At 41.4% G+C, this 144,179-nt stretch overlaps 1 non-coding gene across 1 annotated transcript; it reads left to right on the top strand.

The window, feature by feature from the left end:
• The first annotated feature begins 14,309 nt into the window (after window positions 1-14,309).
• On the top strand, window positions 14,310-14,384 carry Trnas-cga (transfer RNA serine (anticodon CGA)). The gene has a single exon. It is a non-coding gene; the product is annotated as a tRNA-Ser (tRNA).
• The last annotated feature ends 129,795 nt before the right edge of the window (window positions 14,385-144,179 follow it).

The raw sequence follows: 144,179 nt of genomic DNA on the forward strand, positions 1-144,179 counted from the left end.
CTTGATAAAAATTCCAGTATTCTTTACCGACGTATACCGCATGATAATTGCGTTCAAGTTGAAACTCTGAGTACTATGAAGAGTAAAGGATTGCACCATATTTCACATGTAAAACCGTTTATTGAGAGATAATCTGCTTTTTAACTTAGTCTTTGCTATAAAATTTTTCACTTTACATTACTAGTATGCTTTGTCAGACTTAGAATCTGTTAACATGAAACTATGTTTTAAAGTTAACTATTCAGTCAATAACCTAGGGAACTTATTTAGACAAGTAATTACGAATGCATTGTTATAGTGAACAGACAACACAGTGTTATTGTGTGTGTACATTCTTGCTTGTTAGTTGTACGAGTACGTAACGACTATAAGGCTCACATAAAAATGGCTCTGAGCACTATGGGACTCAACTGCTGAGGTCATTAGTCCCCTAGAACTTAGAACTACTTAAACCTAACTAACCTAAGGACATCACACACATCCATGCCCGAGGCAGGATTCGAAACTGCGACCGTAGCGGTCTCGCGGTTCCAGACTGTAGTAAGGCTCACATACTTAGAACATGTACCGGTACTGCTAATGAGATTTTAATGCAACATTTTGGTTTATTTGAAAATACATTCTGGATTTAAAGTACTTTCTGAGAGATATCAGATGACACAGTGGTTAGTTTATTTGACAGCTACACGATTATATCACGACGCTACTAATGAGTGACACAATTTATATTATTGCTTTTGCGCTGTATGTGTTTTATATCTGCACAGTTTTTCTGTATTCTTCTGGAAAGTAAAACATGTTTTAGTAGTAACTTTTGTGGTATAGCTACAATGAGACAGCCTTTTTCGTAGCACAACAATACGTTACATTATAGTACTTTCTTGATCACGGTAAGGTACGTAATAACTACGATATCTATACGCAAAGCATTTCACTTTCGTTTATGATGAGGTAAGTACATTGACTTCTGCAGAACATTGCTTACAGAGGTCGATAACTACGACAGTTCCACAGAATTATCTTACAACAAGACGCACATTTAGCGCTACAGGACACGCATTTGAGTGATTAATTTTGTACTTAAACCATTTATTTTTCAAGATTTTTGAATTACAAAGAAAGTTTTCCGTGATACATTTCATTCCATTGCTGTAATCTTTAACACCTGAGGGTATAATTACATTCTCAGTGGGGTACACGCTTACTTTGTGTACAATGTGTGTGGCAAGCACAAGGAGCCCTAGGTACTATGGTATTTGCTTGTACAACTTTAAACATTGGTACCATATTTCTCCAACACAGAATTACACAGCTATCTGATTATTTAACAGAGAAACAATTTTTTTATGTCAGTGACACATGTTTACGCAATTACACAGTTGGATAATTTCACGCTTATGAAATTGTATTTTGTCTGTACTTTGTGAACTGTTCATATTTTTTCGGAACCATTGTGATAATATGAGAGCTTAGAATGATGTATTTGGTAAGGGATCATGATTTTTGAAGTACGTTTGAGGTAGATGACTTTATTGAAGGTCTTGAAATTATTGAAAGAAGCTGCGACGATTCTGAGATGTGATTGATCTGTTTGATGTCATTATTGCGATGACGATGTGTATTATGATGTTGAGGTACGTTTATGATCAATAAGCTGAGAATCGTACTTTAAAGAGTTATGAAATGTGTGTACCTGCGTGAATGTAACACAATGCCACCGAAAATTTTTTGGACTCTGTTATATTGATAGTATTTTGTTTCTACACATTTGTAACGCAAATTCTCGACCTGTGAAATTTTTATATGAGACTGTTACTGCTGTCGTAAATATTTCGGTAAGAAAGTTAAGTGACCACCTTCACGTAATGCATCGTGGGCACCCAGCTGCACGACAATCGCCTGGAAAAAAGCCATTAGTGTGTGCCTTTCAGAGGCACAGGTGGAGAAAAAAACAAAAAAAAAAGAGGCCATTATTCTCGCTATTGACATTTCTTTGTAGAAAGCATCGCCAATATGACACGCTCGAACTTGAAAACATATGATTACACTGTGGAGCTCTTAATTTATGATATTTACTAAAATGCCTAATGAAACGATGAGAAACATTTCACAGCTATTATCTTGCTAGTTGAGAGATTTTTTACTGCCTTATGAAATGCTATATGGCTAGTGAATGACGTTTCACCCCTTGCTTTATGTATTTATTTGCTCATTTTGTTAATATCTAGTTTCTAGTTGCACTGCAGCATTGCTTAAAATAAAATTAATAGATGTACTAATATCACTATTTTCTGTCTACAGACCCAGTAAAGAAAAATTTTATGATGTACTTTCTTAGAAAAGAGAGCACAAATAGACATTTCCCTTCACAGGAATTGCAAAAATAATTTTTTAACAGGTTGGTAACTTATCTGCTAGAGTAAGTCAAGGTGATGCATCACTCTAGTGTTAAGATGTGACATAGTTATTAAACATGGCCATTTTTACTATAATATTTTTTCTGCTTGAGCTTTGTCATGTTTAGATATAAGTTATTGCATTTGCTGCTGCTGTTTGCCAGGCATAGTGCTACTAAATTTCACTTTGTATTACTCTGTTAAGCTAGTTTTACTACTGATTTATTTTTCTTGTTGCTGCACATTGGCTCATATTAGTTGTATTGTTGCATTTGCTTGGTAATTTAGATTTACTGTAGCTTGCTTTGCCAATTTCCATTTTTTTGTCATTGCTGTTTGTGTTAATTGTTTTGTGCTGCTGCATTGCCTCGTCCCTTAGTTTAGCATCTGAGCTCAGTAGATTTAAGTTAGCTTAAGATGGGGTAGGCTATGTGTGAGAACGAGTTGTGATGAATTGGAAGAAATGCATTGGGAAGCTATAAGAAAATGGTTTGGCCAAAAAAGGATTTTGAAAGAGGAAATGAACAAAAATTTGTGTTTAGGGACAACAGGTTTAGGTAGGATTTTCTTGGAAATAAATGAGGTAAGATAATGGGTAATAAATAATGAGGTAAGAAATATGTGAACATATAAATACAGAAAGCATGCTTGGATTGGATTTTTTGGTGGAAACAAATGTTGAAATAAGACGAAAGATCTATGGAATGAAGTTTTGGGTTGGACTGCAGTACCAAATGTTACACTGAAAACAAACCCTGTCCTTTCCTCCTGTGTTGTTCTGCTATGTGTTTGTGTACTCTTGTATATTTGTGTTTTTCTTGTTTTATGTGTTTAGCTGATATGAGTTATGTTGTGGAATTTTTCTAATAATATGTTATTTTCTTTGTAAAGGCGCTTAGACATTATTTATTCTGTTTTGTTTTAATGCTCATGTGTGAAGTTGATGTTTCAAAAGTTATTCTGATCTCTTATGTATTTACTTATGTCATAATTCCAGTAACACTGATGTATATGTTTATTTCTATTGTTTTGTAAAGCCTGTATTACTACAAATGTTATCTGTATTGTTATGTTCTTTAATGATGTATTTTGTACCTTTGTTATTTCAGGGCCTTTCTTTTGTAGGGATTTTTGAAAGTCAGATTGTGTTGCGCTAAAAATATAGTGTGTCAGTTTAAGCACAGTCAAGTATAATTGTTCAAAGGGGACGTTTCAGTTGTATACTGATTAGTAGGCCAGCTGAGGTCCTGATACCAACCTGTCTGCGTGCTACATACACTGGACCTAGATCTCAAGTTATGGTCTAGGGTAGGATTTCGTATGACAGCAGGAGCGTTCTCGTGTTTATACCACGCACGCTGACTGCAAAATTGTACGTCAGTCTGGTGATTCGACCTGCTGTGCTGTCTTTCATAAAGAGCATTCCTGGGGACGTTTTCCAACAAGATAACGCTTGCCGACGTAAGCAACGCAATATGCTCTACAGGGTGTCGACATGTTGCCTTGGCCTGATCGATCACCAGATCTGTCTCCAATCGATCACATATGGTACATCATCGGACGATAATTCGAGTGCCATCCACAAACAACATTAACCGTCCCTGTAATGACCGACCAAGTGTAACAGGCACTCAGTCCCACAGGCCGGCATCCGACACTTGTACAACACAATGCATGCGCGTTTGGATGCTTGCATTCAAAATTGTGGCAGATACGTCGGTTATTAACGTACGAGCATTTCACATCTGCAGTGGCTTATCTCCCGCTTTCATTAAAATGTAACCTTAAATACGTTACCTAGACAAATGTCTTCCCGAAATTTCATTATTCTACATTAATTTTTTTTCCGTCATACAGGTGGCCCACTTAAACGTCCAGTGCCAATATCTTAGGAACAACACTAGATACCGAAAAACGTCTTTTGCTTGTATGAATGTAACGCAGGGGCTTATGAAAGTAAATACTATAAGACATTATAAAACGTAAGAACATATTAGCTTCAACACAAACTTTTTTTAATGCACATCCTGTATTATTTCTTATGCAGTCAATAACATGAAAAATCAGAAAAATAATGGTGTTGGTTACATCGAAATAAGTCAATTAAATGTCGAGAAATTGGAAAGTGAAGCTGAAGTTTGAAACAACCGAATTTCCCATCCCAAGATGCAAGCGTCATCCCCACATTGCTCGTAATCGCAATGTGATTGGCGTATATAATCTTACTTTCACTGTTATCGCGAGGGTCAAAAGTAATAACAGGATTTCCTGCCACAAACACTGATATGTAAGTAACGGTTTCCGTATTGCGTGTGTTATTTACTACGTAAATACTACGGAACAGTACCGGTCAGTGTACTAAACCAACAATTCCTAAATCGCTCGATAAATCGGGGTACGCCGTTTCAGAGATTTCCAGCGAGGTCGTCGGACCTCATCCCCATGAACTTTTTGTCTGGGGACAGGTGAAAAATGTGGCTCATCAGAAGTTTTATACGACAGAGTACTATATGAAAGCCCCTATTACCGCTGCATGTGCCGCAGTAACGCCAGAAACACTGACAGCAGTTAGTCGACCAGTGTTGGGGGGCGTACGGCGGTGCCGTTGCGTTTCTGTAGTGAGAAATGTAGTGAGAAAACCGGCGCAAATTTTATGTATTTCTGAGAAGACGAATGTTTGCTTTGTAGGTGCTGTTGTACATTTGTGTAATCCTTTTACCACGTGTGAAAGTTCAGTTTTATTGTAACCATGAAAAGCGTTCAGTGACATGTCCTGTATGTGTCATGTATCATCATATAATTGATAGCAACTACGTACAACTAGCATTTACCACTCAATTAGATCCTTGGTCAGCCGTTAATTATGTTTACTCTGGACTGTGATATTTCGTTGCCTTGATGTCCATTCCAGTATTCTAGTAAAGGTCAATAAATTACGAACGAGTAAACGCTTTCCTTATTTTTCATTGTGTGCGACTGGATATTTGTATTGGTTCCAATAAACAGCAATACGTACAGCGTCTGCTGCATCATAGTACGTCAATCACATCACGATTACGGACAACGTGGACTTCGCGCTTGCATTTCGGGATGTGCAATAGAGGCACGTTTCGTTTATTTCAAGTGTCAAATTTGCTTTTGCCATTTCTTGGGATGTATTTGATGTATTGCGACGCAAACAACGCCATTCTTTTTCTGATTTTTCACGTTATTGATTGCGTAAGAAATAATACAGTGTGTCCAAAAAACTAAAATTTGTGTTGAAAATAATATTGCTTACGTTTTAGGAAGACTCAGAGTATTTGCATTCGTGAGTTCCTGCCTTACATTCATACCCACGTAAGTTGTTTCCCAGTATCTCTTGTTGTTCCACTGGTGTTTGAGCTGAAACGTTTATGTGTGCCCCCTGTATAAGTTGACGAAGTTGCACGGCAATGGAGAATGAAATTACTGAATTACATATGTGATTTAACCAAGATTATATAACGACGATGCTATTTGCTGATGATCAAGTTTTAATCCAGAACAGCTAAGATGGATGACAGAGAATGAGAATGAGAATTTCACTCTGCAGCGGAGTGTGCGCTAACATGAAACTTCCTGGCAGATTAAAACTGTGTGCCAGATCGAGACTCGAACTGAGGACCTTTGCCTTTCGCGGGCAAGTGCTCTACCATCTGAGCTACCCAAGCACGACTCACGACCCGCCCTCACAGCTTCAATTCTGCCCGTACCTCGTCTCCTACCGCCCAAACTTCAAATTACAGAGAGCTGCCTAAGAGATACATAAAATATGTTAAATACGTGACATGTCAATATCAGCAGAACAGAACATAAGCTATGGTTTTCACTGGGAAAAACACAATGATGACGAACTATTAGTGGAAAACAAGATCATGAAGCAAGGAGATAGATTTGAATTTTTAGGAAATATACTAATGTACAGAGGAGACCTACATCAATAAGACAAAATTGTGAAGTTCAAGCATCAAACGGTATCATTAGCAGATCTTTCCAATATAAAGTAAGAGCAGAAACTTTACTTAAATTTTATAATGAGATTACAGGCCAATAAATTGAAATTCCTCAGAATCATAGCAGGATCCACAAGTTACATTATAAGAGAAATACAGGTATCAGAAAGGACTTGAAGATACTTGAGAAATGGAAATGTTGAAGAAAAGGGGCAAAAATGGATGATCCATCTGTTGTGACTGGAGAAGTGTAGATTACCGCTGCATTTTTACTAATATATTCTGCAAAATCAAAGATGCATTAAAAGACCAGCAAAAAGATGAAAGGATCAAATACAGCTGCTACAGCCTGAGTAAGACCTAAAGCATTTCAAGAAGAAGAAGAAGAAAACCCGAGCAGCATCAAAATCATTGACTACAAAAGTAAAGAAGCGGATTGTTAAAACTTCCTGCAATACTAAAACTGTGCCCTGGAACCCAACCTTTAGTCAACTAGTGCACAGCTCTCGGCCTGTCCTCGAAGTTTCACTTCTGCTGGTATCTCTCTCTAAGTGCAAGGACGGGTACTGAGATGCTTAGCTGGTAACAACAGCTTCTGCGAAAGGAAACTTTCCTGGTTCGACACGCCTCTGCCAGACACTTAATGTGAATTGCAGAGTATCCATGTAGATGTAGATATCGAAGTAAATGCAGTTTCATTCTACCATGAAGTTCCAAAATTGTCCGTTGGAGAGTGAAAGATTAATGCTAGTTTATAAAACCCTTTGTTATTAGTGTAGCAAACTACTGCTGAGAGGCATGGACCATGAGAAAGAAAGTTAAAAAAATACTGAAAGGTTTTGAAATATGATACAGATGGCGAGTATTGTGAACACCGACGGAGTCATAAATAAAAGCCGGCCGTGGTGGCCGAGCGGTTCTAGGCGCTACAGTCTGGAAACGCGCGACCGCTACGGTCGCAGGTTCGAATCCTGCCTCGGGCATGGATGTGTGTGATGTCCTTAGGTTAGTTAGTTTTAAGTAGTTCTAAGTTCTAGGGGACTGATGACCTCAGAAGTTAAGTCCCATAGTGCTCAGAGCCATTTGAACCATTTTTTTGATAAATAAAGATGTATTGGAAAGAATGAAGAAAATTTAAATCTAGTGGAAAGAATAAAGAGAAGTGAACAGTTACATTGGTCCTCTTCTGTGATAATCCAATTGGTGCAACATCAATACTGAAGCGAAGGTTGAAACAAAAAGATCAGGAAAAAGATGCCATTTATAAATGTCATAGGAGAAGCATAACAGCACCACCAAATGATGGTCGCATTGCAGAGGAAGCATCTGAGGGGCTATCTTATTGCATACCAAGCTTACAGCTGAAGAGATGAAGAAGTGACGAAGATGGTTGAGCTGAGCCGAGACTGGGTAATGCAACTAACAGCCCATTCTCAAACCGCAACGCGACATTTGATAGAATCACCGACGTAAAACGTTCTCAAAATCTATTTTGCTGCTTGCTTGCTTATTGTCTACCGCAAAATAGTCGATTGTACGAATACAAGGCAGCGTTTTAGCTCATAGTTGTATGGAAAATTCGACAACTAAATACCCACCTTACACCGAGCCCACTGCGTCACTGTAAATGCAATTACCACAGTAGCGCAGTGGGTAGGCAGCGGTGGTAACAGGTGCCTCACCTGTTGCGACCACCAGATACGGAAGCTCATCTATTATACAGTCGGAATTTAACTTGCGGCTCATTATCGGGGGTCATTGAAGCAAGTGTCCGAGTGTTTCCCGTCTGTTTCCAATTACCTCCTTCATAGCTTTTAGAAACAGGTAGGCAAAGTAAATTTAGTTTGTCCAAGAAATTCTTCACTGCTTTATGAAGCCGATCTCCATTCGTTACAGTATGTCTCACCCGGCTATTCCCTGTTGACCCCCAGTCACTTACGCTGGCGAATGGCAGTACGTTTCCAGATCTAATTGTTGTTCATTATTTATTTTACAAAAACGCGAACTGCGTCAGTAGTTTCTCAAATCCACAACATCCATGGATACAAGGTGAAGGGAGGTATATTCGTGACAGATTTACATTTGCAGGTTTATTTTCACACTCTAACGCAAAAACATTTCATCCAGTTATACAGAATGAATCTGGGGGAAAGGTACATGCTTTGAGGGATGACAGTATTTGTGATTCTGTACAAAAGAAAGCTTCAAGTGAACACACGGCCTTTTCTTAACAGTATCAGTCATTCACCTGTTTGAAAAACACAGTTGTCAGACGCCTGCCCTGTTTCACCAGCTGTCACATACGATTACAACCAAAGCGACATTAGGCTATGTAGTGTTGTCTTTACTGGCCACATCAGTGATAACCATTTCAAAGATAATACAGAAAACTGGGCACAGACACAAACACCTTATCTTGGTTCCATTCAAAATACGTGCCAGAATACTTGGAGCATATTCTTCTGACAATACGACGGTGCATGTACTTTTCATCACGACAGACCTCATCCACATTCCGTATAGCAAGTGCACAGTACCTTACTGTATCCTGGGCGTTGGATCTATCGCCGTGGAGTCGTTTCTTGGTCACCGACGTGACGCGACCTTACTCCATTAGATTACTGTTTGTCGGGTCGGGTTAAGAGCGAAGGCTACAAGTGCAGTGTGGACACAAATGGGAAACTTCTCGCTTGTATTTTACGTGCATGTGCTCAAGTAGAAGACCGTACGGATGAGCTTAAATCTCCGTCACAGCAGCTGTCTACAAGAGTTGCAAAATGCACCGCAGTTGGTGGCGGACTTTCTGAACATCTTCTGTGAGTAAATGTACACAATTAAACAAAACATTAGATCACAGTTACGTTTGAATACATTGCATGAGTGGGCAGTGATCAATGTGCTACAAATATTTACTATCAAAAACAGTCTTGATCACAATTTATTTATTACGGTGACCGGTTTCGACCACCACTGTGGTCATCTTCACACCTACAAGTCCGTATACAAGGCTTTAATTAGAGGGCTATGAAACGATGAATTACCAATGAGTAAGACAATATTTCATAAATATGCACAACTACTGTGCCCTTTCCATTTTTTTTCTTAGTGTTGATCTGTAAGAATTATTATGTAATCTATGTAAATGGAAGTCTCTTATTACACCAGTAAATCGTATCTGTGCAGCATGTACTATATTTGTCAATTAACGAGTATTGCAGCCTACTCGTTGAAAATCGTTTCAATAAAGACATGTTGCTGCTCAATAGTAAATCGTCTGACGTGACAGTCTTTGCCATTTCACTTCCGCAACAACTTCGTTAGAAAGAAGCCTGCTGCTACATCTTTGGACTGGCGTTTATCCTCACCATGGCAACCACTATTTTGCATATCGACTTTACATCAACTTCAGTGGAAAGAAGCATGCTGCCACTTCTTTGGAACGGCGTCCAACTTCACCATGGCAACCAGTGGTTCCAAATGGTTCACTAACAGGCCTTGAGAGGGCAACACATGTACTGTCAAAACGAAGTTCATTTATCCTACATGTTTAAATATTTTTAACGCTTCTTAATTGACAATAGCTGTTAAACAATCTATATTTAGTGTGTGTTTCTTTTCCTTTCTTGACAATGTTCTTTTAACTAAGAAATTTTACATCGTTATTTGACCTATAACCCATTGGTTAGTAATGACATCATTCCGTCAGAAGTGGGCGGAGCCTCCATTATGTATAGTAAGACGTGCACTGGTTTCTCGAGTAGTGATTTACCACCAGAAGGAGGTTCTTATTCATTGGTAATTCATCGTTTTATAGCTTTATAACTTTATGTATTTTCTTTAATGTATGTAGCCCTCTAATTAAAGCCTTGTATACGACTTGTAGCTCTGCAGATGACCACAGTAGTGGTCGAAACCGGTCACCGTAATAAATAAATTGTGGTCAAGACTGTTTTTGATAGTAAAAAATTAGATCACAGTGTTTCATTTACATCACCTGCATTTGTCCTGTTCCCCACCGTTTTCATTAGTTCCCCGGGAAACCGTTAAGAACAGGGCGTAAGTTTTTGTTCAGAATCACTAATACTATCATTTCTCGAAGCATGTTCCCTTTCTCCTGACACCATGTGTGTATCATTATTATTAACAAGACCAACTGCAAGTAGAAATGGAACCATTTTATGTTACAAGGGCAATTTTAAATGATGATCATGTACCACAGACATTGTTAGATAATTTCGTGACAGATGAAAGGTATTTTCTTCGTAGTTGTAAAAAATCGCCGCGCGGGATTAGCCGAGTGGCCTAGGGCGCTGCAGTCATGGACTGTGCGGCTGGTCCCGGCGGAGGTTCGTGTCCTCCCTCGGGCATGTATGTGTGTGTTTGTCCTTAGGATAATTTAGGTTAAGTAGTGTGTAAGCTTAGGGACTGATGACCTTAGCAGTTAAGTCCCATAAGATTTCAAACACATTTGAACACTTTTGTAAAAGATCATCACAAGTATCAGGCTAGGTCAACAGTGCCAACAATGATGCCCCAAAAGCCGAAGTGGTGCGTTGTCCCTCAGTCGAAAAAAAATTCACATGCACACTAGTCACCACTGGTATATTCGACATTTTGTCCTTTCCTTTGGCATATACTGATCTGAAATAGGAAGAAAATATTTAAAGTTAAGTAATTTCGCGATATGCTGAAACCAAAAATTATTTACGTTATCGTGAAGCTAATTATAGAGCCAATAAATTTTGCTTGGTTCACTACGTTCATAAAGTACAAAGAAAACTTGCTACAGCGTGAAACAGTGGACTGCGTGTGAACTTCAGTTTTACAGGCGCTGAAGAGCTAAGAATTTCCTTCCAAAATTAAAGGTGTAGTTTCTGTCACGTACATAACAAAACTAAGTGCGGTACACAACAAATTAGCAACATTCTCGGCAAAACAAATGATAAGTACTATTTGCTCGTACCTCGACAGGTTATCTCAAATTTTCTTAGCTAGTGCACACACTAATACAACTATTGAATCTTATTGCGAACAATAACAATAGTACAATTTATTTACTTTCTCAACATAGCGCTCGTAGTTAGGTCGACAGTATCCTGTGCTGCGAACACTGACGTCCCAAGGAACTACCAACAGAAGTTGCGTGCCCCCTCCCCACCCGCAAAAAGTTATCAAACAAAAAAAAAACGAAATTACCCTGCATCACCAGAACTCCTGCTCTTACTTTATTTATCTTGCGGTCGTTGTTTGTCCAGAGTTTCACGTCCAAGGGTCCATTTCATGTGATCAGGGGTTTTATAAATAACAAAAACTTCGCTGTAATTTTTTGTTTATTATTGTTCAGTACAAAAACAATAGCAGAGTACGATGGAAGTAAATATCTCGCTGCATCAGTGCTCGACTTCACCTTAGGCAAGAATAATACACCGCCATCTTGAAAACGTACGCACATCTGTAACTGTCAAAGCGTATGCTCGCTACACCCGTTGATAACGTTCGAGGCAGAGTCGCAGCACAGCTCCTTCGACGGTCCAAGAGCCCAACCTCATCTGAAGCTGTTGCTTTTCTTCTACTGGCTTCTGACGTCATTCCCACGGCTTCATATACACCTACGTCCAAATTGCGAAGTGTCTTATGAATCAAATTAAGTTTTGTTGATGGCCAATTGAACTCATGTTCTGGAAAAGAAAAAGAGCATCTTGAATGACTGGAGACAAAACGTTCAAATTCACAGGACGCGTACATTAGTATGTTCTGCAGAAATGTTTAGCATTTCAGTCACCACGGTTCAGCATGTGTCCTGTTGCCTAGTAGGCTCAGGGTCCACCATGGTCCCTGATAACTTGTTCCATGCGTGATGACATCGACCCGGATAAGTCGCGAATGGCATCCTGTGGTGTAGACATCCATGTTGCATTCACCTGGTTCCAAAGATCATCTGTGGTGGCCACAGCGCTGCACCCGTCTTTTCACCATATCCCACGCATTTTTGATTAGTGATAAGTCTGGTGATCTGTTGGGCATAGGCAAAAGGCTGACATGCAGTGACACCATGAAGGAAAGTCTTCGTGCAACAAGGTGTGGTCGTGAGTTGTCTTGCTGAAAGATGGCGTCTGGGGCATTGTGCAGAAATGATACGGCTGCGGGCCACATGATATCATACACGTGTTTCACACTGGCCACAGTGCGCTTTACACTCACCAAATATGATTTGTAGTTGTACCTAACAGCACCCCACACCGTAAGGCCTGAAGTTGGCGCTGTATGTCTTGTGACGATTGAGTCATTGTCATGCCGCTTGCCCTGTCTGCCGCGAACCGAAATGCGGCCACCATTTACCAAAAAACAGAACCAAGATTCGTCCGAAAATACTATCTGATCCCATTCCGGTCCCCAGTGACGTCGTTCCAAACACCTCCCCGTCTAAATTGTCTCTGCACATTCGTCAAAGGTAGGCGGAGAAGAGGAAGACGCGCACATAAATGTTCAAATGTGTGTGAAATCTTATGGGACTTAACTGCTAAGGTTATCAGTCCCTAAGCTTACACACTACTTAACCTAAATTATCCTAAGGACAAACACACATACCCATGCCCGAGGGAGGACTCGAACCTCCGCCGGGACCAGCCGCACAGTCCATGACAGCAGCGCCTTAGACCGCTCAGCTAATCCCGCGAGACGCGCACATAACCCATGCTGTAATAAACAGTGACGGACTGCTACTCCTGGTAGTGTACGATGTGTTACACTATTCCACTGATGCGCCAGAGACAAGCAGGACGCAGGTGTCCTGCAGTGTCATTCGTATGAGCTGTCGATCTTCTTGGGTGTGGTCTGGGTGGTGCGATCCCCAGTTCAGTACCTCCTCATTAGTTACTTGATCTATCCATATGATCTTCAGCTTTTTGTCTAAGCTGTTTATCATCCATGTTTCACTTCCACACATAGCTATACTCCATATATACACTTTCAAAAAAGGCTTCCTGACTCTTAAATCTCTATTCGATGTTAACAAGTTTTCCTTCTTCAGAAGCGCTCTTCTTGTCACTGCCAATCAACATTTTACCTCCTCTCTACTTCGGCCATCATTAGTTACTTCACTCTCCAGATAGCAAAACTCATATACTATTTTAAGTATCGCGTTTCCTAATCTCATTCCCTTAGCATCACCTAATTTAATTCGACTGCATTTCATTATCCTTGTTTTGCTTTTGTTGGTGTTTACCTAATGTCCTCCTTTCAACACACTGTCCATTGCGCTCAACTGCCGTCCAAGTCCTTCGCTGTCTCTGACAGAATTGCAACGTCATCGGCAAACCTCAAATTTTTTATTTCTTCTCCCTGGACTTTAATACAAACAACAAATGTTTCTTTTGTTTACTGCTTGCTCAGTGCACAGGTTGAATAACATCAGGTATGAGCTACAACCCCGTCTCACTCGCCTCTCGACCACTGCTTCCCTTTCATGCCCCTCGATTCCGGTAACTGCCATCTGGTTTCTATCCAAGTTGTAAATAGTCTTTCGTTCCCTGTATTTTCCCCTCTTACCTTCAGAACGTCAAAGAGAGCAGTCCAGTCAACATTGTCAAAAGCTTTCTGTAAGTCTATAGACACTATAAACGTGGTTCAAATAACTTACGGACTTGCTGCCGTGTGACTTCGTCGATCACCGCCGATATTTCGACAGGAGCACACCCTGCCATTCTCAAGGCACAGCTGCCTTAAGGTCTCACTATAAACGTAGGTTCACCTTGAAACTTCCTGGCAGATTAAAACTGTGTGCCGGGCCGAGACTCGAACTCGGGACCTTTGCCTTTCGCGGGCAAGTGCTCTACCAACTGAGCAACCCAAGCACGACACACGCCCCGTCCTCACAGCTTTACTTCTGCCAGTACCTTGTATCCTACCTTCCAAAGCTGTGAGGGCGGGGCGTGAGTCGTGCTTGGGTAGCTCAGTTGGTAGAGCACTTGCCCGCGAAAGGCAAAGGTCCCGAGTTCGAGTCTCGGCCCGGCACACAGTTTTAATCTGCCAGGAAGTTTCATATCAGCGCACACTCCGCTGCAGAGTGAAACTCTCATTCTGGTAGGTTTACCTTTCTTTAACCTAGCTTCTAAGAGAAGTTGTAGGGTCAGTACTTCCTCTCGTGTTCCTAAATTTCTCCGGAATCGAAATGATCTTCCCCGAGGTCGGTTTCTACCAGTTTTTCCATTCTTCTATGAAGAACTGGTACTAATATTTTGCAACCATGACTTATTAAGCTGATAATGGGGTAAAATTCACACTTGTTAGCACCTGCTTTCTTTAGAACTGGAATTATTTTATTATTCTTGAAATCTTGGGTATTTCGCCTGTCCCATACATCTTGCCCACCTGATAGGAGAGTTTTGTAATGGCTGGTGCTCCGAAGGGTATGAGTAGTTCTGACGGAATGTCATTTACTACTGGGATCTTGTAGGAACTTAGGTCTTTCAGTACTCTATAAAATTCTTCTCACAGTACCACATCTCCCATCTCCCCTTCATCTACGTCATCTTCTGTTCCTATAATATTACATGCAAAGTCATTTCCTTTGTATAGATCATCTACGTACTCCAACTTTCATCTTTCCCTTCTTCACTTAGCACTGGTATTCCACCTCAGCTCTTGATGTTCATATAGCTGCTTCTCTTTTTTTCTAAAGGCCTCTTCAATTTCCCTGTAGGTGGCTTCTATCTTCGTCCTAATGATATATGCTTCTAAATCCTTATATTTGTCCTCTAGTCATTCCTGCTTACTCTTTTTGCACTTCCTATCAAACTCATTTTTTTAGACGGTTGTATTCCCTTTCTCCTGCTTCATTTACCGCATTGTCTACTTTTATCAATAAAATTAAAAAACGGTAGTTATTCGTCTTCTATCGTATACGTTCCCTTTTTGTCAATCGTTCCCTAATGCTTCTTCTGAGACTCTCAACAACCTCTGGTTCTTTCGTCATATCCAGGTCCCGTCTCCTTACTTTCCTACCTTTATGCAATTTCTTCAGTTTTTATCTATAGTTCATAAACAAGTAGTTGTGGTCATAGTTCACATTTGCCCTAGAAATGTTTACAATTTTAAATCTGGTTCCAAATTAAAGAGAAAATTTTCCTCTTTTCAGTAAATTGTTCGTATTAACCCAAACTTAATTCGTTTAAAAGATACTGTTAATTAAAGATTTTTACCCAGTCCGAACTTTCAGTGCCAGTTATACACAAATTACTGTAAATTTCCGATATCTGTTGATATACTCTTTGGTCGCCTGATTTTTCTCTGAATCTATTGATCCGTATTAATGAACAAGGGCCTACTAATGAGCTAGGGTCCTTAATTAAAAATTACTAAATTTGAAATAGTTGAATTTTTAACTTATAAGGTGGACCCCATGGTCATAAACACGGTATTCCCATAGCGTAGGCATAGGTTAGCACTGCATTGTTTAATGGATAGTGCTCGTAATAAACAGTATACATGCAAAATATAATGACAGAATCAGTAGCCAATAACAGATGAACTTTATGATCTACAGAACCTGAAAACTATTATAGATTAAAGAAGCTGAAAAATATTCCAGTGCGAGTCTTTATAATGCCGAATCTCGCGCCATTTCAGTCTACGCTTAGGTTTCGATCACTGTGTTCATTTTTTTCCTGGAATTCGGTTGGTACAACTAGTCTTTTCTTTAACCTATCCTCGAGAACCTTCAGAATTGCATCTCCATGTGTGTAAACTGGGCGGAGAGAACATGTTTTATAGTAATGAGTAAAAGATAGTCATAGAGTGTGTGTTTTGGGTAATTTGAACAATATTTGTGACTGACAACATTTCGGTGACTTTTTCCACTTACTTACGTATGTAGCAACTTTTGAGCACTTCATCTGTATTACCTGATCTCTTACTTTTTTAAGAAATAATAAGTATTTTGTCCCTAGTAGCTACCTGTGTGTAAAAATTATTAGAGACTGCAAGAGACCTGTTCATCACGGGAAGGATGTAAGAAATGTGATTAAATGTTGGTAAAATTTTAATATTGAGCTTAAAAAGAAGTCTCTGCCTATTCATTTTAAGGATACGTCCTAGGACAGTACTTTCAGGTGGTGATCCAGCGAAACCGCGCAGATGTCAGGGCTTATTCCACAACAGGTAAAATTAGTCTACATGACGATCTATCTCAATAAATATTCGTGTCACTTGTTACAATATTTTGTCTGAAACACCCTGCAAGTCCACATTCCACTTCAGGTCGCTCATTATGGTCAGTCATAGGTATTTTACGGTTATTACTGTTTCCTCTGATTTTTTGCCAATATCGCATTCGAAGAGTAATGCATATTTCACTATTGGTGCGACTGTATTACATTTAAATACTCTGAGTGTCAACTGCAAATCGTTGCACCAAGCACGACCCTCTCCACGTCTTCCTTCGTTTCGCTGCAGTCTTCTGACGTTCCATCCTTCCTAAAGAAGACAGCACCGTCTACGGACAGCCTCCTGGAGCTTCCGACGCAATCGGCTAAAAATTAACCTGGGCCACTGGCAGAATGAGAAACGGGTAAGATAGCGAGGAGATCGGAAACGGCGGCGTGTCGGTTAGGCCACAGCCGTCCAGCGATGTCGGTCGGTGTAATGAGCAGCGTCAAGCGCTCGGCAGCTGTCACCGTGTTTGCAGGCCGTCTGTTTGCGCAACTTCTTCCGCGCCGGTGCATCGCAGAATAACGGCGAGTTACGGCAAACAGCGGGCGCGCACGTTGCACAAACTGGGCGCGCGTCAACACAGCCCGTGCGCCTGCTAGCCGCTACCCGCTACACCAAACCAGCCAGCAGCCACACATCACACTGCAGCACGCAAAAGCGCAGCGGCGCCGTCCGGCTGCCACCACGGGACAAACAAAGAAGCACGCACATCATACAAGGAGTAGGCTTGATATTTTAACCATCACCTCGAAAAAATGAAGCACCGACCATGAAAACTGCTGATGGCACAGAAGGAACAAACGCACAATATTGGAGAAGCGCCTTCCGGACTGAAGATATCTAGCTATGGCGAATGAAGGGTTACCAGGTATCAAGCTTTAGCCGTACATGTCCCTTTTTCTATAGTCGTGTCCGGCCATATATATAAAAGCCCGACCTCTCAGGCTTCTGTTAGGTATTTTAGATAAAGTAGAGAACCCACAACTAAGGCTTATTTTGAGCTAATGACGTAAACGCCCAATCAAAGTTTTCGGAATTTTAAGGAGATTATCAAAGACACATCAAAATCAGGTGGAAGAATTTAGAAAAAAACATGTTTAATATGTATATAATTGCCAAAGGTTACTTAAAATACTGGATATGTGAATTTAGCAACCAATTAAAGTACCTTCAGCGGATGGCACTAGCTGATGTTCCAAGTCGGAAACAAGCAACAGATACTACAGATATTTTGCCTACAAAAAATATAAGCTTGAATGACAGTAATTCTTTGTCATGATAGTAATTCTTTGAGCAGTGGTAAAATTTCACGAACTTCATGCACGAGAAGTTAGACGACTCTGCCTTTCAAAAGCTTTTGGAACGTGAAAACTGGACAGCATCTTTCAAATCACATCATAATGAAGAATTTTATTCGCAATTATTGAAACTGGTATTATATTATTATGCAATTGCAGGCCATAACACTAACATCGAAAGGGTGTTCTCTTTCATAAAAGCCCAATAGACAAAGGAGCGCAATAACAAAGATGTTGTTGTTGTTGTGTAGTTTAAAATTATCCTGTCATGAGCTCCACGAAATAATTTCCAAGAAAAATAATGTTCTTATAAAATAGGTTCAATAAGAAATGTTGACTCTTAACAACTGTTCATCCCTCTTCCTTTATATCTCAAATCGAAATGACAAAAGTTGTAGAATATGTTTTCGTTTTCCGTCCCATCTAATCGTAAAGAACTTTAGCTTTACTGTGACATAAAATTATGTTATTAAGGAGACTTACCATTTAAATAGATGGACCTGTCAAGCCCAGAAGCACGGCGTGCCACGCCACCGCCAGATAAATGCGGGATGCTCCTTTTTTGCCACGTCCTATGTCTGTACTTGTGACACTACGCATGTCCCTGCTTTGGTTATGCGACTGTATCTGTACCCCTAATTATGTATTTACGATCGTGGTAGTGCTGCATACAGCGGTAGAAATGCTCAAGATAAAGCTTGGGAAAAAAATTTCAAGCAAAATATTGAATCTTAAGTAATTGAAATTCATTTAACTTACCTGAGGGGGAGGAAGAAGATACAGGAGTAAGTAGAGTTACGAGGGCGTGACCAGAAGTGCTAACAGAAGAGCCTCTGGCCATACATAAAAGACAAGAGGCCAGCAAGTAAGCTCGATGTACGTGGCAGTACTGAAAAGTAATGCCTCCGAATTTTTTACGTGAAAAAACTTACAGCTCGTAAATGAAACAAACGTCACCCACATTCTACATCTTTATTCTTCAAGCCTACATATTTACTTCTCAACATAGTCACCCAGGAGACAAAGATATTCCCCCCAAAGAGAGACCAGTTTGTACACCGTCACTGTAGGATGTTTCACTTTGTTGACGGAGCCGCAAACTCACCTCTGTTTGCACTGTTTCATCATTACCAAAGTAAAGGTGTCGAAGGTCTCCATTAAGTTTTGCAAACAGATGAAAAACGGATGGAGCCAAGTCGGAAATCTATGGAGGATGATCGATGACAGCAAATCCAAGGCGTCGGAAAGTTGCAGATGTTGCACATGTGTGGACGAAGTATTCGAATTCGAAACTGTCTTACAGGACTCTGTTTCTCAGTCACCAACGTAGTTATCGCTACACACCGCCATGCTACACGATACAATTCGGAGCCCTCTAGCGGCAGAGTGCTGCAATTAGAAACTATCTTACAGTACTCTATTTCTCAATCACCAACATAGGTAACGCTACACACCGCCATGCTACACGATACAATTCGGAGCCCTCTAGCGGCAGAGTGCTGCAATTAGAAACTATCTTACAGTACTCTGTTTCTCAAGCACCAACATAGTTAACGCTACACACCGCCATGCTACACGATACAATTCGGAGCCCTCTAGCGGCAGAGTGCTGCAATTAGAAACTATCTTACAGTATTCTGTTTCTCAATCACCAACGTAGTTATCGCTACACACCGCCATGCTACACGATACAATTCGGAGCCCTCTAGCGGCAGAGTGCTGCAATTAGAAACTATCTTACAGTACTCTGTTTCTCAAGCACCAACATAGTTAACGCTACACACCGCCATGCTACACGATACAATTCGGAGCCCTCTAGCGGCAGAGTGCTGCAATTAGAAACTATCTTACAGTATTCTGTTTCTCAATCACCAACGTAGTTATCGCTACACACCGCCATGCTACACGATACAATTCGGAGCCCTCTAGCGGCAGAGTGCTGCAATTAGAAACTATCTTACAGTACTCTGTTTCTCAAGCACCAACATAGGTAACGCTACACACCGCCATGCTACACGATACAATTCGGAGCCCTCTAGCGGCAGAGTGCTGCAATTAGAAACTATCTTACAGTATTCTGTTTCTCAATCACCAACGTAGTTATCGCTACACACCGCCATGCTACACGATACAATTCGGAGCCCTCTAGCGGCAGAGTGCTGCAATTAGAAACTATCTTACAGTACTCTGTTTCTCAAGCACCAACATAGGTAACGCTACACACCGCCATGCTACACGATACAATTCGGAGCCCTCTAGCGGCAGAGTGCTGCAATTAGAAACTATCTTACAGTATTCTGTTTCTCAATCACCAACGTAGTTATCGCTACACACCGCCATGCTACACGATACAATTCGGAGCCCTCTAGCGGCAGAGTGCTGCAATTAGAAACTATCTTACAGTACTCTGTTTCTCAAGCACCAACATAGTTAACGCTACACACCGCCATGCTACACGATACAATTCGGAGCCCTCTAGCGGCAGAGTGCTGCAATTAGAAACTATCTTACAGTATTCTGTTTCTCAATCACCAACGTAGTTATCGCTACACACCGCCATGCTACACGATACAATTCGGAGCCCTCTAGCGGCAGAGTGCTGCAATTAGAAACTATCTTACAGTACTCTGTTTCTCAAGCACCAACATAGTTAACGCTACACACCGCCATGCTACACGATACAATTCGGAGCCCTCTAGCGGCAGAGTGCTGCAATTAGAAACTATCTTACAGTATTCTGTTTCTCAATCACCAACGTAGTTATCGCTACACACCGCCATGCTACACGATACAATTCGGAGCCCTCTAGCGGCAGAGTGCTGCAATTAGAAACTATCTTACAGTACTCTGTTTCTCAAGCACCAACATAGGTAACGCTACACACCGCCATGCTACACGATACAATTCGGAGCCCTCTAGCGGCAGAGTGCTGCAATTAGAAACTATCTTACAGTACTCTGTTTCTCAAGCACCAACATAGTTAACGCTACACACCGCCATGCTACACGATACAATTCGGAGCCCTCTAGCGGCAGAGTGCTGCAATTAGAAACTATCTTACAGTATTCTGTTTCTCAATCACCAACGTAGTTATCGCTACACACCGCCATGCTACACGATACAATTCGGAGCCCTCTAGCGGCAGAGTGCTGCAATTAGAACCTATCTTACAGTACTCTGTTTCTCAAGCACCAACATAGGTAACGCTACACACCGCCATGCTACACGATACAATTCGGAGCCCTCTAGCGGCAGAGTGCTGCAATTAGAAACTATCTTACAGTACTCTGTTTCTCAAGCACCAACATAGTTAACGCTACACACCGCCATGCTACACGATACAATTCGGAGCCCTCTAGCGGCAGAGTGCTGCAATTAGAAACTATCTCACAGTATTCTGTTTCTCAATCACCAACGTAGTTATCGCTACACACCGCCATGCTACACGATACAATTCGGAGCCCTCTAGCGGCAGAGTGCTGCAATTAGAAACTATCTTACAGTACTCTGTTTCTCAAGCACCAACATAGTTAACGCTACACACCGCCATGCTACACGATACAATTCGGAGCCCTCTAGCGGCAGAGTGCTGCAATTAGAAACTATCTTACAGTATTCTGTTTCTCAATCACCAACGTAGTTATCGCTACACACCGCCATGCTACACGATACAATTCGGAGCCCTCTAGCGGCAGAGTGCTGCAATTAGAAACTATCTTACAGTACTCTGTTTCTCAAGCACCAACATAGTTAACGCTACACACCGCCATGCTACACGATACAATTCGGAGCCCTCTAGCGGCAGAGTGCTGCAATTAGAAACTATCTTACAGTATTCTGTTTCTCAATCACCAAAGTAGTTATCGCTACACACCGCCATGCTACACGATACAATTCGGAGCCCTCTAGCGGCAGAGTGCTGCAATTAGAAACTATCTTACAGTACTCTGTTTCTCAAGCACCAACATAGGTAACGCTACACACCGCCATGCTACACGATACAATTCGGAGCCCTCTAGCGGCAGAGTGCTGCAATTAGAAACTATCTTACAGTACTCTGTTTCTCAAGCACCAACATAGTTAACGCTACACACCGCCATGCTACACGATACAATTCGGAGCCCTCTAGCGGCAGAGTGCTGCAATTAGAAACTATCTTACAGTATTCTGTTTCTCAATCACCAACGTAGTTATCGCTACACACCGCCATGCTACACGATACAATTCGGAGCCCTCTAGCGGCAGAGTGCTGCAATTAGAAACTATCTTACAGTACTCTGTTTCTCAAGCACCAACATAGTTAACGCTACACACCGCCATGCTACACGATACAATTCGGAGCCCTCTAGCGGCAGAGTGCTGCAATTAGAAACTATCTTACAGTATTCTGTTTCTCAATCACCAACGTAGTTATCGCTACACACCGCCATGCTACACGATACAATTCGGAGCCCTCTAGCGGCAGAGTGCTGCAATTAGAAACTATCTTACAGTACTCTGTTTCTCAAGCACCAACATAGGTAACGCTACACACCGCCATGCTACACGATACAATTCGGAGCCCTCTAGCGGCAGAGTGCTGCAATTAGAAACTATCTTACAGTACTCTGTTTCTCAAGCACCAACATAGTTAACGCTACACACCGCCATGCTACACGATACAATTCGGAGCCCTCTAGCGGCAGAGTGCTGCAATTAGAAACTATCTTACAGTATTCTGTTTCTCAATCACCAACGTAGTTATCGCTACACACCGCCATGCTACACGATACAATTCGGAGCCCTCTAGCGGCAGAGTGCTGCAATTAGAACCTATCTTACAGTACTCTGTTTCTCAAGCACCATCATAGGTAACGCTACACACCGCCATGCTACACGATACAATTCGGAGCCCTCTAGCGGCAGAGTGCTGCAATTAGAAACTATCTTACAGTACTCTGTTTCTCAAGCACCAACATAGTTAACGCTACACACCGCCATGCTACACGATACAATTCGGAGCCCTCTAGCGGCAGAGTGCTGCAATTAGAAACTATCTTACAGTATTCTGTTTCTCAATCACCAACGTAGTTATCGCTACACACCGCCATGCTACACGATACAATTCGGAGCCCTCTAGCGGCAGAGTGCTGCAATTAGAAACTATCTTACAGTACTCTGTTTCTCAAGCACCAACATAGTTAACGCTACACACCGCCATGCTACACGATACAATTCGGAGCCCTCTAGCGGCAGAGTGCTGCAATTAGAAACTATCTTACAGTATTCTGTTTCTCAATCACCAACGTAGTTATCGCTACACACCGCCATGCTACACGATACAATTCGGAGCCCTCTAGCGGCAGAGTGCTGCAATTAGAAACTATCTTACAGTACTCTGTTTCTCAAGCACCAACATAGTTAACGCTACACACCGCCATGCTACACGATACAATTCGGAGCCCTCTAGCGGCAGAGTGCTGCAATTAGAAACTATCTTACAGTATTCTGTTTCTCAATCACCAACGTAGTTATCGCTACACACCGCCATGCTACACGATACAATTCGGAGCCCTCTAGCGGCAGAGTGCTGCAATTAGAAACTATCTTACAGTACTCTGTTTCTCAAGCACCAACATAGGTAACGCTACACACCGCCATGCTACACGATACAATTCGGAGCCCTCTAGCGGCAGAGTGCTGCAATTAGAAACTATCTTACAGTACTCTGTTTCTCAAGCACCAACATAGTTAACGCTACACACCGCCATGCTACACGATACAATTCGGAGCCCTCTAGCGGCAGAGTGCTGCAATTAGAAACTATCTTACAGTATTCTGTTTCTCAATCACCAACGTAGTTATCGCTACACACCGCCATGCTACACGATACAATTCGGAGCCCTCTAGCGGCAGAGTGCTGCAATTAGAAACTATCTTACAGTACTCTGTTTCTCAATCACCAACATAGGTAACGCTACACACCGCCATGCTACACGATACAATTCGGAGCCCTCTAGCGGCAGAGTGCTGCAATTAGAAACTATCTTACAGTACTCTGTTTCTCAATCACCAACATAGGTAACGCTACACACCGCCATGCTACACGATACAATTCGGAGCCCTCTAGCGGCAGAGTGCTGCAATTAGAAACTATCTTACAGTACTCTGTTTCTCAAGCACCAACATAGTTAACGCTACACACCGCCATGCTACACGATACAATTCGGAGCCCTCTAGTGGCAGAGTGCTGCAATTAGAAACTATCTTACAGTACTCTGTTTCTCAAGCACCAACATAGGTAACGCTACACACCGCCATGCTACACGATACAATTCGGAGCCCTCTAGCGGCAGAGTGCTGCAATTAGAAACTATCTTACAGTACTCTGTTTCTCAAGCACCAACATAGTTAACGCTACACACCGCCATGCTACACGATACAATTCGGAGCCCTCTAGCGGCAGAGTGCTGCAATTAGAAACTATCTTACAGTACTCTGTTTCTCAAGCACCAACATAGGTAACGCTACACACCGCCATGCTACACGATACAATTCGGAGCCCTCTAGCGGCAGAGTGCTGCAATTAGAAACTATCTTACAGTACTCTGTTTCTCAAGCACCAACATAGTTAACGCTACACACCGCCATGCTACACGATACAATTCGGAGCCCTCTAGCGGCAGAGTGCTGCAATTAGAAACTATCTTACAGTATTCTGTTTCTCAATCACCAAAGTAGTTATCGCTACACACCGCCATGCTACACGATACAATTCGGAGCCCTCTAGCGGCAGAGTGCTGCAATTAGAAACTATCTTACAGTACTCTGTTTCTCAATCACCAACATAGGTAACGCTACACACCGCCATGCTACACGATACAATTCGGAGCCCTCTAGCGGCAGAGTGCTGCAATTAGAAACTATCTTACAGTATTCTGTTTCTCAATCACCAACGTAGTTATCGCTACACACCGCCATGCTACACTATACAATTCGGAGCCCTCTAGCGGCAGAGTGCTGCAATTAGAAACTATCTTACAGTACTCTGTTTCTCAAGCACCAACATAGTTAACGCTACACACCGCCATGCTACACGATACAATTCGGAGCCCTCTAGCGGCAGAGTGCTGCAATTAGAAACTATCTTACAGTACTCTGTTTCTCAAGCACCAACATAGGTAACGCTACACACCGCCATGCTACACGATACAATTCGGAGCCCTCTAGCGGCAGAGTGCTGCAATTAGAAACTATCTTACAGTACTCTGTTTCTCAAGCACCAACATAGTTAACGCTACACACCGCCATGCTACACGATACAATTCGGAGCCCTCTAGCGGCAGAGTGCTGCAATTAGAAACTATCTTACAGTATTCTGTTTCTCAATCACCAACGTAGTTATCGCTACACACCGCCATGCTACACGATACAATTCGGAGCCCTCTAGCGGCAGAGTGCTGCAATTAGAAACTATCTTACAGTACTCTGTTTCTCAATCACCAACATAGGTAACGCTACACACCGCCATGCTACACGATACAATTCGGAGCCCTCTAGCGGCAGAGTGCTGCAATTAGAAACTATCTTACAGTATTCTGTTTCTCAATCACCAACGTAGTTATCGCTACACACCGCCATGCTACACGATACAATTCGGAGCCCTCTAGCGGCAGAGTGCTGCAATTAGAAACTATCTTACAGTACTCTGTTTCTCAAGCACCAACATAGTTAACGCTACACACCGCCATGCTACACGATACAATTCGGAGCCCTCTAGCGGCAGAGTGCTGCAATTAGAAACTATCTTACAGTACTCTGTTTCTCAAGCACCAACATAGGTAACGCTACACACCGCCATGCTACACGATACAATTCGGAGCCCTCTAGCGGCAGAGTGCTGCAATTAGAAACTATCTTACAGTATTCTGTTTCTCAATCACCAACGTAGTTATCGCTACACACCGCCATGCTACACGATACAATTCGGAGCCCTCTAGCGGCAGAGTGCTGCAATTAGAAACTATCTTACAGTACTCTGTTTCTCAAGCACCAACATAGTTAACGCTACACACCGCCATGCTACACGATACAATTCGGAGCCCTCTAGCGGCAGAGTGCTGCAATTAGAAACTATCTTACAGTACTCTGTTTCTCAAGCACCAACATAGGTAACGCTACACACCGCCATGCTACACGATACAATTCGGAGCCCTCTAGTGGCAGAGTGCTACAAATTTTACACACGAAGAATAAAGATAAAGAATTTTAATAACGTTTGTTTTATTTTTTAAAAAACTTTAAGTGTTCTCACATAAAACATTCTGAAGCGTTACATTTCGGCACACAGTCGTAATATCAGAGCTTTTGGGTATGTGGGTGGATACACACTTCCTTCCTAATGGAAAAGCTACACCTTGGCTAAGAGAGATCCTCCAGACCCGCTTTTTCAAGTCCATAGCATTGTTTATAAGTCATTATCGGTTTTCTGGCTTATGGTGTAAGTTCTCAATAGAGAGGTTTACATTCCGCCGCACAAATGATTTAGGATATACACGATCACGAGTTGGCATAACATTAGCAGACAAAAAAAAGCCTGAACTATGACAACGATGTTATTTACGTCTCAGTTTATGAAACTAACATAGCAAAAGGACATTCACCTGGCCGTCTTCCCCTGGGTAATCTGTAATTCACTGTACGCCTTTCATTGGTTAATTGCCTGCGAGGATTTAGCCTCATGATATCTTTTGTGAGATGGAAAGCTCCATCCACAGTGAAAACATAATGAAATTTGCAGTCTCCTTCTGGTAAAGATGTAGATTACGAAAGCGAATGAGCTTTATTTTAATATTCTTCCAACACTGTTACAGCCATACTCCACAACGTTAGTTGACAAAAATTACCAATCTCGATGTGAAACGGTTAACAAGACTTTGGACTGCAATCATTTAATGTTGATGCAAATTTTGCCGGGGCTTTAAATTCCGTTGTGTGCGCAGCTCTTGGTCTAGTTGCTGCCTCTGGATCACAGGGTCCCTGATTCGATTCCCGGCCGGGTTGGGGATTTTCTCTGCCTGGAGATTCGGTGTTTGTGTTTGTCCTCATCATTTCATCCTCATCATTATCATTCGTGACAGTGGCTAGATTGCACAGTGTACAAATTGGACTGTGTAATTATTGGAACTTTGTACAGGTGCTGATAACCATGCAGACGAGCGCCCCATAAACCAAATATGATCATCACCATCATCATCATCATTTAAATTCTGTTGCACTTTCCTTCGAAGCGTTCAGTGCACTTTGGTAAATTACGTGGTTCTCAGTAACGAGCAGCTGTTTCCTTCCAGATTTTATGAGTTGTGTGAGCGTGTGGGTGCTATTCTGTCATTCTGCGCAATGGATTAATCTGTGATGTACTCTTTACCCTGTGGCTCCTGCAAGATGCAATTTCCACCCCCACGCTACTACAGAAGTCAGACAGACGCTCGTAACATTCTAAAGTGAAATGCCTGAAAATTTTTTAGCAATAAATATCTTCTGCAGTTGTCCGCTGTAAGGAAATGACACAAAAATTCACAAAAATTCTTATGTAACTAGTGGTATCCTTGGGTACGGGAGTAGTGCTAGTTAGTGTAAAAAAAAACATGAAATGAACGAAAATTATTCTTAATTTTGCAAAAGTTCTGAGAAATCACAATGGTACTGAAACGTCCCCTTTTGAACAATTATACATGACTGTGCTTAAACTGACACACAATATTTTTAGCGCAACGCAATCTGACTTTCAATAATCCCTACAAAAGAATGGCCCTGACTAACATTAACCTATACCTTTCACAAATCACTTACCTCACAGAAATCTTCGTTACTCGAACTACTGCAATACAGCGAGCGCCACTACTGCCAGCTAAATAAAAGATTCAAACTACTGAAGGCACTAACTACTGATAGGCATAGTTAGCAAATTAAAGATTTTGATAGAGAACAAACGTATTTACCTTAATAGTCATAATTGACATCCAGTCTTACAAATTTCAAAACTCCGCCATCTCTCTCCCCACATCCACCACTGCTGGCGGCTCACCTCCAACTGCGCAACGCTACGCGCTGTTCACATCCAGCTGCCCAACACTACAATGGCAGACAACAATGCAAACTAGCCACAGACTGCACACAGCACAGCCAGTGATTTTCATACAGAGCGCTACGTAACATTGCCAATAAGAAAACATAAACAGCCTACTTACAGTACTTTTAGTTATGAACCGAACAAGTTATTTCCAGGTTCTTTTCGGAATGTGAAGTTAGCTCTTAAGGATAGGATTCGCTAATGAAATTTCTATACAAAGTTTAAGATTGTTATTGACTTGGCAGAATGGCTGAGAGCCGCACCTACTCAACTTGAATAATTATGCATTAGAATGTTGCTAGGTACGGTTGAGGCTGTCGCGTATGAAATGCAGTGAAGTGTACCGTTGTGGAGGAAATATGGGGCTCGCAAAAGCTGTAGTGCACAATACCATAAGCTGCGATGACTGCAGTCTGCGTCGCTCACTGCTGACAAATCAGATAACTTTCGTTCTATCTGGATCAACCTTCGCCAATCAAACTCTCCCTATGCCTTGATAAAGTCAGGGACTCCTATTCGCGCCTAGTCTAACTATTGGCGTGGTACACCGGTCAGATAACCAGTCCACTGAGATGCCACTCAAAAATTCGCTCGCAGGCATTTAACTATAACTCTGTCCATTCATACCGCACAATAAGTGTGGCGGCCAACACAGTGAACAACGCTTAATCGCAAGAACTCAATATAGAGTCGCACTGCGATTCGCTCTCGACAGAGGTGCTCTCCCAGTGAAGTACTGAGGAGAGACTTGTTCCTCGCTCTTTGAGTACACGTATGAGTGCACACGCTGTTGTTATGTGTTCTTGCACCAAGAGCGACAACAGAATGGCCCCTCTCCACGCCAGACGTGAAGAGGTATATCTTTCAGTCTCTTCCATTACTCCTTCAGCTCAAGACATCAGGAATATCGTCTGCCAATCAGCATTACTCTTCTAAAACGGGAGAATGACGTTTCGTTTAAGGCGACCAGTCTGGAAATTTGTAGCATCGGCGTTTGGCGTTTGCTGTCTCCCTGTGAAAACCTCTGAAATTGCGTGCTATGTTTGTAAAGAATGCGTAGGTTGGACGCTCCCACAAAATGTAGCGGAATTTGCTTTTAAGCTGAACATGGGGTTGTTCTCCCTTTCACTCAGGCAAACACTGTCGCTCTACGGGTGGTCGCCAGGCGACGTTGATAGGTTGACTCTTCCTCTGAAGGGACCGGCCTCCTGGCGTGCAGTTTGCCTCTCCCGAACTAAAAGCTTTCATGACCGTCGTGTTTTGAATGTGTGTGTGTACGCCAGTCACGAGAATTTAAATCTCTGTGCACATTTGCGATTTACTTGTTATTTGCATATCGTTTACATGAATTCATACAACATTTACTTTATCTTATCGAGTTTGGGTTCGAATGAAGCGTCTTGATGTGCGGAATGTGATTGTGAGGGCGGAATATGTAAGTAATGAAGGTCAGGAGACCACAACGTCTTACAGTTGATGATGATAAACTTTCAAGCTGAACATGTTGCCTATGATTCAATAAGTAATGCAAAACTTTTTTCTCAGTCAGTTTAGGCGAAAACATGCGGAATTTGTTGTGGGACACCGTGGAATATTGTAAGGGGTGTGTCAGAACTCTCCATTACATTGATTAAATATTACATTGAGTATCGAAAACAGTATAGCCCACTTAAGGCTATTGTTTGCATTGTGTAAGATACTGTGATTCTCTATGGAAATAAATACACACTCAGATATCAATAGTAACAATTTGAGGTCGAAACATGGATGTATGATTCTAAGCATTTTTGTGAGACAAGGTTTGTCTGCGAGAGTAAAATTTCAGTAGTGTTCTAACATTCTGCATGATGTCTGTTGTTCTATATCATGTCTCCCAACCACTTTCGCGCAACGACGCTCTGAGCGTGTTTTTTAGGGAATTGACTAGTTTGAACCTGGGACCTGTTGCTGGTAAGGAGACGCCAGACAACACATTACATGTAGAATTCAGAAGAGTTCAGTGAGACTAGAGATGATATAACCAAATACTTAATGATTTCAGTGTCAGCTCCACTGCACACCCTGTAAAAGAATCTTAATACTAACTAAATTTAGTGGAAGGGGTTCACAGCTTTCCTATTTTTAGTTAGCTGGTAAAATAACGTCGAAAAAGCAGTTAAGTTTACCATTGGAAATTTTATTCTACTCACAAAACATTGTTTATAAATTGCACTATTGATAAAAGGAAATATTTTAATACAGGATGGTAAAAACCAACTGCGTTCAACAAAAAAATGTGAACGAATATTCCCTGAATGGGTTTCCAAGTTCTACAATGGATCGAAGGATGACCTATGCCATATCACATCCATAATCTAGGTTTAAATTAAGTTTCACAAGAGAGAAAACTATTGAAATGGTCTACAGTGACCCTCAATTATCTTTAATTACTTATCTAACTTGTCGTAAATTACAGTGGCTGATGTGGCTTCTCAATAACTATATAACAGAAAAATCATCGCGTTTTAGATTTTTATTTCAAGTTGCAAATTTTAACACCATGAGCTTTAATTGACGATCGACACTAGTATTACGCAAAAAGGGGGTGTAAGAGATGAGACTTCTGCAGTTCTGAGTGAAGCTTTATGCGCTGTTATGCGGCATTGCGTGTGTTCATTACCTTGTCGGTGTTCGTCAGGGGGCGGCCGGTAGCACAGCTCCGCTCACCTCGCCGTCTCGGAAGCAACTCTCACCTAAATTCTCCTTACCACAATTTACCGAAGTTGGTTTAAAAAAACTATCTGGCTGTGTTTTCATCTGACCAATCAGGGTCTCAATGTTAACCTTAAGCTCCGCCTACAAAAATTCTATCTATCCAACGAGAAACGTTATACTTTTCGTGGTGGGGCAATGTTTTTAAATTTTGCAATGTAACAGAGACGCGACAAAGTCTCATGCTAAAACTTGCAGCTGGTGTGGTTGTTTTTAGTGTTATCGTGAGATCTATTCTGTTCTTCTGGACGGATCTAGCTTTTAACATGGGCTGGAGGGTGGTCCCGACGTAACAGAGACGCGAAAAAGTCTCACGCTGAAACTCGCAGCTGGGGTGGTCCTAGTGGTTAGCTGGCGACGTGGGTGTCCAGTCCGTCCCTTATCGTAGGGCCTTCTAGCTTAACATGGTTCTGCTCTCGGCTTCTGTTCTCGTTTCTCCCCTCAGAACTGCATCTGTCTCACGGTGGGAAGGTATGACATGCATTTAGGCATTCTTGTGTTAGTCTGTGGTATTCCATACTCGTTACTTGTATTACTTTGGTTACTTTAATCTCACGATTTATTCGGAGCTATGTGACATACTACTGGATTTGCTTCTCATGTCAGGGTTTTCATGGAAGGTGTTGGATTTGCCTGACACCTTACATATCACCACCCTTAGAACTTAATTTTTGCACTGAAATTAGGCAATGCTTGAATCGTTGTCTAAGTCAGTCAAAAATTATTCCGTTATCTAAATTTTGTTGCCTACTGTTCAGCCACGTTACTCTGTTCTATGCTAGTTTGTATTACTAATTCATATTTTTATATTCTTCCACATTATTATCAAAATATGTTTATATTGACAAAGGAAGAATATTTTTATTCTATTATTAATTTTTAATTATTTTCTTTCTTTATTTAAGTGTGATGTTTGTTTTTTAAGAAGTTTGTTATCGAAAGTGAGGAGTCTTTCACATCGATTTTCTTAGAAATATATTTTTTTTATTAATGTAGTAATTAAGTAAAATCTATTCCTAACACATTTTCTAAATATCATGTACAAGTAAAATGTTTTTGTTTCTAGACACTCATTTCAACATTGTTACACTAACAAATAAGAATTATTTCCAAGAATTGCTTTGACAAAGAAATATACATACACAAGTATTGAGATATTATCCTACCAAATGGTACAAATGTTTAAAAAAAGGGAAAACATCGAACAAGATAATTTTTTATTCTTTGTTTTTATAAGGAGAAAATAAGTAAGATATAGTTATTCTTTTATTTTTATGAGAAAATAAGTGGCATATAGTTTTTGTGTGTATTATGCCTTACTTTTGTTCTTTATATACTGTCCATTTCAGAACTAATGACTTATTTTTATCGATAGTCTATTTTTTACTTAAGTCCATAGTCAATGACTGTTATTTTGTAGTTTATTAGCTGTCTCGTGTGCTTGACTTATTTAGTTTTTCACAAATTTCTTTTTCACAATTCCTACATCACATTATTTGATTTCACACATTCACACAATCCTATGAATGTTTAAGCATGAGGTTGGTGAATGTTTTTTGCACGAAGGTGATGGACTTGAGCGAGATGGATGTGGGCAAGTATTTCATGTACAGCTTCATTCGTCGCTCCTTGTTGGCTTTGCAAGTGTGTGTTGCTGTTGTGGAGGTCCCATAATGGAATGGAGCTGTGAGTGCAGAATCTCGTGGTTTACTGGCTTTGTATGAGTGAAAGTCATCGTTATGTGTCGCTGAAAGCGATCGTTTTTCGTTGTAATACTTCGCAGACGACTAGTTTACAATAGGATAGGGATTTGGGAAGGTATGTCGTCTATTCTCCACCCATCTTCTTTCTTGGTCTCAATCTTGCGAATCTTCAACTTCTGTTTTTCCTGCTTTTTCTCTGCTTCTTACTTGCTTCTTGGTTCTTCTTTGGGCAGGATATGGAAATATTTATTGATAACTAGTCGCTTTGAAGTTCTCCTCCTAGTAACAGTTTGATAAATTGTTTGGGCGTGTCATTTTTACTTTGTGGAAGTTTTCTTCAGTTTCGTGCATCAGCATGCTGTTTAATAGCAGTAATGTGACTTTTACACATTTTTCTTGTTTTGCCAGTGGTGGCTTGCCCAAGCGGTCTTCTCGTCGGGCCATTTTTTGCTCGCTCTGCCGAGTCGGGGGTGGTTCGGAGACCCTTCCGGCGTTCGGCGTTCGGCGTCCTGTCGCGTCTCTGCAGGGCTCCGCCGCTGTGCGGCTCCGTGTTGCGTCCCAGCAGAGTTCCGCCTAGCGGGCAGATTTATAGCCCACTTTCGATACAAGGGCCTTCTGTTGGTCTCGCTGTCCTTTCCTTTCTCTCGACGCTTCTGCCTTGTAAGAATCGTGTCTTGCTAATTACATCCTTTTCTTTCTTGATACTTCTCTCGTTGCAACTAGTGGGTCATTGCATCTCGTCCTTGCTGGAGTTTTTACAATGGTTCTTACACAAAGCTTTACTTATAATCATCTAACGTATGTCCAGTACCTTCATTGTTTTACGCCTTCTTAAAAAGCTTTACAAAATTCGGCACCCTTTCCATGTTACAATTCTAAGATATTTTGAGTCTTAACTTCTAAAAGAATCCTCTCTCTTCATTCTTATTTCTCCTGTCGATCTTTTCTGCAACATAATCTTGAAATATTGTGCTGATTATTTACCAGTAATAAAATTAATCTTCAAACTTGAGAACTGAAAGTGTTTAATACTGCCAGTCTTAGGTAAAAATACCTCTGCTTTATCTCGTAAAATACCCTCTAATTCTCTTTTACTGTGTTCCGAAATACATTGAACTTCTTGCAATTTTTCGTCGATTACTTTATGGACTTCTAACATGAGTTGAGGCGATTCCCCTTTTGTGCATACCATTCTAATTCTTCATCCTCTTTATCTTGCATCATTCTTAATTGTTTGTTTATATAACTGGTATTTCTTCTAATTTTAACTTTTGCTCAAAGAGAAGTGTGACATTCCCGAATGTTACGCTACCTTTCCCCATATCTATTATCGCTCGTCTCTCATTTAAAAAATCTGCACCTATAATCAAATCTACAGTTAGTTTAGGTATAATCACGATGTTGGCTTCGATCTTTTGACCTTGGCACGAAAGAGTTAAACTTGTTTGTCTCGTAACTTCCGCAGCATTGTTTCTAATAGGACCTCTTACTTTAATCTTATGTGTTTCCAGAACTGGCAATTCCTCATTGGCATTGCTCTGCATGAATAAATTTTCTGAGATCGCAGTCAGTTCACTTCCGCTATCAATTACAATATTGACTGGGATATGCTTTAGCATGGCCTTCACAATTGGTTGAATTTGAAAGGGTTGGTTCTGTTCTTCTTCTTCTTGCAACAACGAATCCTCCACTGAATCATACATGAGTCTTTTTAGGAATTTCCGTTTTGAATTCAAACTTTCTGTAGGATAAGCTTCGACTGCTACTTCTCACTCTTTTATTTCCTCTTCTCTATTTCTTCCTTCATTTACGCTTTCTTCAACATCCTCTACTTTTTCCTCATCTTTGTCTATCTTCTCCTTCTTCGTTGCTACTTCCACATAATCGCATCTAAATGCTCTAATTATCGCTTCATAGCTTCCTTCATTATATACATTGGGTTGTGTGCCCACTCGTAACTTATTTTCAACTTTTGTCGACTGCGCATTATCCTCATTGAATTCGCTTTCCCTCGTTTCCATATCAAATAGCTCTGCAATACTCATTACTTCGTCCTTTCCTCCTACATTCTTTGTGCATGACTCTGGTAATTCATCTTCCTCGTCAGTATTCTCCCAATTAATTTCGTCCCAACACGATATTGTTATTTTCTTGTCTTCGTTTTCATCTGGTCCCTGCGGATTTGTTTCTTCCTTCTTCTCTTCTCGTGATAAGATTTTTACTTCTCTGTTCAAGGTGCTGCAATTGTCCTGGGTCAGTGCGTCATTCTCTTTGGCATGGGCGCTTAGCTGTCAATTCGAACGTTTATCGTGGTTTGGTGGTCTTACCTCCACCTCTTCTATCTGTATTCCCTTTTCTTGTTCAGCTTGTTGATAGTGGTTTCTTTGTTGATAATTTGTCGGTCTATTGGTTCTCCAGTACCCGTTCCGGTTGTCGTTATTACCTCTGTAATAGTTGTTGCCGTTCCTGGGTGACTTATAGTTATTGCCATATTCTCTTCTAAATTCATAACCGGTTCTTTGTTAAAATCTATTGTTGTTTCTTGGTGCGAAGTTATCACATGGTTCGTAATTATTGTTTCTTCGTACTGTGTCTTGCGGATTCCACTGCTTTTTGCTTTCGTTTTCACGTGCGCTTCGTCTTTTTCTTGCGTCATCTTCCGAAAATATGAACTCTAGTTCCCTTAGAATACCTTTAAATGCTTCGACGTCATTGCCTCCGCGACCTACTAATGATTGCTGGTATTTCAATGGTAGCTTCATCGCGCATAATTTAATCAACTCTCCGTCACTGTATGGTTCATCTAAGCATTGATTTTTCTTTGCCATTAATTCGAAAAATTTCACGGGACTCTTCTCTCCTGAATTTTCAAAATATGGGTTCTGTAATAATTCGTACTTCACTCTGTTCTGTGCTTCGCTGGACCAATATCGTGAGAGAAACTTCTCTCTGAAATCTTCGTACGATCGGCATGTCGCTGCAACATTCTGCATGGTTTCTGCGACTGTTCCTGACATGTGTGCACATATAAAGTCTAATTTGTGTGCTAGCGTCCAGTGGTCTGGTAATCCTACTCGGAACTGATCAATAAAAGTTCGTGTATGTAATGAGTTTCCTTCTCGAAAGTGTTGAAATTTTCTGACTGTGAGGAAATGATCGTTGTCGTACTTCGTCATAGTTCCATATGAAATTCGCGATTCTTCGCCACTTTTGTTTCTGATCATTTCTCCCGTCGTTCTTTCCGGTTGTGGTAGATCCATTGGATATTGTCCACTGTAACTTTCGCCTACCCTTGCGTAGTATCGTTGGAGTGGTACGCAATAATTTTCTTCCATCGGTTGTGAACGTGTAGCTGAATGCATTGCACTGTATTCTTCGCGATCTGGCTTTCCATTGTCAGTATTGGTTCGGTATCTTGTCTGGCTAACCTTGCTGCTTCATTGCACGATCCAAACTGTCTTGAAACATACATTTGTGGTTCCGCATGTGTTTGTGATGACGTGTTTGTTGCTGTGCAGGCTGTCTGATTTCACGTATGTTACTTTCCGCCTGTGATTGGCATCGCAAATGCGTAACATCTTCGTTAATTGCTTGTTTTTCCGGTGCTGTTACAGATACGGATGTGGTTGCAGACTCTGTGCTTGTTCGATCCTGTTCACTACGCTCTTCAATGGTTTGCAACAACTCTGTTCGCAATTTCTGAAATTGTCGCCTCGATTGCGCTTCTATTTTGACTATGCGGTTATCATATCTTTTCAGCGCTGATTTTCTGATACGTTTGTGTAACACACTGTTTTCAATAATTTCACGCGCTGTACCTGCTGCTTGTCTAGTAATTACGTTTATCTGTTTCTCTAGTTTCTTGACTTCTCCCTGGGTGTTGTTACGTAATGTTTTGATCTCGTCCTGAATGTCATTACGCAATGTTTCTACGTCCGCTTGTACCTTGTCAATGTCTGTTCTCAATTGATTGTGACCTGTTATTAAGTTTCCTGTCACTTCTCGAGATTCTTTTGCCTCGTCTTCAGTATGACTCAGGTGTAACTGAATTTTTTTTGTTTTGTTCTTTAATAGCACGCATTTGTCTCGTGGTTTCTGCATTTTGTTTCGTCATTTCTGCATTCTGAATTTTAATTTGGTTCGCAATTTCTTTATTTTGTCTTGTTATGGTTTCCGTCATTAATTGTAATAATTCTGCGAGATTGGTGGGTCCTATTGCGTTTACTTCCGACGTCCTACGATCTGTGTTTTCGACCAATTGTTGGTTTGTAACCGATTGCATTGAACTGTGCTGTTACACGTTTCTGCTCGCATTCCTTGTACTCTGTGGTGAGGGAGCTCTGATTACTTGTACTATGGGTTCTACGTATTCAAGATGCAAGTTAGAATACTCATCGACTGTCTCTCTACTTTCCTGCTCCTCTGTCGTATACTGACTTACGTTTTCTATGCCTTGACGTACATTATCCTCGTTATTGTGCGTTATATGTCCCATTTCTCGCGATACTGCATCGTCTGTTGTACTGTTCTCTATTCTGTGTCCATTTTCATGCTGGGTCTCTACCTCAATTCGGTCAAGGTCTCGATCTGCTATTGCTAATCTTTCCGAATCCCTTATTTTCTGTTTTAAAAGCAATTCACGCGCCCTACTTCGAGTCAACATGTGCTCATACGATCTCACGCGTTTCATAAACTTTTTGTTCACACGACTTGACAAACCATTCACTTACTTGTTGGGTCAGAACCAACTTGTCAACGATGTATCCGCCACCTGTGCGCTTGCATTGAGGAGAAAACTTAATTCTAACAATATTAAAATTCATAACTTAATTATGCTATTGTCTCTGCCAGAATGTCTCACTTTTATTGAATACTTTCTTACTATCTATCGCTGCAGCTACTGTTTTCGACTATTTATAACGTTCAAAAAAAATTTTTTATTAGGAAATTTTTTCATCAGGATATTTTTCTCACCTAGTTAGGCATGTGGTCGACCTTCATTCATGGTATTTTACCATCCTGGCAGGGTCGACATTTTCTAACATTCTGCGTGGTGTCTGTTGTTCTATATTGTGTCTCCCTACCACTTTCACGCAACAATGCTCTGAGTGTGTTTTTTAGGGAATTGACTAGTTTGAACCTGGGATCTGTTGCTGGTAAGGAGACTCCAGACCACACATGGCATGTAGAATTCAGAAGAGTTCAGTGAGACTAGCGATGATATAACCAAATACTTAATGATTTCAGCGTCAGCTCCACTGCACTCCCTGTAAAAGAATCTTAATACTAACTAAGTTTAGTTAGCTGGTAAAATAACGTCGAAAAAGCAGTTAAGTTTACCATTGGAAATTTTATTCTACTCACAAAACATTGTTTATAAATTGCACTATTGATAAAAGGAAATATTTTAATACAGGATGGTAAAAACCAACTGCGTTCAACAAAAAAATGTGAACGAATATTCCCTGAATGGGTTTCCAAGTTCTACAATGGATCGAAGGATGACCTATGCCATATCACATCTATAATCTAGGTTTAAATTAAGTTTCACAAGTGAGAAAACTATCAAAATTGTCTACAGTGACCCTCAATTATCTCTAATTACTTATCTAACTTGTCGTAATTTACAGTGGCTGATGTGGCTTCTCAATAACTATATAACAGAAAAATCATCGCGTTTTAGATTTTTACTTCAAGTGGCAAATGTGAACACCATGAGTTTTAATTGACGATCGACACTAGTATTACGCAAAAAGAGGATATAACAGATGAGACTTCTGCAGTTCTGAGTGAAGCCTTATGCGCTCAACAACGCAGCATCACATGCGTTGATTACCTTGTCGGCGTTCGTCAGGGGGCGGCGGCCGGCGCAGCTCCGCTCACCTCGCCGTCTCCGAAGCAACTCTTTCCGAACTTCTCCTTACTACAATTTACTGAAGTTGGTTTAAAAAAACTATGTGGCTGTTTTTTTATCTGACCAATCAGGGTCTCAATGTTAACCTTAAGTTCTGCCTACAAAAATTCTGTCTATCCAATGAGAAACGTTATAGATTTCGTGGTGGAGCAATGTTTTTAAAGTTTGCAACGTAACAGAGACGCGAAAAAGTCTCACGCTAAAGCTTGCAGCTGGTGTGGTCCTTTAGTGTTATCGTAACATCTATACTGTTCTTTTGGAGGGCTCTATCTTTTAACATGGGCTGGGGGGTGGTCCTAACGTAACAGAGACGCGAAAAAGTCTAACGCTAAAACTTGCGGGTGGTGTAGCCCTTTTTGTGTTATCGTAAGATCCATACTGTTCTTCTGAAGGGCTCTAGCTTTTAACATTGGCTGGGGGGTGGTCTTGACGTAACAGAGACGCGAAAAAGTCTCACCTTAAAACTTGCAGGTGGTGTCGTCCTAGCGGTTAGCTGGCGACGTGGGTGTCTGTCCGTCCATTATTGTAGGGCCTTCCAGCTTAACACAGTTCTGCTCTCGGCTTCCGTTCTCGCTTCTCCCCTCGGAACTGCGTCTGTCTCACAGTGGGAAGGTATGACATGCATTTAGGCATTCTTGTGTTAGTCTGTGGTATTCCATACTCGTTACTCGTATTACTGTCGTTAATTTAATGTCACGATTTATTCGGAGCTATGTGACATACTACTGGATTTGCTTATCATGTCAGGGTTTTGATGGAAGGTGTTGGAATTGCCTGACACCTTACAGTGTTTGCCACGAACTTAGAGACAGAAGACGTGTTACACTGCCCTCACGTTGGTGAGACCAGATCATACCACACTCAAGCCCTGATTTCATTTATTTGGCCAGGAGGGATTTAAATGGCGTAACTATGCTTTAAGATGGAATTCAAGGTAAAATTCGCAAGCATAGTGTAAAGCGCAATTGCAGGTTAGGCTCGTGAAAGTTAGTCCAAATTTGCAATAATCCCATGTTTTACTTATCAGTTAAAGAAGCCTCCTTATCCTCCAAATAATAATAATTATTCTTCACATCGAATTCTTAAATATGCTGTGGTTATTACATATTAATGTAACTTTCAGATTGAAATAATCCGTTAATCTGGCACTCAGCCATTACTGATGAGTATAAGGTCATTGTCAGGCATTTCGCCATTACCAATACTTGTCAAACTATTATTGATCATGACGATTTCTGAAGTTTTTAAATAAACTTAATAGTGGATACATTCAGGGGGTTCAGGCTCACATGGCTGAGTTACGGCCCACCATGCTGGCTCGTTAAAACTGATCCATATTATCCAAGAAAACCCGAATGTATCTACTATAATCCAATATTTCACATCGAACCCACTTATTTTTCACATATTTTATTATAGAAAAGAGATTAGTGAATGAAATTGAATGATAGTAAATGACTCATTTCCCTAGATGAATATAAGAATATAAATTTAATATATTTCTTGAAAAAGGTGAACATAAGAAAATAAATAAATTTCATCTTGTTAATGAAAATTATTGACATTCTACTTTAGTAACCATAAGCTTCTTGTCAGCTGATGTTTCTATATGTTTTCTTGAGATAATTCTTCAACACACTTCTGCTTCTTTCACAAATAACTTTAATTTTCTGATATCGTCTACCACATTCTATACACATTCTACAATATCTTCCAATTATATATTTGCTTTTATAAAAATCATTAATATTCTTTTTCTCTAGACACCCACAACATTGCTTTAGCTGGTTGCTACTGTCCATTTAAAGAATATAAAATTTAATAAGACAAATAATTTTTTTTAGAAATTTTACATATTGAATTTCAGATCATGCAATTCGTTATTTTTCTTTTTGAAGTTTCATCATTCCTCTATATCTCAATTTCATCTGTGCATCTTCAAAAAATTGAAGATCCTATTCAGTTCTTAATTTATAATATCTATCTGGTACAAAATTTTTAAAATCATTATTAACCTCTACACAAGTTTTCCTCCTTATCTAGTATTTAAATATTCACATCCAGTGACATTATGTAATACATTTACCACCAGCTCACTTATTTTTTAATCTCTTTTTAGGTACTTACATGGTTGAGCTTCCTGGTTTGTGTCCATTTACATGGAAAAAATTATATTAGATTTTTATAATTAGTGATGTCCATATGGTAATGTACCTATTTTATCTTCCAGGGCATATCTTTTGTCATCATGAGTGCTCAGTGCTTTCTTGTTTATTTCAATTGGGAAAATTTCATGTCTTCCACTTCCCATCAACTGCTTTTTCTGTAACTTTCTCTTTTGTTAAACAAACAATTCTATTTTTAACAACACATTTCTTAACTCCTTTAGATTTTTCCTCTATTTTATCACCAACTTTATAGGTGTACATTTTTGCTCTTAAACCATAGAATTCTTCCATTATTGTTCCATTGCATTCATCTTCCATTTTCCTAAAACTTTCTTGTTTACATGAGGAATGCCACAAAATATTATTTTTTGTATCAAAGTAATCAATCATCGATTTTATATCTTCATAGATACCATCAGTTTTTATATTACAGATGTAACTGTCCATATCTTGTTAACATATCTCAGTACTTTGGTTTCAATATTCTATAGTGTAAATCATGCATCAATTCCTTAGATAAATCAAGTATACTCATTCCAACGAAAATGAGTTTATTAAATGTGATTCTTGTCTTATTCGTATGAATGTCACCAAGATTGTCATTAAATATAGTTCTCCCTTTAATGTTTGGCTTTGCTATTAAATTACCACACTCTTCCATCTGATAGTAATTTTAGATCCTCTCAGTTTCTTACATTTTCCATTGCCTTGCCAAACAGAGTTTTCCATCAGTTTGTAGAAATCCTGTTCAAAATCATTCTTCGATTGCATCCTCATTTGTGTATTCAAGTCTATGTATTTCATCAACCACATTGTTTAAATTTTAAAACTCTCTGAATTTTTATATCTTCATTCCTAGAGGTTGGTACTGTTTGAAATTTCAGTAGTGAATTACATAATTATTTTTGTTTTTAAAGTAGTTAACGATTAGCTTCTTCAGTGCCTGGCACAATTTTATTTTCAGGAGTGAGTGGGACAGCTATATGTAAATAATGCAGTTTCTTTGGATATTCTAGATCTACTATCCAATTTTAGCAGTATCTGAAATTTCACTTTGTTTTGTAGAACCACGATTACTTGGTTCATCCCATTCAAATCCAGAATGTGGTAAATACTGCCTCACAGCATAACCACATAAATTGTTTGCATTTAAATACGCCAAATAATTTGAAATATGTTGTGGACCATAATTTTTCACATATTTATTATTTCATTTTATATATATTTTACAGCATTGTGATATACCACCTCTTATTCCTTTTTCTACCACAAGAATCATATCATAATCATGTAGTAATTGTAGTGGTTGTCCAGTCATCTCCAAAATTTCGCCCCAAGATAAACTAGGTGCAGTAAAATAAACAGATGGATCTAAATCATAAGCTTTTATACAAATGTTTCTAAAATTTTCAGAAATATCAGCGAACAATAGTACATCTGTTTTAAGATACACATCATGATATTTAACAAGAATTTTCGTATTAAATTTTTTCCAAACCAATATTGCATGTTTAAAGCCTTCATCACTTACTTCACATTCATTCAATTTATTGTAAATTTCTTCTTTTGCTGGTAATTGTGTCTCTTCAAATTTCTTCCAAGGATCCATGTAATCATGTGGATATACATCTTTGACCAATTGTGCTTTGGAAACTTCTTAATATTTTTCATTTCATCTCTCTTGAAATTTGATGAAAGTTTGTCTAGTGAAGAGGCCATGAATTTAAAAGTGTCAATAAGCCTCAATTAGAAACTGTCTGTCTTCTTACCAAAACTAATATATCTGCTTACTTATTTGGTATTAAATCTATCTCTTTATTACCATAACCAAGTTCTTTCAAAAAGCAGATGAGAATCATATCCATTCCATTTATGTAAATAAATTGGTTCAAAACTCCAATGTTTTAGCTGTAAATTACTTTTATTATGTAAAGGGATTTATATATTTTCCAGTCAAGTGATCATAATGTGGAACCTTTTTATTTTTCTGTGGGTAATGACATTTACACAGTGTACAAATTTTAAATCTATTTTGTCTTGATTGTTCTTCAGTAGTTAATGGACACATTTCTTCAATTTCAGAATAAATTCTTCTAATTTCTCCAACTTCTTTTTAATGTATTCAATAAATTTCTTATGACAATTTGGTCCTCTATAAACAAGAGGATCTTTATAGTGTCCATTAACATACTTGACATAAGAAAGAAGCCATTTCTTTCATGTTTCTGATATTTCATTATACATGAATTTCCTGTGTTTGGTTGACAGTTGTCCATCTTCAATAATAAACTTTCAAAAACAGCATAAATAACAAATGGACCTTGTAGAGCATATTGATAATTTTTAAATTTAAGATATGAACTTTTCTCTGCAATTTCTACTTTTAAATGTTTGTTAATTAAACAGATTGATGTGTGATTATATAATTTTTCTTTACTAGGAAACGGAGCAAACATAAATTACAAATAAATTTCGCATATTTATGTTTTGTTGAATGAGCATAAACAGGATGAGATAAGTCTTTTATCCAAGAATAATGTGAATTATTTTCATTCTTGACATAAAGGAGATTTACATGTTTCTCTTTCCAACTTTTCATAGTTTTTAATGGATATATTTGATATTTATCATCAAACTATTAGACATTGATAGATAAATTAATTCTACTCTCAATTTTTGGAATATGATGAACCACTACAGGAAATTCAAAATTTTCAAGTTTCTGATCAAGATCAAGACCAACAGTTTTATATTTTGTTACTCTTTTGTGAATTTTTATCTACAGGATACAATAAAGATTTCATAGCCCACAGGAAACATTTTTGATCATTATTTTTCACATTAATACATGCTTTTTATTTTATCTGGTAATTCATTGTAACTTGATCCCCTCAGTGGAATATATCCATTAATTCCTAGCAGTAAACCAATAATTCTGTTTAAATTCCAACCAGATACACATGATTGAAAATCACCCATCCTTGAAAAAATATTTACTTTACCATTCTTAAATTTTTTAGCTAACACTTTCATTAGTGATCCTATAGTTTTCTATCTAGAACTGAAATTCCATAATATTTCTATTCGTCTTGATTTGGCACTCACAAAAAAAGTTTTAAAGTTATTTTCAATCCATGACGTATTTTTAGACTGTCTTTTACAATGTCCGTAATTTTCGGTTTTACTGCATTAGATGATTAGGTTCTATTGAGTTTATATTATTTTCAAAATTTGTGGTTTGTATTCTGTTTTCAAATGCTGTATCAACTACATGATCTTTAAGTGTATTTCTCTCCCTTGGTTTCTCAAATAAATTAGTATAAAAAGGAAATAATATTTCTTTATTAGTTCTAGTTTTTTGTTTTGCAAACACATCAGTAGAAAATGGAAATATTCCTTTCAGTGGTTTCTCTTCTTTAGTTATGTCTAAAGATGTCTTGTCTAAACATATTTTTAAAAAATTTTAATTATCTCTGTTTAACTGTTTAGGTATCATGAGCACATTTGAGCCAAATAAAAACAATCAATCTCTTTATGTCTTACTCAAATAAAATATTCTCTATCTTGATTTTCTATATGAAATTGGCAAATACTATAACTGAATTTTCTTGTCATTGATCTAATGGAAAAATTTCATCATTATTTTCAGTAAAAGTGGCAATCTTCACATTATGCTTATCTCCCACCGTTTCACACATTTTTATAAATTCTGAGTGTTTTGGTTGATCTAGGCTTTTAAAATACATGTACAAATGATTAATTTCTTCCAGTTCAACCATCCTGAAGCTTAAATATAATTATCAATCATTAATTTAGTTTTTCCACAACCACATGGTCCAATGATTGCACATTGCATAGAATTTGATATAAGTTTACAATGTATATTTCTTTGTTAACTCTCTGGAATTCTTTTGTTCTCAATCAGTTTTCACTTATTTAATGATGTATTTATTAATAAATGTGCAGATTATTACAACTGAGTGGTAAGTCATGTGTCCTCAAGAAAAAAGATTGACTGTATCTATATGAGGCAGTTTTACTAATGTTGCATTGGTCAGTTTTTGTTCATCTTCCTTAACTCCAAATATTATGCAGAAAAGTAATAAATTATATTGCAATGGAGGAATGATAGAAATCCCTGTTGGTCAGTATAGTTTTAAAAATTTAGAAAAATTTATTCATTTGAGAAACTCAAATATCTACATTAAAGCAGAGAAATTTTAAATAGAGTTGTTATTGAAAGTGATGTAAAATTATATATGAATGAAGAAGATTGTAAGTGTGCATGGGTTTGATAACCAAGTTGTTGAATCTAATGAAAAGATTTTTGCCAACAATTTTCCGAAAATAATTGCATTCGAATTAATTAACATAAATTTTAATCTAGCTGCTGGAACTTTTGTAATGCATACTGCTCATTTTCAGCAAGAAACTAATATTATTGCTTCATTCAAGTCTGATGCAGAATTTGGTAGACCAATAATTTATGAACCACATTATCATGTAATTATTCCTATTTTTGATCCAGTTTAAGTTTAGGAATAACTTGATGAAAATGACGATTGGTTGAATTCAATGGTGCTCATTGTTTTAGGAATGTCTTAATAAATATTTTCCTTAATAAATGATGAATGAAATCGAGAGAAATCAGTTCTACTCATTCCCCGTGCATGAGAAAACTAAAAACAATGGAAATGTACCCAACAAGGACACAGATATTAATATAAATATTGGTGATGTATGGTTACATCCTAACCACTCACAATTGTATGTGAGTTTCAGTATTACTGGAACCGATGGATCAGATTATCTAACATATGATGGAAGATCCAGTAAAACATTAATCGATAATTATGTGGCAAAACTGTTTGATTTTATAACCATTAATAAGGGAAATAATATTTTATCTAGAATCGAACAGCCTTTTATTTCTTTATCAGTTCTAATTAATTTGACCTCATCTATTACTGATAAGTATAGAAGATCATATACTTAATAATCGAAAAATAAAGAGTAAGAAAAATGAAGTACTTTATCTGCGCAATATACTTGGCGGTTTTTTCACAGATTATAGGGAAACATTGTGGGAAGGTAATTTTTACTTGTGTTCCAGAGCAAATAATTGCATTTTTCGTTGGGCAGACTACACTCAAGCTGGAGTTGAAGGTGTAACCATATTTCTTATGGAAGGTAAAATTGTTGTAGAATGTATGTAAATTCGTGTACCAATTGTTAAATACGAACCAGATTACGAGTCAGAACAATGAGAAATTATTTTGAAAAATCCAAAACTTCCAATACCTTTTTGCGAACTATAAACTGTGGAAGTTGCTCGATTGAGTGGAAAGAATAATTTTGAACTAGGTATCACAAATTACTAAAACTTTGTAGAATTTGATATGCCATATTTCATATTTCTTACATTTCAGACAAATCGTAAAAATAATCAATTTCTTGATGCTTCATTATTCCATCACGTTAACCTACAGAATATATACTTGAAAAATGGAATAAACGAAATTTTGCACGGGTGATGTGGAATATTAATCCTTCAAATAATAATTTTCTCAAAGTATACAATGCATTTCTCGATTTTAAACGTGTGACACAACTGAAAGGAGATGTAGATGTTAGGCCATATAATTGAATAACGAATTATCCGCTTTATGTATTTAATATGACTCAAAGAAAGAATATTATAACACCACTGAAAACGACTATGAAACTGTGAAACTTTTAATGATAAAAATCCTGCAGACACTGTAGCGTATGTAGTTACGTATGGAAAGAAGAATCTTACGAACAACGCTCGACAGAGAAAACTTCAGAAAATTTTTAATTCTTTTACTTTTACTTAAATGAATGAAAAATTTAAAAAACTTATAGAAGTGTTAACTTCATGCTCTTATACATTTTTGAAACTTGTAAAAAAGATAGAAAAAGTAAAAAGTGAAAATTTTAGTATCTTACTTATTAAACACATTTTTTATTTTTCATCATATTTTTCTGAATAGGTGTTTCTAAATTTTTAAATCAGTTCATATTTGGCTCAGAAACTTAAAAAAATCGATCTGTTTTAATACTGAAGGTCACTAGGCGCAGCTGCTGCTATAAGTCATGCCCTGAGTACAGGACTAAATGCACCAACAGCTGGAGGAAATATAAGCATGATAAAACTGGCTACGGCGCAGCTAGCCACGCCCTCCTGTTTATTCCACCTCATTATCTCTGTCACCATTGCTCCCAGCTGCACTTGTCTTGCAGCAGTTGAAGCTGTCAACAGACATCCTCGAATGCAGAAAATTATTTTACATATATATTAGATATTTCTTATCTGATTTACGTCATTTAAACTGTGTAAGGAAGCTAATTAGATGGTTTCCTATAGTTTCTACACGAATAAAATGACTAAGGTTTATATTAATGATTGTAAAGTGTTTTTCAACAGCTTCCGTTTAAATTTGTCTGGGTTATTGACTGTAAATTCGAATAACGTTTTTTCTAATGATAATTTGAGTATTATTTACAATTCACCTCTTCAAATAAATACAATAATATCAAGGAAACAATTTATTTTTACCCTCAAATAAGTTGATGGAGAAAGTAATTTTAGAATGTACTTTGTCTATCAGATTCTAGCTGTATATATAGTCTCATGGGCGTTTTAGTATGTCAGACTCTAAACTTACTTGCATCTGCATTAAAAGATGACATAGAGTGGATGGAGTGTTCGGTTGAGAGGGAGTTGTAATGAGGTATGATCTAATGGTAGACTGATGATGTGTTCTATAGAGATGAAGTTGTTCCAAGACATTTAGCCATTTTTTCCTGATGTTCTGCCAGGATGAATCAGTCATGTGACATAGCCTGCATTCGACTCATATAGAACCACGTGTTCTGTGTGGGATTTAGAGCAGTGTCTACTTGCAATCATTAACAGTAAACCCTCTCGGCCATCAGAGGACTTCCATGTCATGTGTGATGAAACGTGACACATTCCTCTAAGCAAACAGAGATTTATGTGATGTACTCCACTCCCCTGCCGCATCTTGCGTGTAAAATCGGTTCTTCAGTTTCATAACTAAGTTAGCGGTAGATGTTCGTGAGACACTGCAATCCCCTTGTATACATCTGCTTGACTGATGTGCTGTTTACTGAGTTAGTGGCGCCATGACTTGTAATTTCACATGTCAGATGCTGCTGCTATGCGTTTATCTGTTTCCTTGTAAGAGGTTTTGTCCATTACTCTCAGTCATTTTATATAGAACAGATGTGGGCAAAGTATAATTTCTGAACCTTGATCGGATGTTGTACATATCCAGATGTTGTACATCTCTGGAAAACTATATTGTGCATGTGTTACACAGAGCCACTGTTTTAAGGAATTAGTTTTTTCGTTTCAGTCTGTTACCACAGTTTATTGTAGAGAAACCTGCAAGAAGGATGTATGTCATGCATTGGAAATATATTTCTTACCTTGGCATATTAACAGTACTGCATTCCTCACGACTGATAGGTTGGAAGCTCAAGCGACCTAACATTATAACCTATTTTCAGGACAGAACCTTGTTGCCTTAGGAGTGCATATGTTTATGTTCTTTCTTCCCAATACCCTCCACGTACTGATCCCAGGCACTAGAACAATACTTTAAAATTGATAGAGTAGTTGTTTATGTAAAATGTTTCATACTCCATTGATCTGGAGCTCCATCATGCATAAAAATAACCAATTTCTTGTTATTCTTAACCATCTGCTTTTACATCACAACACTTTCAAATCTGTTACTATCCATCGATAAGGAGTGCTAACCTCCTCAACATGGGCGCATCTGCAGCTCGTGGTCGTGCGGTAGCATTCTCGCTTCCCGCGCCTGGGTTCCCGGGTTCGAATCCCGGCGGGGCCAGGAATTTTCTCTGCCTCGTGATGACTGGGTGTTGTGTGATGTCCTTAGGTTAGTTAGGTTTCAGTAGTTCTAAGTTCTAGCGGACTGATGACCATAGATGTTAAGTCCCATAGTGCTCAGAGCCATTTGAACCATGGGCACATCTGGAGAAATCTTGTGCACTTGGATGCGCAAGGACTCAGCAAGCTCCATTCATTCACGAGACATTTAATGTAGTGGCCAACTTCCGGTCGGCTGCAGATTAAATCGGTAATGGTGCTGCAGAGTGGGCTGGTCAAAGACAGTGTGAGGGGGTCTTTCAGTCTCTAATTTTATCCTAAGACTGCAAGAATGCTCTGTGACACCCATCCGCATAGAGATAGATCGTAAATTATGCACTATGCTTGAGTTGTTAGAAATATGTAGAGTGCTGTCTGGTATACTTTGGTGATGTATGTGTTCGGGAATTAACAATGAATGGATGTACTGCACAGTCATCTATCTACATTCGCAGTTCAAATGGTTCAAATGGCTCTGAGCACTATGGGACTCAACTTCTGAGGTCATTAGTCCCCTAGAACATAGAACTAGTTAAACCTAACTAACCTAAGGACATCACAAACATCCATGCCCGAGGCAGGATTCGAACCTGCGACCGTAGCGGTCCTGCGGTTCCAGACTGCAGTGCCTTTAACCGCACGGCCACTTCGGCCAGCGACATTCGCAGTGATGCTTACAAAGTAGAGAAGGGGTGGTTTAGCTACGATAATGAAATTGAGGAAACATGCTATTGCATCATTGGTCGGTATGGAAATTACTGTAAAACTGGTAAAATTGTTCACACTATAAACTGTGATGCTTATTATTACAGTAGATCGACGGTGTCTTTTCCATCCTATCTGTCCATTGGTACGCTGTTGGTTACCATATAATGACTGACAGACATTGCTTGCTTGAGTTGGAGAAACAGCTTCGGTTGATGTGCAACACCATCTGGAGATGGTTAGCACCGAAACAGTGATCACATACATGACTGCAATATGAGGAATCAGTCGAAATAGAACGCAGAGCCATCAGCTACTCCGTCACTGTGGTAGATCAGTTTAAATGTAGAGGTCATCAATCGCCTTCAGACTGCAGTTTGGAAACTCTCCACAAGACCACCAAACCCTTCCAGTTTCCTTAAGTTGTATCTGTCTCTTATGTAAAGTCATCCAGAATGTGTGTGTGTGTGTGTGTGGTGTGTTATGGTAGCAGCAATAACAACGTGATTTATATACAGTGCGACATCTAGTTTTCTGTGAGAAGCAATGGATCAGAACTTGTTAATGTCATTTTCGAACCTGACACAGACCTCGAAGTCATAGCAGAAAAAACAAAATGTATGGCAATGCACAAAGAGCATTACAGCAGAAAAAACGATGTTTCAAACAACGATACAGTGTCACAGGGAGGGTCTCTTCGACTTATAGTATACTTTGTGGGCTACGGTCATCCTCCTACAGTACTGGTGATGAAACTTTAAACTGGTCTGTGCAGTGGATCAATACCTCTATCTTTAATAGGATCGTCACATGTGCTCAATGCCAGCACGCAGGTGGTATTTGTTTTTAATACATGGGAGGGGAGAGATGTGGTAAAAATGTTATCGAGTTCTATATCAGATGAAGTTAGTCGAGCTTTCATATTTAGTAATTTGACTCTGTTGGCTGGTACAAATAACGAGTATAGCACTTTGGGTTGGTAGGCGTGAATGGGCCCTGAGGGATGCGGATCTGTAGTACCTGTTTGTAGTTTGGGGTCACACCACATTGCTGTAGCAAAATCCTTGTCCTTCTCCCATTTCCCGTAATGTCCTTTATACTACCTCGTGATGGAGGAGCAGCTTTAGTTTCCATCTAATGGTCAAAACACAGTTCTGTCACAGTAACTCAGCTTAGCCTCTTTGTCCACGGGTTGCAGAAGGTGGTACATATAGCTTTCTCTGACTTCTACTCAATACTAACCTACATTGGAACATTACATGTGCAAAGCTGCAGAAATCACAGCAGTTGTAAGATGCGTAGGGACTACCTAAAACCACATTGCAATTTTACAGTAGCAGATAGGGTCGAGAAAGGTGACTCGTTTTGAGATATGAGAGCGCCAGAAGTATGATTCACTAATGGCTGTAATCATTAAAGGACTTCTCTAAAGGCTCCAGTGCAGGTATGTTGTGAATGGAAAGACTTGATTCCAAATCATAGACGTCACTTTCTAGGAAAAGCGTAGCACTAGAGATCTGAAAAGCTAGTGAACATTTCTTACGACCTCAATTAGCACACCATCTACTACTGTTTGTGATCCTCCTCAATCAATCAGCGCCTATAACTCAGTCGATATATTGCAGAAACTCTCACATGGCATCGAGACAGAATGCAATACTGGAGAAATATCTAGTGGCGGTGGAGTTGCAAATACTGGTTTCATATCACACTCCTTAGACGAGTCGCTTTCAAGATTCAGTAATTTTATTACGAATTTTATTATGAGGGTGCACCGTCGTCGACGTGTAACCGCACTGCTGGTCTGATAATATACACTCCTATGATCACTGTCTACATTCAATGTCATGGTAATTGTTTGGAAAATATCACTTCATTCAGAGGTAATGCCAAACCTCGATTTATAAAGCCAGTATAGCTTTTAACTTGGCTACTTGTATGCACCTGTAGAATCAAGACTGCTTCTGACAGTAACATACAGTAGTTGTTGTGATCGAATTTTTTAACGTCTGGTGGTTTGTAAGACGATTAGCCTCTCTTTCTAAAACACAGTGGTACCACTCGCAATAAAAATTTATGAGTCATGTCCACCCACCATTGATTCTCGGTCAGTGTTATTTCGTATCGCCAGCAATCATTTATTGGCGAAGTATTATACTTAGTAGTATGGGATGCATGATAGGTTCACCTTGAGCATCAGGCTTGTAACGTTTGTGTATGTGTGTGTCCCGACATGTGCAAAGGAAAGGACTATGTCCTGTCGTAAGGAAGGTATAGATTTGACATAGAATACTGTGACAGCAAACGGAAGAGTATGTAAGAATGGTACAGATATTTCTGTTTCCAGAGCCAAGACCATCAGCAAGGTGTGTTTCCGATACTTCGCTCATTGTCGAATGTGATCCAATTGAGACTGCGATCATAATATGTAATTGTAAGGACAGTGATAAAACATATATGTGATTGGGTTTCTAGGATGATTCTCAGTATGCGTGCTTGGCGTGCAGCGCCAGTGACCCCTAATGGGAATGATTCACGTTTCCGGCTAACAGTAGGAGGTGTCTGATTGAGAGGCCTGTTGGGGTGCAGGAATGTAGCTAACTTAACCATGTCGTCTGCTAGACAGCCGAAAAGCGAGCTAATACTTTGTATGTGGTGGACAGCTTTTGTGATTGCGTGGAAATTTGAGAAGATTCAATATGGACGTGTGTTTGCATGGGACCATTGCTCCCTCCCATGTAAATTGTTTGGTCGACTGCTTCTGCACATTTCGCACGTTTATTTAGTTGAGAGAACATCTATTGTGGTGTGTGCATCTTGCAGGTGAAAGAAGGGCGAAAGACACGTTTGCTGGTTCTGTATACATGAGAAACACATTAGATGACTTTCTAAATTATACTGATGATTTGGAATCTGTTATATCACCATCATTGGTATTCACAAATGGAAATATCAGTTTGTTCCACTGTTTTCTTTTTTTTTTTTTCTTTTGAGTTTCCACGTAAAGGTCTTTGTAGATGGGATACGTTTCTAGTTACTCGATGGTTTACGGCACGCTCCACCTGATTAAAGTTTTGAGTTTGTACAGAAATGATTTCCAGTCTGCACGCTTGGAATTATGTTGTGCAAATATCATTGTATGTGCTTGATATCGAGAAGTGTCGTGTAAATGGTATCATATTCTGGCAAACCACATGAAAAAATAGATATGTCCTTGTAATTCCAGATTCTGGGGATGAGTGTAGAAAAGCAAGCGAGCAAGCAGGTTGGGACTGGAAGCAGTGCCGAGTGGATCCGACACCAAATTTGTAGAACAGTTCTCAGAGTGACTTCAGTCCACTGAGGGCACTCTGGTCATGTGTCAGTAGTGGCTGACTGCCTGACCTGGTAGGAAATATCTACTGCAGCAAGGAGTATACCTACAGTGCATGTGCTTATTCTGTCTTTCTTTGCGGTAAATACTGTATATGAGTGTCTGGCAGCTGACAGTTATGCAAATGATGTAAAAGAGGCGATTTTCTATGGTGCAGGATACGAATTGTATGTTTACTACATCGATATGGTACGCAATTATATATTGCTGGGTTGGAGATTGGTTTCACGATCTAATTTTCAAGCTCCCATCCTCAGTGGAAGAGCAGTGTAATTTAGTAAGAGTCTTTCTGTATTTGACGATCTGTAGGCCACTTTGTAGGGTTTAACTGTTGGTGCAAAGTGTTTATCTGTACAAATTAGTTTTTTGCCGCTGAAAGTCTCGTCTGCAAACGAAAAAAACGGCGGAAAGTGCTTCCACACCGGAAGTATCAGTAATTCAGTGGGCAAATTCAATAAGCGCCAACATAATGCTCTATTCATTCACAAGACATCCTTTGTGCCAGGATGTAGGAGCATCTACAAACTGATTTGAACAAGATGGAGGCAAGGTATCTATGGGAAGTTCTGGGAAAGCAAGTGTTTAAAGACAAGTTGAAGCAGACCATCCATTACTGGCAGGGATGCCATCACTCATTCGCCACTGTGGCATTAGGACATCTCCTGACCAGTAGCTGTAGGATACCGAAAATTCCCGCCATGTTTCTCTTCTGTAAAATAGTGTTTCGAATTCTGTTTGCGTAGCTGTCTGATTTTCCCCAATCTGTGCTTAGATACTGCTCTCTTTCCAAACAACAAGAATGTTTTTATAATTAACAGTTTTTTCTCGAGCATGCACAGACATGATGAAGGCTTTTAGCAGTGAGAACGCTGAACATTTCTGAGACGTATGTTGACTGCAGGACGACAATGCGTCAGCCACGCTGCGCAGAAAAGCACCCATGCATGGCTAGATGCAGCTCGCATGTCCCATTAGGATTGCTAAGAACAATGTAACCTGTGCTATTCTGGAACAAATTTCTATAGCGCAACCTGTGACGTCAGTATCCACAGGCAGAGAGGTACAGCGCCAGCAACGGTAAACACATATGCGTGGCCCAGAGGCATAGACATGTGACGTCAGTATAACACTGGAAGAACTCAAACTGCATACCCGAAAATAGAGCCGACTTTCACCTGCTTGCTGTAGGCAGCTGCAGTGTAAGCGCGATGGCTCACACTGGTTTGCGTCCAGCGGTGGCTCATGGCGGCATTGACATGCGCACCCTTGGAGCCTCTGATACAGTGACGTTTGTTCAAAAGCATTTTTACATGCAATAAGTGTTTGTGCACTACATTATTTCTGGCTGTTTAAACTTTGTGAGCGTGTTGGCAGAGCATTATATACGCATTATTTTGGTGATTTATGAGTAGTTTGCATGTCTGTATGCTGTGTACTGCATTAGCTGCATAATTTACGAGTTGTTTTTGTGTCTGCACATCAGTGTACTGTATTTTTTCAGTGACTTACGAGTAGATTGCAGTTCTGTATGCTGTGTACTGCATTATTTCGGTAATTTACGAGTTGTTTGCATGCTGTACATCAGTGTGCTGCTTTATTTCGGTGATTCGCAAGTAGTCTGCAGCTGTGTGTGCTGTGTAGTGGGGCCCCAAGCATGTCAGAGCATTGTTTTGCATCAATGTAATAAATATAGAATGTCAAATCCACCCCTAAATAAATTGTTTCAAACTAAATAAAGTACACTCCTTCATCTCTCCAGCAGCCTAGCACAGGCTGAGTCCTTTTCCCGCCATTTCACTTCCAGGCCGCCATCTTGGATTATGTCATGGAAGGGACGACAGTGCCCTCTGGTGGCAGTACTGTGTACTAGGTCAGTTGGACACCAGACCTCATGGTAAACACAATGGATGGAGGTACTGCCTCTAACTGTTTAAATAAATACTGCATGCAAAATAGAGACATATGTCCATCTTATACCACACAGTATGAGTCCTTTTCCCGCCATTTTCCCCTCCAGACCGTCATCTTGGATTACATCATGGGAGAGGCAAGGGTGCCCTCTGGTGGCAGTACTGTACACTAGGTCAGTTGGACTCCAGACCCCATGGTGAACACACCAGTTGGAGGCACTGCCTCAAATTGTTTAAATAAAGACTGTTTAAATGAAGACATATGTCCATCCTATCCCACACAGGCTGAGTCCTTTTCCCGCCGATTCCTATGAAGAGGTGGCAGTCGGACGACTTAGGTTAGTGGAGGTACGCCAAGTGATCTATTTTCCCACCATTTTCTTAGGTTATTGGTGGCAGCCATAGTGTGTTGCACTGTCCTGATGGAATTTGAACTTCCCGCCGTTTCCTGGGCGAGGGGAGGGGAGGGGCTTAGGTTAGTGGAGCTAGCCCAACTGACCTATCTTCCCACCAAAATTTGAATTTTCTGCCATGACGTCATTGCGACATTGCGATATCTATCGTCACCATCTTGAACCCACCATCTTGAATAAATTTGGCAACAGTGGAGAGTGAGGCATAACAAAGTTTCCTTCACAACTTAGGTGGATAATGGGGAGGTCATTGATGCAGAAAGACTTTGGCTCGACGAGTAGAGTGGTACGATGCAAGCACAGAGGTCCCCATAGTAAGGTAGTGTGAGACCGTTGCACTGAACGGATATTATGTTGAAAAATAGGGTATTATAGTCAAAAGATTGGGGAATAATATGCTTTATATGGTTTACTGGAATCCTGAAAGGAAACCAACGTGCTTTCAGAAAAAAAACGTGTTGCACTACTTATTGAATGCCCCTTGTGCGAAACTTAACTTTAGTGACGTTATATGATATCATAAAGATACAAGTTTAACAAAGGGCTTCAGAAACTTGCTGTCCGCTGACATGGATATAGAATACTGAACAACAGATGTTGTTAATTTAAAGGAAAGTCTGGAAGAGCAATGCAACAGTATTAATGATAAACAGTGCGTTGCAGCACAAATACCCATATAGCTACATGTTTAACGAACTGTAATTTAAGAAATAAAACGAAAAGAATAAGAACAGTAGAGGTACAAATTTTCAGTGCTTAGTTTGAAATAACTGTACATGTAAACATGTATGTTATCATGAAACTACTGATGTACATAGTTTGCAATTCTGCGTTAGTACTACAGATATCTCGGTGTCATGTAAAAAATGTAAGAAGTTCTTCATAATATGCGGGATAACTCAGAGAAAGTAGAATGTCGCCACTCGTAGAGAAGTTTGCTCAAATGCTCGCTTGTTCGTTACGCAACGTTCGTCGAATACAGATGTCGATAATACAGCGAGAAAAGGTATTTTGTGTTCTCCGTTTCAACAGGTGCAGTTCAGTTACAACCGTGCCGCGTCACTTTCTCTGCTGTCGATCTTCTACAGTGTATGGGACACACGGATCTCACCCACTGGCTTCCGAGGTCGTTCATCTTCTGAAGCGATTCTCTCACACTTTTTTTTTTTTTTTTAGATTTGTGAAAGACTCCGTCTCCGTGCCTTCCATTTCAACAAGTCTGCGTGAACTCCGACGCCCGATAGCAACAGCAACAGTAGCTCCGTACAAGCCAGAAAAGGGTAGCTCGAGTTCTCCTATAGTCTTGACTGCCGTGCGTCCACTGTCGAGTTCATTCAACATTTGTGAAAGGTAAATGAAAAGTTAATTCTAAATAGTATCCCAGATTCGTAATGCACGCATGGGAAGGATATAACAGGTAAAAGCGGATAGTTCTTTTAAAATAAATAAACGCATATTGAAATTTACCTCACGTTTTTATCCTCATTCATACAGAAGATACAGTCTTGTCAAATGGGGTAATCTTTTCGACACATCTCGCAGAGTCAACATATAACCAATTCTGCATCATAACCAAGCAGTCTGTGCAGTTATTCATGTATCCAAATTCCGTGTTTGGTCTGACAAATTCGGCATACTGACGTTCTACATTGTTTATCATTTAAAGCAAGCTGCCAATCTCCACTGTGAAATCTTATCAAGATCTGACTGTATTGTATTTCGCATAGCATGAATACTTGCACAGACTGAGACACCATGGTTCTAATGCGTAATTGTTTAGATGCAGAAATTGTTTGAGCCTGATCGTAATCTCGGCATAACTGGCTAATAAGCTATTTGACATAGACTGTTTGGGTATACATATGGCGTTCGATAAAGATGTAAAACCTTTGAGACGTCATATAGCAAACACTCACATTAGAATATTTTTTATTTGTTTCTTTTTTGTAATCTTTGATTTTTAATATTTTAACGTACCCTTGTAATACGAAATACCTATGAAGTGCGCAGTACAAAAAGTTTACTCTGAACCATTTCACTTACTATTCGTCAAAATAAACCTAAGCATATCATCTCTTGTGTATAACATGATTCTGTGGTCCGTGATGTTAAGATTCATCATGGCATGGTAGTACGAGACACGTGGGTTAAAGTCCCCGCTATGATATGTGTGCGGTTTGTGAATGCGCAATAACTGCGTGTGCATTGTGCAATCTTTTCCAAACCTTTACGCTTAAAATTATGCACACAGTAGAAACTTGTAAACGTTGGAGATAAGTAATCAATGGCCGAAAGTTAATATTTCGTTGCTTACTGGCGTAAACAACTTACATCTTGGAGCAACATCTCGAGCACGTTGATGCAACAGTTACATCAGAACTAAATTCAACCAGCAGTCGACACTCACTATTCTTCGAGGAGGCCATTCCGTGGGCAGATTGGTGGCTACATAATCCATGAATCACCTCCATCACATGATCCATCACCATCTTCTCAAATTTTGCTGTGCAAAAATTCCCTGTCGAGAACCATGCCCACCTCTAATCAAGTTGAACTACCCGCTTTCTCATGAGTTACTGTCTACGACCACTACTGTCTTCAATATAGGATGACGCCTCTAAGACGTCTTTAAGTGCGTTCGTTCGACTTTCCGGGAAGAGCACTACATCCTGATACTTATATGAAAATGGGTATGTGTAACTTGCTAAGGGTGAATAACCAAACTCACACATGTATCAAAGAGCTAACTGTGTTACAGTTTTGTGTTCTTTTTTCAACTAGATTATGAACGAGACAGAACTCTGAAAAAAAAGAAAATGAATGAGCTGACATCATTATTACTTCAGCCTTACACTAAAAATGTCACCGAACTCTTACGCAAGGAAACTGGGAAGAGGATACGCTAAGTAGGCCAGCTTAGCTTGTGCTGGATGTAGCGTTTAGCTGCCTGCCGCAGTAAACTGAAAACTCCTACAGCACGAAGGAAACAAGAAGCTGTAATATTTTTCTGTTGTAAACGTCCTCTGACCACCATAAAAAGAGCAGGAGGCTATTCTCAGAAACTAATTGTAGCGTTGATATTAGCATTTGAAGCAAGAGGTCACAAGCAGAACTATGCACAGGAATAACTGACAGTCGAATTTAGAAGACAAACTAAAATGTACAAAATTAGTACCATCCCTCGCGGAGCGTGGGCAGCAATACGAAATAAATGTGACCACACCGATAATTTCGTTAAACCTAAAAGCTGGAGCCATTAACTGCGATGGACAGTCGGCAGTCGGAGCACGATGTGACGTGGGTGTGGTCGACTGCTGTAGAAGTTATAAGCCTGCTTATCATTTCAGCTGTGGCGAAAAACAAGGGCTCTATTATTGGAGTGCTATACCTGGACTCTCACCACATTATGTGGTTCCTGAAATCTCGTCGGACAGCATAAAAATATAAACAATTTTGTCAGCGCGTTCACAGTACATGCAAAACACTTTGTAGTTTTCTACAAATCTAAGAGATCACATGACGTTTGAATTTACATGCTCTGGTTTCTGTCAATTCCAAATATTCGCACTTTGCAGTGATACTTCAGTGTTGTTTCAGACTGCAATAAATGATGTAAATAAATACTCCTAGACTTTTCCGTTGAAAGTCCGGGACAAAAACCATAGGTGAAAAATGGTGAGTGTGTCAGGAGATTTTTAACAACCAGGGTGTGATGACAGATGTGGAACTGAGGGTCGATTGGTAGTCTCACACGTAACAGAGAAAGTATCTACGAAATTACTTTAAAATTTTCTACTAACAGCGATCATTCACTTTAATTAGTAGTTGACTGCCGACTAATTACAAGTTACAGGGTAACATCTTTTCATACTTCTACATCTACATAGACGTACCCCGTGCCACTACTTGTCATTTCCCCACCTGTTCCACTCGCAAATAAAGCGAAGAAAAACGACTGTCTGTACGCCTCGGTATATGCCCTAATTTCTCGTATCTTATCTTCGTGGTCCTCACGCGCGATGTCTGATAGCGGGAGCAGAATCGTTCGGCAGTCAGCTTTAAATACCGAGTTTCTAAATGTTTTCAGTAGAGTTTCCCCAAAAGAACGCAGCCTTCCCTCCTGGGATTCCCATTTGAGGTCCCAAAGCATCTCCGTAACATTTACGTTTTGTTCGAAGCTGTTGTTTTCATGGTCTTCAGTTCAGAGACTGGTCTGATCCAGCTCTCCATGCTACTCTATCCTGTGCAAGCTTCTTCATCTCCGAATAACTACTGCAACCTACACCCTTCTGAATCTGCTTAGTGTATTCAGCTCTTGGTCTGCCTTTACGATTTTTACCCTCCACGATCCCTTTCAGACCTAAACTGGTGATTCCTTGATGCTTCAGAACATGTCCTACTGAGTGGTCCCTTCTTTTAGTAAGGTTGTGCCACAATTCCCTCTTCTCCCCAATGCTGTTCAGTACTTCCCCATTAGTTACGTGATCTACCCATCTAATCTTCAGCATTCTTCTGTAGCACCACATTTCGAAAGCTTCTCTTCTCTTCTTGGCTAAACTATTTATCGTCCATGTTTCACTTCCGTACATGGGTACACTCCAACAAATACTTTCAGAAAAGACTTCCTGAAACTTAAATCTACACTCTATATTAACAAATTTCTCTTCTTCAGAAGCGCTTTCCTAGCCATTGACAGTCTAAATTTTATATCTCCTCTACTGCGACCATCATCAGTTATTTTATTCCCCAAATAGCAAAACTCACCAACTACTTTAAGTGTCTCATTTCCCAATCGAATTCCCACAGCATCACCTGATTTAATTTGACTACATTCCATTATCCTCGTTTTGGTTTTGTTGATGTTCGTCTTATATCATCCTTTCAAGACACTGTCCATTCCGTTCAGCAGCTCTTCCCGGTCCTTTGCTGTCTCTGACAGAATTGCAATGTCGGCGGCTAACCTCAAAGCTTTTATTTCTTCTCCATGGATTTTAATTCCTACTCCAAATTTTTCTTTTGCTTCCTTTACTGCTTGCTCAGTATACAGATTGAATAACATCGTCTCAATCCATTCTCAACCACTGCTTCACTTTCACGCCGCTCGAATCTTACAACTGCCATCTGGTGATAACGGCGCGGAATTTCGATTTGCTATTACAAATTCATGGTTTTCATTTGACTCACCCTCGTATCACTCACCTTACCAGTGCTCCATTTCATCCTTGGTTGAATAGTCAAGTTGAACGATCTGTGCGTGCGTTCAAGCAACAGGTGAAGAAACTACGTGCCTCCCACACTGGACCATGTGCTGCTTCTCTTCCTTGCTTTCTCTAAGTCTACAAATGCTAGAAATGTGGGTTTGCCTTTCCTTAATCTATCTTCTAAGATAAGTCGTAGGGTCAGTATTGCCTCATGTGTTCCCACATTTCTACGAAATCCAAAGTGATTTTCCCCGTAGGTCGGCTTCTACCAGTTTTTACATTCGTCTGTAAAGAATTCGCGTTAGTATTTTGCAGCCGTGACTTATTAAACTCATAGTTTGGAAATTTTCACATCTGTCAACACCTGCTTTCTTTGGGACTTGAATTATTATATTCTTCTTGAATTCTGGGGAGTTTCGACTGTCTCATACATCTTGCTCACCAGATGGGATATTTTTGTCAAGGCTGGTTCTCCTAAGGCTATCAGTAGTTCTAATGAAATGTTGTCTACTCCCGGGGACTTCGTTTCGACTTCGGTCTTTCAGTGCTCTGTCAAACTCCTCAAGTAGTATCATATCGCCAATTTCGTCTTCATCTACATCATTTCCATAATGTTGTCCTCAAGTACATCGCCCTTGTATAGACTCTAGATACTCCTTCCACCTTTCTGCTTTCCCTTCTTTGCTCAGAACTGCGTTTCCATCTGAGCTCTTGATATTCATACAAGTGGGTCTCTTTTCTTCAAAGTTCTCTTTAATTTTCCTGTAGGCAGTATCTATCTTACCCCTAGTGAGATATGCCTCTACATCCTTACATTTGTCCTCTAGCCATCCCTGCTTAGCCATTTTGCACTTCCTGACGATCTCATTTTTGAGACGTTTCTATTCCTTTTTGCCCAATGAACTACTATCAGAAAGAAACTGCACAAATATTTAGTCAAATCTTTATAAGATTTCAATGTGGTGCAAAGATTGGCAGCTTGTTTTAAATAATCAAAAATGTAGAATTGTGCACCTTCAAAAACGAAGAAACGCTGTTTCCTATGACTATGGGATCAACGAGACGCAGTTGGAATAGGCCAACTTGTAATAATACCTAGGTGTAACAGTTTGTAGGGATCTGAAATGGGGCGATCACATAGGTTTAATCGCTGGTAAAGCAACTGGCAGATTTCGATTTATTGGCAGAATAGTGGGGAAGTGCCATCAGTCTACAAAGGAGACTGCTTACAAACCGCTAGTGCGACCCATTCTAGAATGTCGTTCATGTGTGTGAAACCCGTACCTTATAGGTCTTACAGGGGATATTGAACGCAGCACGAATCGTCACAAGTTTGTTTGACCGGTGGGAGAGTGTCACAGAGATGCTGATGAAACAGAACTGGCAGACTCTTGAAAATAGATTCTGAGAAAACCCGTTTACAAAGAACCGGCTTTAAGAGAATACTCTAGTAATTCACTACAGCCTGCTGCGTATCGCTTTCATAGGGGTCGTGAGGACGAGATTAGGTTAATTACGGCGCACGAAGAGAAGCTTTTAAACAGTCATTCTCTTACGCGTGAATGGAACGGTAAGAAGCCCTAATAACTTTGCATCTGACGGCTGTCTGCAGATTATGGATGCAGTGTAGATGTGGTTGCACCTAATGAATGAGAAAAGGGTAACGAAGTAAATATTCAGCATTCATGGAAAATATAGTCAACAATAGTATGGTAATGATGACAGTAAGAAAATAACTAGATATGGCTCTGAGCGCTATGGGACTCAACGATCTGAGGTCATCAGTCCCCAAGAACTTAGAACTACTTAAACCTAACTAACCTAAGGACATCACACACATCCATAATCGAGGTAGGATTCGAACCTGCGACCGTAGCGGTCACGCGGTTCCAAACTGAAGCGCCTAGAACCGCACGGTCAGACCGGCCGGCAAAATAACTAGATGCTGTCGTCAGTTACGGAACTACTTTCTTAAAAATGAAACACTAAATCCAGGAGACTTTCAAGGCACAATAAATAAGAAATCAGGAACAAAATGGACAGAAAAAAGGACAGGCCAACATGGTGCGGAATTGAAGGAGTAGTGGAAAAGGAAACACGAAGAATGAAGAAGGACTGAAGATGTTAGGAGACTCTAGTTTGTCAGAACGAACATAATAAAAAAAATAATACTATGGTACGTGAACAACGGGCCAAACAACAGGAGTAAATTGCGTTTTACAGTTTTATACTTCCTTCTTTCGAACTACACAACCGGGTCTGACAAATCTGCCGAACCAACCTGCTGTGGCGTCTCCACAGACCCTTGGTATGTGGCCACTCGGGAAGCTCGGATATTCCTGCAAAAGATTCCTTCGTCACTGTAAAGAGATGCAGTTTCACAGATGATACTGAAAGGCGGCTGTATAATTTTCATTTTTCTATTCTGATAGTGCTTAATTATCCTGTGTATGCCGCACAGATGATTTTTCTTTGAATTGTATTCCCTTGGTAAGAGAATACACAGTGTGTGACTATATTTGTGTCGTGTGTCAACGAGAATCCTCTCCACGTCTCCTCCGTTTTCGTGTATGATCTCTGCAAAATATGAGTCTGTACAAGTGTATGCCCGCAGCTCGTGGTCGTGCGGTAGCGTTCTCGCTTCCCACGCCCGGGTTCCCGGGTTCGATTCCCGGCGGGGTCAGGGATTTTCTCTGCCTCGTGATGGCTGGGTGTTGTGTGATGTCCTTAGGTTAGTTAGGTTTAAGTAGTTCTAAGTTCTAGGGGACTGATGACCATAGATGTTAAGTCCCATAGTGCTCAGAGCCATTTGAACCATTTTTTGTACAAGTGTATGAACCTTTCAGTGAGAGAAACAGTCTCACTTGGGTTGTATAGTAGTGTAGTACCAGCCTTGCTAAACTTCTCCAGGGGTCTAGAGGAGTACTTACTTTTTGAATCAAAATGTTACGCTGTTTTCTATCCTCGAGACTGGCAAAGAGAACCACCCCACTCCCTGAGCAAACACACTGAAATTGCCTGGCTCTTTTTGAGAAGTTGGTAGGTTTTATTATGTGCGAATCAAAGCCAAACGACGCCCGTCCCATATCAGCTTAAAAAGACAGTCCGCTGAAGCAACCACTTTGGCTCCCATTTTTTTAAGCGACACTCTGGATTCTGCTGCCCGTCCCTAAGACTTAATGTTCCTTGGAACACGTCTTAGCATTTGATCCGTTTGTTTCGTCAGTTATGATGCGATGCGGTCATTTCATTTATTTCACGACGTTTTTGGGAGTACTTATTCTTTCGTCTAGTTCAGTTTTTTCGTTAATTTTCATGCGTAATGCTTGAAACTCTATGTTCACATCGGAAATGACTGTGTGCAGTCGTTCTGGGTCTCTCTTTGTGTGACTATCTAAGGTTTTTAGCGTAATAGTAGCACATATTTTAAATTCGCGAGAAATACGATACTGACCCACACTGTGGTCATGAAAGTCACGGGATAGTGATACGCGCTAATACAGATGGCGGTACTATCGCATACACGAGGTACAAGAGGGCACTATATTGGCGAAGCTGTGATTTGCACTAAGCTGTTTCATGTGAAAAATTTCCGACAACGTTATGGCTGCCAACGGGAACTGACAGATTCTGAATGCGGAATGGTAGCTGGAGCTAGGTGCGTGGAACACTCGTCAAGGAATGCAATATTTCGAGATCGACAGTGTCAAGAGTGTGGCGAGAATACCAAATATCAGGCATTATCTGACACCATGGACAACGCTGTGGCCGACGGCCTTCACTTAACGACCGAGAGCAGCGGCGTTTGCGTAGAGTTGTCAGCGCTAACAGACTACCAACACTGCGTGGAATAACGGCATAAATTAATGTGGGACGTACGACGAATGTGTTAATTAGGCCAGTACGGCGAAATCTAGCTTTAATGGGCTATGGCAGCAGCCGACCGACGCGAGTGCCTTTGCTGACAGCAGGACATCGCCTGCAGCGCCTCTCCTGACCTCGTGACCATGCCCGTTGGACACTAGGCTACTGGAAAACAGTGGCCTGGTCAGACGAGCCAGATTTCAGTTGACAAGAGGTGATGGTAGGGTTCGAGTGTGGCTAATACCCCACGAAACCATTGACCCAGGTTGTGAACAAGGCACTGTACAAGCTAGTGGTGGCTCCATAATGGTGTGGGCAGTGTTTACATGGAATCGACTGGGTCCTCTGGTCCTACCTAAACGATTAGTGACTGGAAATGGTTACTTTCGGGTACTTGGAGACCATTTGCAGCCATTCATAGAATGCTCACAAAGAACGATGGAGTTTTTGTGGATGACAATGCGCCATCTCACCAGGTCACGATTGTACGCGATTTGTTTGAATAACATTCCGCACTAACCGAGTGAATGAGTTGGCGATCCAGATCGCTCAACATGGATTCCATCGATCATTTGCGGGACATAATCGAAAGGTCAGTTCGTGCACAAAATCCTGCAACGGCAATAATTTCACTATCATGGATGGCTGTAGAGGCAGTATGGCTCAGTATTTCTGCAGGAGACTTCCAACGACTTGTTGAGTCCACGCTACGTCGAGCTGCTTCACTACGCCCGAAAAAGGAGGTACGACACGATATTAGGAGGTCTCCCATGACTTTCGTTGTCTCAGTTTAATTCACTTTCGTGCTCTAATCAGATGAAAATTTGCACTTGACAAACCACGTCTGAAGATCAGTATTTAGGTTGCACCTGTTTACTCGAGTTATTACCTTCAGCAGTCACTTGTATTGTTGCTGTGTAATGACACAAATAACATAATGGAATCTGGGATTTGTGTTTCCGTTTTACTGCAGGTGTAGGCTATCCCATTGTGTGTAGAGTATCTAATTGTACGCCGTTCGATCCCTTGTTTGAAGAATATTTCTCGAATATAATGATGGTTATGGACTTTATCACTTTTAGTGGAACGGCTTTGACTCTGATACCTCTCCGGTCCCCTCTATGGCTTCTACCATGGTGTGATAAATTATTTCCTGCACCTGTTAAATTACCAGTTTTTTTCCTTGTCCCATTCTTTGAATTCATTATGCTGCTTTCCCTTGCAGTATTTAGTCCTAACACAATCATTGTATAAGTTCAAATATTCAAATGTGTGTGAAACCTTATGGGACTGCTAAGGTCATTAGTCCCTAAGCTTACACACCACTTAACCTAAATTATCCTAAGGACAAACACACACACCCATGCGCGAGGGAGGACTCGAACCTCCGCCGGGACCAGCCATTGTATAAGTAAAGGACTATAACTTCACTTGCAATTCGATGTTAGTTCATGTATTTCATGTGGGATGTGAAACGCGATAGTTCATTCCTAGTATCAATATTAAGTGCTTTATAAACTTTCCATCCCATTTCATACTCCCCTTTATTATAATTGTTCCCCTCAAAAGATGAAGTGAATGCACGTCATATTCAGTGTGATAAATACTCGTCTCCATTTAGTCAGACCACATCACAAGGAGAGTACTGTTGCACCGTTGAAAATCTGGGTTCCTTACAAACTGTCCTGATCAGCCGGCACACGATAGACGAGAGTGAGCCAAAATTTACGTAAAATTAGTTGTTTCCTCCTTTCAGTGAAATGGTGAAGGCAATAAAGTCCATGTTGTGTGGAGGCTTCATTGTCTACTTCACATAGAATCCTCTCACCGATTTCTAGCCACATTCTCTCGATAAAAAAGGAAAAAAAAACAGGTAACTTAAGATTTTGGAATACTAGTGACCAAAGTTAACATATCCGTAACGTGAAGTGAGTGACGTGAAACTCAAAAGTTAGAAATAGTTACTATCAAAAACAGTCTTGCCGGCCGGAGTGGCCGAGCGGTTAAAGGCGCTACAGTCTGGAACCTCACGACCGCTACGGTCGCAGGTTCGAATCCTGCCTCGGGCATGGATGTGTGTGATGTCCTTCGGTTAGTTAGGTTTAAGTAGTTCTAAGTTCTAGGGGACTTATGACCACAGCAGTTGAGTCCCATAGTGCTCAGAGCCATTTGAACCATTTTTGAAAACAGTCTTGATCACAATTTATTTATTACAGTGACCGGTTTCGACCACTACTGTGGTCATCTTCAGACCAATGAGTAAGAACCTCCTTCTGGTGGTGATTTACCACCAGAAGGAGGTTCTTACTCATTGGTCTGAAGATGACTACAGTAGTGGTCGAAACCGGTCACCATAATAAATAAATTGTAATCAGGACTGTTTTTGATAGTAAATACTTGTAACACATTGATCACTGTTCTCTCCCACAATGTATTCAAAGGTAATCAAAGGTTAGAACTCGTAGTAAAATCATGATTTATTTCAAACATATTTCAATAGGCGGCACCAACAGTTCATCATCACACCTCGTGTGTTTACACCCATGGATCTATGTACCTAGCCTGTGAAATTCTGATGTTTAACTAGCACCGATCCCACGCCAATCTTTTGCTTAAACATCGATACGACTACAAACCTTCCTGTGCTACTCCGTAGAGTCCTGTCATTTCCATTGCGTTCTCCTACTTCAGACGACAGAAAGCGCCGAAGGCCACAGCAAGTTGGAACCCGTCTGAGAGCTGAGTTTCGCACGTTCACTGTCGATGGCGGTACCCATGTTATCGGTAGCGTGGTTGGTCTCACCGTTACAGTCGAGACGAACTGGGGTAATGTCGACAGTGCGTCAATCAATACTGCTATATGGGAAACGTCATTCGAGTAATTCATCAGCATTACTCTGTACACCATAAACAAACACACTTACACATACGCTGTGCTTTCGTATGTCTGGTAAATACTGTCCCACAATTAAACGAAGTTCCAATCGCACAGTTCTGGTCAATGTTTAAGGGGGATTCCCTTGGTTGTAAGGCAAGTGCTGGTACATCTAACACTTTTCCTAGACTGTTTATTTACTGGTGTCAAAATAACCGCATCTAGCATTATTTCTCCTCATGATCCGTGGGACTTGGAGAGAGGTGGCTCGCCTGTCTGAAAGACACTGATAGCGGTACGGTACGTGTATCCACAACGGAGGATTACTTGCGGAGACGCGAGACAAACATATTATGGTTCCTGAAGAGGGGCAGCAGCCTCTTCAGTAGTAGCAAGCACAGCAGTGTGGAAGACAAACTGATCTGGCCTTGTAACAAAGCGAGCATAGCCTTGATAACGTAACCAGCGCGAATGGCTAAAAGCAATCGGAAATTACAGCCGTCATTTTTCCCAAGGGCATGCAGATGTCCTGCAGAATTAAATGATAATGGCGCCGTCCTAGATGAAATATTCCGTAGGTAACTCGGATCACGGCATGGGAACTACTCAGGTGAATGTCGCCACCAGCAAGAACAAAATTGACATTCTAAAGGTCGGAAAATGGAATGTTCGCTCCCTTAATTGAGTAGAACGGTCAGAAAATTTAAAAAGGGAAATGAATAGATCGAAGTAAGGCGAAGGGAAGATTTGTGTTTAACGTCCCATGGATGATGCGGCCATTATAGAGATTAAACTTAGATATAGTCGATAGTAGTGAACTGCAGTGGCAGCAAGAAAAGGACTTCTGGTCAGGTCAGTACGGAGTTATAAACGCTAAATCAGACAGGGAAAATAGGAACGCGGGTAAGTACTATGAACAGCATAGAGAATGCAGTCAATATAGACATGAAACCAATATCCACCACAATATTATAAGTTTGTATACTATCTCTGTAGATGTTGAAGAGCAGGCCGCTGTGGCCGAGCAGTTCTTGGCGCTTGATTCCAGAGCCGCGCTGCTGCTACGGTCGCAGGTTCGAATCCTGCCTCGGGCTTGGATGTGTGTGATGTCCTTAGATTAGTCAGGTTTAAGTAATTCTAAGTGTAGGGGACTGATGACTTCAGATGATAAATCCCATAGTGCTTAGAGCCATTTGAACCATTTTCCATGCTGGAAATTGAAACAATGTGTGATGATACAAAATATATTATTCACTTAGTTAAGGGAGACAAAAATGTAATTGTAATGGCGACCTGGGATTCGATAGTAGGAAAAGTAAGAGAAGGAAAAATAGTTCAAAAATGGTTCAAATGGCTCTGAGATCTATGGAACAACATCTGAGGTCATCAGTCCCCCAGAACTTAGAACTACTTAAACCGAACTAACCTAAGGACATCACACGCATCCATGCCCGCGGCAGGATTCGAACCTGCGCCCGTACCGGTCGCGCGGTTCCAGAATGAAGCGCCTAGAACCGCTCGGTCACAGCGGCCGGCGAAAACTAGTTGGAGAACAAAATGGCAGCGGGGAGGGGGGGGGGGGGGGGAAGGGGGGTTACAAAAATGTAACAGGAAACCGCACGGTACAATAATTTTGCACGGGCATAATTTAATCGTGGCAAATGATACTTGATTTAAAAATCATGATAGAAAGTTATAGATATGGAAGAGAGCTGTAGACGTAGGAAGGTTTCAATTAGTTCAGCTCCTGAATTACGGAGGAATATCTATTTCACTGCGTTACAGCAGGCCGTAATGAGAACACAAGCGTATTGTAATTTCCGCTTGTCCTATCGATTTAACAGGCTGACGGCGCCATTCAAACTGGCAGATCGTTCACATGTGGTGACCTGCGGTATTCTCATGAACTTAACAGCTTCCACAAAGCGGCCTCGGGTATTCTCCCAGGCTAAGTGCTACGCTGGTAAACCAGTAAACGGCGAGGGATAAATATTTTAGCGGCCCGTAAAAGCGCGCGACGTTTGCAACACCGCAGAACTTTTAATTATGGAGTGACATGGCGCATCAGCCCTTCCTATTTACGCTGAGCACGTCTGCATTTGAATGCAACTGTGCTGACGCCAAAGAGATCTGCAACAAACGGTGTTGGTGGATTGCATTTCTTACTACTACGAAGTATCACAACCGACAAAAGTATACATAACTGTGGTACATTACTCACATTCGCCGCTGAAAGTCGAAGAAAAAATGGTTCAAATGGCTCTGAGCACTATGGGACTCAACTGCTGTGGTTATCAGTCCCCTAGAACTTAGAACTACTTAAACCTAACTAACCTAAAGACATCACACACATCCATGCCCGAGGCAGGATTCGAACCTGCGACCGTAGCAGTCGCACGGTTCCGGACTGCGCGCCTAGAACCGCGAGACCACCGCGGCCGGCAAAGTCGAAGAGAAACCTAGTGACAAGCTCAAACTTTTACGATTACTGTAGTTAGTTATCTATTTTGATGCAATGGACGTGAAATCTTGACAGATATGTAGAAGTTCAAGAGTGCTTAAAAGTGAAATTAGTAGCAATGAAAGCAAGATATTTGGATTAGATGCACTTTTTGTGCTCTTTACGCTGTTGAAATTTGAGGAAACACCAGTCACGACAATTTTTAACCATTTTGAAACTGCAATAATTTTTGTAAGACCAAAGTATACCCAGTGTCCGTAAGGAAATGCACAATGAAGTTCTTCGTTATCGATTCTGCCGAGCCTCAGCAGTTATTTGCATTTTTGAACTTCTTAATATGTAAACATGCCATCAACCTAGGGTACACTTTGACATGTTATTGCCAGAGCCGTACCGATGACGTGGCGAGATAGGCCCTTGCCAACGGCGCAAGTGCAAAAGGAACGCAAAAACTGACCCAACAAAAGAATTTGAGAAATAATGAGGAGAAGTACGCGACTTCTCCTATCCCTTCTTTCTAAATGAAGACGTCTTTCCCTCGCACGCTACAGCCCTAGTGTCATTTCGACCAAGTAGTATCACTAAGAAACAAATACTGCCGGACAGTCATCTCTCGCTGCAAGATTTACATGGCAGGAGTGCAGTAGTGCTCTTGATGCATACAGTTCACTCGTGTTTAACACCTGCCGCTACTTCGCAACAGTATTACATTGAAGCGCCAAAGAAACTGGATAGGCATGCGCAAAAAAATGGTTCAAATGGCACTGAGCGCTATGGGACTCAACTGCTGAGGTCATTAGTCCCCTAGAACTTAGAACTAGTTAAACCTAAGGACATCACAAACGTCCATGCCCGAGGCAGGATTCGAACCTGCGACCGTAGCGGTCTTGCGGTTCCAGACTGCAGCGCCTTTAACCGCACGGCCACTTCGGCCGGCAGGCATGCGCATTCAAATACAGAGATATGTAAACAGGTAGCATAAGGCACTGCGGTCGGTGGCGCCTGTACAGGTATAAGACAACAAGTGTCTGGCGCAATTGTTAGATCGTTCACTGCTTCTACAATGGCAGGTTATCATGATTTTAGTGAGTTTGAACGTGCTGTTGTAGTTGGCGCACGAGCGATGGGACGCTGCATCTCCGAGGTAGCGATACGACCATTTCACGAGTGTGACGTGAATTTCAGGAATCCGGTAAAACATCAAATCTCCGACATTGTTGCGGCCGGGAAAAGATCCTGCAAGAACAACCACTGAAGAGCATCGTTCAAAGTGACTCAAGTGCAACCCTTTCGCAAACTGCTTCAGATTTCGACACTGGACCATCAGCAAATGTCAGCGTGCGAACCATTCAACGAAACATGGTCGATTTGGGCTTCCAGAGCTGAAGGCCCACTCGTGCACCCTTGGTCACTGCACGACACGAAGCTTTACGCCTCGCCTGGGCCCGTCAACACCGACATTGGGCTGTTGATGCCTCGTCGGACGAGTCTCGTCTCAAATTGCATCGAGCGGATAGACGTGTACGGGTATGGAGACAACCTCATGAATCCATGAACCATGCATGTCAGCAGGGCACTGTTCAAGCTGGTGGAGGCTCTGTAATGGTGCGGGTCGTGTGCTGTTGGAGCCTTATGGGACCCCTGATATATCTAGATACGACTCTGACATGTGACACGTACGTAAGCACCCTGTCTGATCACCTGCATCCGTTCATGTCCATTATGCATTGCGACGGACTTGGGCAATTCCAGCGGGACAATGCGACACGCCACAGGTCCAGAATTGCTACAGATGGGCTTCAGGAACACTCCTCTGAGTTCAAACACTTCTGCTGGCCACCAAACTCCTCATACATAAACATTATCGAACATATCTGTGATGCCTTGCAACGTGCTGTTCAGAAGAGATCTCCATCCCCTCGTAGTCTTACGGATTTATGGATAGCCCTGCAGGTCTCACGGTGTCAGTTCCCTCCAGCACTACTTCAGACATTAGTCGAGTCCATGCCACCTCGTGCTGTGGCACTTCTGCGTGCTAGCGCGGGCGCTACACGAAATTATAGTTGTACCAGTTTCTTTGGCTCTTCAGTGTATATATCCTCGCAGTGTGACGGACAGGTGTTGGGGAAGTATTTGGACAAGGCTTGGACGATGTAGACTTGGATGCCAGCCCTTCCACACATGTCAAACGTTTTTTACCAAGCTGGATTAAAACCAATGTAGGGGATGCGAACATGTTTTCTGTGTTGCACTGAAAATGATGAGTTCCCTGTCCAACTGGTGTGCAGCGAGAGTAAAGTACCCCAGTGAAGAGGGTTACTCTGCCAGGACTTTCAGCATTAATGCAGATGAGGCTTCTACGTTACTACTGCAAGCCTACCAAAGCAGACTTGAGAAGAGCAACTCTTCGGACTGACTCCTTCGTGACACTTGTTTGGCTAACGTGTAATGCCAATACCCTGAAAACTTGTGTATGCAACAGTGTTTGTGGGAGCGAATCAACAGTCTCGGCATCTGAATCGCTGGCTACAACACTGTGTGTCTGGAAACTGTCAAATTATACGATACATTGGTCAAAACTTGTGGATGATTTTGATCAAAGAAAGTTACGGGTAAACAACATCTACTTTAATCTAATGAAAAGTCTGGCTCTGAGCACTATAGGACTTAACATCTGAGGTCATTAGTCCCCTAGAACTTAGAACTACTTAAACCTAACTAACCTAAGGACATCACACACATCCATGCCCGAGGCAGGATTCGAACCTGCGACCGTAGCGGTCGCGCAGTTCCAGACTGAACCGCTAGAACCGCTCGGCCACACCGGCCGGCAATGAAAAGTCTCAGGAGAGGCTATGCAATGAGGAATTTACCAGTAAATGTCACGAGATGTGTGACCCCCAATATGACGGCAGTACCGTGTTGTCAGGAGAGAAGCAACAACAGCAGTATGGGCCGGTTAGCAGGTCTCAGTGACTTCGACTTTGTACTAGTCATTGGATGCCACCCGAATGACAAACCTGTCGCACACATTTGAGTCCTTCTAAAGCTGCCTACGCCGACTGTTGGTGATGCGAATGTGAAATGGGAACGTGAGCAAACAACCACAGCTAAAGCAAGACCAAGGAAGACACGTGAAATTCTGGTCTCACAGGACAGAGCGGATCAGGTTGTGGAAAGCAGCCAAGGTCAATTAGTGTTAGTTATACAAGGACACACACAACTTTACTCCTTAATCCAATGCACGGTTTTCTCTTTAAAACAACAACGATCAATTCACGGCTGAGGGCCCAAGTAACTTCTCCAGAAAAAGTTTAAATGATTGCTTTTAAAACACCAGGGCTTAGAGTAAGGGCTGAAGGCCTTACTTAAGTAAAATTACAATATCTTCTCGGCTAAAGGCCGAAATAATATTTCAGATCAGCCAAGGAAATTCTTTAAAAGCCAAGCATTTACAAATTCCGGTTAAAGGCCATATTAAGGGAAATTCAAGTTAATTCTTCCGCTGAAAGCCCAATAAATTGTTTTTTTTTACATACTAAAAGAGAGGCTTTAAAATAAGCTTTTACGCAGTACAACAGAAAACTTGAAGTATCTTGTCGGCTGAAGGCCCAAACAATTATTCAAACATAATTAAAGAAAACCTTAAGATAAACATTATAGAACATGGCTGATAATTAAAGAGACAAGGATTTACATATCAAAGCCACAGATTTTGAAACAAACGTGGCTCAAGGCATAAATACAGAGCAACAAGAATTTTAAATGAAACAGAGCTGAAGGTCTAATCTTAAAATAGTTGTCACGAACTTCAGCTGAAGGCCATATACTAAACATAAAACAGACAATATTAATACACTGCTGAAGGCCGGGCACAGTACCTAGGATCAAATAAAATGACAATCATAAACAACAAACGGTGGTGCTGTCCAACTTCCTGAGGAAGAACGGGCTGCCATGCAGTGGTAACACCGGTTCCCGTCAGATCACCGAAGTTAAGCGCTGTCGGGCTGGGCTAGCATTTAGACGAGTGACCATCCGGTCTGCCGAGCGCTGTTGGCAATCGGGGTACACTCAGCCCTTGCGAGGCAAACTGAGGAGTTACTTGATCGAGAAGTAGCGGTTACAGTCTCCAAAACTGACAACGGCCGGGAGAGTGGTGTGCTGACCATATGCCCCTCCATATCCGCATTTCGTGACGCCTAAGGGCTGCGGATGACACGGCGGCCGGTCAGTAACATCGCTTCCGGTGGGCCTTCATGGTCTTTCTGGTGGAGTTGTTTATTCCTCCACATACATTCAGACGTCTCGCTGAATGTCTCTCCCGCAGAATTTAAGACGTCATAAAGACGAAGAGTGCACAAACCCCATATTAAAGTCTACTAACAAGTGTGCGGGTACTTTTGATCAAATAGTCTACTAGAGTGGAGCTTCCCAAAGCACTACATCTACATCTACATCTACATCCATACTCCGCAAGCCACCTGACAGTGTGTGGCGGAGGGTACCCTGAGTACCTCTATCGGCTCTCCCTTCTATTCCAGTCTCGTATTGTTCGTGGAAAGAAGGATTGTCGGTATGCTTCTGTGTGGGCTCTAATCTCTCTGATTTTATCCTCATGGTCTCTTCGCGAGATATACGTAGGAGGGAGCAATATACTGCTTGACTCTTCGGTGAAGTTATGTTCTCGAAACTTTATCAAAAGCCCGTACCGAGCTACTGAGCGTCTCTCCTGCAGAGTCTTCCACTGGAGTTTATCTATCATCTCCGTAACGCTTTCGCGATTACTAAATGATCCTGTAACGAAGCGCGCTCCTCTCCGTTGGATCTTCTCTATCTCTTCTATCAACCCTATCTGGTGCGGATCCCACACTGCTGAGCAGTATTCAAGCAGTGGGCGAACAAGCGTACTGTAGCTTACTTCCTTTGTTTTCGGATTGCACTTCCTTAGGATTCTTCCAATGAATCTCAGTCTGGCATCTGCTTTACCGACGATCAACTTTATATGATCATTCCATTTTAAACCACTCCTAATGCGTACTCACAGATAATTTGTGGAATTAACTGCTTCCAGTTGCTGACCTGCTATTTTGTAGCTAAATGATAAGGGATCTATCTTTCTATGTATTCCGTTGATTTTAAACAAGCTTCGGGTTGATACCAGGTTACGTTTTTGTCATAGTAAGTTACCATGAATGTACTTCTCAAGTAAATGCTACCCCTACAATGTGAAAGGGAAAGCATGTAACGGTGGAAAGTATGACAACAAAGGCAGTTTCCAAGTTCTTCGAAGGAGAGGAAACGCTACTCTATCGGACTGCTAAGTTCTCTGTGTTAGGTTGGAGTCAACCCGACACCACCCGCGCGCAGCCTCCTCCGGGCCTCTGTGCCAACTTCGTCCCGAAGATTCCCGAGAGCCGGCGAGGGCTGCCGAGGAGATTTAATTCCTTATCCCCGGAGGCGGCTCCAGGGCGGCTCTAACGGGATAAAGAAGTGCTCCAAACAGGATTAGACGGGCGGCCGACGTTCGCACCCCCTGGCGCCGACCGACTCGCGGCTGCGGATGCTTCGGGGCGCAGATTGTTGTCCCACAGCAACGTGGCGTAAAACAAAACAAAAACGCTTGTGAAACCTGGCCTTCCTTTCAGGCGATTCACCAACAGCGGCTAGGAAATACGTCAGTTGAGAAACTAACCACCATATGTATTCCAGTCGCCAGTACAAAGACATTAAGCGAACTCATATTATCGACAGTAACTTTTTAATGGTCATCTACTAATGAATTTTTCACAAGGCGAAAGGGACGGATTATTGAAAAAGTATTTGCTCGGCCTAGATTTCTGTCCATCTGATAAGATTCAACGCTTTTTCACACCTACTGACAACGGTTTGAATATAATGGACCCAAGTCATTCTAGAAGAGAACACCAAGACATATAGCCTGAGATTTTAGTGGTGGTTTGAGACCAGACAGTCTTACACTGTTCAAGCATCTTGGTATAGTTGGGTTCACGAAAGGGACAAGTACCGATTTTTCTGGCGAAATCTGTAACCCACAGCTGTGTAATGTTTCATCCAATGCGCCTATCGCCTTTGATAGCTCACACACTGCCTGATCCACCCCAGTGGTCGACACATGCAAACAAATATCATCTGTATACTTGGAAGGAGAGACAGCATTGGTCGTATATTTTTGTTTATTATCGCAAAATCGATTTTTACGGCGATCACATAGTCTATGTGATCGCCGTAATGCTTATTGACACCAGTGCTTACTAATTTAAGTTATATATTACAGCACTGAAGATGGTCACGAAGTGACCGAAAATCGATTTTGCGATAATAAACAAAAATATACGACCAATGCTGTCTCTCCTTCCAAGTATACCAATTATCTGGTCGTAGTGCACAGGACACTATGGAGTCGCCAATCAATAAATATCATCTGTGCACTGTAAGATTTTATCTGGATAAAGGATAATTCTCTCCACCTAGTTAGTTTATAGAGCAAAGAGTATGGGGCTGAGGATAGCTCGTTGTTCAAGACCTGTTGTAATATATCTCGGAATCGAAGCCATATGTGGCTTTCGGCGAGGAAGATGCTGATTCCATAAATCATTTTAGAGGAATTGCAATGTTTTCCAACTTCCTTAGCAAACTCCTATATGGACATTACCATATGCTCCAACAATATCCAAAAAGATAGCTGTTACATTCTCTTTTCTTGTTGTTGTGTGATAAATATCTGTAACTGAGATTTTTAAATTACACTATGTGATCAAAAGTATCCGGACACCCCCAAAAACATACGTTTTTCATATTACCTGCATTGTGTTGCTACCTGCTGCTAGGTACTCCATATCAGCGACCTCAGTAGTCATTAGACATCGTGAGAGAGCAGAATGGTGTGCTCCGCGGAACTCACGGACTTCGAACATGGTCAGGTAATTGGGTGTCACTTATTTCACACGTCTGTACACAAGATTTCCACACTCCTAAACATCCCTAGGTCCTCTTTTTCCGATGTGATAGTGAAGTGGAAACGTTAAGGGACACGTATAGTATAAAAGCGTACCGGCCGACCTCGTCTGTTGAGTGATAGAGACCGCCGACAGTTGAAGAGGGTCGCAATGTGTAATAGCCAGACATCTATCCCGAACATCACACAGGAATTCCAGACTGCATCAGGATCCACTGCAAATACTGTGACAGTTAGGCGGGAGGTGAGAAAACTTGGCATTCATGGTGGAGCAGCTGCTCGTAAGCCACACATGACGCCGGTAAATGCCAAACGACGCCTCGCTTGTTGTAAGGAGCGTAAACGTTGGACGATTGAACAGCGGAAAAACGTTGTGTGGAGTGACGAATCACGGTAAACAATATGGCGATACGATGGCAGGGTGTGGTATGGCAAATGCCCGGTGAATGTCACCTGCCAGCGTGTGTAGTGCCAACAGAAAATTCGGAGGCAGTGGTGTCATGTTGTGATCTTGTTTTTCATGGAGGTGGCTTGCACCCCTTGTTGTTTTGCATGGCACAATCACAGCACAAGCCTACATTGATGTTTTAAAGACCTTCTTGCTTCCCACTGTTGAAGAGAAATTCGTGGATGTCAAGTGCATCTTTCAACACGATCGAGCACCTGTTCATTATGCACGGCCTGTGGAGGAGTGGTTACACGACAATAACGTTCATGTAATGGACTGGCCTGCACAGAGTCCTGACCTGAATCCGATAGAACACCTTTGGGATGTTTTGGAACGCCGACTTCGTGCTAGACGTCACCGACCGACATCGATAGCTCTCCTCAGTGCAGCACTCCGTGAAGAATGGGCTGCCATTCCGCACGAAACCTTCCAGCATCTGATTGAACGTATGCCTGTGAGAGTGGGAACTGTCAGCAAGACTAAGGGTGGGCCAACACCATAGTAAATTCTAGCATTAGCGATGGAGTGCGCCACGGACTCTTAAGTCATTTTCAGCCAGGTGTCTGGACACTTTTGATCACATAGTGTGTCTGTTGTTACGTTGTACTTTCTAAACCCATACTGTCTCGGCAAAAGTATCTGATTTTATTCCAAAAACCATGCCAGGTACGCTATTGTTTTGCCGATACAGAAAGAGAGAGAGCAATAGGTGTATATGACTTAGCCTGCTCTTCATCTTTTTGTGGTTTCAGTATAGGAACCACTACTTGAGTTGTGCAGTCTCCTATTAGTGTGTCGTTCAACCATATTTGGTTGAACATCTGTAATAGTTTTCTGAGTGCTACGTCTGGGAGATTTTCTATCATCGGGTAGTGTATACCGTACATACCGGGTATAGAAGTCACCCCCTTTGCAACGCCCTTCATCGGTTCTTCGTACGAAAATGGTAGCACAAGTGGATGACTGTAATCCCGTTGCTCCGGGCGGCAAAATGGCTGCTTGGCTCCAGAAGCTGCCGAGATTAAAATCACAAAGTCTTCAAGCCATGCGTCACTTAATGGCTGTCGCGTAGTAGAGTTCTTGTTTTTGAAAAACCTTCATTTCCTCCAAGCGTCAGCGACACCAACGTTGTTATTTAAAGACAAAATGGTTCAAATGGCTCGGAGCACTATGGGACTTAACATCTATGGTCATCAGTCCCCTAGAACTTAGAATTACTTAAACCTAACTAACCTAAGGACATCACACAACACCCAGCCATCACGAGGCAGGGAAAAATCCCTGACCCCGCCGGGAATCGAACCCGGAAACCCGGGCGTGGGATATTTAAAGATACACAGACATTTTGCAGCTATTCTTTTTAAAGTCTTTTAACCGCAATCGAACTTTCGCTTCTATTTTCCTATATGCAATGAAGTTTTCTGCATTTTCTTTTTTTACAAAATTTAGTGTACGTAAGCTTACGCTGTGCCGCGGCTCTAGAGCACTCTGATGTGCACCAAATTGGGCGCCGTTGCTTGAGGACGATGACTCCTCTTGTCCTGCAATGGAAGTTGCTGTAGTGTCTTCAATAATGGAAACTAACTATTGGTAGGCATATTTTGGAGCTAACAAATTACTGATACACAGAAACTTCGTCTGGGCTGTAACAACGTACTTCGGCCTGTCAACGTCCTTGATTTTCCACCTAATGTTTGTGTAGATAATTTCTGCTGTATTTTGTACGTAAGTCTACCGTGATTTCCAGAGGGAGATGATCAGAGACAAGAGGGTCTCGTTTGACTGCTCACTTCGTTACATGGTTGAAGTCAACAGAGCACAGTATCAAATCGGCGGCCGACGGTCGTCTGTTTGAGTTAGGTATCATAGTAGGAGTCCGCCCCTGGTAGATGAGTGGTCAGCGCGACGGAATGTCATACCTAACGGCCCGGGTTCGATTCCCGGCTGAATCGGAGATTTTCTCCGGTCAGGGACTGGGTGTTTTGTTGTCCTTATCACCGTCATTTCATCCCCATCGACACGCAAGTCGCCGAAGTGGCGTCCACTCGAAAGACTTGCACCAGGCGAACGGTGTACTCGACAGGAGGCCCTCGCCACAAGGCATTTCCATTATCATAGTAGGAGAACCGTCATTTAGAAAAACTAAATGGAGATTTTCGAGAAGTCTGACCAATTCTCTGCCATTTGCGTCGTCTATTTCACAACCCCATAGTGAGTTTTGAATTCTGCACAAAACAGAAATGGCGTCTGAAGCTGAGCAATAACGTGTGCCAGTGAAAGATTTCATATTTTACACTTAGGTGGTTTGTAAATGGTGACAAGGGTGAATGCACGGTTAGGAGAATAAATTATAGTAGCCACTGCCTGGCAGTCTGTTGTCCTAATATTTAGTCCAATTTTTTAAACTTAACCGCGTCTCTAATTAAAATGACTACTCCACCTCCTTTTCCATCTTCTCCGTCGTTTCTAAGCACTGTATAAGCTTTAAATTGTATTCGTTTGGTTGGTTGAAACCAAGTTTCGTAAATACAAGCTACCGATATGTGATTGAAGCCAAGCTCCGAATAAACACTTCCTCTGTTGGAGATTTCTTATGGTGCATTCCACTGGAGTGCTCTAAAAGCCAGTCAGATTTGCAGTAGTCTTCAACGGCACTACTTATGAGAGTCTGTGATGTCTGTCCCGTTTTTAAGAGAAAGAAACATCTGCATTATTGAAGCACAAAAGCTGTTAACAGCAGTTTTTCGATCTGTATGAGATGTTGCTAGAGAAAGATGAGGATCATATGGGTTCCTTTCTACTGAATTCTGTGGACCTGCTTGTGTGGACTGCGGGTAATTGGTTTATTTTTGTAAGATCTGGCAGCTGGAACCGACATAACTACATTCGTAGGTCGCTGCTGTAGTCTTCTGCCCACCATGATCAAACTCACTAGTTTCTCATTTTAGTTTAGGCTGATCACTAGGATAGAGCTCTCGTAGTGTAAAAACACCAGCAGTACTGCGCAAATGGTAATCGAAGTGATGAGCCGGCGGTTGCGTGTGAAACGCTGAAGGCTTCATTGCGCTTCGCTTACATGTGCTGCTGATAAACTGGGCAACAGAGATCAGTGGTGAAGTGGTTTCCGTTGCAGTGGAAACACTTGGCATCTCCGTGATGTAAGCACTGCAATGTTTCGTGGGCTTCCGCGCATCTGGCACAGAGAGCGTTACTACGACATTGTGAACTGAAATGGAAATATCTAATGCAATTGTGACATTGTAAAACTGACCGAACGTACGCTTCAACAGAGCATCTCTTACCGCACGAATATACAGACTTAGGAAGTTGTCGAGATTTAAATGTTACAACAGATTGCGGTGTGGGCAGTACTTTCATCTCTCCATTTTCTATTACTTTTTGTGTACACCTTCCTACGTCAGTTACTAAAAATTTCGACTTTATTTCAGCAGGAATGTCTTGGTGGGATTACGCAATATCAACATCACAGATAGCCCCCGTCTCTTTGTTGAATGCCTCCTGGTGGTGTTGCAGGCACGTGACGCAGTAAGGAAAGAATCTAAGCGGAAGAGAGACGAATGGGTAGTGTGAATCCCAGCTCGCGCTATTCGTTCACGAGACTCAGAGGGCCATAGACTCGGGTTCCCAGGTAGATGCCGTGTTTCTTCACTTCCGCAAGGCGTTCGACACAGTTCCCCACAGTCGTTTAATGAACAAAGTAAGAGCATATGGACTATCAGACCAATTGTGTGACTGGATTGAAGAGCTCCTAGATAACAGAACGCAGCATGTCATTCTCAATGCAGAGAAGTCTTCCGAAGTAAGAGTGATTTCAGGTGTTCCGCAGGGGAGTATAGTGGGACCGTTGCTATTCACAATATACATAAATGACCTTGTGGATGACATCGGAAGTTCACACAGGCTTTTTGCGGATGATGCTGTGGTGTATCGAGAGGTTGTAACAATGGAAAATGGTACTGAAACGCAGGAGGATCTGCAGCGAATTGACGCATGGTGCAGGGAATGGCAATTGAATCTCAATGTAGACAAGTGTAATGTGCTGCGAATACATAGAAAGAAAGATCCCTTATCATTTAGCTACAATACAGCAGGTCAGCAACTGGAAGCAGGTAATTCCATAAATTATCTGGGAGTACGCATTAGGAGTGGTTTAAAATGGAATGATCATATAAAGTTGATCGTCGGTAAAGCAGACGCCAGACTGAGATTCATTGGAAGAATCCTAAGGAAATGCAATCCGAAAAAAAAGGAAGTAGGTTACAGTACGCTTGTTCGCCCACTGCTTGAATACTGCTCAGCAGTGTGGGATCCGTACCAGATAGGGTTGATGGAGAAGATCCAACGGAGAGGAGCGCGCTTCGTTACAGGATCATTTAGTAATCGCGAAAGCGTTACGGAGATGATAGGAAAACTCCAGTGGAAGACTCTGCAGGAGAGACGCTCAGTAGCTCAGTACGGGCTTTTGTTGAAGTTTCGAGAACATACCTTCACCGAAGAGTCAAGCAGTATATTGCTCCCTCCTACGTATATCTCGCGAAGAGACCATGAGCATAAAATCAGAGAGATCAGAGCCCACACAGAAGCACACCGACAATCCTTCTTTCCATGAACAATATGAGACTGGAATAGAAGGGAGAACCGATAGAGGTACTCAAGGTACCCTCCGCCACACACCGTCAGATGGCCTGCGGAGTATTGATGTAGATGTAGATTATAGCGAAGATACGGGACGCACATGCGGAAATCCACTAATATAGGTCGTTTTGACAAAGAGTTCATTGTTATGGCCCTGCGGGTGGAAACGGGAATCTCTGAAACGGCGGAGCTGGTCGCCTATTGGCGTACTACTGTCGTGAGCACCTATGGAAAATGGTTGGAGGATGGTGAAATGACGAGTAGGCTGTATGGTATTGGACGACCACGCCTCATCACAAAACGTAGAGGCTGGAGGATCCCCGCTGTGTAACGTAGGATAGGCAGCGCTATGACGACAGAGTACAATGCTGGTGCAGGCGCAAGAGTTTCGGAGCACACCGTTCAAAGCCTGTTGTTGAACAAGACCCCTACGTGTTCCGGTGTTGACCATCGACATCGTCAGTTACGACTGCAGAGGGCTCTACATCACTAAGCTTTCAACGTGCATCAATACAAACGTGTCGCCTGTCGAATGCATCGCATTTCTTGTTACACCAGGGCAAGGACTTGTAGAAGCCATGCCAAGCAGAATTTCTGTTGTACTATTTTTCAAAAGTAGAACAAGACGCTATTAAACAGGTGGTCATAATGTTTTGGTTCATCAGTGTACATCCCTTTCGACGTTACTACCGCGATTTTCACTTGCCTTTGACTTCCTCGGTGCATTTTTGTCCTGAGCTGTTGCCTGTTGGGGTGATGGTTGGGGTGATGGTATTGTCACACCAATATTTAAGAATGGAAATAGGAGTAACCCATTGAATTACAGACTCATATCACTGACCTCAATTTGCAGTAGGATTTTGGAGCATACTGTACTCGAACATTATGAATCACCTTGAGGAAATGACTTATTGATACGTAACCAACACGGATTCAGAAAATATCGTTCTTGTGCAACCCAGCTAGCTCTTTACTCCCATGAAGTAATGAGTGCTGTAGACAAGGGATCTCAGATCGATTCCATATTCCTAGATTTACAGAAGGGTTTTGGTACCGTTCCTCACAAGCGACTATTAATGAAATTGCGTGCGTATGGAGTATCGTCTCAGTTGTGTGACTGGATTCGTGATTTCCTCCCACAGAGGTCGCAGTTCGTAGTGATGGACGGTAAATCATCGAGTAGAACAGAAGCGATATCTGGCGTTCCGCAAGGTAGTGTCATAGGCCCTCTGCTGTTCCTGATTTACATAAATGATCTAGGTGATAATCTGAGCAGCCCCCTTAAATTGTTTGCAATGACGCTGTAATTTACCGTCTAGTAATATCATCAGACGATCAATTCCAATTACAAACTGATCTAGAGAGAATGTCTGTATGGTGCGAAAAGTGGCAATTGGCACTAAACAAAGAAAAGTGTGAGGTCATCCACATGGGTACTAAAAGAAATCCTGTAACTTTTGGGTATACGATAAATCGCACAAATCTAAGGGCTGTCAATTCGACTAAATACCTAGGAATTACAATTACGAGCAACTTAAGTTGGAAAGACCACATAGATAATATTGTGGGAAAGGCGAAACAAAGACTGCGCTTTGTTGGCAGAACACGTAGAAGATGTGACAAACCTACTAAAGAGACAGCCTACATTACTCTTGTCCGTCCTCTGCTGGAATATTGCTGCGCGGTATGGGATCCTTACCAGGCAGGATTGACGGAGCACATCGAAAAAGTGCAAAGAAGGACAGCTCGTTTCGTGCTATCGCGCAATAAGGGTGAGAGTGTCACTGATATGATAGGCGAGCTGGGGTGGCAGTCACTGAAACAAAGGCGGCTTTCTTTGCGGCGAGATCTACGAGATTTCAATCACCAACTTTCTCTTCCGAATGCGTAAATATTTTGTTGACACCTACCTACGTAGGGATAGATGATCATCATAATAAAACAAGAGAAATCAGAGCTCGAACGCAAAGTTCTACATCTACATCTACATACATACTCCACAATCCACCATACGGTGCGTGGTGAAGGGTACCTCGTACCACAGCTATCATCTTCTCTCCCTATTCCACTCCCAAACAGAACGAGGGAAAAATGATTGCCTATATGCCTCTGTACGAACCCTAATCTTACTTATCTTATCTTTGTGGTCTTTCCGCGAAATGTAAGTTGGCGGCAATAAAATTGTACTGCATTCAGCCTCAAATGCTGGTTCTCAAAATTTCCTCAGTAGTGATTCACGAAAAGAACGCCTCCTTTCCTCTAGAGACTCCCACCCGAGTTCCTGAAGCATTTCCGTAACACTCGCGTGATGATCAAACCTACCAGTAACAAATCTAGCAGCCCGCCTCTGAATTGCTTCTATGTCCTCCCTCAATACGACCTGATTGGGATCCCAAACGCTCGAGCAGTACTCAAGAATAGGTCGTATCAGTGTTTTATAAGCAGTCTCCTTTACAGATGAACCACATCTTCCCAAAATTCTACCAATGAACCGAAGACGACTATCCGCCTATGCCCACAACTGCCATTACATGCTTGTGCCACTTCATATCGCTCTGCAATGTTACGCCCAAATATTTAATCTACGTGACTGTGTCAAGCGCTACACTACTAATGGAGTATTCAAACATTACGCGATTCTTTTGCCTATTCATCTGCATTAATTTACATTTATCTATATTTAGAGTTAGCTGCCATTCTTTACACCAGTAACAAATCCTGTCCAAGTCATCTTGTATCCTCCTACAGTCACTCAACGACGACACCTTCCCGTACACCACAGCATCATCAGCAAACAGCCGCACATTGCTATCCACCCTATCCAAAAAAAAAAGATCATTTATGTAGATAGAAAAAAACAGCGGACCTACCACACTTCCCTGGGACACTCCAGATGATACCCTCACCTCCGATGAACACTCACCATCGAGGACAACGTACTGGATTCTATTACTCAAGAAGTCTTCGAGCCACTTACATACTTGGGAACCAATCCCATATGATCCTTTTTCCCACGCGCCATTCGAGAGTGGAATGGTAGAAAAGTAGTATGAAAATGGTTCGATGCACCCTCTGCCAGGAACTTAAGTGTGAATTGCAGAGTAACCCTGTAGATGTAGATCGGTGTCTCGCCTTTTGTCAATGGGTGTTGTTTTATCAGACGTTGCGACGAGACGTATGAACAAGATAAATGCTGATACAACTCCATCTGATCGTTCTGAAGACAGTGAACTTGAGAGCACATTTCGATGGCGCCCAGCTGATACTGTTCTGTAGTTACTACTGTTGAAAGAGTGTGCATCAAGACTGTTTCGATGTAGTGACGCACATGCCAAGACATAGCCGACCCTTCGCCTATGTCGACTGGGATCTCGCCTTTATTTTCTGTGGTGACGGTACTCACGACTGCAGAAAATACCGCAACCCAATCAGTAAGCTGCGCTCGAAACAATCGTAGCGCAGCAGCTGTGTGGCTTGGTAGTACGAACTATACCGAGGTCCGCCAGCGGCCGCAGCTGCCAACATATACGCATCACTTGTTTGGAAAGCGATGAGTAGATGTCTCGTTAAAAACCGGAGCACTGAGCTACGGCGGACAGTTCTCTTCAGCGCGCCGCGTCGTGTACAGTCTCCAGTACCGCAAAGTCTACAAGCTTCAGTGTTCGTCCGTTGTCTCCGAGACTTATGCTCCGTAGGCATCGTAGGCCAGCTCTCAGTGACAGAAATTTAATATTTTATAGGACCTGTAAGAACTTCAGAGAAGCAACCTTTAAGTTGAGTATCTCTTCATATTTAATAAATATCGTTTTATTACTAATTCTTGGGAATCTTTCTGATTGAAGATAACCTACGCCGTCCTACATTTCCGACATTTTCCACTTTAAAAAACAGTCGCTGAGAGAAATCTCCCATCGACGATGTTTTAACACTTGTTGCTAACGATTTCTCAGTCAAATGCCCAGCTGATTCACTAAGAGCACCAGATAACAGTTCCACGAAAGTGCCATCCTCCGTGCGAAGGACAAGCAACTGCTCAACACGGCTGCTTCAACTGCAAGCGACTAATCTCTCGGTACCTGCTTCGTCGAGAAGGTTTTTTCACTGTAGGCACAGAGTTCAAAGTGGAACTCTTAATATTTAATCAATCTTTCTCAATATTCTTGAGATTATTTGGAGAAACAGTGTTGTTTTAGCTGCTACCTACCTGGCAAGATTGCTTGCGATTGCTTTGGTGCCTGAGCTTCTTTGTCTTGTTCATCGCAAAGAGTACCGCGATGCCGAATTCCATAGATCATATGGAGCGACTCCAGGATCTAACGGTACTGCGACGTCTGCTCCGAAGAGTAACACTGTCAAAACACAGTAAAAATAAAATCAATTTACAATGTTCCATCGTAAAACGTGACAAGACTCTACTGATCACAGATCGTAGAAAACCCCTTGGGCAGCTGTCTTAACACACTTTTTACTATACAGTCCTCCCATTTATTTGTGCTACTCAAAATCAAATAGTGTTTGACGGTCAGCCCTTGGATACAATACCAACCACGACTGCATCTAACTATGCAATACAGTTTTCTACACCAACAACAATAGTTCACCGCTCTTGTCTCGGCAGGGAAACACAGCCCCAGAATCTCTTTTCGAATGTAAATAGCACTCATATATCTGGTTCTGTATACAAGGAGATGATTTGTAGCACAGCTGAGTTATTCCAGTTAACCACCAGCTGTCTCTGACACATTCTGGGGCTCTAGTATGTTCAAATATATTGCGTCGCCTTCTACGAAGAATCTTTCCCAATTTCTTCTCTCTACTGCTTCTTCCCTTCTTGCGATTTTCTCCCCTCGTCAAATCGCCTTCGTCACTAAATTATTTGTTATTACAAACCACATGCGACGGAACTATCTCTGAGTTTCGCTGTCACTGAAGCAAGCTGCAAATTGATATTCGCCTACCTCAGATCGACGTCTGCTCACTGTCCCTTCTCTCGCGTAAATCTCGTTATGATTGTTCCTGTAAATATTCCTAATAATTTTCGGGTGGAAAACGGAGTCCCGATCTTCATTGAAAGTTAGTAAATCTAGTAGAAGTAGGTTTTATTTTCTTTGCTTAAACATGTGTCATTAGCCCACATTTAGTATGCAAAACTGCTAGTATAAGTTCCCAGTTTATGTCACACATAAAGCAGCCAGAATTCTCCTAAGTACATTCCGACAACAATCACGCGAATATACAGTCACATTCTACCCATAACGTTGATTTCTTACATAAGTCATTCAGTGAATTTCTTTCACAAAGATTGCTCGCCAAATATATTCTGTAGTAGAGCACAGAACATCGGCACGCGAAATTTTCTAAGTCCAAGTCACACGCGTAGATCTCCCGAACAAAATATCCCACGACTCTCAAACTTCTACAAAATGTTCGTAACAACAAAAGCTGCAATTACAAATCCATCTGAACGCGAAGGACCGAACATCTCCTCATCTTACACATTTTACAGACGGACACATTTAACATGACCTTCTCGTCTCAAAAGCTAGTCCACGACTCTCTCAATGCCGTTGCTCACAGCGCATATGCTATTTGATAGAGCGCGGGAAAGACTTCACTCTGATTAGTTGATCAAATGAACAGCCAATCAGATCAATCTTTCAAGATGATATTCACGCCTAAACTCTTCTGAATCAATCACTACATCAGATTTATTGGCGTCACTTCGACAAGCAAAATATTACTATAATGTTTATTAATTGAAACTGAACGAAAATTAACCTTGAGAAAACTTTAGGAAAACATTACCCTACAAATAACTATTCTGGCTGCCTTCTTACAAAAACAAGTACGCTTGGACATACTTCATCAGCAATGTGTGTACAAACATCTTTCCCACGCTATGATTGCGTAATGAATTACATAAAATTAATCTTGAATTTAACGTATGTCCCACATACACAGTCTAACTCACTCTCATTTATCTCATAAGACACAAATAATAATTTTGTCTGAATATTATATTACGAAAATGAAAATTAAAATTTTAATATGAAAATCTCAATTAATTAATTCTGCACACTGAGAGTTGTTTGTGTTTTCAAATAATACCGAAAGATAAACTATTATAATTCCTAACTGAATTTAATTCCCTAAGTGTCGGTGTTTGGTATTTTAGGTAATTTTCTCTAATTCTGAAAATACCCCAGCCAGAAAGCTGAGATTTTGCAGCCATCTTCTTTTTAACAACAAAAGGCTACATATTAAGTTTTATCAAAATTGATTAATATTCAGTATCGTTTATTTAGATTCTTAGGGGCTTGAATATTCTGTCGCTGAAACTGACACAAGTAGCACTTTCCACGGCCGTGCTAGCGACAAGTGCGACTGAATCACGACCAGATACAAGCTGCTGTCTACCACCACCGGCTCCAAAGCTACTAGCCCGTGCTGCATTAAAACACTATATCGGATTGATTCGCGACGTTACACACAGAATAAATATATCTGGAATAAAAACACCACTTTACCTCTCAGTATGACTGTCCTCATCTTATATCTTCAACAAAACCACACTGTTCAAAATTCTTCCTTCTTCTCTGTAAGATGGCTATTTTTTGATGCTGTTATTGGATGTATTGATATCTGTAAAGGAAAATGATGTATTTGAAGAATTGTGGTCAGAGACACAGTTGTTGGACAACGGTCTCTGTGTCTGCAATGTCAGTACTGTGGAGTCGTGTAATCTTTGACAGCCAGTAGAATCTTTGACAGACAGTTAAATCCTTGACAGCTGCGGTGTGCAACAGGCAAATCTTTTTTCGTCGAGTGTACAGTGTGACTCATGGACACACTTATGGTACTATATGAGTTGCATATTTATTACGAGGAGGAATGATAGAACAATGGTTGGATAGCATACGGCATAAAAAAAGGTTTTGAAATGAAGGACAAGATGTTATTTGATGCAGTAAAAAGTTTGTTTTTATTTTTGTAGACTTGTACTGTTGGTTCATTTCACCCTCGTCACAGTCAAGTTTTTGATAATTATTCTATTGACTGATCTTCTGAGTTAATTTGCTGTATCATAGAATTTTTAGATTAAATTAATTTTCATCTTACAATCTATAATTGTTTTATGAGAAAATTCAGAACTTAAGGTTGAGTCATGTGTTTCATTGGCATTCTGTGTCAAGATTATACCTAATTTCTCTCGACCAATTGCAGCTAGTTTTTACCAATATTTTTTTAGTTGTTACGGAGTCTTGCTGTGTTGCTGTTTCCGTTTCGCAAGTGAGATTCGTAATACGTGACTGTTTCATTTCCTTTGCGCAATGTAGGTTCTCTCAGTTTCTTTATTTTAGCAGGGCCATATGTCAGTGCAGGAATTTTCGTGTGTTTCAGATTACGTTCTTGTACAGGTCGACATTACAGTTTGGTTTGTTTTCTTACAGAGTTACGTTCATTTTTTCCTTTTTTTTCAAATAGTTCGTACTGACCAGGTCTACTGAGCGTGAAATTATTGGTTTGCTTATTTATTTGCTTGTGGATGAGATCGATTTTCACACACACAAGATTCTTTTCAGTTTCATTTAAGTGTTGTGGCTTTGAGCTCAGTAGCACTTTTAGGCTGTCAGTTGAAATTCCTAGGTTTGTATTTACATATAAAGGCTACACACTTGCATCTCTGCCGCACGGGATTAGCCGAGCGGTCTACGGCGCTGCAGTCATGGACTGTGCGGCTGATCCCGGCAGAGGTTCGAGTCCTCCCTCGGGCATGGGTGTGTGTGTTTGTCCTTAGGATAATTTAGGTTAAGTATCATGTAAGCTTAGGGACTGATGACCTTAGCAGTTAAGTCCCGTAAGATTTCACACACATCTGAACATTTTGAACTTGCATCTCTTAAACAGTTCTCGATAAAATATTCGAGTTTTTTCCACAACATAATTTCATCTTAGTCCTCCGATGAACCACATACACCGCTCTTCAACTGTCTCTCTCCGCGTTATTAACACTGATGTTAATCCTCGTATCTAGAATTACAACGGAATTTTATTTGTGCTTGTAAAATACACAGATGTACATTGCACAAAATTATAACAACGCAGAAATTATGTAACGTAAAGAAGAAAAATACATAAATAATGAAAGTTTAAAAAAATATATAGAGGCATACACAAAGCTTGGGTCAAAGTGACCCGTCACAGAACTCTTTGGTCCTGTTCTTCAGAACACGTTCCACAAATTTTCGAAAAGAATTCAGTTTTGGACTGTGTTGATTACAAAAAGGCAAGGTATACAACCATTGAAAATGTTCTAAAAGGGATAACCTTTTTGATTGAATGTTAGCAGACTTCTCGAGGAAAGGCGATGTAGCCGACACCGACAGACTTCACGTAATATCAATATATTCAGTAGTTCAGGAGCAACTTTTGATAGAATAATTTCACAAATTGTTCATGAGACCAAATGTACACAGTACAGATATCGTATCGATACGAAGACGTGTAGAGAGACATGAGGTCCTATTCTCCCCACAAACTGGCGAACCCACAAAAACTGCTTAACGATCGATTTACTATCTGCTTGCTTATAAAAAGTGTCAGTTCTTCTTAACATTTCCTATGCAAATATGCAAGCCTACGAGGCAAAGGCTAAATGGAATGCTGCTTGTCCTCCTCTCTAAAACATTTAGAAGACGTATTGGAAACATAACGTGAAAACACCACTAGTACGAATATGTAACACAGTACCCATGGATTCAAGAGAATGACCACGTGAATATGCGCAAGGAAACTCGTTAAGAACTTGAATGTTAGAGGTGGCACAATTTTACACTGCATTAACTACTATCGGATAAAACAAACATTGATTTTACAATGCATAAAATTGAAATAATGCGAAACGTAACTACTTACTCGGCTGAAGGCCACTTGGAAAATCACGTTTAGAATTGATGGAATAATGTATTCAGAGGATAGTATTGATATGATGAATCCTACGCCATGCACAGTACAGAGGTTGGCAATGTATATATATCGTAATCGTATCACAGACATAACGTTTGAAAGGAAAGCACAGCTAGCAACACAGTGCTACATATTCGCCCACATACAGACCTTTAGTAAACCCATCTCTGTTTCGCAGTACCTTTTTTTTCTAAATAGTATTAGTCCAGTTGCATGCACCTGCGGTCGGTGAAACCAGATATTCATGCCACACAACGCGCGCTAATCTGTTTACAGCGCAGACGCGGCCGCAGTCGAACCGTGCGTTCGCCTGGCATTTGAACGCATTCGTTTGCTAACGGCTCGTCGCTGTTCACGACTACGTTTAGGAATAATATTCAAAACGTTTTACCAAATGGCATTCGTTTACTTTTTTAACTGTGCGGCGACGGAACGTACGCGCGAGTTCCTGCTATTCGACATCTGATATGCTTGAAACAAAGACGAGGCGAAACACTGCACACAGTATCTCGCTCGGAACTGACGTGTTCGTCGACAGACAAATTTGAAAGTACGTAGAACTGAAAATAAGTTGTCGTGATCCATTCCTTAGCACGAGAGAAAAAAGGAACTGAGTTGTGACTCATAATGAAAATTGTTAACTGTCTAGAAACAAAAAGAAAACCACGCATGTCCCTAGTTTTAAGCAGCGAATGAGGCATTGCATTGCTTCATCGCATGAACCTTACTCGGAGCCGGCCGCTGCGGCCGTGCGGTTCTAGGCGCTTCAGTCCGGAACCGCGCTGCTGCTACGGTCGCAGGTTCGAATCCTGCCTCGGGCATGGATGTGTGTGATGTCCTTAGGTTAGTTGGGTTTAAGTAGTTCTAAGTCTAGGGGACTGATCACCTCAGATGTTGAGTCCCATAATGTTTAAAGCCATTTGAACCTTACTAGGGAGTAGGAGTTTCACCAGTAAAAGACATGTTATGCCTGGAAGGTCTGTGCGTAACCTTTAGGCGTTGCGAGCGGCCAACACTTACTTGCTGTAAGGTTAACGCTAAACATTTTTTTAGCTGCGTGTACTAAGGTAGGGACAACAGTATTGAACTCGGATGGTCGACGAAAAATTCGGTAAAAGAGAAATCCTAAGGAACCAACATTGAGGTTCTGAAGTTACCTATTTTCTATCTTTGAACATAAGCAAGTATATAAAAGGTGCGTAGGGGGTGCAGAGGGACTTAAAAAAATGCAAGTCCTACGAGAGTTATAGTGCTACCGCTACTGCAATGTTCTTGTGTTATCGGCCCTATGCTGAGACCCGCTGTAATGTTAAGCAATAGGAGATAAATTCAATTTGGCGACACATATTCCGTTGTCATTATGCTCAGGGTGGGTGGTCGGTCTAGGGATGGGAAAAACCGACCGGTTAAAATCGATATCGGTATTTTACTTCTGAATAACCGGTGAATTTCGGTACTTGTCCCGTCTCGATTATAACAGTTTTTTTTTTTAATTTGCTACCAATAACTGGGTAAAAAAAGAGCATATCAGTTTGCCAAAGCAGCAGTGCTAAATCTTTTGGTTTTTAGGTAACACTTTCTTTAAAGCAAGTAATGTATATTCCCAAAATTTCCACTGCTTTGAAACAGAATGTGAGAAAAGCGATCAGCGTTATTTTAATTACAATGCTGACAGAAACTAGCAAGAAACACATGAAAGAAAAATCGGTAGAGCACTACTGAGACAAGAGTTTCGCTTGGTGCCATGTGCCTGATCTATCAGACAGTACGTGTGTACGTCAAGTGTACAAAACTTACGCCCGCCTGACAGCATTTTGCTGTCATCTTGGGACACCGGTTCTGTAACACATGAGACCTCCCAAGTTCGGAAGTATTTTGCGAAGTGCGACACCAGTGAAGTTGAAACGCGTACGTTTCATATGTATTCATTACCAGCGATGGCGAGGCATTACAGAATCTCTGACCAGAGAGTTATTTATCGTTGCTAGTCTGCGCTTGACCGCGCGAGAGTTTAGTTGCGTGTAGCGAGTCGGCAGGAACAGTTGCGAGTTGCACTCTGTCTGTAGTAGAAGTCGGATATAGTTGTGTGTGGCGAGTCGGCATGCGTCCGCGGTGTGCTCTGCCCACGAGTCTGGCCAGGATTGTGGTGGACGATGTGTATTAATGTAGAAGGTAATGAAGCAGCATTGCGCTCAGCTAATAATGTATGGTAATTGTAATTAATTTGTTCAAAAAATTCCCCAATAATAATTTTTCTATAAAGTAAATTTTTTAAAGAAGAATAATCATTTCAATTTAAAGAATTTTTCCACTCTTTTGAAGAGAAAGCATTCATTTCAATTTAAAGAATATTTCCTATGCATTTCCTCCAAGAATCAAAATTAAATATACGCCAGCATTGCACAGAGCTGTGCCGAAAAATAAGAGCAGATATAGATGCAGTGTTACTGAGGTAAGAATTTATCAGATTTAATTATTTCGCAGGGCCGTAGGTCAGCGCTGCTGCCCTTATAAGATTTATCAGGTTTAATTATTTGTGTTGAGATGTTACATTCAATTCACGGTTCATTATTTAACTAATATTATTGTGTGGGTTTGTGATCAATCTTCATCCCTTAACGATATTTTGTGGGGAGTTTACATTTGGGCCATTATTATTCTTTAATTTTGCAACGAGGTTACGCTTGGCTCATTTTATTATTCCGTTAATATTGACATTTAAAATTTATTGCGGGGAGGTTACAAAGTACAGTCCTTCATTTGCTCTTCAAGATTAAAATTAAGAGGAGGCACAACAAACTTGCGACGTCATGTAATGAGAAAACATCCACACCGTTCCTTGAAAAAGAAAGTAAATTTGGCTGATATACCTTCAATTTTATGGACATGCTATATAATTGGGAAAATAAGTGAACCGTTAATTTTGTGGTTGCTTTAGCATAAGAAATCGATACCATCCAACACTGACGATGTAGGGAAGTCATCAACTTGTGACATTCCGCTCACGCCGTTGCCATGCCCATGTCCTCCACATTCGCCATCTTTATTGGAGACAATGAGACCGGTTTCTGCTGCAGTCTCAATCCGATAACGACAGTGATCTCCTACTCCTTCACTTTGATTAGAATTTTTCAATCTTTGTTCGAAGACTATGTTTATTAGTAGAAGTAATAGCAATAAGAAACCAAAAATCGGTTATTCCAGAAACAGGTTATTTTGAGCGGTTTTAACAGTCACATTAAATTGCAGACGTAAACAACCGATATAACCGGAAACCGGAGGTTTTAGTGGTAACCGCTGTCCTTAGGTCGATCACGTGAAACAATGGAGAGAAAAATTACTCGTGTGCCATTTGCTGTCCTTAGACGTCCATGTAAATGAGCGTAGACTTTTCTGACCTCTAACTGTCTCGTTTGGAGAACAGAGACTTCGGGACAGCCTGTCACGAAGGGTTCACGCCAGTCTAATGGCGGGGGCGTGTAGTGACAGACGTGACTACAATGAGCTCGTAGTTTCAGTTACACAACGTAATTCGCAACCAGTCTGATGGTGATGATACCCTAACTTTTATTCTTTCTCACTTGTGTGCCGTTAATTCAGAGTGGTTGTGTGTTTCACGTTGCACAATAGCAATTAATAAAAAATATCCTGAGAACCCTGAAAATTACGCAACAATTCATAGTCAATAGCGTTATGATCCTCAGTGCCGTCAAGGTTCCATCGACGTACCGATGGCCGTGCGATGCCTTCCGCAGAGGGGATATCGCTACTGAAGGCGCAAGTTGAGTGGACAGAACATTTATGACGCGTACCTGAAATGTGCAGGTTGTAATGGTACTTGAATTACGTAGCCGTTACGGCACCTCACCTCAACCTCTCAATACCAGCAATATTCTACTGTCTTTCTGTAGAATAGTTAATATATTTCTGTGACAACATTCAGATTATTTCATTAGGATAGAGGTACTTCGATACATCGATATTTGTATATTGCAATGATATTATTCTTATGTGTATTCTTTCTTTTGTCACTATGACCTTTGACGTACTTGTAACTCTGATTTTTGGGCGCGTAAGCGGTTGTTAGAGTTTCAAGCTTTCGTCGTCATGTTAAAAAGACGCAAATTGTAGTCAGTTTATGAAATGTGAACTTTAACAGTGAGGAAGATATTTTCAAGTATGTTTTATATTGTGAAGTGATGTTTTGGAACGAGTTACGTGATACTGCAGCAAAAGTAATAAAAAAGAAGTGTAACTTAAATTCGGAGTGCTGATTACTTTTTTACATCACCATTGTCCTAACTTGCAAAAGTTTAATCTTCGAGAATGGTTTATGAAACACACCTACAAAACTTTTGAATATCGCACAATAACACCTAGGCCTCTTTGCATCCGAGCTTGGAATCATCACTACCTAGTTTTTCGACGATTGAGCCATGAGTCAACAACGAGACCAGCGTGGGAAACACGAAAAGATGAGTACCTAGTTTATCCATTGTCTCAAGAAATGACTTTATTAACTGTGCTCTAATGACACCTGCCACATAATATAACTTTGTTGTTGCCCGAAAATGCAATATTTAGCAGCGTGAGCAACACTACAATCATTATTAATTTTTGACCTTTGTTGTGGTAGGGTTGTTAGAAGGTCCATCGGCAACACTTGCGCTTAATGCTCGGCTGCTGCAACCAGTTCACATCGTCAGGTTTTTGGCAGTAATGTCGAGTGCAATTGTAACAAGTACGTAGGTGGTGCAGAAGGACTGCACAAAAAATTCGTCTCCTACGGGAAACATAGTGCTACCTGCGATAACTGCGAAGAGCCGAGACCCGAAAATGCAAAGCGTACGTAACTGGTCGGAAATCGACCGTTACAGGTTAGGCGCTCCTATGACTGGCGCAGCGAGAACTGTCTGTTCGAAAAAACTTCTTCTCCTGAACTTCAAGGCTTAGGCAGTAGGCCTGGTCCGACTTCGCATAATTAACTCCATCTCTTTCTCCAACGCTCTACATCGCTTCTTTCTCAGGGTTCGTACTTCTTTAGAACGACTGGAATTCTGTATTCGTTCATCCACTTGAGATGCTGTCTCCATTTTTCCCTGTATTCTTCAGTCATCTCATTTAAATTACAAATTTCCAGTTCTGCCCGAATAGTATCATTTCTTTATTTGGTTTCTCCTTCAGAAACGTTTAACAGTTCTTAAAAACTTCATTTCTGTTGACTGTTTTCTCTCTTTCTTTATTCCCAATCCAGGAGTCTTTGGCATAAAGTAGAACAGCTACTGCCATTGTTTTATAAAAATACAATTTTTAAGCTTCGCTAACTTTATTTTTTAAAGCTCGGTTCGTAGTTCCATATATACGTTGAAATTTTTTTGTTTTCTTTGCTATGTCTTTGTCTATGTCCAGACTGTCGAAACAACTGAAACCGGAGACTTGCCCAAGTACCTTGTTTCCAACAACAATCGCAAATTGAATTGGGAATTTTTCGTGGTAGGCTATAGCCCTTGCTTTAGTGGTAGATATTTTTAGATTGCAATCAGCATCCAAGAAGAAATCTTGGGAAGACTTTGGAAACAGGTTGGAGACTATGGGTCAAGCTGCTGGAAAACCATTCTGGAGTGTAATTAGCAGTCTTCGAAAGGGAGGTAAGAAGGAAATGACAAGTATTTTGGACAGGTCAGGAAAACTGCTGGTGAATCCTGTGGATGCCTTGGGCAGATGGAGGGGATATTTTGAAGAGTTGCTCAATGTAGGTGAAAATACGATCAGTAATGTTTCAGATTTAGAGGTAGAATGGGATAGGAATGATGATGGAAATAGGATCACATTTGAGGAAGTGGAGAAAATGGTCAATAGATTGCAGTGCAATAAAGCAGCTGGGGTGGATGAAATTAAGTCGGAACTCATCAAATACAGTGGAATGTCAGGTCTTAAATGGCTACACAGGATAACTGAAATGGCCTGGGAGTCGGGACAGGTTCCATCAGACTGGACAAAAGCAGTAATCACACCAATCTTTAAACATGGAAACAGAAAAGATTGTAACAACTACAGAGGTATCTCTTTAATCAGCGTTGTGGGTAAAATCTTCTCGGGTATTGTTGAAAGGAAAGTGCGAGTACTAGTTGAGGACCAACTGGATAAAAATCAGTGTGGGTTTAGGCCTCTTAGAGGTTGTCAGGACCAGATCTTTAGCTTACGGCAAATAATGGAGAAGTGTTATGAGTGGAACAGGGAATTGTATCTATGCTTTATAGATCTAAAAAAGGCAAATGACCGGGTTCCTAGGAGGAAGTTATTGTCTGTTCTACGAAATTATGGAATAGGAGGCAAACTTTTCCAAGCAATTAAAGGTATTTATATGGATAGTCAGGCAGCAGTTAGAGTTGACGGTAAATTTAGTTCATGGTTCAGAGTAGTTTCAGGGGTAAGTCAAGGCTGCAACCTGTCTCCACTGTTGTTCATATTATTTATGGATCATATGTTGAAAACAATAGACTGGCTGGGTGAGATTAAGATATGTGAACTCAAAATAAGCAGTCTTGCATATGCGGATGACTTATTTGTGATGGCAGATTTGATTGAAAGTTTGCAAAGTAATATATCAGAGCTAGATCAGAAATGTAAGGACTATGGTATGAAGATTAGCATCTCCAAAACGAAAGTAATGTCAGTGGGAAAGAAATGTAAATGGATTGAGTGCCAAATAGGAGGAAAAAAGTTAGAACAGGTGGACGGTTTCAAGTACTTAGGATGCACGTTCTCACAGGATGGCAACATAGTGAAAGAACTGGAAGCGAGGTGTAGCAAAGCTAATGCAGTGAGCGCTCAGCTACGATCTATTCTCTTCTGCAAGAAGGAAGTCAGTACCAAGACTAAGTTATCTGTGCACCGTTCAATCTTTCGACCAACTTTGTTGTATGGGAGCGAAAGCTGGGTGGATTCAGGTTACCTTATCAACAAGGTTGAGGTTACGGATATGAAAGTACCTAGGATGATTGCAGGTACTAGTAGATAGGAACAATGGCAGGATGGTGTCCACAATGAGGAAATCAAAGAAAAACTGGGAATGAACTCCATAGATGTAGCAGTCAGGGCGAACAGGCTTAGATGGTGGGGTCATGTTACACGCGTGGGAGAAGCAAGGTTACCCAAGAGACTCATGGGTTCAGCAGTAGAGGGTAGGAGGAGTCGGGGCAGACCAAGGAGAAGATACCTGGATTCGGTTAAGAATGATTTTGAAGTAATAGGTTTAACATCAGAAGAGGCACCAATGTTAGCACTGAATAGGGGATCATGGAGGAATTTTATAAGGGGGCTATGCTCCAGACTGAACGCTGAAAGGCATAATCAGCCTTAAATGATGATGGTGATGATGATGAATCTTTTCTTCCCAACTCATGTAACTTATACACAGGGAGTCTTAAGTCTACCTCTGTATTGTGTAATACAGTTGCATCATCAGCATACAGCATAGTATTTACATGCTAGTTCCTCTTCAACTCTACACCTTCATGGATTTCCTTTTTTAGCTTTCTTATGAGGTCTTCAGTACACGAGTTAAACAGAGTCAGTGACATGCTGTATTCCTGTCTGACATCTTCATTTATTATTACCTTATCTGTTTTTGAAATGTTTTTTATGATTTATTTGGTGTCTTCATATATGTTTCTGATTAAATGCGTAAGATTCATGGGATATCCTCGTTCGTCTATTATACTCCATAGTCTCTTTCTAATTGCCAAGTCAAAAGCATTTTCGGATTCATTGACAGCAGCATGTGTTTCTAAATTGACTTCTCGCCGTTTTTCTAAAATTCTCTTGAGGCTACAAATATTATCGCTGCACGAGCGTCCTTTCCTAAACCCATTATGCTATTCTCGCAAGCTTTAAAACATTGTTTTCAACACTTAACGAACTAAAACACACACAATCAGATACTACATACAACAAACACAATCACATAGTTTTCACTAGGCATTCAGAATTAGCACTGGACTAAGCGTAGGGCGAACGATGAACAAATGAGCAGCGACAATAACATACACTATGTGATCAAAAGTATCCGTACACCTGGCTCAAAATGACTTACAAGTCCGTGGCACCCTCCATCCGTAATTCAGGAATTCGATATGGTGTTGGCCCACTCTTAGCCTTGATGACAGTTTCCACTCTCGCAGGCATACTTTAAATCGGGTACTAGAAAGTTTCATGGAGAATGGCAGCCCATTCTTCACGGAGTGCCGTACTGGAGCGAGATATCGATGTCGGTCGGTTAGACCTGGCACGGAGTCGGCATTCCAAAACATCTCAAATGTGTTCTATAGGATTCAGGTCAGAACTCTGTGCAGGCCAGTCCATTACAGAGATGTTATTGTCGTGTAACCACTCCGTCACAGGCCGTACATTATGAACAGGTGATCAATCGTATTGGAAGATCGTGTTGAAGGATGCAATCAGCATTCCCAAGTTGCTCTTCAACAGTGAGAAGCAAGAAGGTGCTTAAAACGTAAATGTAGGCCTGTGCTGTGATATTGCCACGCAAAACAATAAGGACTGCAAGCCCCCTCCATGAAAAACACGACCACACCATAACACCACCGCCTCCGAGTTTTACTGTTGGCACTAGAAACGCTGACAGGTGACGTTCACCGGGCATTCGCCATACCCACACCCTGCCATCGGATCGCCACATTGTGTACCGTGATTCGTCACTCCACATAACGTTTTTCCAGTGTTCAATCGTCCATTGTTTACGCTCCTTACACCAAGCGAGGCGTCGTTTGACATTTACCGGCGTGAAGTGTGACTTATGAGCAGCCGCTCGACCTTGAAGTCCAAGTTTTGTCACCCCCGGCTAACTGTCATAGTGCTTTCAGTGGATCCTGATGCAGTTTGGAATTCCTGTGTGATGGTCTGGATAGATGTCTGTCTATTAAACATCGGAAACAGTGGACCTAGGGACGTTTAGGAGTGTGTAAATCTCGCGTTCAGACGTGTGACACAAGTGACACCCAGTTACATGACCACGTTCGAAGAACGCGAGTTCCGCGGAGCGCCCCATTCTGCTCTCTCACGATGTCTAATGACTACTGAGGTCACTGATATGGAGTACCTTGCAGTAGGTAGCAGCACAATACATCTATTACGAAAAACGTATATTTTTGGGGGTGTCCGGATACTTTTGATCACATAATGTAGCACCTTCCAGTGAGTATGAAGACAGACGTGTTTGCTCAAATTTCGTTTAGGGGAAAATATGTATGAAGTGAACGTGACACTGACATAAAATAACAGTGTGAGACCAGTTCATACAACAGCAGTAGAAACAGATGTCCACCAACGATACAAAACAGGACGGAAAATGTAAGTACGTTAACATACATAAACACTACCCATGAATAAGTACTTCAAAAATTCACAAATTTTCTTCATTACTACTTTGCAGATGGAATGCTGTCAAAAAACCACGATCTGTAAAAACGTATTTCCACTGATAGTGTAATTTTCGCGTAAGCAGTGGAAACAAACCAAACAAAATACACATGTTATAATTTTCAGAACTACAATAGATAAGCGACATTAAACTTTGTAATTATACTTCATGGACATAACTCTGACCAGCAAAAGATTACACATAGATGTCGAAACATGCCTGGGTGAAGAAACAGAAATAGTGTTTTGCATAAGGTGGAGTTCAAAATAAACCCAAATGCTATAAACTGTATTTGTGAGACTTATTCCCCAGTAACTATCACATGCATTTCTTTGGCCCTTTTTAAAATTAGAAATTACTGCCATGGTCTTCCAATCGGGAGGGATTTTGTAACTTCGTCAGCATTCCTTAAATAAACTTGGTTCGCACAACATCCGTCCATACGTAATATGTTCAGCATTTATTCCACCTGGACCTCAACTTTGGTGATTTTTTCAACTCTTTTCAGAATCTCTCGAACCTCATCGAAGGTTATTGAATCGACAGTCTTGTTGTAATGAGATGGTAGGTATCGTGTATTTATTGCAACGATTTCATAGTAACATAAATTGTAATGTTGCATCCACTGTTCTTCATTAATTACCTTAATTCTATCTCTTCGTGATTGATTTAAGTTATTAAACATTTTATTTGCAAAGTTATATTTTCCATGAATACCATGTTTGATGTTTGTAATTAATTTGACCCAAAGGTCATGATGCGCTTTTCTTATTTTCTGCTTACCATTATTTCGCTTTTCCTTATACTGCTGTTCCATTTTTTATGTTCTCTGCTGTGTGAAGAGTTAATAAGCCTTGTGTTTTTCCTTCACAGCCTCTTCAGTTTCTGGATTCCATATTTAACCCTCTTCTCCTTCTTGCCTTTTCTTCTTACCAACTGTTTCAGAAGCTACTTTTTACTCCACTCACCTCCACATCATCTGCTATTGGAACTTTTACCAGGCATTCCTATAATCTGTGTTGATAAAGTTTTTTAATGCTCTCTTCCGGTAATAAATATACATTAAATACCACTTCTCAAGTAGATGGTTTTCTTTTAGTAAATTTCTCCCATTTTGCTTTCAAAGTTACTGTTTCAACTAGCAGATAGTGGTATATACCGGGTGATCAAAAAGTCAGTATAAATTTGAAAACCTAATAAACCACGGAATAATGTAGATAGAGAGGTAAAAATTGACACACACGCTTGGAATGACATGGGGTTTTATTAGAACAAAAAAGGAAAGTATTGCTAGACGCTTGAAAGATCTCTTGCGCGCGTCGTTTGGTGATGATCGTGTGCTCAGCCGCCACTTTCGTCATGCTTGGCCTCCCAGGTCCCCAGACCCCAGTCCGTGCGATTATTGGCTTTGGGGTTACTTGAAGTCGCAAGTGTATCGTAATCGGCCGACATCTCTAGGGATGCTGAAAGACCACATGCGACTTCAATGCCTCGCCATAACTCCGGACATACTTTACAGTGCTGTTCACAACATTATTCCTCGACTACAGCAATTGTTGAGGAATGATGGTGGACGTACTGAGCATTTCCTGTAAAGAACATCATCTTGACTTTGTCTTACTTTGTTATGCTAATTATTGCTATTCTGATCAGATGAAGCGCCATCTGTCGGACATTTTTTGAACATTTGTATTTTTTTGGTTCTAATAAAACCCCATGTCATTCCAAGCATGTGTGTCAATTTGTACCTCTCTATCTACATTATTCCATGATTTATTCGGTTTTCAAATATATACTGACTTTTTGATCACCCAGTATATATATATATATACATATACATACATACATATATATATATATATATATATATATATATATATATATATATATATATATACCATTATATCTTGTACCTGATTCCTCACTTTTTAGCTTACGACAAAATAATCTTCTATTGATTTAAAATGTAGTGCAATCCATGCATATTTATGTATGTCTCTTATTCAAAAAAGTAATTACATATTTTCAATTTGTTGTATGTACTGAATAGGCTTAACCACGCCCGTTGTAATTAATGATTTGGTCTCACGAAGTCCGAACAACTTGAAAAAAAAAAAAACGTGGTGTTTGATAGGCTAGGATCTCTCTCCATCGGGCTGGCAATCCCGCTACACGATTTCCGAGAAAATCATGTAATTATCCAAACAACGGTCTTCCCTCTTCATATGTCACCACAAAGGACAGTTCCTTGCCTTTTTTGATGCATACAATATCAACATTTGTCGCCTGTACGACGTTTCACGGGTCCACGGTTGACTGTTGTTTTGTCTCCTTTGATGCAGTGGATACCTTCTGCTTGAATGCATTTACTCCGTATTCTCAAGGCTAGAAGACGGCTCACTTCAGAGTTCTCACGAGTGGAAGCTAACAATCGCTTGCCTACAATAGACCCGATACAACTGTGCCGCTGGAAACTTCGACGTGACGAACAGACGCGCAACGGCCGTTTTCGGCGGCTGTGGCCTGGTAGTTCAGCTAGGCGGTTCCGGAGATGAAATAGTAATCAGTGCCATCCATGGAAGAGCGTTTGTGTTTCTGCACTTACGTTCACCATTACGAGTTCCGCTTTCTAATTGTGAGTCCAGGTTTCTCCCACATTAACAGAGATCATGACAAGCCAAAGACGCTAAAAATTACACTTTCACAGTGTAGCATCAATAATATCATTATAAAATCTCATACCAGCGCGTACAGGTCCAAAAAGCTTGCGCTACGAAAACTGCTTCGCCCACCCTCGAGTATTTCTGGTAAACTACAATTGATGCATGCAATAATTTACATCAGTTTACAGCTTAAGGTCTTAAAGCCTCCAGTTGCGACTGTGTGCGAACTTTATACATGTGAAATGCCAGAAGAGAACGCCTGGTTGGTTCACTTTGATTCACCAAAGCAAATGATGACTTTAATCAGTCTGAGTTTCTTTGGTATTGCATTAATTGTAACTGTTAGCCTGTGAAATTAAACAATGTTATATGATAAGAAATGACGAAGTCATACGCGTTGTTGCACTCTTCAACCCGAAGATTGTTGTGATGCAGCTCTCCGAGCAGCTCTATTCTTCATCTCCTCTTCCCTATTTGCAACCTGCATCCACATAACCCCGTCTCACTATAGTCAAGCAATGCTCTCCACCCACACTTCCTTCCATTACTTAACTGAAAATTCCTTGACACCTAAAGATGTGTCCTATGAGCTGATTCCTTCGTTTAGCCAAGTTATACCACCAAAAATGGTTCAAATGGCTCTGAGCACTATGGGACTTAACATCTATGGTCATCAGTCTCCTAGAACTTAGAACTACTTAAACCTAACTAACCTAAGGACGTCACACAACACCCAGTCATCACGAGGCAGAGAATATCCCTGACCCCGCCGGGAACCCGGGCGTGGGAAGCGAGAACGCTGCCGCACGACCACGAGCTGCGGACTGTTATACCACATATTTCTTCTCTGTTTTCTACTTTTACCTTCCTTCCCCCTGTGTTATAGAGCAATTCGCATAGTATCATTGCCTCACAAGATCCTACAATTCTCCAGAACCCAAACTGATGTTCCCTGAGGTTTATGGTGCCCCCATATGTTATCGTAAAATGCAATTCGACGAAATATAACAACCACATCGAAAAAAAGGTTTGCATCACCCCGGTTCCCAGAACACCTTATAAGATTATGGTTAGATGGTTTCTTATTCTGTGACTGAACTCAACAGTGTAAGCTGTAATGACATTGTTTAATATTGCAATTTATCCTCTTTTACACAGTTTACAATGTGACAATGTTAGGACAGTTGTCAAAATGACGCATCTCGACCTCTGAAAGTGAACTAATCCTAAACACAACAGTATTAAATTGTAACTCCCAGAAAGTTTAATAATCCTACACACAACAATATTAAATTTTAACTAGAAGTTTCTTTACAAAATTATTCTTGCGATTATGTTACGATGTTGGCCAGTACTACGATAAATCATCTGATTCCGGTTCAAAATTCAGTACGATTTTTAGGATGACAATCAAGTCTACAGAGGATGGTTAGTTTTGTTGCAAGTCGAGCAAAAGATTCCCCAACATCGCTCGAGTTTACAGTGGACGCAGGCTGGTGAACCAACAAGTTTATGCCTCTGCCTTTACCTTAGCTGCGATGAGTTGTCGTCTCCATGGCTGCTCTCGCCCACTGAAATTCCTATAAAATCTAATTAAGCCTTTGCTGAATTTTCCAGCAGAAACTCTCCCTACGTTTCTCGATATGCGAGGAAACATGAACTCATCCCTATTCTGAGACTATGGCAGTATACACGCGCGTGGCTGGAGCAGCGTGCATATTATATTGCCCTCTCAGTTCTCGCAAGAACAATTAACTGACTGGCTGGTTCGTTTTTCCACAGTTGGAGCTCAACGACGCTACAGCCAATTTCTAGCTGTAGGTCAACTGCTGTAAACGTAGTGTTCACACAAATTTCTCCTCTGCGTCATACAGAGCATTATGCGCTCCGTTCTGCACTTGATGCCAGTTCAGAGAAGAGTCCTCGAAAATTTCGCTCTCGTATTTCTTGTAGCCGAACTCTCTCCCCACCTGGTTTCTTTCGTTCTCCATGTCACGGCTTTTTTCGACCAATAGGAGCGTTCCTCTTATTTTGTGTAAACTCTCTACCAATTGCAAGTGTCCTACCATTGAACTGCATCGAAATCTTGATACTTTACTCCTTCCCGGTGCGTTTCTGCCAATAGGGCGTTTTGTTCCTGCTCCAGACGCCTAAAAAATTACGTGTGTCTATCACGTGTGTACCACTTGCATTTCACATGATCGAATGCGTCACTGGTTTTGTTCATATCCCTTTGGCATTCCGGAACACAGTTTTCTAAAACTCCTTTCTGTTCTATTTCTGGTGGCCCATTATTCGCCCTGCGGTATGTGTCACCTGTCCAGTCGCTGACCCGCCACGGGACACACCCCCTTTAAAGCTTTCTGTAGTGCTCTTGGGGTGCAGTCTCTGCGTCTACCCATGCTGGCTTCCACACAAAACGTTTCCTCTTGCTACTTGTTTCCCCTTCTGCTCATTGACATGCGTTATATAGGGGTGGTTTGTTAATACCATCGATTGAGTTTCATTCTTTTTGCATTATGTACTTATAGGCAAATCTCCTCATTACCACTGAAGTAAGTTAGGTGTCATATTCACCTTCCCATTACAATGTATAAAACTTTTATGTAAGGTGCGAAATTGACCTTCATTTATTCTGCCACCTTATAACCTAACGATAGACTTTCACTGTGGACATTGTATCACAGACACAGCCCCTTTGACTGTTCAGAGATGTCACTAAACCTTACCAAAGATGTAAACAACCATGCATGAGCAGTGCCTATTAGACAGAGGGGGTCCGACAGCTGATCAGTTCCAGTCATTCCACCAGGAAGGAGGTACACAGCTCATGTTGTCTGTAGTTCAACCATGCCTAGACGATCATTACCGCGGTTAGATCATGTCTGCATTGTTCATTTGGCCAGGAAGGGCTCTCAACAAGGGAAGTGTCGAGGCATCTCGGAGTGAACCACAGCGATGTTTTTGAGACATAGAGGAGATACAGGGAGACACCAACTGTTGATGTGACTCGCTCAGGCCACCCAAGGGCTACTACTGCAGTGGATGACCGTTACCTACGGATTATGGCTCGAAGGAACGCTGACAACAATGCCACCATGCTGAATAATGCTTTTTGTGCAGCCACAGGACGTCCTGTTACGACTCAGACTGTGCGCAATAGCCTGAATGATGCAACAACTTCACTCCCAACATCCATGACGAGGTCCATCTTAGCAACCACGACACCATGCAGCGTGATACAGATGGGCCCAACAACATGTCAAATAGACCGCTCAGGAATGGGACCATGTTCTCTTTACCAATGCGTGTTGCATATTCCTTTAACCAGACAATCGTCGGAGACGTGGTTGGAGGCAACCCAGTCAGGCTGAGCGCCTTAGACACACTATCCAGCGAGTACAGGGAGGTGGAGGTTCCCTGCTGTTTTGGGGTGGCATTATGTAGGGCTGACGTAAGCCGCTGGTGATCATGGAAGACGCCGTAACGGCTGTACGATACGTGAATGCCATCCTCCCACCGATAGTGCAACCATATCGGCAGCATATTGGCGAGGCATTCGTCTTCATTGACGACAATTCGCGCGCCTATTGCGCACATCTTGTGAATTCCTTCAGGATAACGACATCGCTCGATTAGAGTGGCCAGCAGACATGAACCCTATTGAATATGCCTGGGGTAGATTGAATAGGGCTGTTTATGGACGACGTGATCCACCAACCATTCTGAGGGATATACGCCGAGTCGCCGTTGAAGAGTGGGACAATCTAGACCAATAGTGCTTTGATGAACTTATGGATAGTATGCCTCGACGAATACAGGCGTGCATCAGTGCAAGAGGACGTTCGACTGGCTATTAGAGGTACCGGTGTAAACATCAATCTGGACCACCACCTCTGAAGGTCTCGCTGTATGGTGGTAAAACATGCAGTGTGTGGTTTTCATGAGCAATAAAACGGGTGGAAATGATGTTTATGTTGATCTGTATTCCAACTTTCTGTACAGGTTCCGGAACTCTCGGAACCGAGGTGATGCAAAAATTTTTCGATGTGTGTATAATACAGTGTGAAATTAACAGAACACGTCATGTGGACGTATGGACAAACCTATTATCAAAAATAATTAATTTAGTATTTAATAGTAATATACTGAATCACCGACAATGTGCATCGTACATCATTTTATAATAATTGTATTAATGAGAATTATTATCGCCGGCCGCGGTGGCCGTGCGGTTCTGGCGTTGCAGTCCGGAACCGCGGGACTGCTACGGTCGCAGGTTCGAATCCTGCCTCGGGCATGGGTGTGTGTGATGTCCTTAGGTTAGTTAGGTTTAAGTAGTTCTAAGTTCTAGGGGACTTATGACCTAAGATGTTGAGTCCCATAGTGCTCAGAGCCAGAATTATTATCTACGATTTTTCTAAATACTGAGGAGACAACGTATGCTCCCTTTATCTTCGTCGTCTCTCGTATTCTCTGAGTCTCTTGTTCTCGTAAATGTTATAACAGCTTATTTATCCGTATCAGGTCTGTAACCGTATACTTAAGGCTGAAGGCAAAACAATCTGGCAGCGCCTGATCGATCAGATCGCGGCCAATTAGCGGCAAAATTGAATTTAAACCCTTTTCTTCCCAGCAGCGCTCATATCAGCTCAAAAAAATACTGATAGTGTCTTTCACTGGTGTAAGCGGACGTGGCGCAACCAATATTTTGTTTTTCAAGTAGGTGGAATAAATAATTTTTTGTGTTGCTGGCCCTGTTAGGTGTAACGGAGAGCCAATACAATTATCTTCTCAATTAAATCGTATGAGAGCAACTAAATGTGAACTGAAGTTAGTCAAAACTGTTTGCTATTTGACAGATTTCACATGGAATTTTGTGTTATTATGCCTGTCTAGGACGTAGTGTGTTTGGACTAACAACAGTTTGGTGTTATCCTCTGATTTTAAAATCTAGCTCTTACGTTAGCTAAGGCAGAAAGTATTATTAACTGCCATAATTCATTACGAGACACAGTGAAACTATCCTGTGGCAAGTTAGGAAACGCACATTACGTATATTGGCTCGAACCCAACAAAAATACATCAGCCACAATTCCTTTTTATGAACTGTAACTATAGCAAAGCTAAAAATCTAGATAACAACCAAAATTAATAAACAATAACCATTAAAACATTTTGCCATTAGCAACAAAATTTTAGAGACATAGTTCGGTCTCTGCCAGTTTTCCCATGTTTCTGTAAACAACTTTTGTCAGTATATTGCAACTATTACTTATTGAACTGACGAGTCTGAAACATACATACCTGTAAGTAACTTCATTCTTTAGGATGTAATTATTGGATTCTTCTTGAAGTATGAGGGTTTTTCGGCTGTCCCATATATTTTGCGCACCAGATGTAACAGATTTGTGATGGTGTATTCTCCGACGATCTTGATAACTCTGAGGGACTATCGTGTATTTCAAGGGCAGTTTTTCGACAAACGTCTTTCAGTGATCTATTGTCATCTACTGTTCAGTTCAATTCAATATATTGCCATGAATTTTAGACTTGTCATCTGGAAACTCTAAAAATGTCGTACATAATCAATGGCCATGATATCATAAAATGTTATGTCTTATTCACATGCTGTAACTGATACATGTGCAGATATTTTCATATGTGGTACCTTAATACATACACCCTTCATAGTGTTGGCTGTTTTTTCTCCGTGTCAAACAGTCTTCCCACAGGCACATCACAAACTTTTTGATTGATGTTTTCTGCATGGCTGTACCTGGACCTAGAAGTGATCGACGCCTACCAGTATAGACTAACAATTTCGTGTACACATGGACACATTTCAACACCTGGTCTTGCTCTTGCCACATTTACTTGGAGATACTACCCAGTCTAAAAATATACAGCTTGTAATAGCTATAATCATTAATCTGCAAATGATAAAGCTGCTGATGTTATATTGTTCAGTACACCATCCTCAGTCACCAACAGAAATAACTTATAAACTCTCGATCGCTTGAGCTTGGCTTTTTCTGTTAAAGGTCCGTTAATGTATTTTTAACTGTGTTTCTTCTCTCTGTATTTTCACTAATATCGGACTTCGTAATAAGACAGCAACCGAAGGCGACGGTGGATCGAGCTGGATGACTATTTTGCTTCGAAGTACAGAATCTTTTGCCATCCCAAGTCACCCAACAGTCTTACAATGACTAAAGATTCAAAATAAAACATACATAGGTTAGTAATAACAGTTTATGCCGAAATAAAACACAATTACGACACTTACATTGAGACTTGCATTATGCAATTACGAGTGCCGATTGGTTGCAACTCGTGAACATATTAATAAAACAATTTAGTGTTAATGACGTTATGCCAAAATACGTCCGATCTGGACAAGACCTAGAAAACAAAAGGTGCCTCTTATTCCACCAATAATCTGACGATTAAAAATCAAATGTTTCCAGCGGTTGCGTACAATATTTATACAGCCGTGGACTATATCTATGACTCAAATCATTTCTTTATTTCATTACTTATAATTACGATTTCTGCTAATAAAAGCTCAGCATGCAAATATGCCTTTAAAAACAACACTTACACACTTTACACCCTGTAGGTGGCTATAAAGGATATTAACACTAACTAGGTGTACTTCTTAACATACAGTGTGTACCAAACAAAATGGCCAGTATTCAGGCATGACAGGAACGATTACTCAAAGTCAAATAAAGATGATCTGTAAAACACTATCGGTAGAAGTTATGAGCACTTCTTCATCTTTTATACTGTGAAACGAACCTCCGCTACTGCAAGCTCTTTGCTTTACATATTTTGGGAGGAAGTATCATAAACAAAAACAAGAAAGAGTTTAGTAAACATGGGCTGTATAACGCATGCGTTAAGAGTATGAGCACTTGTTCAGTAGGACAGATGTGTTTCACAGTGCCAAAGATGAACAAGTGCTCGTAGATCTGAAAGTATGCAATTTAGAGCCCATATTCACTCATCAGCCAGACCATTATGACAATCTAATAGCCAGTATGTCCTATTTGGCCCAGATAACAGCGGTGACGCATGGTGGCATGGAAACAATGAGCCCTTGGTAGGTCGCTGGAGGGAGCTGGAATCGCATCTACACGCACAGGTCACCTAACTCACGTAAATTCCGAGGATGGGGGCGGTGATATTTGACGCCATGTTCAACCACATGCCAGATGTGTTCCACCGGGTTCAGATCTGGCGAGTTGGGAGGCCAGTACATCAATTGGAACTCGCCACTGTGTTCCTCGAATCACTCCATCACACTTTTGGCCTTGCGACTTGGCGCATTGTCCTGCTGAAAAATGTCAATGCCATCAGGTAGCATAATCGTCGTGAAGGGATATACGTGGTCTGCAATCAGTGTACGACACTCCTTGACCGTCATGACGCCTTGCACGAGCTCCACTGGACCCATGGATGCACTCGTGAATGCTCCCCAGAGCATAATGGACCGATTCCTGCTTCTGTAAAGGAAAAAGCAAAGTGTACTACCGAACTCCTTTTGACTAAATGAGCCGTACTAAGAAATCCAAGATCGCGTAATTTGACCTCCGGTGGTTAGGTAGTAACTAACTGGCACTGACTATGATTAATTTCGCCTGTTCTGTGGACACAGCCGCAGAGAAGATCGAAACTTACGCACAATTTCGCCCGCTTTCTGATTAACGTGTTTTCCATGTTTTCGAGATTTCCATTTTTGTACACAAGATATATGAGGGAAGTGCATTGGCGGGACTGTCATTTGTACTCAGGTGTTTCCATTAAAAAGGTTTCCGATGTCACTGTGGCCGCATAACGGGAATTAAGAGACTTTGAACGCAAAATGCTAATTGGAGCTAGATGAATGGACATGCCATTTTAGAAGTCGTTACGGAATTCAGTATTCCATAATCAACAGTGTCAAGGGTGTGACGAGAATACCAAATATCAAGCATTGCCTCTCACCACGAACAATGCAGTGGCCGACGCCCTACACTTAACGACCGAGAGCAGTGGCGTTTACGTAGAGTTGCCACTGCTAACAGACAAGCAATACTACGTGAAATAACAGCATAAATTAATGAGCGGCGTAAGAGAAACAGTGAGGTGATGAAACTTCCTGGCAGATTAAAACTGTGTGCCGGACCGATACTCGAACTCGGGACCTTTGCCTTTCGCGGGTCAGTGCACTACCATCTGAGCTACCCAAGTACGACTCACGCCCCGTCCTCAAGGCTTTACTTATGCCAGTATCTCGTCTCCTACCTTCCAAACTGGCTAAGCCGTGTCTCCGCAATATCCTTTCTTTCAGGAGTGCTAGTTCTGTAAGGTTCGCAGGAGAGCTTCTGTAAAGTTTGGAAGGTACAAGTCGAGATACTGGCAGAATTAAAGCTGTGAGGACGGGACGTGAGTCGTCCTTGTGTAGCTCAGATGGTAGGGCACTTGCCCGCGAAAGGGGAAGATCCCGAATTCGAGTCTGGGTCCGGCTCACAGTTTTAATCTGCCAGGAAGTTTCATATCAGCGCACACTCCTCTGCAGAGTGAAAATCTCATTCCAGTGAGGTGATATTTGGCGTTAATGGGCAATGGCAGCAGACGACCGATGCGAGTGCCTTTGCTAGCAGCACGACATCGTCTGCAGTGCCTCTCCAGGGCTCGTGATCATATCGGTTGACACTAGACGACTGGAAAACCGTGGCCTGGTCTGGGTCCCGTTTTCAGTTGGTACTAGCTGGTGGTAGGGTTCGAGTATGGTGCATACCACACGAAGACTTGGACCCATGTTCTCAAGAAGACACTGTGCAAGGTTTTGGTGGCTCCATAATGGTGTAAGCTGTGTTTACATAGAGTGGAGTGGGTCCTCTGGCCCAACTGAACCTATAATTGATTGGAAATGGTTATGTTCGGCTACTTGGAGACATTTGCAGCCAGCATAGATTTCATGTTCACAAACAATGTTCGAATTTTCGTGGATGACAATGCGGCATATGACCGCGCCCTAATTGTTTGGGCCGGCTGCAGTGGCCGAGCGGTTCTAGGCGATACAGTCTGGAACCGTGCGACCGCTATGATTGCAGGTTCAAATCCTGCCTCGGGTTTGGGTGTGTGTGATGTCCTTAGGTTAGGTTTAAGTAGTTCTAAGTTCTAGGGGACCGATGACCTTGAGAGGTGGTATGAGCCCCCTCTCATATTTCAACCTTACGATTTTCCTCTCTAATTGCATGCGGTGAAAAGTTGCTACTCCTTCACACGCGGACATACCATGCAGCGTCTCTCGTCACCCAGGTGGTCCGGTGACAGGCGGGCTCTGCTGATCTTGAAAGGATAAGCCGACGGGTGTGAGCGAGTCGAGTGAATGCTTTCCAGAGGCCGACATTGTCAAAAGACACGCCCGGAGGGGCCTGAAGTAGCGGCTGGGCTAGAGGTGCCGTTACTTCGCAGAAACTTAGCGAAAACACTTTCTGGTGGGCTACCAGCGAGGCGTGGGAATGACTTGTGTTCCCAAGCAGCCTTGGCGCGCAAATTCCCGCGTTTTCTGCCGTGTAGTAACTGTGATTGGCTTGCTCAGGGCATAGCTCCATGACGTAGCAAAATCGGCCCAGAAATTGGCGCCAAGAATCTCCACTGGTGGCATGGTAGTGCTCCGGCAATAGAGTGGAATTTTCGCCGGTTTTCGAGTTGCTGATTGGAACGGTTAACCACGGCTACTGTCTTGGGGGGGGGGGGGGCGGGAATGTTCTGTGTTCGGTTTGTACGGGTGCTCTTGTGGAGATTCGGCTCTCGCCTTTCGGTCGGAGTAGGTTACAAGACTGAGCTCTCGCTGCTCTGGACAGCCTGCCTTCCGTTGGCTGTCTAATATACTTTTATTTAATTGTAACTGTTTGACGAAGTTGCTGAAGTTTCGACTTCAACGTAACTTTCCGAGTACAGTTGGCAATTGAGCGTTCTGCGTACAAGAGGCCTACGTTTTCTGTCTTGAATAGTTTTGGCTAAAGTTGACTGTATCAGAGTTACTGTGTGACTTTGATTGTTAAAACCAACCACTGTACCATCAGTGATTGTGTGGTGAGCCTTCTTCGTCTCCCTCAGAGGCGCATTTGTATTGCTAGGAAGTCAATAGTGTGGAACAACCAGGCCAGGATAATTTGTTTTGGGCTATACTCGCGACATTATCATCACCACGACGGGACGTCGAAGCAACCAGCCATCGCCTCCGGTATGCCAGATCATGTCCATGCAGTTAAGAAGACAGCCTGGTAATGTACGTCCGCAGCACCAGCAAAGCAGGCAATTTTGCTAGGTGATAATCCGAGCTCAGCAGAGCGCGCCTGTTTGTCTTTTCTAACTTTTATCTGTCTGAGTTCTCACTAATGTAGCAGCAATTAATACTGGGTTGGCTGTGTGTCTCTCTTAAGACTTGAGTTGCAAGGAATTGGCTCCACATACCACTTCATCATAAATGTCACAATCTAGTTTAGGGACAACTTCACCTTCACAGCATTTATTTGAGTATCCAATTTGAGCCAATTTGATGTATTGTAAATGTTTCATGTGTTTTTGTTTATTATTTTGAGTTATAATAAATCATATTGTTATTTTGGACAGAACTTTCATTCTGTTAATCGGTAGAGCAACCCTATCATTTCTCACTACGTTCATGAAACTTTCCTTTACTTAACTTATTTATCAAATTAAATTATTGCAAGTGCCAAACTCTTTTCTACTCCACTTGCAGGGTCGATTACAGTCCGTTCGCGTTTCTTTTTAATCCATGTGCAACAGCAAAAAGTCGGAGTTAGAATAGGGGGGCTTAGGGCATCCTTTATATATGAAGATTCTAGAAGAATTTAGTGTTAAATACACTGCTATCCCCGGCACCTCGCAACCTCAGAAGTTAATTCTCATAGTGCTCAGAGCCATATGCACCATTTGAACCTAATTGTTTGCGGTTGGTTTGGAGTACTGGACAATTCGATCGAATAATTTGGCCGTGCCAATCACCCGAGATGAATCCCGTGAACATCTATGGGTCATAATCTAGAGGTCGGTTCGTGCAGAAATTGCTGTCCAGGCAACACGTTCGCAATTATGAACGACTGTAGAGACCGCTTGACTCAGTATTTCTGCAGGGGATTTCCAACGACTTGTTCAGTCCATGCCTCGTCGAGCTGCTGCACTGCGCCGGGTAAAAGGAGGTCGCATACAATACTAGGAGGCATCCCATGACTATTGTCACCTCACTGTGTTGGTAGGGAAGAATTTCTCGTAGGACAAAGTCTTCACTTCAGAAGTATGCAGACAGTTCTGCACACGACTACAGATACTTAAACATCTGTAGACATTCTTCCAATCCATATGTGGCATACAGCAAACCAGTGCTTAACAGTATTGGTTAAAAACAGTTTTGGTTGCAATTTTAGTTTTTTATTTTTCAATTACGCGTTTCGACTTATTTATGCATCTTCAGGTTGATCTTAATTCGGTATTTCTTAGAACGATCATTTAGACAGTGCAGCCAAAGGGCATCGTCGAACACATCAGGCCAACATCGCCTTCGTTAAACTCAGTAAAAACTTTTCTAGATGGACGCGAGTGACTTCAAGACCTGCATAACGCGTTCCCGTTCACAGGAACATTATGCTAACTACGTCAGCCCTATCTTATTACTTTACTCGCTCCTGTGAAGGGGAACGCGTTATGCAGGTCTTGGAGTCACTCGCGTCCATCAAGAAAAGTTTTTACGGAGTTTAACGAAGGCGCCGTTGGCCTGATGTATTCGACGATGCCCTTTGGCTACACAGTCTAAAGGATCGTTCTAAGAAATACCAAATTAAGATCATCCTGAAGATGCATAAATAAGGCGAAACGCGTAGTTGAAAAATAAAGAACTAAAATTGAAACTAAGACAGTTTTTAACCAATACTTAAACATCTACTGTGTTCTTCTGTGCGTGGCTGTCAGTGACTTTGCGCCAGCAGCAGCGCGCTAACAGCCGGCGGCCACGCCCACTGACAGTCAGCTGTCACCGAGCCGGGAGCTGACCGCGCGGCGCCGCCGCCCGGCTGGCTGTTAACGAGGCTCTGCCGGCGAGCGTCAAAGGCCCGCCGGGAGCGCGGGGGGCGTCAGAAACCGATATGGCTGCCGGCTGCCAGCTAAAGCCGCCTTTGTCACGAAACACAACGCGACGCTTGCGTGGCGCGTCCTCGCTTAAACGAGCTCAGCCACACACCGCTATACGGCCGCTCTTATCCGGTTTCCTCCCCGTACGAGGGCACCGTCGCTCACTTGGATACTTTTATGTGGAGGAGTGTTTTATTCATCGACTCTGAATTAGTCATTGACTTACATGTTCTTATTAGCCCCTCTCCAGCACGTTCATAGGTGTGCAGCGCAAGGTGGAGGTAAAATTTCTGTAGGTGGGCCGGCCGGAGTGGCCGAGCGGTTCTAGGCGCTACAGTCTGGAACCGCGCGACCGCTACGGTCGCAGGTTCGAATCCTGCCTAGGGCATGGATGTGTGTGATGTCCTTAGGTTAGTTAGGTTTAAGTAGTTCTAAGTTCTAGGGGACTGATGACCACAGCAGTTAAGTCCCATAGTGCTCAGAGCCATTTTTTTCTGTAGGTGGACGTCCCCTTAGAAAAATTATAAATGACTGTGCTGATAAACCTCTTACGTTATTGGTTTTTCAAACAGCTGAGCAAAACTGAACGTACTCAGACATTTCTCGCTTTACTTATTCTGATCATCATTAAACTGACACACACAATATATATATATATATATATATATATATATATATATATATTTTCTTCAGCGCAACGCAGTCTGACTTTCAATAATCTCTACAAAAGAATGGCCCTGACTAACAGTAACCTATACCTTTCATGAATCACTTACCTCACAAAAATCTTTGTTACTCGAACTACTGCAATACAGCGAGCGCCAATACCGTCAGCTAAATGAAAGATTGTAACTACTGTAACTACTGAAGGCACTACCCACTAACTACTGATAGGCATAGTTAGCAAATGAAAGATTTTGGTAGAGAAGAAACAATGTATTTACCTTAATAGTGTTCAAAAGTCATTATATATATATATATATATATATATATATATATATATATATATATATATATAATATCAGTTCATGACATCCAGTTTTACAGATTTCCTTTTTCTGGCAAGCACACGTCCACACGTCCAGATCGTCCGCTCTCAAAACTCTGCCATCTCTCTCCCCACATCCACCACTGCTGGCGGCTCACCTCCAACTGCGCAACGCTACGCACTGTTCACATCCATCTGCCAAACACTACAATAGTGAATAGTCCAACAATGCCAACCAGCCACAGACGGCACACAGCACAGTCAGTGATTTTCATAGAGAGCGCTACGTGGCGTTACCAACATAAAAACCTAAACAGCCTACTTACTGACTCTCGTCGAAATAATAACTCGTATTAAGTTTAAAGGTGCCTGACAAACGGCGCTTTCAATTTTTGATCGTTTTGCTTTCTACAGTACGCACACTGATCATTGCTAGCCCATTTCAAAGACATTCTGTAACAAGTATTGATTTATTCAGAGCAACTTCTTTGAATTCTACATCTGCGTGAGTAGATTAGATTAGATTAGTACTTGTTCCATAGATCATGAATATGACACTTCGTAATGATGTGGAATGAGTCAGGTTAATAAAATGTGTCTATACAAGATATTACATTAGACAAAATATTACATGACACTCAATATTTTAAATTTTTTTTGTGGGGTTTGGGGAAATTATCCAATTACTATATCCAAAAATTCATCTAATTAGTAGAAGGAGTTGCCATTAAGAAATTCTTTTAATTTCCTTTTAAATGCTATATGGCTATCTGTCAGACGTTTGATGCTATTAGATAAGTGACTAAAGACTTTTGTAGCAGCATAATTCACCCCCTTCTGAGCCAAAGTTAGATTTAACCTTGAGTAGTGAAGATCATCCTTTCTCCTAGTGTTGTAGCCATGTACACTGCTATTGCTTTTGAATTCGTTCGGATTGTTAATAACAAATTTCATAAGTGAATATATATATATATATATATATATATATATATATATATATATATATATATATATATATTGTGAGGCTACAGTGAAGATCTCTAGCTCTTTAAATAAGTGTCTGCAGGATGATCTTGGATGAGCTCCAGCAATTATTCTGATTGCACGCTTTTGTGCAATGAATACTCTTTTACTCAATGATGGGTTACCCCAGAATATGATGCCATACGAAAGCAGAGAATGAAAATAGGCGTGGTAAGCCAATTTACTCAGATATATATCTTCAAAAGTTGCAATGACCATAATATCATAAGTAGCTGAACTCAAATGTTTCAGCAGATCCTCAGTGTGTTTTTTCCAGTTCAACTCCTCATCAATGCATACACCTAGGAATTTTGAATATTTTACCTTAGCTACCGATATCTGATCGAAGTCTACATTTATTAATGGTGTCATTCCATTTACTGTGTGGAACCGTATATACTGTGTTTTGTCAAAGTTTAATGAGAGCCCATTTGCAGAGAACCACTTAATGATTTTCTGAAAAACATCGTTTACAATTTCACCAGTTAATTCTTGACTGTTAGGTGTGATAGCTATACTTGTATCATCGGTAAAAAGTACCAGCTTTGCATCTTCGTGAATATGGGATGGCAAGTCATTAATATATATTAAGAACAGCAGAGGACCCAAGACCGAACCTTGAGGGACCCCATTCTTGATTGTTCCCCAGTTTGAGAAATCACCAGTTTTTTGCATATTATGTGAACTGTTTATTTCAACTTTCTGCCCTCTTCCAGTTAGGTATGATTTAAACCTTTTGAGCACTGTCCCATTTATACCACAGTACTTGAGCTTATCTAGAAGTATTCCATGATTTACACAGTCAAAAGCCTTTGATAGATCACAAAAAATCCCAATGGGTGACTTCCGGTTACTCAGAGCATTTAATATTTCATTAGTGAAAGTATACATAGCATTTTCCGTTGAAAAACCCTTCTGGAAATGAAACTGACATTTTGTTAAAATTTTATTTTTACAAAGGTGTGAAGTTACTCTACAATACATTACTTTTTCAAGAATTTTGGATAAGGCAGTCAGAAGAGAGATTGGGCGGTAGTTGTTGACATCAGACGTATCCCCTTCTTTATGCAGTGGTTTAACTATGGCACACGTCAGTCTATCTGGGAAAATACCATGCTTCAGAGAGCTATTATATATCCCACTTATTTCTTGGGAACAAGCTTTTATTATTCTGCTGGAATGCCGTCAATTCCATGTGAGCTTTTATTCTTGAGAGAGTTTATTATCTTCCTAATTTCAGAAGGAGAGGTGGGTGGAATTTCAATTGTAGTCTACAATTCACATTTACGTGCCTGGCAGAGGATTCATCGAACCATCTTGAACTTGTTTCTCGACCGTTCAACTATCCAATAGCGCGCGTAAAAAACAAACACTTAGATCTTTACGTATGAGCTCTGATTTCTATGATTTTATTATACCGATCATATCTCCCTATGTAGGTGGCCGCCAACATGCATGCGTGTCCCAAGGAACATTGCATCGGAATTCGTAAAACACAGGCACTGCAATATCTTACTTATCCGCCCACAGCGGCCAACCGACTTTCAAGAAATATGTCTCCTCTGTACGGAGAATGTACAGTCGTGGACAAAACGAGCGACACCCCTCGCCTTTTCTTTATGTAGATCCGCAAAGCTTTAAAGTCTGCTACACAGCATAACAGGCAAGGCGACGATGTGCTACCAACATACTATGTACAGGCGTGAAATTGAAAAACTATCCGAACTTCGTCGAACTGTTTTCAATCATGTATATGTTTACTGATTAGTGTGTTAAACACGACACATAAATAGAAAATATAAATGAAAGAAGAAACGCTAATTAGTATGAACTGTACTAATAAAAATGAATTTCAGCTTATCGAGATAACATAACTGCTTTAGTAAGACAAAATACCCCAGATCGTTACGAATTAGCAAAATATTTTGCGTATTCGGCTGCAAAACGGTCTGTGTCAACTTTCAGATCAGTCATACTGGATTACCGTTGCTGACCTACAATGAAAATGTGCAAATTTAGCAATGTGTGAAGATTCATCACGAAATTCAGTTAAAAATCATTCAGTGCCACACGTAAGTCAATTCAGTTATTGACAGAAGCGGAAAAAGTAATCAGTAAGAAGTATGAAATAGTACAAAATCTTAATATTTACATCCACAGGGCGCCGCTACATAATAAAAGTAGCAATAAAATGTATTGGGGGAGCGAGAATTTCTTAAAATTGCTTTACTGCTAGTCTATCTGCCTCCATCGAGATTAGAACCGAAAACAAACCAGACCTCCCTTGCAGTAGCAAACACCTTCCACTACGCTAGCAGGCGACCCAGGCAAACGGCCTTCTATTATTACCCCAGACTTCAACAAGCCGGCAATTTCGCAATGAAAATGGCAAAATGATCTGCAGTTTCTGCTGCATAGAGCTTTCTGGACTCAAAAACAAGAATTTTCTACCTTTATGTCACCGCTTGTGTGTCAATCATTCGGGATGTTTATCGAAATAACAAAATACTGTTATTAGCGAGTAAATTTAGTAGGATAATTCTGCACCACCCCTGGAAATAAACGGCTACATGGCTGCCAAACGTATTCTACAATGTTTCGAATTCTCCATTAGACTCGCCACAGCCAGAAAACGTTAATTAGCCGAAGTGTTTCTTAAGCTACCTAGCAGGGGGAATGCTCGCACTTCTAAAACGCGGTGGCATTAATACTGGGATCTGAATTACCACGTGTAAACGCAAATGGATTTTATTTGCATTCCTGTTAACGTCATTTGGATCGAAAGCATAGCTACGAGTAATATGGTGATGTATCGACTGCAACTAGAACATTTCCAATAAGGAGTAGGGGGAATTATTTATACAGCCCTCATATTCAGTAACTGTCGTAGCTATTTTCGTTGTTAGGATTTCGTCACCTAAATCGGCAAAAATGGAACCCTACTAGTCTCACTTCCTTGACCGTCTATCTGTCTGCTGAGCCCTTAAAACCCGTTTTGCCAGTTCGTAACGATCTGGGGTACTTTGCCTTACTAACACAGTTATGTTATCTCGATAAGCTGAAATTCATTTTTATTAGTACAGTTCATTAGTGTTTCTTCTTTTATTTATATCTTACATTTACGTGTTGTGTTTAACACAGTAATCAGCATTAATATAGTCATACACATGACTGAAAACAGCCTGAGAAAATTCGGATAGTTTGTCAATTTCACGCCTGTACATAGTATGTTGGTAGCACTTCGTCGCTTTGCCTGTTATGCGATGTAGCAGACTTTAAAGCTGTGCGGATCAGCATAGCTTAAGGCGAGGGGTTTCGCTCGTTTTGTCCACGACTGTATATAATGGATGTAGGGTGACAGCTTGTAGATTTGCGTCTGGCCTTGAGTCGTGCTGGGATAGCCCAATTTTAAGGTGACCATTAGCGATAAGCGGGATATACGGGTTCGAGCCCCGTCCAGCACAAATTTCCTTTGTCGTCAATCTACTGTACAGCTGATTGTTGTCCATATTCGCAACTGAAAATACATTTCTTATGCGTCTAATCTTCATTTTTCCATGGCGCCACGTTTCAAAAGCTTCTATTCTCTTCTTGTATCTGCTATATTTCGTTCACAGTTCACTTCCAAGTGCAGGTCTACAATCCATATACTTTCAGGAAGGATTTCATAACAAATTAATATTCAGTGTTAACATATTTCTTTTCCAGGAAAGTTTCCTAGCTGTTACCAGTCTCCATTTCATATCCCATTCGCTTCTGCAGTCATCAGTTACTTTGCTACTCCACCACTTTCATCTTCTCATTTCCTAATCTAGTTCCATGACTATCATCTCATTTAATTCAACTGCACTCCATTACTCTCGTCTTTTTTTCCAGTCTTATAACCTCTTTCCTCTACCACGGATCTTTCAACTGACGGAATAAGAAGTTCACTTGCAGGCCTTAAGGTGTGTATGTTTCGTCCCTGAACTATTTTTATTCCATTTACAAACCTCTGTCTGTTTCCCTATACTTGTTACTCAGTGAATAATTTGCAAGATAGGTTATAAGCGGTTCACCCCTTCTCAAAGACTTCCTTTCTTTCGATTCCTTCAACTCTTAGAGAATTTGAAGTCAAATTTCTGTACACGTTTTACATAACCTTTCACTATTAGTATTTTATTGCTGATAACAACAAAAATGCGTGTATTTGAATCAGCATTGTCAAAACCTGTTTTTAACATTCACAGATATCTTTCTTCATCATGTTATTTAGATCATAGCATCAGTATTTATCGCATCTTCCTACATTTCTCCTGAATCCAAACTAATCTCCCATCAAGTTGGCTTCCTACAGATAACCCATCTTGCGTTAAACTGGTACACTTGAGAACAACTGCGACTTTTGCTAGCTCGTTTTGACTTTATTCTTATAATCATGAGACTCGACTGTCACATAACTTCTGTACCAAATGGGACAGTTGTGTCATAACTTTCCTCAAGGATCTCATAAATCCGAAAAAATGTTTTCTATTCCAGGTACCTTGTTTCAGCTTAGGCCTTACATTGCTTCGTCAAATTCTTCTTGGAGTATAGCATCAAACCATTTCATTTACATCCACTTCCTCGTACCTTTCTATAATGTTTCTGCACCTACCTATCTTCTCTCCTTCACGGAACAACGCTGATTCCTCCTTCGCTTCTTTACAAAATTCATCAGTTTCCCACCTTACATATTCCATCAAGCTCATACTTCAGCCACCTACACAGCATTACGGATCTTTCATTTGCTGCATTTCTCTTCCATTTTCTTCACTGCCTCCAGTACTTCAGCTTCCATAGCTAATCATTCACATTGCATTCTGTTGTTCTGCCAATCTCAAAGGAGGAGACTATGGGTCAGTGTGACAGTGTATTAGATGGTTGGTTGGTTGGTTGTTAGGAGAAGGAGACCAGACAGCGTGGTCATCGGTCTCATCGGATTAGGGAAGGATGGGGAAGGAAGTCGGCCGTGCCCTTTCAGAGGAACCATCCCGGCATTTGCCTGGAGTGATTTAGGGAAATCACACAGTGTATTAGAGTCTTACTTAAATGCAAAGTAGTCACGCCAACGTCAAGGTGACTGAAGCGGGAGCAGAACCTGGAATTGCGAAAAAACTGGGGCCGGGGGGGGGGGGGGGGGGGCGGGGGGAGGGGAGGGGTCCAAATCGGCCTTGCCATTTCAAAAAACACATGCCAGCATATGCCTTAAGTGGTTTAGGAAAATGACGTAAAACACAAATCTGGATGGCCGGACGGGTCTTCGAACCGCAGTTTTCCCGAATACGAGTCCAGTGTCTTAAGCGCTGAGGCAACTAACTCGCTCGGACTCCTGTTTCAGTCATACGTAGCCTAATGATCTGTTTTTTCAACTCTCAGCAGTCTCTACATCTACATGGATACCCTGCAAATAACATTTAAGTGCCTGGCAGAGGGTTCATCGAACCACCTTTACAATTCTCTACTATACCAATTTCGTATAGCGCGCGGGAAGAACAAACACCTATATCTTTCCATAGAGCTTTGATTTCCCCTATGTCCATCCCAAATCTCGTATCACTTCAGTTACACTCTCTCTCCTATTTCGCGATGACACAAAACGTGCTGCTCTTCCCTGAACTTCTTCGATGTACTTCGTCAATCCTGTCTGATAAGGATCTCACAACGCCCAGCAGTATTCCAAAAGAGGACGGACAAACGTAGTGCAGGCAGTCTCCTTAGTAGATATGTTACACTTTCTAAGTGTCCTGCCTGTAAAATGCAGTCTTTGGTTAGCTTTTCCCCACAATATTTTCTATCTATTCCTTCCAATTTAAGTTGTTCGTAACTGTAATTCCTAGGTATTTAGTTGAATTTACGGCTTTTAGATTAGGCTGATTTATCGTGTAACCGAAGTTTAACGAGTTCCTATTAGCACTCATGTACATGACCTCACACTTTTCATTATTTAGGATCAAAAATGACTCTGAGCACTATGGGACTTAACTTCTGAGGTCATCAGTCCCCTAGAACTGAGAACTACTTAAACCTGCCCTAGGCAGGATTCGAACCTGCGACCGTAGCGGTCGCGCGGATCAGGACTGTAGCGCCTAGAACCGCTCGGCCACTCCAGCCGGCCGACCTACAGAAATTTTACCTCCACCTTGCGCTGCACACCTATGAACGTGCTGGAGATGGGCTAATAAGAACATGTAAGTCAATGACCAATTCAGAGGTTTATCAGCACATTTATAATTTTTCTAAGGGGACGTCCACCTACAGAAAAAAATGGCTCTGAGCACTATGGACTTAACTGCTGTGGTCATCAGTCCCCTAGAACTTAGAACTACTTAAATCTAACTAACCTAAGGACATCACACACATCCATGCCCTAGACATGATTCGAACCTGCGACCGTAGCGGTCGCGCTGTTCCAGACCGCAGCGCCTAGAACCGCTCGGCTACCCCGGCCGGCAATTTAGGATCAATTGCCAGTTTTTGCACCATACAGATACCTTTTCTAAATCGTTTTGCAAATTGTTTTGATCTTCCAATGACTTTAATAGTCAACTCTTGTATCAACTTTTCTAATTACTACCTTTATACCTTCCTACCTTTTTTTGACTGTCTTCAGATGTACTCTGTATTTTGGGACCAAAAAGTTGTGCCGACATTAAGTCGTCACGAGCTGCGGCGACGTTACTTACCGCGCTGGCTGGGATGGCCGATCGGTTCTAGGCGCTACAGTCTAGAACCGAGCGACCGCTACGGTCGCAGGTTCAAATTGTGCCTCGGGCAAGGATGTGCGTAATGTCCTTAGGTTTGTTAGGTTTAAGTAGTTCTAAGTTCTAGGGGACTGATGACCTCAGAAGTTAAGTCCCATAGTGCTCAGAGCCATTTGAACCATTTTTGACTAAACCGCCCCGCCACGTCGGGACTTGCTGTGGCGTGGCGCTGAGAGCGGTGCGAGTTAGGAGTGATGTGCTAAAAGCCGGTCTTTACCTGCCACATCGCCAGCTCTCTTGTGATCCGGCAGTTCGTCTGCAAGGGTCAGTGGGTCGGCTCGTCTTCCTGAAGTGCGCCACTCGCCGCTCCGCCGTGTTAACAGTTTGGTCGGTATCGGTGTTAGTGTCAGTGGCGGTGCCGCTGCCATTGAACTTTACGTTTTTACAAGTTGTTAATAAAGACTTCCTGCTGGTAGTGGAATCTGTTGGGCGCTGCTCAAAGACTGAGCCGATGTATTTCAGCAGGAGATGGGTCTTGTTATCGTACCGGTACTATTTCACACGTAGTGTGAGCTGCTCGGGTACAGAACTTATGTGGCAGTCTTATTCATGAACTGAGTGTTAAATATTTCGTGATTTAACGTGGTGCATTCTCAAAATCATTTATCTGTATACTACACCACTGGCCATTAAAATTGCTGCACCACGAAGTGGACGTGCTACAGACGCGAAATTTAACCGACAGGAAGAAGATGCTGTGATGTGCAAATAATTAGCTTTCCAGAGCATTCACATAAGGTTGGCGCCGGTGGTGACACCTACAACGTGCTGACATGAGGAAAGTTTCCAACCGATTTCTCATACACAAACAGCAGTTGACCGGCGTTGCCTGGTGAAACGTTGTTGTGATGCTCCGTGTAAGGAGGAGAAATGCGTACCATCACGTTTCCGATTTTGATAAAGGTCGGATTGTAGCCTATCGCGATTGCGGTTTATCGTATCGCGACATTGCTGCTCGCGTTGGTCGAGATCCAATGACTGTTAGCAGAATATGGAATCGGTGGGTTCAGGAGGGTAATACGGAAGCTGTGCTGGATCCCAACAGCCTCGTATCACTAGCAGTCGAGGTGACAGGCATCTTATCCGCATGGCTGTAACGGATCGTGCAGCCACGTCTCGATCCCTGAGTCAACAGATGGGGACGTTTGAAGACAACAACCCTCTGCACGAACAGTTCGACGACATTTGCAGCAGCATAGACTATCAGCTCGGAGACCATAGCTGCGGTTACCCTTGATGCTGCATCATAGACAGGAGCGCCTGCGATGGTGTACTCAATGACGAACCTGAGTCCACGAATGGCAAAACGTCATTTTTTCGGATGAATCCAGGTTCTGTTTACAGCATCATGATGGTCGCATCCGTGTTTGGCGACATCGCGGTGAACGCACATTGGAAGTGTGTATTTGTCATCGCCGTACTGGCGTATCACCCGGCGTGATGGTATGGGGTGCCACTGGTTACACGTCTCGGTCACTTCTTGTACGCACTGACGGCACTTCGAACAGTGGACGTTACATTTCAGATGTGTTACGACCCGTGGCACTACCCTTCATTCGAGCCCTGCGAAACCCTACATTTCAGCAGGATAATGCACGACCGCATGTTGCAAGTCCTGCACGGGCCTTTCTGGATACACAAAAGGTTCGACTGCTGCCCTGGCCAGCACATTCTCCAGATCTCTCACCAACTGAAAACGTCTGGTCAATGGTGGCCGAGCAACTGGCTCGTCACAATACGCCAGTCACTACTCTTGATGAACTGTGGTATCGTGTTGAAGCTGCATGGGCAGCTGTACCTGTACACGCCAGCCAAGCTCTGTTTGTCTCAATACCCATGTGTATCAAGGCCGTTATTACGGCCAGAGATGGTTGTTCTGGGTACTGATTTCTCAGGATCTATGCACCCAAATTGCGTGAAAATATAATCACATGGTGGCCGTGCGTTTAAAGGCGCTGCAGTCTGGAACCGCAAGACCGGTACGGTCGCAGGTTCGAATCCTGCCTCGGGCATGGATTTTTGTGATGTCCTTAGGTTAGTTAGGTTTAACTAGTTCTAAGTTCTAGGGGACTAATGACCTCAGCAGTTGAGTCCCATAGTGCTCAGAGCCATTTGAACCATTTTTTGTAATCACATGTCAATTCTAGTATAATATATTGTCTAATGAATACCCGTTTATCATCTGCATTTCTTCTTGGTGTAGCAATTTTAATGGCCAGTAGTGTAGTTGGAACATTGTATGTTCAGCTGACGTAAGTCATTGGAATGGATTGTTGAAACTGTGTGTCATTATGAGTATCATTATTATGTTACCAGTAATCTTGAGATTTTAAAATGTTTGCTGTGTTTAAAATTGTAATAAATAGAAGTTGTTCATAACAGTGTCACATCCGCTTCCTCCTAGTTCTGTTACAATAATTTTATTACAAAAATTGTGCTAACATCCGTACAAAATCTCCTAGAAATATATTGTAGCTTACATCGGGTTTAGGAATTTGGTCTTACCATTATGTACAAATATTATAAATATAAGTCTTCAACTGCGTTCTTCTATCTGTATGTTATGGGTAGTTACTGTAGGCACTTTGTAACGTCCCCTTAGAAAAATTATAAATAAGTGTGCTGGTAAACTTCTACGTTATTTGATTTTCAAACAGCTGAGCAAAACTCAAAGTTCTCAAACAGTTTTCTCTTTACTTATTCTGATCATCACTAAACTGACACACAATATTTTTAGCGCAACGCAGTCTGACTTTCAAAAATACCTACAAAACAATGGCCCTGACTAACAATAACTTATACCTTTCATGAGTCACTTACCTCACAAAAATCGTCGTTACTAGAACTACTGAAATACAGCGAGCACCAATACTGCCAGTTAAATAAAAGATTCTAACTACTGAAGGCACTAACTACTGATAGGCATACTTAGCAAATGAAACATTTTGATAGAGAACAAACAATGTATTTACCTTAATAGTGTTCAAAAGTCATCATATATAGATATATGTCTATCAATTCATGACATTCATCTAAACAAATTTCCTTTTTTCTGGCGGACACACGTCCAGATCGTCCACTTATAGCAACTTCTCAAAACTCTGGCATCTCTCTCTCCACATCCACCACTGCTGGCGGCTCACCTCCAACTGCCCAACGCTATGTGCTGTTCACATCCAATTGCCCAACTCTACAAAAGCGAATATTCCAACAATGAGTCCAACCAGCCACAGACTGCCCACAGCACAGTCAGTGATTTTCATACAGAGGACTACCTGGCGTTACCAACATAAAAACCTAAACAGACCACTTACAACTTTGATTTGTTTTTCACTGATAGAATGATTCGCAAGCAGCTTTTGTCTATACCTATAGATATTATAAACTAAACTCTCTTGGTGCGTGTTTCTGTCTTATGTAAAGCTAATCTCAGGAACGTACATGAAAATTTTGTATAATTTTCGCTAGCAGAGAGACTTTTATTAATTGTTTTAATTAATTTATTTATTTATCATAGTCAACATTCTTGACGGCTACAGTAGATTGTTACATACAGAATGATGTGCATGTGTAGTTTCATGATACACTATTTAGTTTTCACTTATGTTCTTTTACTGTTCTGGACGCTGATTTACGTTTTTATTCTCATTAATACTATTTTTCCTAATCTTTATGTCTTGCTTCTACAACCGCTCAAACATTTATATGTCTGCCTATACGATACTCTAGCTGTATTTTTCCTATGGTAGCTTTTCTCACCCTGAGTGGGGTCTCCCCAGTACTGTGTCACAAAAAGAGCCATAGCTTTCCATTATTCATATTACCTTGTCAGACTTTACACTTATTTCGTATTTAGTACTAGCAGCACAGCTACAACAGCAAATGCTCTTACTACCATGAGAAACAACATAAAATACTATTACTATTACAAAATGGCTATTTACAGTCTGTGCAGAAACAAGATGACAGTCATAAGAGTCCAACAGGAAGCAGTGGTTGTGAAGGGAGTGAGACAGGGCTGTAGCCTATCCCCGATGTTATTCAGTCTGTATATAGAGCAAGCAGTAAAGTAAACAAAAGAAAATTTTGGAGTAGGAATTGAAGTACAGAGAGAATAAATAAAAACTTTGAGGTTTGACGATGACATTGCAATTCTTTCAGAAACAGCAAAGGACTTGGAAGAGCAGTTGAATGAAATGGACAGTACCTCGAAAGGAGGACATGAGGTGAGCATCAACAAAACCAAAATGAGGATAATGGAATATAGTCTAATTAAATCAGGTGATACTGAGTGAATTATATTAAGAAATGAGACATTTAAAGTAGTAAATTAATTTTGCTATTTGGGAAGCGAAATAACTGATGATAGTCGAAGTAACCCCCCCATGAACCATGGACCTTGCCGTTGGTGGGGAGCCTTGCGTGCCTCAGCGATACAGATAGCCGTACCGTAGGTGCAACCACAACGGAGGGGTATCTGTTGAGAGGCCAGACAAACGTGTGGTTCCTGAAGAGGGGCAGCAGCCTTTTCAGTAGTTGCAGGGGCAACAGTCTGGTTCATTGACTGATCTGCCTTGTAACATAACCAAAACGGCCTTGCTGTGCTGGTACTGCGAACGGCTGAAAGCAAGGGGAAACTACAGCCGTAATTTTTCCCGAGGGCATGCAGCTTTACTGTATGATTAAATGATGATGGCGTCCTCTTGGGTAAAATATTCTGGAGGTAAAATAGTCCCCCATTCGGATCTCTGGGCGGGGACTACTCAGGAGGACGTCGTCATCAGGAGAAAGAAAACTGGCGTTCTACGGATCGGAGCGTGGAATGTCAGATCCCTTAATCGGGCAGGTAGGTTAGAAAATTTAAAAAGGGAAATGGATAGGTTAAAGTTAGATATAGTGGGAATTAGTGAAGTTCGGTGGCAGGAGGAACAAAACTTTTGGTCAGGTGAATACAGGGTTATAAATACAAAATCAAATAGCGGTGATGCAGGAGTAGGTTTAATGATGAATAAAAAAATAGGAGTGCGGGTAAGCTACTACAAACAGCATAGTGAACGCATTATTGTGGCGAAGATAGACACGAAGCCCACGCCAACCACAGTAGTACAAGTTTATATGCCAACTAGCTCTGCAGATGACGAAGAAATTGATGAAATGTATGATGAAATAAAATAAATTATTCAGATAGTGAGGGGGAGACGAAAATTTAATAGTCATGGGTGACTGGAATTCGGTAGTAGGAAAAGGGAGAGAAGGAAACGTAGTAGGTGAATATGGATTGGGGGGAAGAAATGAAAGAGGAAGACGCCTGGTAGAATTTTTCACAGAGCATAACTTAATCATAGCTAACACTTGGTTCAAGAATGATGAAAGAAGGTTGTATACATGGAAGAAGCCTAGAGCTGCTAAAACGTATCAGATAGATTATATAATGGTAAGACAGAGATTTCGGAACCAGATTTTAAATTGTAAGAGATTTCCAGGGGCAGATGTGGACTCTGACCACAATCTGTTGGTTATGAAGTGTAGATTAAAACTGAAGAAACTGCAAAAAGGTGGGAATTTAAGGAGATGGGTCCTGGATAAACTGAAAGAACCAGAGGTTGTACAGAATTTCAAGGAGAGCATAAGGGAACAATTGACAGGAATGGGGGAAAGAAATACAGTAGAAGAAGAATGGGTAGCTTTGAGGGATCAAGTAGTGAAGGCAGTAGAGGATAAAGTAGGTAAAAAGGCGAGGGCTAATAGAAATCCTTGGGTAACAGAAGAAATATTGAACTTAATCGATGAAAGGAGAAAATATAAAAATACAGTAAATGAAGCAGGCAAGAAGGAATACAAACGTCTCAAAAATGAGATCGACAGGCGGTGCAAAATGGCTAAGCAGGGATGGCTAGAGGACAAAAGTAAGGATGTAGAGGCGTATATCACCAGGGGTAAGATAGATATTGCCTACAGGAAAATTAAAGAGACCTTTGGAGAAAAGAGAACCACTTGTATGAACATCAAGGGGCTCAGATGGAAACCCAGTTCTAAGCAAAGAAGGGAAAGCAGAAAGGTGGACGGAGTATATAGAGAGTCTATACAAGGGCGATGTACTTGAGGACAATATTATGGAAATGGAAGAAGATGTAGATGAAGATCAAATGGGAGATAACATACTGCGTGAAGAGTTTGACAGAGCACTGAAAGACCTGAGTCGAAACAAGGTCCCGGGAGTAGACAACATTCCATTAGAACTACTGACAGCCTTGGGAGAGCCAGTCCTGACAAAACTCTACCATCTGGTGAGCAAGATATATGAGACAGGAGAAATACCCTCAGACTTCAAGAAGACTATAATAATTCCAATCCCAAAGAAAGCAAATGTTGACAGATGTGAAAATTACCGAACTATCAGTTTAATAAGTCACGGCTGCAAAATACTAACGCGAATTCTTTACAGACGAACGGAAAAACTGGTAGAAACCGACCTCGGGGAAGATCAGTTTGGATTCCGTAGAAATATTGGAACACGTGAGGCAATACTGACCCTACGACTTATCTTAGAAGTTGGATTAAGGAAAGGCAAACCTACGTTTCTAGCATTTGTAGACTTAGAGAAATCTTTTGACAATGTTGACTGGAATACTCTCTTTCAAATTCTGAAGGTTGCAGGGGTAAATTACAGGGAGCGAAAGGCTATTTACAATTTGTACAGAAACCAGATGGCAGTTATAAGATTCGAGGGACACGAAAGGGAAGCAGTGGTTGGGAAGGGTGTAAGACAGGGTTGTAGCCTCCCCCTGATGTTATTCAATCTGTATATTGAGCAAGCAGTAAAGGAAACAAAAGAAAAATTCGGAGTATGCATTAAAATCCATGGAGAAGAAATAAAAACTTTGAGGTTTGCCGATGACATTGTAATTCTGTCAGAAACAGCAAAGGACTTGGAAGAGCAGTTGAACGACATAGATAGTGTCTTGAAAGGAGGATATAAGACGAACATCAACAAAATCAAAACGAGGATAATGGAATGTAGTCGAATTAAGTCGGGTGATGCTGAGGGAATTAGATTCGGAAATGAGACACTTAAAGTAGTAAAGGAGTTTTGTTATTTTGGGAACAAAATAACTGATGATGGTCGAAGTAGAGAGGATATAAAATGTAGACTGGCAATGGCAAGGAAAGCCTTTCTGAAGAAGAGAAATTTGTTAACATCGAGTATAGATTTAAGTGTCAGGAAGTCGTTTCTGAAAGTATTTGTAGGGAGTGTAGCCATGTATGGAAGTGAAACATGGACGATAAATAGTTTAGAGAAGAAGAGAATAGAAACTTTTGAAATGTGGTGCTACAGAAGAATGCTGAAGATTAGATGGGTAGATCACATAACTAATGAGGAGGTATTGAATAGGATTGGGGAGATGAGAAGTTTGTGGCACAACTTGACTAGAAGAAGGGATCGGTTAGTAGGACATGTTCTGAGGCATCAAGGGATCACCAATATAGTATTGGAGGGCAGCGTGGAGGGTAAAAATCGTACAGGGAGACCAAGAGATCAATACACTAAGCAGATTCAGAAGGATGTAGGTTGCAGTAGTTACTGGGAGATGAAGAAGCTTGCACAGGATAGAGTAGCAGGGAGAGCTGCATCAAACCAGTCTCAGCACTGAAGACCACAACAACAACAGTCGAAGTAGGAAGGATATAAAATGTAAACTGACAATGGCAAGAAAAGCGTTTCTGAAGAAGAGAAATTTGTTAACGTCTAGTATAAATTTAAGTGCCAGCAAGTCCTTTCTGAAAGTATTCGCATTGAGTGTAGCCATGTTTGGAAGTGAAACAAGGATGATAATCAGTTTACATACGAAGAGAATAGAACCTTTCGAAATGTGGTGCTACAGAAGAATGCTGAAGATTAAATAGGTAGATCACGTAACTAATGAGGAGGTAATGAATAGAACTGGGGAGAAAAATTTGTGGTACAATCTGACTAAAAGAAGGGATCGGTTGGTAGGACACATTCTGAGGCATCAAGGGATCACCAATTTATTACTGGAGGGAAGCGTAGGGGTGGGTGAAAATCGTAGAGGCAGACCAGGAGATGAATACGCTAAGCAGATTCTGAAGGATGTAGGTTGCAGTAGTTACTCGGAGATGAAGAGGCTTGCACAAGGTAGTGTTGCATGGAGAGATGCATCAAACCAGTCTCTGGACTGAAGACCACAACACAAAAATTACAAATTAACAGTTTTCTTATTTTTCCTTGTACTGTGAAACCTTGCTTCTTGCAAATTTTATTCTTCTAGATCACCGAGAAGTACCTTACACGTGTTACCGAGTGAGTTTGCCAGTATCATTTATGCAACGTAAATGGCCGTATCGTTTGATTGCACTGACTTTGAAGCGCAACTTTTTGACACGACCAGAGAACCGTAGACCTTAATATGTGTCATAAATTTTAAATTTGCTAAGCCTATCCGTTCCTTAGAAAAAGGTGTCTTACCAGATGGACAGACAGATAGATAAGAAATGACAAAAAAAATATTTCGTGTGAGAGACAAATTAACACTTTCCGTATTTTTTCATTTACTTATAATGTATAAACATGCTTCTTGGGAAATTTCATAATTCCAAAGTGACGGGAAGTACCATATAGGTTTTTATGTGTGAGTTTGCGGGTATCAAAGTACAATGTTCAGCCATAACTTTATAATCACCCACCTACTATCGTCAAAAACCCGTCCAGGTGATAGCAGCATCAACCGGCAAGGAATTACTGCTAGTCAGACACACGCACGGTGCATGTATTTTCAGTGGGTGTGCCGTCCGCGTGTTGAATGGGGAAGGCGCGCGATCTGAGTTTAACCGTGGGCTAATTGTGATCGACCGGAGGCTGGGCAGGAGCATTTGGGAAACTGCACGAGTTGTCGGGTGTTCGAGGAATGCTGTGATAACTGTCTTCAACACGTGGCGAAACCAAGGTGAAGCCATGTGCAGATGTCATGGGTGGCCCTCTGGCATTTCAGATCTCGAAAGTCGTTGGTTGGTCAGACTGGTAAACGGGGACAAGCGACGAACTGTGGCGGAACTAACATCGGACATTAAAGCTGGCCAGAGTACAAGTGTGACTGAACACACAGCGCACCGGACACTCGTAGCGATAGGCCTCCGCAGCCGATGAACCACGCATGTGCCAATGATAATACCACGATATCGGCAACTACGCCTGAAGTGAGGATGTGACCATCGAAACTGGACGTTGGCAGAGCGTTGCATGGTCCGATGAATCTCGACAGCTTCTTCATCATGCCGATGGGAAGGCGCAAATCCTACGTCTTCCAGGCGAACAGCTCCTGGACATCTGTACTGCGGGACGGAGACAAGCTGGCCGCGGTTCCAACCAGCTGGCGGCGGCTCCATTATGCTCTGGAGAACAGTCACGTGAGCATTCATGGGTCCACTGTAACTCGTGCAAGGCACCATGACGGCCAAGGAGTATCTTACACTGTTTGCACACCACATACACCTTCATGAAATCATGTGTCCCGACGGCAGTGGCATGTTTCATCCAGATAATGCGCCATGTCACAAGACCAGGAGTGTGATGGGGCGATTCGAGGAACACAGTTGCGACTTCCAGTTGATGTACTGTCCCCCCAACTCGCCAAATCTGAACCCGAAACCCCCCTCCCCCCCCCCCCCCAACCTTACTCAGAATTTACGATAACCAGATGCCTTGTGAGTGCAGACGTGGTGCTAACTCTCTCCAGTGGCTTATCAAGGCCTGATTGCTTTTGTGCCACGACGTGTCGGCTCTGTTATCAGCGCCAAAGGTGGACATACCGACTATTGGGTAGGTGGTCATAATGTTCTGACTCATCAGTGTATCTTACTTAAACTGATGTGACAGAAATCGTGGGATACCTCCCAGTATCGTCTCGGATCTCCTTTTGCCTGTCGTAGTGCTGCAACTCGACGTAGCATGTTGTTGTTGTTGGGGTCTTCAGTCCTGAGACTGGTTTGATGCAGCTCTCCATGCTACTCTATCCTGTGCAAGCTTCTTCATCTCCCAGTACCTACTGCAACCTACATCCTTCTGAATCTGCTTAGTGTATGCATCTCTTGGTCTCCCCCTACGATTTTTACCCTCCACACTGCCCTCCAATACTAAATTGGTGATCCCTTGATGCCTCAGAACATGTCCTACCAACCGATCCCTTCTTCTGGTCAAGTTGTGCCACTAACTCCTCTTCTCCCCAATCCTATTCAGTACCTCCTCATTAGTTATGTGATCTACCCATCTAATCTTCAGCATTCTTCTGTAGCACCACATTTCGAAAGCTTCTATTCTCTTCTTGTCCAAACTATTTATCGTCCATGTTTCACTTCCATACATGGCTACACTCCATACAAATACTTTCAGAAATGACTTCCTGACGCTTAAATCTATACTCGATGTTAACAAATTTCTCTTCTTCAGAAAGGCTTTCCTTGCCATTGCCAGTCTACATTTTATATCCTCTCTACTTCGACCATCATCAGTTATTTTGCCCCCCCCCCCTGCCCCCAAATAGCAAAACTCATTTACTTCTTTGTGTCTCATTTCCTAATCTAATACCCTCAACATCACCCGACTTCATTCGACTACATTCCATTATCCTCGTTTTGCTTTTGTTGATGTTCATCTTATATCCTCCCTTCAAGACACCATCCATTCCGTTCAACTGCTCTTCCAAGTCCTTTGCTGTCTCTGACAGAATTACAATGTCATCGGCGAACCTCAAAGTTTTTATTTCTTCTCCATGGATTTTAATACCTACTCCGAATTTTTCTTTTGTTTCCTTTACTGCTTGCTGAATATACAGATTGAATAACATCGGGGAGAGGCTACAACCCTGTCTTACTCCCTTCCCAACCACTGCTTCCCCTTCATGCCCCTCGACTCTTATAACTGCCATCTGGTTTCTGTACAAATTGTAAATAGCCTTCCGCTCCCTGTATTTTACCCCTGCCACCTTTAGAATTTGAAAGAGAGTATTCCAGTCAACATTGTCAAAAGCTTTCTCTAAGTCTACAAATGCTAGAAACGTAGGTTTGCCTTTCCTTAATCTTTCTTCTAAGATAAGTCGTAAGGTCAGTATTGCCTCACGTGTTCCAGTATTTCTACGGAATCCAAACTGATCTTCCCCGAGGTCGGCTTCTACTGGTTTTTCCATTCGTCTGTAAAGAATTCGTGTTAGTATTTTGCAGCTGTGGCTTATTAAACTGATTGTTCGGTAATTCTCACGTAGCATGGACTCAACAATTCGTTGGAAGTCCCATGCAGGAACACTGACCCATACTGCCCCTGTACCCGTCCATAATTGCGACAGTGTTGCCGGTGCAGTTATTTTGTGCACAACTGACCTCTCTATTATGTTCCATAAATGTTCGATGGGAATTATGTCAGGCAATCTGAGCAGCTAAACAACTGTCCACAATATTCTTGTAACGAACTGAGAACAATTGTGGTCAGTGAAACGGCGCACTGACATGTTTGACAATTTCATCGTTGCTTCGGAACATGAGGTCCATGAATGGCTGCAAATGATTTACAAGTAGCCGAACATAACCATTTCCAATTAATTATCAATACAGTTGGACCATCGGACCCAGTCCGTTCCATGTAAACACGGCCGCACCATTATGCTTCCACAGTGTCTTGTTCACAACTTGCGCCCATTGCTTCGTGGTGTCTGCGCCAGACTCTATACCTACCATCAGCTATTACCAACTGAAATAGGGGCTCATCTGACTAGCCACGGTTTTCTAGTCGTCTAGGGTCCAACGACATGGTCACTTGCCTAGGAGAGGCACTGCAGACGATGTGCTGTTAGGAAAGGCATTTGCGTCGATCACCCGGTGCCATAGCCGTTAAATGACAAATTTCGCCGCACCGTCCTAACATGTACGTTCGTCGTACATCCTTGATTGATTCCTGCAGTTATTTCACGCAGTGGGTTAGCACTGACAACTCTACACAAACACCGCTGCTCTCAGTCGCCAAGTGATTGCCGTTGGGCACTGCGTTGCCTGTGTGAGAGGTAATGCCTGAAATTTGGTATTCTTGGCACAGTCTTAACACGGTGGACCTCGGAGTACTGAATTCTCTAACGATTTCCGAAATGGAATGTCTCATGCGTCTACCTCCAAGCACCATTCTACTTCAAAGCCTGATACACTACTGGTCATTAAAATTGCTACACCAAGACGAAATGCAGATGATAAACGGGTATTCATTGGACAAATATATTATACTAGAACTGATATTTGATTACATTTTCACGCAATTTCGGTGCATAGATCCTGGGAAATCAGTACCCAGAACAACCACCTCTGGCCGTAATAACGGCACTGATACGCCTGGGTATTGAGTCAAACACAGCTTGGATGGCGTGTACAGGTACAGCTGCCCATGCAGCTTGAACACGATACCACAGTTCATCAAGTGTAGTGAGTGGCGTAGTGTGACGAGCCAGTTGCTCGGCCACCATTGACCAGACGTTTTCAGTTGGTGAGAGATCTGGAGAATGTGCTGGCCAGGGCAGCAGTCGAACATTTTCTGTATCCAGAAAGGCCCGTACAGGACCTGCAACATGCGGTCGTGCTGTTGTAACGGCGACCGGAACGGTCGCTGGGTAGTAGTGACGGAAACGCGGCGGGACCCGCGGAGCGGCCTGCGAACAACAACACAACGGGAGAGGACGGACACGACCAACGGAGGACCTTACGACACAACAAGAACAGACAAAAGAGTACGAACCAAAACAAGACAACCACATCCACTGGAATACAAACACGAAGTCAATACGCTCTCTGAGACGATATGTACTGAGACGCAACGCGATGTTAGACTGCTGGCTGACCGCGAGGCAGGCGCTTAAGTACGCTACCGGGGGCGGCGTTATTGGCCGCTGGGACCACGTGTTCCACGGTGGCGCCCTCACACTAAAAGCGGGCCAGGAGGCGAGCGCCGCCACAGCTTACAGCGCAATGGTGCAGAGACCTCTATGGGTCTTCGACGTCCACGACATCTGGCGCAGTACCAGACCTGCATTATCCTGCTGAAATGTAGGGTTTCGCAGGGATCGAATGAAGGATAGAGCCACGGGTCGTAACACATCTGAAATGTAACGTCCACTGTTCAAAGTGACGTCAATGCGAACAAGAGGTGACCGAGACTTGTAACCAATAGCACCCCATACCATCAAGCCGGGTGATACGCCAGTATGGCGATGACGAATACACGCTTCCAATGTGAGTTCACCGCGATGTCGCCAAACACGGATGCGACCATCATGATGCTGTAAACAGAAGCTGGATTCATCCGAAAAAATGACGTTTTGCCATTCGTGCACCCAGGTTCGTCGTTGAGTACACCATCGCAGGCGCTCCTGTCTATGATGCAGCGTCAAGGGTAACCGCAGCCATGGTCTCCGAGCTGATAGTCCATGCTGCTGCAAATGTCGTCGAACTGTTCGTGCAGATCGTTGTTGTCTAGCAAACGTCCCCATCTGATGACTCAGGGATCGAGACGTGGCTGCACGATCCGTTACAGCCATGTGGATAAGATGCCTGTCATCTCGACTGCTAGTGATACGAGGCCGTTGGGATCCAGCACGGCGTTCCGTATTGCCCTCCTGAACCCACCGATTCCATATTCTACTAACAGTCATTGGATCTCGACCAACACGAACAGCAATGTCGCGATACGATAAACCGCAAACGCGATAAGCTACAATCCGACCTTTACCAAAGTCGGAAACGTGATGGTACGCATTTCTCCTCCTTACACGAGGCATCACAACAACGTTTCACCAGGCAACGCCCGTCAACTGCTGTTTGTGTATGAGAAATCGGTTGGAAACTTTGTAGGTGTCGCCACCTGCGCCAACCTTGTGTGAATTTTCTGAAAAGCTAATGATTTGTATATCACAGCATCTTCTTCCTGTCTGTTAAATTTCGCGTTGTAGCACATCTTCGTGATGTAGTAATTTTAATGGCCAGTAGTGTAATTCCCGTAGTGCGGCCATAATCACGTCGGAAATCGTTTCGCATGAAACAGATGAATATAAATAATAGCTGCGCCAATGCAGTGACCTTTTCTATCTTGCGTATGGAACTTTACCGCCATATTTACATGCACATATCGCTATCTTCGTGTAAATGGCCGTGCTTTTGACTGGATTGCCTCAGAAGCTTCAGTTTTTTTTTTACAACGATAAGTGACCGCAGACCTCAGTATGTGGCGTAAGTCTTACTTTCATACGTCTACCCGTTCCTGAGAAAAAGAGTTTCTAACAACTGGACAGAAAGATAGACAAACGGACAGAAAACAGAGTCATCCTACGAGGGTTCCGTTTGTACAGACTCAGGTACGGAACCTTAAAAAGAGAAATGAAACACCGTAAACAGAAGTAGGTGACTGTTGCAATCGGTCAAATATGTAAAAGTCGTCTCTTAGTACGTCTGACCAACGAAAGAGGAACTTGTGTCACTAACCCTAAGAAAACGGGTTGAGGCTTACAGTGATCGTGCAAGCGTACACGCAGACATCGTGAACAGAAAATCGGCCTGTGACTGGCTAAGAAACTTCTGGATCTGGAAGGAAAACTTTTAATGGCGCTCCACGTACAATACAAGAATAATGACATATAACGTCGAAAAAGTGAGAGATGGTGTACAAAATCGCTGAATGATGGATATTTTAATTGCTAGAAATTTCGTTGATATTTCCGACCGAGATGTGCCTGTTCTACCAACAGTTATCACAAGGAAAGGATGAGACCAAGCTGACAGTCCGATCGAGAGTTTATACATCAGTGGAGACCATCACCTAATTCAGATAAGTCCTGCGAGCTTTCTCCCGAAACTGTTAAAGTCGCACAGCACCAATTCAAACTACAAGTGCCACACTGCTTCCCACTAAAGTTACTCTAAGTCCAACCTGTAGCTGGATGAAACCGCCTAAAATTCATAAAAGTTCCCACAAGCTTGTACTACTCGCAATCGACAAACCACGAAATCCTCTAAGTGCAGAGTTGGCGACTCGGAATAACTGAGAACACACAAACCGCGACCCTGTTGCCGCTCATCAAAAACATTCTCATACCGAACCCCCCGTTTGAAGATGGCTGTCGCCGTTATAAACCCTCGGTCTACGACCGCTGAAATCAGATCAACAACTTAGTAAGACACCTGCTGAAATTCGCAATTTAAACATTTAACATACCTATTATATATGAGTTTATACGGAAATTTTCCGAGAAATCACACGATGTCGTTCGTTTTCTTCTACTCGTATTTGGCACAGTTTCTTTATAACTGACATTTTTCTGTTCCTGACGTTAGTTTTTCAGGTTTTTGGGAATAAGTATTAATAAATAATTTAAGGTACTCATTCTAATTATTTCCTACCCATTTCTAGTTTACAGCGCTGCCGCTACTTTAAGTATTTTTATAGTTATTTAACAATAAAAACTGTTTCTACTGCGTGAAATGCACATTTAGGCCTGTAATTTAAAAATGTGTACAATTTCAGTGAGTTTGCTATGTCTGTCCGATAAAGCTCTACGAGATATATCGGTAGACACATTGTTGTAATCGGACAATTCGTTGCCGAGATATTTGCTTTTATGGTTCAGAAAATATACATAATATTTAATTCACAATAACTTGCTAACTAACGTAGATAACGAAAGCACGTCTTCATTCACGTAATCGTTTCTTTTTTCTGCTTACGGTGAGCCTGCTAGCTCCTCCATGACACATGTGGATCAATAGTTACTAATTTCTGAATTTATTTTTCACGTAGTCGCGCAAACGCGGCTATGAGAAGGTCTGCATCGTCTCCCTTTAATCGCCCGTTATTCATGTCTCAAAATACACCGCCATCTGTGGAGAGAAATGTGAACTGGCCCCACACGTGCTCCTGTCAAACCGATCTCAGCTGTCAAAACACGCGCGCCTCGAACTTTACGCCACCTTGCCGTTCGCGATCGCTTGTTTACGTGTGAAATCAGGGTCTTTCGCTTTCCCAACGGGCTGTCTCCTTACAACCTCACAAAATGGAGTTGCTCAAAGCGCCACTTCAAATTACATGTCTTGCAAGTGGTATACAGGATGAGTCAGCAGCACAGATACAGGTTTTGAGGGGTGACAGTATTAGTAATTCTGAACAAAACACCTCGTATGGACATATGCCCTATTCCGAATGGTTTCCTGTAACTGTTACATGTGCCCTATTCCGAATGGTTTCCTATTATCATTTTTTTTTTCATTTTACACGTCTAGTTCCGCAGGACCAAACTGAGGAGCAAATCTCCATGGTCATAGAATGTGTCAGTACACGAATTTACATCAGAAAAGTATTAACAGATGAAATAAAATTTTTATTAATGCTAAAAAGACCTCAAGCTGTAAGTTTATGTAAACTAGTTCAGCAATATAATACAGGAATCAACTTAATTTTTTAAGGAACTCCTCAACCGAATAGAAGGAGTGACCGATGAGGAAACACTTCAGTTTAGATCTGAAAGCGCGTGGATTACTGTTGAGATTTTTTAATTCTTGTGATAGCTTACTGAAAACGGATGCAGCATTATACTGCACACCTATCTGCACAAGAATCAAGAAAGTGAACTCCAAATGCAGATTGGATCTATGACTAGTATTAACTGAGTGAAAGCTGCTGATTCTTGGGAATGAGATGATACTGTTAACAAGAAAGGACAGTAAAGAATATATATATTGAGAGGTCAATGTCAAATCACTAAGACTAATAAACAGGGGTCGATAAGGGGTTCGCGAACTTACGCCACTTATTTCCCCAACTGCCCATTTCTGAGCCGAAAATATCCTTCGAGAATAGGAAGAGCTACCTCAAAATATAATGCCATATGTCATAAGCGAATGAAAAACAAAGCAGACTACTTTGGAGTCGAACCATCACTTACTTCAGATACTGTTCTAATAGCAAAAATTGCAGCATGAAATCATTGACCAGATCCTGAACATGGACTTTCCACGACAGTTTACTATCTATCTGAAGACATGCCCATTATGTGTAATTAAAACGTTATGTTTTGTTGAATTGTGTGTTAGAAACTGTAAAAACTGAGTCTTAATGTAATTTGGTGTTAGCTTATTTTCTACAAGTCATGAACTTCTGTCTTGAACTACACTATTTGAAACAATGCCAACGTCGCACACAACATCCGTTACTACCAAGCTGGTGTCATCGGCAAACAGAAGTATTTTAGAGTTACCTGTAGTACTAGAGGGCATATCATTTATATAAATAACGAACAGGAGTGGCCCCTGGGGCACCCCCCCCCCCCCCATTTAACCGTTCCCCACTCGAACCCCAGCTCATTTAATATACGTTGTTATTTTATTTATATTCTGTATTATTCAAACAATATCATTGTGTACTACGTATCACAGTAGTGTAGAGGAATTGTTTACAAAGTAACAGTAGTGTAGAGGAATTTAAGACGAACATGTTTGATACAGGAGACTTGTGATACAGCACACTTGTGGTATATCAAGTCGCGAAACTACTTCAAAGTGGCCTACAAAACCACCTAAGCTACACAACAATCTCGCACCCTCTTCTCGCAAATTATTAGTCCGAGAGAAAGAATGATTAGCGCCTATTTTGTAGGAAACGTTTTCGCTGGGCGGTTTTCGAATTATTCAGGAAAAACATACAAAAGTGATATCAAATGTGTTCTATCTCGGAAACAATTCTGAATAGGGCCAATGTCTATACGAAGTTTTTTGTTCAGACTCACTATTACCATCACCCTTCAAAGCATGTACCTTTCCTCCTGACTCACACTGTATTTCTTCGCGGTTATGCAAGAGACACTCCGCATCATAATATCTGTTTTAAAATACGGCCACCCCTACTGCATTTTAACAATGTACGTCCTATGTAAGTTCCGCTGCATCCCAAATACGTCCGGTAGCGTTTTACTATACATTTGAAAACTGATACACAGCCTGAACTGTGCGTTAGTGTATAATACAAAATAAAATTATACTAAGTAACGACAGTGAGTGCGACAGATTATCATCTAGTTCTCTGCTCACATGCGAGATAAACAGAGAAACTTCTTCCTGCTCCAGAAAGATGCAGTCAGTAGAGCAGGGCTTCACAACAAACGTGCTCCACGAACAGACGAACACTAGACTACGAGCAGCGAGTATACTGTACGCCGTTCACTCTCGTCGTCACGCGGAATGTGGTGGAGAACCGTGTCGACACTTGCGAAAACGAGGAACTCGATCCTGAACGATGTGATTGGAGAAATCTAGACTGCTTTTATATTCACTGTCGCACTGCGACTCAATTAGTTCAAGTAGAAGATTGACGGGCATTTGGTACTGGTAGCATTTTCATTTTCCCATTTAGTTGCGCCAGAATCCCGAACTGTTTCCCAACCAGGCTGGCGCCATCCGGCCGTGGACTCATACACTACGAAATTACACGACAACCAAAATTGTCTACAATTTCTTCAACGCTACTAAAAATGTCACATCCACCTGTGTGCCAGCTGTGTCTATATTTTCATAGAGCGCTAGAGAATAGCAACTAACTCTTTACGTCGTCCGTAGACTCTGTGGGACGAATGATTGTTGTGTTTCATAACGACACAACGCAGAAGTGTTCTGTGGTGAATAATTCCTCAGCTGCAACTACTAGGTATTGTGACATTCGCTATTTTTGGCTTCATTAAAACAGCGAGTAGTTAACACTTTCAGCCAGAAGACGAATACTTGTTCATAAAGAATGATTAATGTATAACAAGGCGTCGCATAGCGACGGTGGAATTTTGTAAATAATGTAATTCGTCGTCTTTGGGCGGCAATATAAACAGAAGAATACGGATCGATATGCGATCCTTCACTATTTAGTTCGCTGGAGAACACATGAAGCCTTGAGCGCTAAAGACTTGTACTGTTTTTCTTAAGTAAGACGGACGCAGATTTGTGGCGGTCTGATCTAATTTTTACTAAGTGTATAAAAACGTGTTCCGTCAAAGTTTGAGTGAAGTGTAAAAAGAAGAACTGTTATAACTTATCATGCGACTCAAGAAGGCAATGGCTATATAAAAGAGCGCTCAATGGGCATGAAACGGGCATAAAAATCTACCGTCATTGTTATACGATGTATGTTTTAGTTATAATAAATATTTGTTGTGAAAATACTGAATCATTTAGTAATGCTCATTCCTGATCCTGAACGATGTGATTGGAGAAATCTAGACTGCTTTTATATTCCCTGTCGCACTGCGGATCAATTCCTATCATCTCCTCAGTATTATTTTCATTTTAATTATGCATTTTGCTAAGACTACAGACACCAAGATCTGCAGTCCAATACACGTGTTACATTAAAAAAACTGTTTTATCGTCTTATTGCATCAGCTTTAATATTGAATTCCCCTTTTGTGTGATGTTACAGTTGTTTTTGCACCCTTGAGAACTTTCTGGCCAATTAGGAAATAGTTTTGTCATAACAATAACTTCACAACCGGGTATGATCGAATCTACGATCATGAAGTAATTAGAAAGACGATAATATAATTTCTTAATGACGAGCACGCTAGCTGTGGCTGCTTCAAGCCACGCGAAACTGCAAGTAAAGACTTATTCACATTTCATAATGCAATATCTTATGACAATGGTCAATCCATGATTCTTACGCCAATTGTGATTGATAAAACAGTAAACGAAATCTCAAATTCCAACTTTTCCATTGAATAACAACATCACTTTTATTTTATTACATCACAGTATCTAAGTATTCTTTCATTAAATCACCATCCGCGAAAGGGTGCAAGGACTTTGCTAAAACTAGTGTAGTTTCATACGTCATCCGAACGGCAGATTCAACTAATTTTTCGTTTTATTCTTCTTCGTCTTTAAAGATTTTCCTTTTAAAACATCTTCTTCTCGTTCAGGTCCTTCACATTTCCCGTTCCCTATTATTTTGCACGGTAAGACATTACTGTCTTTGTAAACTGAACGTCCTACAAGTTTTGATCTCTTATGATACACCAATCTTTTTGCGAACCCATCTATTTCTGTAAAAGTAAAAGATTCCTCGCTCTCGGATTTTAAATGCGGAAACATTATCGGTGTTACACAGCGCCGACTCACCTCTGCTGCTGCTTGAGGGGACCACTGTCACAAATGACCTGCCTCTGTTTCACGGCTGGCGTTTCTCCCCTGCTGTCGCGATCGCGTAGTGCACACCAATGCACCTCCCCCCCCCCCTTTCCCCTTTCACCGTGCAGCTCTGGAGCAAACGCCTGAACAGGCGAGAGTGCTCACTCTCAAAATTAGCGAGTTGTTACGCCCTCCACTAGAGGGAGGCCGAACATGACCGTAACATAACTGTTTCGTTCTTCCGCAAAGGTCTGTTTCGAATTAGCGCTTACGAAATTAACGGAGTGTTTCATCTAGTTAATTATTTAGTGCTCACGTTTGTGGGTATAAACAAACATGCCTTTTAATTAAAAGGTTAGAGCAATAAAAATATGAATATGTGTAATTGGAAGTCGTCCATAGAGGAAATTAATTAATATTTTTAAATATTATAGTGATGCTAATTACAATCAGCGTGCACTAACTTTGTTTCTCATTGTATGGCGAATAGCCTTCGTGCAGTTGCAAATTAACATTAATTACTTCACGGCACATTTCGGGAGCTGAAACCCTCCTCTTCAGGTTGGAAAAAAGACTATACGTAGTTGTTCTACAAGGCCCCATCTGCAGTTTTTTCTCGA

Source organism: Schistocerca nitens, chromosome 7 (genome assembly GCF_023898315.1).
Source record: "Schistocerca nitens isolate TAMUIC-IGC-003100 chromosome 7, iqSchNite1.1, whole genome shotgun sequence".
Lineage (NCBI taxonomy): Eukaryota > Metazoa > Arthropoda > Insecta > Orthoptera > Acrididae > Schistocerca > Schistocerca nitens.